At 38.8% G+C, this 124,796-nt stretch overlaps 5 protein-coding genes and 1 long non-coding RNA gene across 14 annotated transcripts; 1 reads left to right on the forward strand and 5 right to left on the reverse strand.

Annotated features, from left to right (window-relative positions):
• Positions 1-1,080: 1,080 nt before the first annotated feature.
• On the reverse strand, positions 1,081-9,682 carry LOC149910023 (uncharacterized). Of its 2 annotated transcripts, XM_090118571.1 has the most exons (9): positions 9,587-9,682; positions 4,687-5,470; positions 3,816-4,163; positions 3,495-3,690; positions 3,228-3,406; positions 2,753-2,884; positions 1,966-2,071; positions 1,801-1,897; positions 1,081-1,462 (listed from the first exon to the last, which is right to left on the reverse strand). In XM_090118571.1, exons 2-9 carry the CDS (start codon positions 5,458-5,460, stop codon positions 1,417-1,419), a joined length of 1,878 nt encoding a protein of 625 aa, XP_089974697.1. In that variant the 5' UTR covers positions 5,461-5,470; positions 9,587-9,682; the 3' UTR covers positions 1,081-1,416. The 2 variants fall into 2 exon arrangements, with proteins under 2 accessions (XP_089974697.1, XP_089974704.1); XM_090118578.1 differs by lacking the exon at positions 1,801-1,897.
• A 12,863-nt stretch (positions 9,683-22,545) lies between these two features.
• On the reverse strand, positions 22,546-23,920 carry LOC149910024 (uncharacterized). Its single transcript, XR_016458426.1, has 2 exons — positions 23,226-23,920; positions 22,546-23,151 (listed from the first exon to the last, which is right to left on the reverse strand). It is a non-coding gene; the product is annotated as an uncharacterized LOC149910024 (long non-coding RNA).
• Positions 23,921-25,638: 1,718 nt separating this feature from the next.
• LOC149910025 (uncharacterized) lies at positions 25,639-76,420 on the reverse strand. 8 transcript variants are annotated; one of them, XM_090120128.1, is made up of 10 exons: positions 76,340-76,420; positions 54,451-54,742; positions 38,405-38,514; positions 37,061-37,269; positions 35,857-35,920; positions 30,248-30,453; positions 29,061-29,228; positions 28,594-28,822; positions 28,224-28,295; positions 25,639-27,217 (listed from the first exon to the last, which is right to left on the reverse strand). In XM_090120128.1, the coding sequence occupies exons 1-10, from the start codon at positions 76,368-76,370 to the stop codon at positions 26,961-26,963; spliced, it is 1,638 nt and encodes a 545-aa protein (XP_089976254.1). In that variant the 5' UTR covers positions 76,371-76,420; the 3' UTR covers positions 25,639-26,960. The 8 variants fall into 8 exon arrangements, with proteins under 8 accessions (XP_089976254.1, XP_089976257.1, XP_089976258.1 ...); XM_090120131.1 differs by lacking the exon at positions 76,340-76,420 and adding an exon at positions 73,983-74,083; XM_090120132.1 differs by lacking the exon at positions 76,340-76,420 and adding an exon at positions 73,645-73,737.
• On the reverse strand, positions 65,292-70,047 carry LOC149910026 (uncharacterized). Its single transcript, XM_090120125.1, has 3 exons — positions 68,932-70,047; positions 67,333-67,369; positions 65,292-66,420 (listed from the first exon to the last, which is right to left on the reverse strand). The coding sequence occupies exons 1-3, from the start codon at positions 69,810-69,812 to the stop codon at positions 65,455-65,457; spliced, it is 1,884 nt and encodes a 627-aa protein (XP_089976251.1). The 5' UTR covers positions 69,813-70,047; the 3' UTR covers positions 65,292-65,454.
• Positions 76,421-89,464: 13,044 nt separating the features above from the next.
• LOC149910027 (uncharacterized) lies at positions 89,465-109,280 on the forward strand. The gene is made up of 14 exons (XM_090120219.1): positions 89,465-89,732; positions 89,929-90,288; positions 90,385-91,442; positions 91,526-91,643; positions 91,819-92,112; positions 93,268-93,414; positions 93,971-94,142; positions 106,052-106,192; positions 106,272-106,464; positions 106,562-106,826; positions 106,899-107,076; positions 107,518-107,633; positions 108,563-108,686; positions 109,088-109,280. Exons 1-14 carry the CDS (start codon positions 89,465-89,467, stop codon positions 109,278-109,280), a joined length of 3,627 nt encoding a protein of 1,208 aa, XP_089976345.1.
• Positions 109,281-113,235: 3,955 nt separating this feature from the next.
• LOC149910028 (uncharacterized) lies at positions 113,236-114,969 on the reverse strand. The gene has a single exon (XM_090120135.1). The coding sequence runs from the start codon at positions 114,951-114,953 to the stop codon at positions 113,532-113,534; it is 1,422 nt and encodes a 473-aa protein (XP_089976261.1). The 5' UTR covers positions 114,954-114,969; the 3' UTR covers positions 113,236-113,531.
• Positions 114,970-124,796: the final 9,827 nt, after the last annotated feature.

Below are 124,796 nucleotides of genomic sequence, written 5' to 3' on the forward strand. Positions count from 1 at the left end.
GGTTCAGTAGTTAAGGCGTGATTGAGTAACAGACAGACAGACAGAGTTACTTTCGCATTTATAATATTAGTATGGATAACCGTACCTAATACCTACGTGTAGGGCCAATACATTATATTATTAGAAAACTGCACATAATATATAACCTCTTAAATAATTACTATCGAAGATAGAAGTAAAACAAATGTGCTATGGCAAGAGATTTATTATAAAACTTTCAATATCTAAATATGTACTATGTGTTAAAAATAATTTACAATTTATTTAACATAAATAAATGCACGTTCAATATTAACTGTCACTCACACGACTCAATCATCCCTCTCGTCTCTCTCCCACTATTATAATTATTATAATAAATTCGTCACAAGTTGTTATTCATTATTATTTTATAAATCATTTATTTGTATTATAATTTTTGGTTAATCCAAAACTCTATCGATAAAACAACTTCTTTAATAAATTATTCATTTTGTAATACTACATCCCCTTTAGGTATAAAATCTGTATTCTTATGCCTAAAACTTAATTGTAACTTATCTACAAAGGTATACATACAACTACAATTATTTCAATTTACACAGCGCGGAATGGCCTCGTTTTGTTATTTATTTGATGTTACTCTCTAAAATGTAATCACTAAACAAACCAAATAAAAGACTTTATTCGTATTTTAGTCAAATTAGTTTCTGTTAACAAAAATAAATATGTATAAAATATTATAATAAACAGCGTAATAATACTACTTATAATTAATATCTACATATTCTTGTGATAATCTTTAGCCGTCGCGTTCGTAGGTACGTTTGGTCTCAATTTGGTGTAGGATGTTATCTTTGGCTTTTGGGATTAAGATAGTAATGTATTTACATTAAAAAATTACAAATTGCACTGATAGTGACATTATTTACATCGTAGTTACTTAAATACATATTTGGTTTAGTATCTACTGAGCGGTATACTCATATATATATATATATATATATATATATATATATATATATATATATATATATATACATATATATATATATATATATATATATATATATATATATATACTTACAGTACCTATACTCTAGTTGTCTTAAAATAAATCAGGTTTAAACAATTCAGAGCTAACAACCGACTACAGAGTCAAGGAAGAGTTTTTATCTTCATCTTCTTTTATTATTATTGGAGAGCAATTTTACTACGTAGCACAAATTGAAATACTTATTCATCGAAATCGATTCAGAAGAATAAAAATATTATATCAAAATATACGAATTATGTCGGTTATTATTTTACAAGCCTATTTTCGAGAATATTTATACCATTACAAATGATAATATTAATTATTGAGCAATGTTCTTATGAGTGTACACTACAGTGTACAGTGAACCCGCGCAGTTGTCGGGGGCGCGGCTCGAGCGGTTAGGGCGGGCGGTACTGCGGCGCGGCGCGCTCTAGCGCTGGTACCCTGCAAGCAGACACACGTTACGTCGCGACGGTGGATCACAACCGGCCATAAACTCGAGTGCTGTAAGCCGCAGTAAACCTTGAGATAGCGCTATTGTGTGCAAACAGTGCGACACATCACACAGCCAGGCGATCAGTTAGGTAAGCCATTAGTTTGAATCGTGCAGGATATGCTTGAAAATACGTTAATAACTCGTGAATATGTTAATTAATTTTATTATAAGTATACATTTGAAAATAGATAACGGAGTGGAATTGCTCCAATAGAAAGAGGGGAAACACAGTCAGAGGATAGTTAGCGAGCAGAAGGCGGCAGACGGTCGGGCGGTAGGTACTCACATGTCGGGGCGGGCGGGCAGCAGCAGCAGCGGCGCGGCGCCCTCCACGGCGGCGTACAGCGGAGGCAGCACCTTGTGCGAGAGCGAGTGTGCCTCCACTGCGGACACACAGCGCGAGCGGTTAGCGACGGCCACACTCTGGGGGCTCTACGCGACTAGTACCCACCTGACAGCGCGCCGGGCCGCGCCACGCCGCTGTGCCCGCCCATGCTCTTCGGCTTGCGCTTGCGCGTCTGGATGCCGTCCTTCTTCATGCTCAGCGGCCGGTTCACCTGCGGAAAAACATATAAGGAATAAAGAAATTAACAAAAAATATTCTTGTTATCGATTACGAACAGTATACTTTAATAGCGACTGGTGTGGATCATTAAGGGGACAGTGTGAGATATTTAAATCAAATGACGACACTTGCTGGGTATGGGATGAGTAAGCAACGCGTAACGCAGGTGTCTCCTGGCCGCCGCGCGCCGGCAGACGGGGAAACTCCTCGTAATCTGCGCCACGCCGGCCTATCATCCTTTAAACAAGCGTATCTATTCACGAGGAGATAATTGATAAAAGATTATTTATCTCATTATGAATATTCGTGGTCGCGATGATAATTCTCTATCAGTCGGTAGCCCCGCGTTTATCTCGCGAGATTAGATGAGACCCTGTGTTTTGATTTTTTATACAGACCCAATATTTGTCGAGGAGTTCCCTGATAACTGACTGCACGCCGATTAGATACCTGCGAACCGCGGTTCATCTAATCGGCCGTAATCGGTGCAATCACAGGTGATACTGACTATCTGTTGCGTTTGTATAATGAGTCTTCGTATCTCTGCCTCCGCTCGACACGCTGATTCATTAGGCTCAGCTGGGCCGCTAGATATGTTAGATAAAGCATTAGACGCTGCAGCCCCACGTGGCCGCTGGCTGCACGCGGGGCTGCGCGAGCGGACTGCACTCACGTTGTGCAGCTTGTAGTACAGGCCGCACGCGTTGCACACGGGCTCGCCGTTGTTGTTGCGGCGCCACAGCGTCGTGTTAGAGGTTCTGCAGTTGGCGCACGTCACCCCCACGCGCCTGTTGCCGTTGGTGGGCTGCGGGATACATTTTGACATTATTAATTGGAAAACTGTGCATGTTAATCTGGACTAGGCCCACTAAATACTATGCTCGTGGAGAGAACTTTTAGGATGACTAATGTATACACATTAGTCATCCTAAAAGTTGCCCAATTGTTATTCACGCTTAATCTTTGCCGGTAAGAAGAAAAGGGTTATTAAACAATTATAAAGTTAATTATCACTTAATGCAATGCACTTCAAATGGAATTACGAATAGGTACATATATAATTTTCCTCGTAACATGTTATTAACAATGACCTAGCTTGTAGTCTTCTTTTTTTATTTATAACATTCTGTTCAGAATGAGTGTCTCACCAGAGCTTGTTGCGGCTTAGCCTTCTGCCCCTTGAGCGGCGGGCGGTTGACACCGTTGATGCGCGTGTACAGGCCGCACGCGTTGCACAGGTAGTGGCCGGTGCCGTCACGCCGCCACAGCGGCGTGGTGGCCGCTGCGCAGTTCACGCACTCCTTCACCTCGCCCATGCCAGCCATACCTGAGTATTATAATATATTTGATGAAAATATTCATATCCTTAGAGGAAAATAACCGAATTAGACTGAGTATTGCACAAAGCTACTGACTGGGGTCGAAGCCGTCGTCGATGGGCAGCAGGTTGTGCGCGGGCCAGGGCTGCGCGGGCGGCGCGTAGCTCTCCACTAGCAGGCCGCCCTCGTAGCCCGACACCGGCACGTACTCCACGCCGCCGCCCTGCCCCAGGTAGTGCTCGCCGCCCACCTTGTACTGCACCGTGTTGCCGTGCGTGTACAGCGTCACTTGCTGTCGTGCAAATTATATTTTCATATAGTATATTTCATATATTCATTATTCAAGTGTCCATTATGACTGTGGTACATATTATTGCTACATAATGTCAGTATTTGAATGGTCGTAACTCGTAATACCTGTTGAGAATTAGGGCTCGGTGGCGTCTCGTAGACCGCCTGCGACTGCGGCACGACGGAGCCGTAGACGACGTGCGCGCGCGCGTTGAGCGAGGAGGAGGAGAGCGTGGGGTCGGCGCGGTAGAGCAGCTGCGAGGGCGGCGAGTCCTCGCCCCGCGCACCCGAGCCCGCGCCCGCGCCGTACAGCGTGAGCAGCTCCTTGCCGCCCGCGTACGCGCTGTAACCGCCCGCCGCGTACTGCGGGCTCTGCCCCGCGTACGTGTACCCGCCCTGCACTGACGTCACGGGCTGCAGGCTCGCGTACGTGCTCGGCCGCGGCTCCGTTTCCCCTCGCGTCTCATATTTCACCTAATGTGTTTGAAAACCATAAGAAACTTAATTATGGTAATGGTAAACATATCATATTTGTTATGACTGTGCAGCGTATTCTTTAAAAAGTAGTGCACTTGTAATGAAAATGCACTTTCATTGATAATATTAGGAACGTACGTTTCGCTTTCGCTCTTTTATGTTTTCTAAATCCATACTAATATTATAAATGCGAAAGTAACTCTGTCTGTCTGTCTGTTACTCAATCATAAACTACTGAACCAACTTGAACTTTCATGAAATTTGGCATGGAGATATTTTGATACCCGATAAAGGACAAGGGTTTTTCTTTGACTGCGCGGGCGAAGCCGCGGGCGGAAACCTAGTGTTATATAATTGTCACCGTAAGATTACAATCTTACTCGCAAGATTGCAAACTGCCGAAAAATTGTGATGTGTAAATGTTTTTATAATAATTACGGTGATTAATGTTTACAATTTTACGATGACATATATTAATATTAATTTATATTAATAATAAGTCTACGCACTATGCACATACCTGCTGATAGGCGACGCCAACGGCCTGCTGGTTGTTGAGCGAGGTGGTCTGTATCATCTCGAGCGCGGCGGGCTGGTCGGGCAGCACGGTGGCGTACTGACGGCTCTCTTGCGCCTCGCCCGCGTACTGCTGCAGCTGCTCGCTCTTCTCCTTCTGCAGATACGCCTCGTGCGCCTGCTCCTCGCCCTCGCCCTCCTGCGCCACGATCACGTGGTGCGGCGCGCCGTACCGCAGCGCCAGGCTGCGCCCGTACGCCGGCCGCGGCGGAGGGCCGCGCGCGTACTGCGGCTGCAGCCGCTTGTCCAGCTGCGGCGCCGGTGACTGCAGCGAGCGGTACGGCTCCTGCTTGAACGCCAGGTACCGCGCCGTCTCCGCCTCGGCGGCGCGCAGCCGCTCCTCGTCGTAGTGGCTCGTGTTCTGCCGCTCCTCCTCCAGCTTGGCGTTGTACTGCATCTCATGCTCGAGCGGCGGGGGCTCCGGCGGCTCGTCCTTGACGCCTTCGTCGCTCATGTCCGGCGCGTCCGTGATGTGGCCGGCCGTGGTGATGGTCCGCAGGGTGCGGCGGGACGTGATGACGGAGTGCTGCTCCGCGCTCATCTCTCCGCTGGACGCCGACACGGTTATTGTTGACCCTTCCGCGCCGGAGACCGCTATGGACGTGTTAGGGTTACATTCGCTAGTTGCCATCTCCTGTCTCTCCTCGTTCTTAACCAGTTGCAGCGCTTCGTTCGCTTCCTCCTCTCTGTGGTCATTTGTTCTCATCACGTTCTCCATTGTGCTGAATCTAAAACGAGTAAAGCTAAGCCTCAACAAAACATACGGATGATTCGAATAGAGTTCTTTGATCTCGGAAACAGTTTTTTGCCGCGTCTAGGAACAAAAGTGTCAGTTTTGTTTGAGCGGCGAGCAAACATGGCTTTTGACCGGAAAGCGCGACTTGTCTCGGAAATACAAATAGGGCCCAGCGCGTGCGCCGGCGCCGGCACGCGTCATCTGCACGGTCTAGTTTTGGTTAAATCTAAGATAAAGAAATTCCTCATTCTATGCTAGGCATGTTTGGGAAAATGTTATCAGGAGTGCATTAAAGTAACTAACTGACTATAATGTGTTATGGTTTTGCGTATGGATATTTACTGACTTGTGTAATTTTAACTCAAAAGAAAATGTTATATCAGGTTAGGTCGTAAAAGTATTAGAAAATGATTCCGCCTTTAGTACAAATATTTGTAAAGAATATCTGAAATACCAAATTTAAGTGCTTGTACAGTATTTGCTGTAAGGTTGAATCATAGGGTTATGATGCAAAAATGAGTAAGTACTACCTATATTTGTTTTGAAAGTACCTAGGTGCGAATATTGGACGTTAAAAGGCTTAGAAATATTCGCGCTAATCACATTCTACATGCGAAAACAATGCATTTTCCAACTAGTGGTCCTTCCTGATTATCTTTCATCAATACTGATAAAATTATTGCGTTAAAGAGCTTTGTTCTTAATCCTGTCTTAATAGAAAACCTCCAATTTTTCAATATTAAATATATTTCACTATTTAACAATACACAATTTATGTCTACTTATTACTTTTCCTCATAAGAACATTAATAGCAGATACTATCTATCTGAAATGGTTAGATGGAAACAATTGCACAATAATGAACTCTACGCTACTACATATACACTGCTCTACTCAACTCTAAACTATCATAAAGGACATGCGACATACGTTGCATGACCACGAACGATAGTATAAAATACCTACTTCATAAATGGCGCAATATCATTACTATATTGTAGCAATATCGATGTGAAATATGATGATGAAAAGGGTTGTTTATTGGCCTATTGGGCAATGTAGTACGGATACACATCTATACATGGAATTCCTATCTATCTTTGAATACGGTTCCTATCACGCATGTACTAGAATAAAATAGTATAAAGATTTTAAATTGTTGCTTCTATAATTGAAGTGCTGAATGTTAAGAGGCCCTTGCCCTCAAAATCAATTTATTTGTTAGAAGAAAAAAAATTAACCAGGGATACATCACACAACTAACGTGAGCCTTAGATTCGTAGAATCTGATTTCTGCATACTTATACTGCTTAAAAAAATTAAGACCAAATGCCTTTTGCCGCATCTTAAATTGCGAAAAAAAAATATTTCAACCAATCTTAATAAACAAGGTAATAGTTCAACAATCGTAGGTATTCATGTACCTATCAACGAAAGTCTTGAATAAAACTTTATATAAAGCTCTGCTGTGCGTTATAAAGCTTTCCTCCCGTCAGTCGAGCGCGGAGCGAGCGAGGCGCGGGCGGTCCCGAGGGAGTGTTTGCTCGCGATAAGCGACTGATAAGAGCCGCGGAGCCTCTGCGGGAATCGTTCCTCTGCCTCGTTGTACGGTTTATATCCCCTGACGTTTGCTTAGTGCATCCTAACAGAACACATTTATAGTTTCCTGTTTCGGTGAAATCAAAATGTTTTTTGATAAATCCTTCCTCCGATTTATAATAATATTCTTATCCATACGACTAATATACAGCTTTCGTAACCTAGCCGTTCTGTAGTGTGGCAAATCTGCATGAATTAGAACAACCGTTCGCCAAAGAAACAACCAAATTGCGCAGATTGTAATTGAAATCAATTGTGCATGGTTAAAGTGCAAAGTCCCGTCAATTCCATATTCAAATTCATGAAGTGAGCTGCTATATTTACGTGCTCCTCAGACTCTACTATTTGTTTTATTCTTTTAATTATTACTTAATATCATTATAATTAATAAATAGATGATCATTCATATAATAATAATATTCACTGTTGAGTAATCAATTATTTTCATTAGGCAACTCAGAACTTCTGACACTGATCTTGTATTAACAAATTAATTATTTTCCAAATATAAATTATTTATCAAGTCATGTACTATCACATCACATTGCAAGAACAATAATTACATATATTGTACCTACTGTATCCTACATTTACTAAGTACACTAAGTACTACATGTAATAAGTACATTTCCCATCATTTATAGATTCTGTGCATATAACCTAAAAGCAGACTTTCATCTCAAAATTGTATGAACTAAGGTGAAATATAAATTTATTTTAAGTTAAAATACATATAATAATTGAATCATAATTTTATTACATTATTAAAATACTGTTTTTGGCAGAGTTGCGTTTTCTTCTTTCAAGCAGTCTCAAAATAATTAACAAATTCATCATCGTATCAATTGAATTACCTTACCTATTCGAATTCATAGTTTTATAACGTTTATAGGTGTAAACATTTTTCTAGACACTTTTAAAATTGTGGTTTAGCTACATTTATACCGGTAGAGCTACGCGACGATAGAGCGCACTTTCGACATGTGTAACGCATTAATTATACTGTCCATGAATCATATAGATTTTAAATAATATTATTATAACGTATGCGTTGATATTACTGTTTAAAATAATTAAAGTTTGAAAAGAAAATATATAACAGCATTTAAATTCTATAACTTTGAAATACTCTACATTTTATCCGCCTTCGAGCGCGTTGAAGTTTTGTGTATTTCACAATTAAAAAATTATATTATGCATCAAATTTAAAAAGCACTGGTGGTTAAAATCTTATATTAGCTTGTTAAAAATATGATGAATTATTTTTTATAAACATTGAATGAGAATATAATAGCGTAGGTAGAAAGGAAGCTCATAAACTGTAAATAAGTTTAAAATAATGCACAATAAATGTAATATCAATTCGAGGAAATAGCACAAATTTCATTTTAGAATAAAAAATAACAAAAAAGATTTGTGCCTTCAGGAAAAAAAAACTGTTACACTCAACAAAGAAGTGTTAAAATAATAAATTATGAATCTGCTACGCTCCGGTTAGATACTAAATTTATTTTTCATTCGTTGTTGAAAATTTAAAAATTTCTGGTCGGTATAGCTAAATGCTAATGTTAAATTATGTAGGTATACTTATCTACGCCATCTTTAAAAAATATAAATTTAAAGATTATTTCATAAACGAATGAAATAATCTTATTAATGTACCTACCTATATTAAAAATTGTTCAACTCATGTTATGTTACATGGAAATAGTTTTATCATGCACCTATACCTAGGTGCATTATTATCCTGAAATTTCTTACAATATTTATCTCCTAAATAATTAGAAAATATTCCTATTAAACGGCAATTGATATGATGACGTTTCAAAAGTGCTTCTAGAAGAAGTCTAATTGAATAAATAAATGTTTGAGTTTGAGTTTGAGTTTGATGTTTCTTAAAAAAAAAACATTCGTTAAAGGAATGACATAATAAAATAGACAAATACACGGATAATATCATATTGTTTTGTTGAGTTTAATCCGAGTACCTACCTATTTCGTCATTTATTTGCGGGCGCTTTAAGAAAACCCTTTTTGTCGTCACTCTTCTTATAAGAATCTTTGGCACTCAGTAATATCGATACAAAAACATAACAGGTATTAGCTCATTATAGCGAAATACTCTAACTCAAACGGGCATAACTGTAATAATTTAAAAAATTACAACGTCATTTCTTGGATAGACGAAATACGCGCGGGTAAAATCATCTTGGGGAACTAAGCTAGCTAACTAACTAAGGTAGGTTTACATCCTCCATTTCTCTACAATCCCAATATATTTTTCAGGATGTATATGACATTAAGATCTAAAGTCGTAGGTAGAGCCATGTACATATATGAAAATACTGACTAATGTCAATCTGCTCACTAATTCATCTAGATTCTAGACAACTCCGAAACCACGTAACCGAACTTGAGTAGCTACAACCCTTTCCTACTGAGATATCACTGCATCTAACGCATTATCTATGAGAAAAGTTTAGCACGATAATGATAGCGAGTACTCACCGTGCGCGATTGTCCTAATTATGATACGGTGTGAGAGCCCGTGCGGTGTGCGGTGTGGGGCTGCGCAGCGGCCGCGCCAGCGTCGCTATCGCTCGGGATCGGCACTGCGAGTGTTATCAGCGCGGCCGGGCGGGGCGGGGCGGGCGCGGAACCCAGGGCGCGGGGGGCGGGGGGGAGACCGTACCCGCCGCCCATTGGTCGACGAGATTTTCACAATTTTCTGCCGTCGCTGCCGGTGCTACGGCGCGCACTCCCGCGGCCGCTCCACCATGTTTGTCGACATTGTTCAACTTTTTGACGCTCGTTTATTTGTTGCTATGTGATGTAGCAAGTAAAAATAGAGCGAGACAGGATCGACTTAGTTGTACTTATTTGCTAAATGGTAATAAAACAAAAGGCAAGATTAGATGTTAAAGCAATATGATGCATTCTCAAAAGCATATCATATCATCATACACATGTTTGAATAATTATAAATGTTCGGAAGTTGTCTGTGGAGATTTAGTTTACCTCCAAAATGCGGCATCTTTAGCAAGGGACGTACAATTTAAAACGTAAGAAACTAGACAATAACTTGTATTAAAAATGAGTCTTTCTATTGGGGTTCTTGAGTTTAATACGAAGCTACGAAGCTACGTTCTTACTTCTTATGAAACTAATTTTTTGAACGCATTATGACGATCATTTTATTTAGGTATGTACTTATCGCTGACACATTCAGTTGATTTTATCTTCCATCAAAAATAAAAAAATAAAGATGTATTTTATTAGATTGGCACCTCGCTTCGCTTATCGACAATATCATAGTAAAATTCTTATCTATTAGACCTATATTTATGTGGATAAAGTATAAATTTGTGTTATTGATCTAATAGCTAGCCCTTATAATCGACTCAGGTTCTTAATCTGTTTTTCATAATATGGAAAAGGAATTTAGATTCCTAAATAGATACCTACCTGAGGGCTGAGGTCTGACCGTCTGAGGCACTGAAACAGTTAGACCGCAATAATATTATGTAGATAGAGGCTGGACTATTTCTTTTGTGTTCGTTGTACTGGCCTCTGCGATCACACTGAGTGCGCCCTTGTCTGCAGGAATTCTAGGAAATCAATAAAAATTACCTAAGTATCATTTTTGGTTGTTCTATTATATACAGTGAAACCTGGTTAAGTGAGACATCAAGGGACCTGCAATGTCGTTTCACTTATAGAGGTATTCCACTTACCCAGTGTCTCAGATATACAGGTATAAATAAATATCTGTCTCATTTACAGAGGGTTCCATTAATTAACTTCAGTTTTTTCACGTAATGATAACGATTGTAGCTTTCGTTTTGACATTTTTCAAATAAACATCTGTATGATAGTAAAGCGAAACTAAAACTGAAGGTAATTGAAGCTCAAAATTTGTACTTACGTACTTGGAATTACGTGTGGAATTTGTGGGTAGAATAAGAATGAGTAAACAAACAATGTTATCTCAGTTACAGAGGTGTATGCATATAAAATTTACTCGCTGTCTCAGTTATAGAGGTAACTATGATGATAAATCGAAAGAACAAATCCCAGATATAGAGGTTTACCTCGTCCCACTAACAGAGGTAATTCAGTGCCAAAGTGTTGGGACCTCAGCATGAGTTCCAATTATGGAGGTTTCTCACTTATCCAGGTCCCACTTAACCAAGTTTCACTGTATAAAATGGTTTTCAATAGAACATATTATTTTATATAAGACGTTTAATTAACACGCCAAAACAAATCGATGTTCAGAATTTCAGAGATTATCTTCAGCGATTTTCGATGGCGATGTGTCAGACACAATATGATGATTGACTGCGGGATATCGCCTATCGATACATGTTAAAAAAATATTATGTACACAATTTTTAGTAGTCGATGAAATAATACAAATTATTACTGTTGGCTAAAAGGTAACCACTGCTCAACCCATACCGACAGGACTGCATATTTCTAATCCAAGTTTAGTATGCAAGTTTTTGTTCAGTTGATGCCTACTTCAGTATGTTTTTATATAAATGTATTACAATTAAAAATAGTTGCAATTTGATAATGTAGGTAGGTATTTCAATTGAAACATTATCTGAAATTGTATAAAACCTTCGCGAGAAGTAGGTAGCAGCAATCTTATCTAAATTCGTAATTAATTTAGATTTCAACAAGATTAGTAAATATTCTTAATGATGTCTGATTTTATTAATGTCATTCCTACGCATTAAATATGGAAAATAATAACACATCATTGTGTTCATGTACTTAATAGATACCTACTTCATATTTTGTACATAAGCTTTTTCTCTCTTCATATAAATGACTAGAAAAACTTTTACAAAATTGATATCTTCATAATCCAGTCAGTTAATCCTAAGATGCAATTAAAATAGGTATTATACAAAAAATTTAAAGAATATAACAAGTTAAGTTGATAACAAAAACAAATACTTATATACCTAGTTTATTATAATGTGTTTTTCCAGTAAAATTCAAACCTGAGAATAATACAATTTTGGTTTTTAAAACATATAAAAATTCCATGCAAGTAAATGGTCTAAAAGGTCTTAATAACTTAGAGACAATAAAAGTAATGAAGCTAGGCTCTACTATTAGGTAAAGGTTCCAAAAAGCCAGAAATAGAGATGGGAAATTTCCATCTGCTGTGTATATTGTGAATGCATGTTGTGGAAAAAACTTTATGAAAACTTATAGAATTGATTCTGTGTCTAAAATGTATTTTATAGTTGTGATTGTGATTATATAGTAAGCCTGTTGAGGTCCTCGTATTTGTTATTACTCGACTAGACCTTGCTATACTTATATATGACACACACACACACACACGTGATATCAATCGCAAATAACACGTCGGTCGCTAATCGCAGTTTATCCACGAACCGATACGTTAATGTGGAGACAATAATTTTTCGATGTTATCTCCACAATAAAAACTGTAAAAATTGATAAATTTAATGCGCTTATCTAATCGATGGCTTATTCGAGACATCGATCATCGGTCTAATTACTAAATATACACATATATATTATATATCTACATTTGTGTGTTATAGGTACATAGTACACGAAGGAACCTTATTTAATTTAAATTAAAGTATAATTTGTATCTGTAATCTGTAACTCTACAAAAGCGAAATAGCAAAGATTGGAGAATTATAGCGACAACAAGGTTGCCTCTAATTTGTAATCTAGAAGAAAAATAATGCAATTAGGTTGTTATTATGTTCCGAATAATAAATACATGAAACACTTGTAAAAGCCTCAAGCTAGGTGCTCAATGTCGAGCGTCGAGGGTACCAATAAAAATATATTTAGTTTAATTTTGTGTCTTATCTAATTAATTAGATACAAATAGAAACTCAAACAATTTTTTTAATGAAAGTGAGCCTAACGAGTTGGTCAAAATTGTTCCACTCAACACAGATATGCCACGCATAGTTCAAGACTTATTTACCTATTTAAAAGAAAACGTTTGATAATAAATTACGACTTTTACAAAGTTAAACAGCGCCTTATCAGTCATGATCTTATTGTACCTAAACTATCTTCAATTATGAGTGTTTACAACTGTAATACAAATTTGAATTAACCACAGTTTATTTATTATCCACCTAATCAACAACCATAACCTCTGTTATGGTTTATGGGCGACGCAACCTGCTTACCACCAGGCAGTGCGTCCGCTCGTTTGCCTTCCCATAACATAAAAAAAAAGCAAGAGAGCAGAGAGAGAAAAGGAGACTGTTTCTTATATGATATTAAATATAATGCATACATGCATTTACGATTATTAATTATTATCATACCTATCTGACTAGCAAAATACAGAAATTAAACCTTAGTATGGTCTCTTTCAAAGACATAATATGCCAATGTTATCCTAGTCTCGGCTTGTTACATGTATACATTTTCGCGGGGAAATTATAAATATTGTCAAGTTTTTGCTGTGCCTATTACTTAATCTTACTCATGTATTATTTTAAAACCATATTAGGTCCTATAAAATTTCATTCAGATTTATCCAATAGTTTGTTTTCGAGTTAGAAACATACAATCTATAGGTACATCCTCACACACTTTCGCATTTACAATATTAGTAGGATTAAGTTACCTAAACCTAGCCTCAAGAACGATCAAAATTGTTGGCATTCCTATTAGGTATGTCTTAAAGTGATTTGGTTTAGGGTGTGATGAAATTTTGCGATGTTTAGTTTGTCAACGATTTCGCGCTGTAGCGATAATGGCAGTGGTTCCAACATTATCAATGATCTAAACGCCTAATTGGATATGGCGTGGATCGATTTTTGATAATATTATGTTTCTTGATTCTCCATAAAGATAGAGTACATAATTATGTAAAGTCATGAGATGTTTATATTTCAGGAAAACAAACAATTGCTGATATTTGTACTGTCGACCATTTCATGGAACACACCATGAACACACACACATCAGAGAACCTACTATGTATATATATTACTAGGTTTCCGCCTTAGGCTTCGCCCGCGCAGTCAAAGAAAAACCCGCATATAGTTCCCGTTCCCGTGGGATTTCCGGGATTGCGTCATTTTCCCGGGATAAAAAGTAGCCTATGTCCTTTCTCGGGTATCAAAATATCTCCATATAACCAAATTTCATGAAAATTAGTTCAGTAGTTTAGGCGTGATTGAGTAACAGACAGACAGACAGAGTTACTTTCGCATTTATAATTTATAATAATTAGTATGGATGTATTATAGTTAACACAAATTAATCATTTCAAAATACAATTAAAGACAAACCTAGAAATTTCTGCTAAGTCAGATGCCGGTACCGGGTACTGTGCCGGTACAAAGTATGTAGTAGTCGTGTTATCTATACAAATAAAAGAAAGGGTGTAATAACTCAAGAACGGCTGAACTAATTTTCTGAAAAGGTAGAGAAGTTGGTCGAGTTGTAGCTTAGAACCAGAAGATGGACATAGCATACATTTTATCCCTAAAGTTTTGCAAAAAAAAATACAACTGGGGCGGAGCTGAGGCCAACAGCTACTTTGATATATTTTTATGCTCCAAAATAATAGAAACCATTTTCATAACAAGTTGAAGATGAAGAGGAGCATCGAAAGCCATCAGCCAAGGTGTATGAAGTGTCGTTATCAGCACTTGTCGCGATACCGCGTGATTCACCGAGATCAGCTCTTATCAGCCTTGTTGTCGCACCTACTCTACGTGAGCCCTGAGCCCTGGTTCGGCTTACGGCGACTCATGTATAGATGACGATCATTCCAGTGTTATATTTATACAGTTTGACCGGCTGTTTGCCACTAGGAATAGCACTATTCGAAAATTACACCTAACCTTAAAAGTGAACCTTATGAGTTTTTTCCTTTGCAGCTAAACCCCACGATTAGATATATAAATATCTAGAGCTAAGTTAATAGTATGTATAAAGTTTTCTCTGATTATCATGAAAAAGCAAACCTAAATCCTAAATTCAATGCAAATTTGCAAAATTATCAAAAATATACTAGATTAGATCGATATTTGTGGGAATGAGCCCGCTATCGGCGGTATCGTGACAGCCGCCTGTCAGCGCCGCCTGTCCGATACTCGCTGATCTTGCATCACCAACATTTTTGTCAAACTCCTTATCGTTGACAGATCTGCGACGAAGACATATTCTTCAGTAATCTTTTCCTAGACAATATTAACAATGTTATTTGTTTTGACATTTGTCATGTTTCTACAGAAGGTATACCTACTCTTCCTGAAAATGTTTTTCTGTGCGACTTTTTGTAATACTTTCAGATGACTGCTCATTTTAATCCAAAATTGTATTGCTTGTGTCGTTTTTTTTTTGGCAAAATGTAACCAAATTTACTTGAATGTTGTAACAATGTGTTATAAATAAGCCAAAATATGATGTCTATTTGAAAACCAAATGCGCAATATGATGAGAGCCTGCAGCAATATAACGTTACTTGCGTAGCGTAATGCCTGCGCAAATAGCTAGTTACGATGTAGGTAGGATCTCGGCACATAACACCTACAGGTTTATTGTATTTGTTATGAAATGGAAAGCTACGAGTGTGGATTATAAATAGCGGAGTCGAGTGCCTTATCTGAATCGTGGATATCGTAATAACTTGTCACGTTGTCATAATATCTTCCTTACTGGCTTTTTCATTTGTGAAAAGGTTTACGTAATTCATATTTATTTATTTCTCAATAATTATGAGCTCGAGTTCTATTAGAATAATAATTACCTAAATATCTTTCTCTAATTTTTTCATACATATGACTCATAAATCGTAATATTATTTTTATCTCTACATCGGATATGATACAATATTAGACTATAAAAACCGCTAAGCCACACCCTACGGCTACGCGATCGAAATATGTTTCTATGAAAGTATCTACGCACTTTGTACTTCACTGTGTCAACACTGAAGGTATTCAGTGACACAGTTAAATCGTGTTGCAATCGTGTGGCCTCTATGTGTGTGGGGGGAGGGGGGCACACACTGTGAGAGTATATTTGGCAACATTTCAGTACAATTCATGGGGTAAACATTCGATGTAACATTCCTGCTTACACGCAAATAATTGAACAGGAAACGAGAAGAATATTTGGAACACTTTAGGGTAACAGATTTAAGTACTCACGCAATAGCAAACAGGTTTCGTATGTTATGATCAGCTGCAGCGTTAGAACACAGGGGAGTATCTATGTACTACGAGTCGCGGGTGCAACGACCTCACCCCCAGCGAACAGGTTGTCTTAGATATGCAAAACGTTATCTCGTTTATCTTAACTAGGCGCTAATGTGGCGGTTATCTTAGAGATTTGATAATCGTATCTAACAGATACATTATCTAGTCCACCAGCTGTAGTGCTCGGCTCGCCGCTGGGCCCGCGCGTCCTGCGGCAGGCGGCGCGGGCTGCGGCCGGCGCGGTGACGTCACAGTGTCCTGGTTGTTGCGCTCTGGGTGTGAGCGATAAGCGGAGCAAACAGCGCCGGCTAGAGCAAATATTTGTCGGGAACGGCGTCGGCCCGCGCCCCCGCGCCCCCGCACTCCGCGCCCCGTGCCCTACGCCCGCGCCCGCTCTATCTGCGGCAGCTGAGATATCACGATACCTATCCCCGATATGGAGTAATTATCAGATAGAAGGTTCACAGATTTGATTACGAGAGCGCGTATCTTCATTACCCACTACACCGCTGCGAGATGCCGCCTGGAGAGCTCCTCTCCGCGGCGCAAGCGAAGCCGCGCGCGAGTGTGTGTATGTGTTGTGTTGTGCGCGGCGGGGGCCGGGGGAGGCGGTAATCCCGCCGATCTGATAACGGCTCAATACGTCCACGGATTATTGATGGGCGCCGCTCGACCTCATCACGATGTTATCAGTTGTTTTTTTCGTCGAATATTTTCCGAGAAAAGCTAATAAAGCGGGTGCAGGTGTGTGCGGGGCGCGGGCTCGCGGGCGGGGGGCGACGCTGATAAGCCGCCATATTGTTTCAGGCCCTCCCCTCCCCGCGCCGCCCCGCGCCACCGCTACAGGCGCTGCGCACGTCCGCACCACGTTTCAGCTCACAAGAGCCTAAGTACTTACCCACTGGATACAGCTATTCTATCACACAACAATAAATTCCATTTTCCGTGTCAGGTACCTGTGGTCCGGGAGCCAGCAGCAGATTTTATGACCAAGTTCCTCTCAAGCGGTAATTAGTAAAATGCATCAAAGTATAGTATTATGAAGCCTCGTGAACGTCAGCTGGAGCTCGGTTGGGGGGAAGAGCGGTTGTAGCCTCCCGTATCAGCTGACGGTTTTTCCACCAAGATACAGCCAGCTGACATATATATTTATCCACAGTTACATATAAGCTATCATCAGGTAAATTTTTGTTTGAGAGGAAATAACGGAAAATAAATTTTTCTTTAAATTTAACTTTCATGTTCGAGACACCAGCTGACGTATAATACACCATGTTGTAACCAGCTGACTATTTTTTTCGTTGAGATATTGGGTTAGCTACAATTTGACAAATTTTTAGCTGAGAGGAAATGAATGAATGAATGTATTTTTTTTCCTATGTGCGTGGGAGGCTACAACCGCTCACCCCCCCAACCGAGCGCCAGCTGACGTTCACGAGGCTTTATAATACTATACTCTCATGCGTCTGACGAATTATCTCTTGAGAGGAAATAGTTAACCAAATTTGCACCTGGCTCCCTAACCACTGCGATGAGTAGGTATGATTTATGAGACATACCTATACTTACCTACCTACGTATTGCTAATTGCGATGCAGATGTTACAATAGAGAGCAATAATAATTAATTGTGCCATTTACCTAAGTCTTTTTACAGTAGGTAGGTACTATACCTATAATATCTGTACTAAGTTATGATATTCCGTCACTTAGGTATTTTGTTTCTGACGGACTTTGGTTCGCCCTTAATTAATAAATCAAGTAAGTAGTTTACCTAGGCTATACTACAAAACTTGAACAAATCTTGGTGATATTCTTTACAATACTTATTGAGAAATGATGTTCAAACTGAAACATTTCCTTTTTTCAACTTAGACTTCGTTAAGAAGCGCTATTGAATCATCAAAATCTATACTTCAGTAGTAGTTTGAGATTGTTTGTTTGTTTGTTTTAACGCGCTAATCTCAGGAACTACCTACATGTCCGATTTGAAAAATTCTTTCTGTGTTAGATAGCCCATCACGCTAAGACCAACAGGAGCGGAGCCATGCGGGTGAAACTCAAACCGCGCGGCACAGCTAGCTAGAATAAAACTAATATTGACCACCGGTTATGTTGGCAATCTCTACAAAGGAGAACCAGCGAGTAATTCTGTAAATATAAATTTATAAAGAATAGAAAAAATTCATCACGAGGCGGGACTCGAACCCGCATCCTTTCGCGCAATGCCATAAAACCAAAAATATAAATTCGAGTAATTCTGTAATTAATTAGAAGGCTCTACGAAATTATATACTTAAAAGTTGTAGAAGAATACAATTCTCATATGTATTTAAATATCTGCCAAAATAATAAACAGCTAACAAATTCACCATAATCTCTAATGAATTCACCACTACAGAACTTATTATTTTACATTTGTAGCTACAAACCAACCTACAAACATTGTCTGATGTTCTGTGGTCTGAATGTTCAAACTTTACGCGGCCGACGGCCACTAAACAGATTATACTTATGCAGCTGCAGGTATGTCCGTCTAAGATGTTACATGACTTTTTCTAATTTATTTTTACACACATATGTATAAGATATAGGTACACGTTTGAAAGTAGGTAAGTCACTAAAGGGATATAAAAGTTATTTACTATTGATATGTTAATAAAACGTATGACTATTGTAGTTCAAATAAAAGTAAATCTCACAATGTCTTCATAATTATAGGCCGGTGTAAATTAACATGTAATTCGCAAAGCATGATGTTGTGCTGCATTTTTGGTATATTGTTTGGATCTGTTAGGGTGATGTAAATCCCAATATGCAACTTCGAAAAAGTTGTGCTCGCTGCGCACGACGCGTAAGGCAAAAGCTAAAGCTGCGAAAATTTAGGACTTTTTTCACTTTTTGCTCTAAAAGACAAAAAGTATGCGTTTCTGACAACTAACATTTCCTACATAAATAAAGCTAATTAAGTTTTCAACAATTTCCTAACCGATCTCTACACCTTATATCAACTAAGGTGTAGAGATCGGTTAGGAAATTGTTGAAAACTTAATTAGCTTTATTCCCCTTATTAATTAGCCCTTCAAAGGTCCGTTATTCCCGAAAATTTGAAATTTTCAGTTTTAATTATTTAATTGGAATATTGCCTACCCTATACACACTTTTACAAAAACGTTAGTTACACATTACAAGTATCAAGTAGGTATGTACAAAATATGATATTGAATGCAACCCTCTTTGAAGTTATTAGTATGAATTGACACTTAAAATACTAAATTCGCTAAAGATCGGTACATCCTCAAAATACTTTGATATTTTCCATAATACTTAAAATTGGAAGTGCACAGAAGACATTAGGTTAGGTATCACTTAATTTAAAATTTATTCAGATTTGATCAACTTGAGCCTTGACAAAACATATAATCTCAAAAGTCAAAATATTATACTAACTAGGTATTGTATGGGCAAAAAAATGATAAACTAGTTTCCTAGAGGTTTATTGATAATTCTAAAATTAATTAGTATCTATTAGGTAATTATTGTAATGAGAAGTCGAGGAAAATTTAATTATTTATGTATGTTTCCTCTGCAAAATATGAATTTAAAACATAATCGGCGATTTCTTCTCAGACGATGTCAAATTATAATAACAAAATCGTATTGAGTAGGTAGGTAGTTTTATTACCCACCACTCGTGTACGTTGTACCTAAAATGCTACTAATATTAAAGGCCAAAGTTTGTATGTTTATTTGTTACAGGCTACTCCTTCACACAAATCTGCTGGACCCAGCGGCGGCCTTAGGGGGTGGCGAACGGGGCAATCGCCCGGGGCCTCGCTCTTGCAGGGGCCTCGCGCAACAACCCACCCAAGCAAATTTAAAAAAATGAAAATGTGTGCATGTACTGAGTATGTTCATGCGTGTGTATGAAGGAAACGACGATATTATCTCGGTGCTGAAATACATAATAGAAAACAAATTAACTGAAGTTTACCCCACTATCGAAATAGTCCTGAGAATTATTGCCACCACACCTGTGACAGTTGCGTCTGCTGTAAGGAGTTTTTCGAGGCTTAAAATTATTAAAACATATTTGAGGAATTCAATGACACAAGATCGGCTTTCAGCCCTTGCTATTCTTTCAATCGAAAATGACGTAGCTCATTCGTTGGATTATTGTGCTTTAATTAAAGATTTTAGCCTTAGGAAAAGCCCCAAACATCAATTTTAAAATTTATCATCTCTGTATTTGTTAATTTGGTAAATCTTTCTATGTATAAATCCATACTAATATAATATTATTTAAATGCGAAAGTAACTCTGTCTGTCTGTCTGTTACTCAATCACGCCTAAACTACTGAACCAATTTTCATGAAATTTGGTATGGAGATATTTTGATACCCGGGAAAGGACATAGGCTAATTTTTATTGCGAAATATGTACCACGGGCGAAGCCGGGGCGGCTAGCTTTTAGTTACCAATCTATACTAATATTATAAAGAGGAAAGGTTTGTATGTATGTATGTATGGTTTTCACGCATAAACTACTGGACCGATTTTGATGAAATTTGGCACAGATAATCTTTAGACCCTGAGAAAGAACATAGGCTACATTTTATTGCGAAATATCGTGCCTCATACCACGGGCGAAGCCGGGACGGACCGCTAGTATATAATAAAATATTCCCCATAAGACCTTACCTACTTATATGGCTATATTATATCCCTTTTATCTGTTCAGGAGGTTATTCTAAGAAGGCCGACAAAACATACACTTCATTCTATAGTCCAGACTCTAGACCATTCCTACATTAAATGTTAAAAAAGACTAATTGCAATGTAATAAATTTTTTATAATCCCAATTACAATGGTTATACAATATACACATCTATTCGTAAAAAATATCGTACTGACTATAACACTGCCTCTTCTTGGTAAATCCATAAATACCAGATTTGCTAGTCCACTCTAGCGAAGCCGCTAGCTGAAACCTAGTTTACTGTTTAAGGCTTTTACATGCGCTAATAACCTTGAGGATACTTGACGGATCTCAAACCTCTCCCCCTGCACCTTCTTTTTTCCTCGCATTTTGTATTTAAAAAGATACTAATCAGTGAAACAAAAAATCCTCGTCAGGGATTGTTGTGTAACTGATAATTTATTAAACATAAAATTTTCAGAGCTCTAAGTCAGCAGGCTACGAAGTTTATAGAGTATTTGCGGAAAAATCGATGACCACGGCACATTTTTTTTCTAGAAATCTATTAACTTTGGAAAAAAGTCCTCGCGACCATCCTATTTTATATATTTTTTTCGGTATTGTGCTTTATGTTGTACCAGACTTTATAGAGGTTGAACATATAGTCGAAATTGCCGGGTAACGCCTTAAGACGATACACAAAAAAAAATCTACTGCTTGGCGGGCGGAGTCTAATAGCTCGCTATCGCGAACGCGGGTGTGCGCGAAGTCATTCTTGCAAACTCGCCGCGCTGCCGCTGGCCGACTCGGGACAAACATGTATGGAGTCGTCATACAGTTATAATATTCTTATACATATATTTAATTGTTGATTTATTGGTTTTATTTTCTTGCTTATAAACAAATAATCTTCTTTTTAACAACTACTTAGACATTATTAATAATTATTATTATTTCGTAATGTTTACTTTATTACAAAATAATACAGGTTATAAATAATCTTTAAAATAACAAAAAATATTGTTACTCTGAAAAAATGAAATGGTACTCAATAACGCGGACTACTGAATGGATTTAGATAGAATTTGATGCTGACGTAGATATTACGTCATGCCCAGAAATGAAAGGTAATATTTCTGAAAGAAGTTATAAACCCTAATTCTTCTCAGTCAAAGTCAAGAGTGGAAGATATCACTAATACCTACAGTAAAACTGATGCGAAACTTTGGATGTTAATTTGTATATTTTTTTGTTAGTTGTTACTTAATCACGTCAAGACTACATTACCAATTTTGATAAAATATAGCTAATTGCCTGGATTTACACAAAGGATACTTTTTATCCGAACTGAACACTTCTGTGGGATAAGACAGGATTCACGATATAATCTAATTCCACGAAGCAAAGCCGCGGTCGGAATGATATTTTTTTAAATAAAAAAATTGTTTAAAAAAAACACAAAATATATTGACGCATGTATTTATTTTTTGCACTCTATTATAATTGTAATTATTCATTACAAATAATCAAAATAAAATAGCCAGAACAAAGTTAGGCCCTGGTAGGGTAGGTAGGCAGGTACAGCAATGTGAGACGAACACTGGCTTATTTATACCAATAATAATGTATTATAAACATTAAATTAAGTTTACTTTCTAACAACAAAAATACATAATATTAGCTAATGTGAAAGCGAATCAACCAATCATCACACAAAAATGAAATGTGCACACAAATATTCATCCAAATCGGTTCATGTCATTAGGAGGAGTGACTGCAGCGCCATCTTCCGGGCCCAATTGTGTTTCCAGATCACCCAGGAACTCAATTTAATATACTTACACAAAATTTTTCGAAATGAAAACTCACATTACTATGTAAATATGAATATAAACCTGTTTTATTACTAAGCAATTTCCCGCACAGGTGTAGTAAGTATAAATGAAATAAATATCAACATCAAATTCTTTATACAACATACTTATCTACCACCTTCTAAGAAATGTAATTCTTGAAATTATTTCGTATTTTTTTTTAATATAATACTACTCCAATGAGCTCCTGTTCCATATTATGTCCGCCATACTTCCACTAAGTTCACCATGATTTTTTATTTCTTTGCACTTTGTTGCTTTTTGCTAAAAATGGAATCATGCGATAAAACCAGTAGAGCTTTGATAACATACATTTTTGACTGAATAAAGGTACTTACGAAGGAGTGGATTCACATTGTGAACAATCAGTGGGTTTATTTTCCTTCTGGATTCCGGATTTCTGAAAAGATTATTTATGCTATAAATGAAAAAATCTTACACATTCGTTATGTACTTAAAACAGGGGTACATATCAAACATCGTCTATAATACAATTATCATCAAATTTAAAATAAAACCAACTTACTTCATTAATTTGTTCCAATTGTAAGCATTCTTTTTCCTCCAACCTTTATGTTTCTTCTTCTTATTTTCTTTATTGTCCCCTTTTGTCTTATCGTGTTGTCACCCTTTTTTACGATTGCGCGAGCGACACAAGTTCCCCGTGTGACAGCCGTAGCGGGAATGACTCGTGCAGCGATCGGGGTAGGAAGGTACAGGGCGGCTCTCGCTATATTGGCTGGTCGCGCGCTAATTTCAAGTATTTCTTGTTTATTTCAAAACCATCGCATATTTCAAAATTCTAACACGGTAGACGTATAGGTTGTATATTTTATAGTTAATATCCAAAAAGTCGTAACTTTACGTTTGTTATTTTGAAGATGCCAGAGATTAAAAAAAAATAACAATGATAACTTTGTATTTTTTTTCTATCGAGAAAATATCATGGAATCATGTTTCTAAAACGGTAGACGTATTGTGTTACTATTGAACTTTCTTGTCAAGAATTTTCATCACGACAACTTTAATAATATAAAAATTAGGAAGGTTTAAAAAGGGCCGTAAATGTTAGAAAAATTAATTCATCACCTTAAGAACAAAAAACTCTGCGTTGAGGTACCTTTTTTTTTTTTTTTTTTTTTATAGTGGGGAAATCTTCCAAAGATACCCACGGCCCCCGGGGAAGGAGCCGTGGGTTATGTCGGATTCTTACCGACTAAAACCCCACTGTGTTCCGTCGAGCCGCTTTAATGATGGGGCCGCGGGTATTTGTTGGAATTCTTCGTAGGTACTTATGTTTATTCATTAGGTATCCATTTTGGGCATTTGGACATTATGTACATACTCATTGGATCTCCTTGGACATTACACTTCAAATTAGGTAGAGGTTACGTAATAAGAATAACTATTAATCTGTGGTAGAGGTAACAGGTACAATTTTTTTAATTATAGCCTTATCCGTAAGATTGTCGTATGTTATTACTTCCCAGAATTTGTTCATTAGACAAAAACAATTAGGTAATACAGGCTGTTATATTTTTTAGTATGTAACCCGAGCGCGAGCGAGTGACGCCGCTTTTTCTTTATCATAACTATTAAACGATGCTAAATAATATCACCATTTTCAATACCAATCTCCGTATCGAAATTCGTACGTATACAGCTATAATAAAATATAATGCCATTTACACAAGGTATCGTGTTTCAACCGAAAACAAGTGTTGATTTACGGGAATTTTATTTTATCTATTTCTACATTAATTCTTTCCGGGTAATTTTCTTGAATCAATTTTTACCAGTTAATAGTATTAATCTCCATTAAATCTATACTAATATTATAAAACTGAAGAGTTTGTTTGTTTGAAGTTTGAACGCGCTAATCTCGGGAACTAGGTACCTACTGGTCCGATTTGAAAAATTATTTCATTGTTAGATAGCTCATTTATCGAGGAAGGCTATATATCATCACGCTACGACCAACAGGAGTGGAGCCACGGGGGTGAAACCGCGCGGAGCAGCTAGTTATTTATAAAATGATGTGCAGATTAAGGATACTACGTGGTAATCGTGTAATTAATTAAGTAGTTGCGGAACCAAGGCAAAACAAAATATGTTTCGATCGTAAAGCACTCATGCTTCGCATTGAATCGAGCCATAAAAGGGGAACAATATAAATTTATAAAGAAGAAAAAATTCATTCAAGAATTTTTTCTTATAATATCAATAATAATAATATCAATTTCAAGGGGAACAATGTTGGCTACATTTTTATTGGAGTTAGATAGAAGAGATAGAACTCATGGGTAAAAATGGATCATTATCCATTAGTTACATTAGTCATTACAATAATTAAATCTTAAAAATGTATGCACTGGTTTAGTTTAAGAAATAAAACACATTGTATTTGATAATTTCATTTATTAAAAGTGTACTTTATCGCTTATATAATAATATGTACAAAAATATAGGCAAGTCTCCGCCTCTGACACAAGTCGAAGTCAAACCGACGTCGATACAAAAGTATCCACCTCGGGTCCGCGACACAACGTCGGGAACCCGATGTACAACATAGCTAACTCTATAAATCTATAACTTGTCGTTCAATATAAACTTTATAATAGGACATACTCTAATAAATATTATATCTTCTAATTCGGTCTGTAAATATTAGAGAGGTTCAAAGATCTTGTCGCATTAGCACTGGACACAGTTTAGTGTGCGAGATGGCACGGCTCATTTACATTAAGCGGCATCCATAGGTGTGGACGTGTGACAGACGAACTCCGACAAATGAAAGCTACGTAACTCAAAGGTCTAAAACCACAAAAATATATTATACTGTTATTGAACGCTCCTGAGCCGAGCTGACGCTGCTCACATTCTGACGGTTATGCGACACGTTTGGAGTGACTTTACTCTCTCCGGTTCTGTTAATATAAATGAGCTGTGTTAGAATTTAATTCAAATACAATACAGTTCTATATATAAGTCTAGAACACAATGCTTCATTATATACATCATCATTATTATGCCATATAACGAAATGAGATGCCAATTATTTAATATAAATAAAGTTTAAATATATCAATAAATTGATTATACGATTAAAATATAATCCTGTATAACTTTGGTCTGTGATAAATACGATTTATTATAGTAATATCAAGTGCAATCACACTAATTATTTGCTTAGTAATAGTTCTCGCATTTAACAAACATACTTATTCAAAACAGACAGTCAATGTTGCTATGTGACTGTCAAATAGTACTAGTATTGTAGAAACACGAAAACAGTGTACTAATAGATCTGTGTCGCTAAATTACCTTAGTACATAATGTAAATTGAGCTCGTTCTTTCTTTTCCTTAAATTATTCAGTAATTATAAATATGAATATAAAATTGTACAGGGCCTTAAATAGTAAATTCGCGGAATGCTCTATGAAGTCATGGAGCTCGCTGCGGCGCAGCGGTCTACTATATCTAGCGAACGATTATCGAAACGGCCTCTAAACTATAATATTACCGATAACTTACAATAAGGAATTCATCTTAGGAATGTTTTGCAGTCTCAAATATGTCTCGAACATTTGGTAACAGGAAACGCGGTACTAGCTCGTAAAATATCTAGATTTAACACGAATTTATAACTTAACTAGACAACATCTCGTACCTAATAATTAATTATTTATCTGCCGCTAGCGACGGATCGCGTAGCGAATTATTATTATTATATAGGTCGGGCGAGTCGCGCGCCGCGTGTCAACACAACGAAAGTGCACAAAGAATTTGGGCGCGCGACCGCTCCATTTGGTCTACTAGCGACTCTTAAGCTATCCACCAGCTGGCAGCGCATTCGTGCTCATCCATCTACATTCGGTTACAAGGAGAAACTAGATATTACTACTAGAGACTTACGAATAACGACGAACACGAGAAGGTGCCAGGCGGTGAGGACACTTACACTACCATATTAACGAGTGAGATTCTTATGAGACCGCGAGCGGCCGCGGAGATTCCGGTTTGTTCGTCGCGGGGCGGGGGTGTGCGGCGGTGCGGGGGCGAGGGGGTTGGCTCAGCTGCCGAGCGACACGACCGTGGGGCGCTCGGCGTCGGGCGCGTGCGCGTACACGCCGTCCTCGTAGAACTCCTTGTGCGAGTGCGCGTGCGAGTGCGCGGCGTAGTGCGCGTGCGCGTGGCCGTGCGGGTGCGCGTGCCCGTGCGCGTGCGCCGGCGGCGGCTCCTCCAGCTTGACGGGCGCGCCCGGCGGCAGGTAGTAGTTCAGCGACAGCGCCCGCTCCGAGCCCGAGCCCGCGCCCGGGGACGTCTCCACTAGAACGACAAGCGATACCTACATTACAAGAACTGCCAACGAACGTTATGTGTAAACACGGATTTCGCAGTCAAAAAGCACACGCTTTTCATAATTTTTCGGGTCATCATATTCGAAAGTGGAAATTTATTCATTGCAGACGCATTATGATCCACAATCCACATCATAGTACCTATACAACCTCGACATCAACATCGTAGATTACTTACTATTCGATTTCAAATATTGTCTAACGTTTTAATTTTAGATACTCCTACCGAAATCATTAAAACAAATTTGGTCCTACCACAAAACAATTTCAACACAGTCAACTTTAAAGACGGGATCTGTCACTTTAATAGTTGTCTATGTGAAATACGACAAAACAAACCAGAGAACCCGCGCTTAAGAGGAGGCTCCCTAACATAATTTCTGGCACTGAGAGACCGTTTAGACCGCTACGGTGCTCGACACTAACACAGCCATAATAAAGTGTAATAATTGATCTAGACTCTAGAGAAAAAATATCTTGGGATTGGATAGTAAACTATATTCTCTTAACATTTATTTTAGGTTTAGACTTTATCCAAGTAAATTTAAAAAAAAAAAGGTAATAATCCTCAAAAAAAGGCATAATTTTTTAATAAAAAATGAATCGAGCGAAAATGTTACAATTACGTAACTGTCTTGTACATGGAAAGAAAAAGACCGAATAAATCATATATGTATGTACTAAAGTTCCATTTTTATTGTATGTGTGACTGTTTCAGAATATTAATGCAAATTCACATAAAATTTAGGGAGCCTCCTCTTAAAGTTAAACCCTGTCTAAAGATTTTTGTGGTAAGACTGTGTTATGATGTTGATGATGATGTTTAAGCGACTTGTTATTGTTATTTGCTCATTCGACTTGCTAAAAAGTGTGCAGTCACTAGTCTATTACATAAGCGTTAATTCTGGCAAATTAATATTAGATTCGAGCGAAGTCAGGTTTAGCGGCTAAAGCGAAGAGTGCAGTGGCCGTACCTTTCACCTCCCTCCCTTCCTTTAGCCCTTGCTGATGAATCACAGAAGAAATCTGGCTGGTCACGTTCAACCCTACAGTTGGAATTATTATGCTTAGGAAAGTGTGAGTTTTAATGTCAACATTGACACTGATACGTCATATTGACATTGACAAATGATATTCGTCAACTTGACCATCGAACAAGAAGCTGTATCTATGATCTCAGGACTGCTTTAGTATTTGCTTAATCAATGTCTATGCCCACCACAGATGCCTATATTACAGACTACACAAACATCCTCTTACAGAATCGAACTATATAATGAATCCTTCTGTTTCAACACAAAGAAAGAGATCGGATATCCAACAAAATGTATTCAATCTACTCACATGCATTCTCCACTTTAACTGTTGAAGCCATGGAGTGCGGCGTGTGAGCGGAGCGCGCGGCGTGCGCGGTGTGAGCACTGTGAGCGGTGTGAGCGGAGTGAGCGGAGTGAGCGGAGTGAGCGGAGTGAGCGGAGAGCGCCGACAGCGAGGTGTGCGCCGCCGCGTGCGCGATGCTCTTGCTCAGACTCCGGTCAGACTTCTGACTGTTCTTCGGTTTTCTTTTTCGCGTCTGGAAATATCGTTTTTAAATTATCGATATTGAATAAATATTATATATATTTTATTATTGCTCCATTCTGGGAAGCCAACTATTCTAGGTAACAACAATAATTTAAGTTAAAATTGGAAAACAATCAGATAGAAAAGACCGAAGAGCTCTTTAGTGTCGGAATACAATTCGCGTTATAGTGAAACCGAATAGAGTGCTCGCAAAATGGTAAATAGCAGTAAATTCCCGTTGGACGCACCTGTATGGAATCCTTCTTCATGGCAATAGGGCGGTTGATGTTGTGCAGCTTGTAGTAGAGGCCGCACGCGTTGCACACGTTCTCGCCGTGCGAGTTGCGGCGCCAGAGCGACGTGGTGGTCGTCTGGCAGTTGCTGCACGACACGCCGTGCCGCTTGTTCGTGCCCATCTGTGGGGCGAGCGGCCGGTCAGCGGGGACTTGCGCGCGCAGGGACCACACCGTGCAACGACTTTTTGGAAACTTTTTTTTTTTTTTCATTTCAAAATATGATTGATTCAAATTAAATTCGTTGAAAACACCACAAAAACAATTTTATTAAACGGAGATTTAGATTAGCTTCAATTCGACTTGAATAAATTTAATTTTTTACTTTGGACTGTTTCATTTATGTGATGTACTAAGCTGTGCACGGTCGGGTGTGTCCTCGCGCGGGCAGAATGAGGTGAGTTAGAAATAAAAGCGTAATGGAAATGTTATGAAGTCTATGAAGATAATTCGTGACCAAAAATTTCATGAACGGTTACTTATGACCGATATATGACTAAAGATCGCAATGATTCATTGTATTGCTGAAATTTAATTGCGTTATATATATTCACTAATTAATATCGATTCCGAAATTGATGGTCGACGTCAAATGATTCGGATGAGTTACCGACATGCTGATAACTTGGAAACTTATAAGCGGTGAAAAAGTTAGTTGAGCGGGTGGGACTCGGGATACACAGGAGAGGATAGTATAGAAGTATCGTTGGGGATGAATGTTTCGTTTGATATTGTGAAAACGGACAGGCGCGGAAGGTAGGTGTATCGGAAGAGGACAGAAAGTATAGAGGGTTCGGGATTCACGGCCGCCGACCCTCTCGTAGTTCCGGAAGACCCATGAGTCCCTCCGGCACAGGAGGAACGGCTCGGAGCGCGGGGCGCACGTACCCCTTTCTTCTGTTTGTAGTCGGGGGTGGTGCCGGGCAGCGCGGGCGCGCAGTGCGGCGCGGGGGCGGACAGCGCGGCTCCGACGCCGTTAAACAGGAAGCCCTTGTAGAAATCCGCGCCCGGCGGCGCACCCTCGGCCACTGCAACCAACACAAGTGTCAACGACACGACAGGACGCTCGGCGGGCGCGGATTTCACGCGGGCGAGGGAGGGAGGGGCGGGGCGGGGCGTTAGTCGAGCGGAGAGCTGCGTACGTCGGGGGCGGCAGGGGGCGCCGCGTGCCGCTGACGTACCAGCCGCCGCGGCTGCTTCAGCGGCCGGTTCATGCCGTTCATCTTGTTGTACAGGCCGCATGCGTTGCACAGGTAGTGGCCGGTGCCATCGCGCCGCCACAGCGGCGTGTGGATGGCGCCGCAGTTCACGCACTCGCGCCCCTCCGTGAAAAACTCCGCCATGTCGACTGCGCAACACAACATTAGCTCGCACCTCGCCCGCCTCGCGCCGCGCTCCGCCGAGCGTCAGGCTACCCGCCGAGCGGTCGCCGCGGCGACTCGCTCTCGGTGTACAATAATATATTATTATACAATAACATTACAAGTAAATAAAGGAAAGCCATCTTAATAATATTCTGTAGTGCGATTATTCTCAAGCATGTCCATAGTTAATGACTGTCTTGTCGCAAGTTTGCAAAATATTTGCAAACGGATTGTCGGTAGGTATACAGCGACCTATGCAAACATATTGTAAAAGAGCGCTCGATCAGCAGAAATCGCGATTGTTTATGTATGTGTCGTCGAACCGGGCCTTGACAATGGCCTGTGTGTGTGTGTGTGTGTATGTGTGAGTGTGTGTGTGTCCCACGGCAAGGCCGCGCGTGCTCCATTCATGGCGTACAGCCCGCGGGTCACGAATCGCCGCACCGCACCACGCCGCGCAGCTTGCTCGCCGGACACATTTGCACGAACCGATGTTCTGAGCACGCTACTGCTTAATGCATTTACAAGCTTTTACTCAAATGTATGTTTCCAGGTGGAATTTATCTTCTGTTATAAATAGGTAGAGGTTGAACATAATATCCAAAAGCTTCATGTATTAACAATGCGTGTAAACTTTCACAAGTGTTTAAGAATAGTATTTTTTTAGCCTTGAACTTCAAAAATGCTTTACTTATTAACTTAAATTTCAAGTAAAAGACTCAAAAAAAAACATCCGTCTTACGCTTTTTGAGGCCACGTGTCCTGACGCGAGTTTAAGATTTTATATACCCAACGCCGTTAAAGAAGTTTTCACTTCAAAAAGAACTTAGATTAAAACATATCTACGTACTAGGTAGTAAACGTCATATTGAAAATGATAGTTTATTTATGTTTCAATTAAAAGAAAAAAATAACAAATGAAAATAAATTCAATGTCAGGTCATTGTCGTCATTGTCGCGGGTACAATGTGCTGCGGAAGTGTATTTTGCTGACGAAGCGAACCTCGCGTCTATTGTTTTAATAAGTTACGTCCATTCAACACCGACGATATGAAATGCAACTAATAACTATCTTATATAATAGGAAAGTAAGCAATTTAAAACAACAATATTTAAATTAAGTTAACAACATCTTGATTTCTCTCTATTCGAATCAGAAAGTTTATTATAGTGCATTAGGGGAATTCCGAATGTGGGGTAATTCGGAAAATTGTGAATTCTTCAGAGCATCGTTTTATTGAGAGTATCATGAAGGTATTGTATAAAAATTAACGGGTTTGATGGTAACAGCATTCATATTAGTTAACACTACCTATTGCAATTACCCGTCATCCGGAATATCTGAAATTTAGGTTCTAGAAGTATTGGTAAAACATATTTAAGTACGTTACGAACAAACAAATTTTTGGTAAAAAAGAGTCCATAAAAGGTCCCCATCCGTTGTATTGTGCCTTATTTTGTGTTTAAAATTAGATAAAACTTGACATCGTTAGAAATGTGTTGAGAATTAAAATGTGAAACATGAAGTAAAGAATGAAAAGTACGTACATAGCACAGAAAGTCCGTTAAATACCGTTTATCCGATTACGTTGGCAAGGCAGTCGCCACTCGGCAGTCGAGCGCGGCGGCGTCACATTCTGGTGTCGGCTTACGGCCATGTTCCGAGAGTACCTACTCGTGTTGTGTTATGTGTAGATGCTGTGACTGCCAGATGCTTCTCGGAACTGGCCATGGGATTGTAAACAATCCGCGCAACAACGGAAATTGTGCTCCAAACTGTATATCTAGCTAGCTATAATACTACCTATTCATAAATTGGCACTAAGATTTATAGGCAGGTGGACGTAATTCACCTACATGGGAGATGACGTAAAATCTACGATTCGTAATTTTATCCGTTTGTTAACAATGGTGGTTGAGTAAATGATGAACGTTGAATTTATAGTTACTAAATATAGTAAAAAGCAAACATAAAGTACCTACGTAGGTATAATATAATTATATCCAAATGCCTAAAATATATTTCAAAACCCAATTAGTTATCTAAATATCCGAGCAATAACGGTCAGTCCCGGCCGTTTTAACAGACGACTGCATCATTGCAGTCGTCTGTTTGATGTAAAACTAATTATTTTGGTGTAAGCGGAGCCGGCCATGTGCGGCGAGCGGCGTCACTCGCTCGCCTTATCGCGCGACGCGGTTAAACACTCATTATCGTTACACTAATGTTGAGTACGAGTTTTGTAGTGACATCAGTACTCTAGCAGTTAAACTAATACATTGAAAAACAGAAAATAAATTGTTTGTAACGTGGCCGGGGTGACGACAAACGACCGAAATTTCAATGACTTCGTTTCTCATCATATAGTTCTTAGATAGGAACCCAAATGATACACTGTACACTTAGATATGTTGTAAGTACCTTATTTCGAATAATTAATAACAAAATACCGATTTATCAATACAGAAGCTAAGCACTTAATTTACAAATATATGCCATCTTCTGAAGTTACGACTTACGAGTCACCTTTCTCAGAAGTCAGAACCATCAAAACTAAAACCTATCTTATCATATTTTGGCAAACATAAATTCCTATCATAGGTAAAGCGAATGGTTGGCACTTGGTAGGTAAAACAAAAGAAATGTAAAAGTGACGTAAGCATCGGGCGCGCACGCAAGTGTGTCAACGGTCCTGCGCGTGCTCTCTCCGCGATAAGGCTGCGGAAGTGTCGCCGACCCATTAGCTCCCGCCTTACGCCGCGGCCGCGCCGTGCGGTGTGCACCACGCACCTCTACCATACAATATAATATACTCTATGCCTCTAGGGCCTAGGCTCTAACTATACGTAGTATATTATTATTAGTCTGTGCTCTAACATCTCGAACAATAATTATTAACGCAATGCCACGCTCGCCACCATTAACTAGCTTGCGGCCGGCGGTACAACTGTAACCGTACCTTACTCTGAACTAGCTTGGATCCCGCATCCCGCAAAGACAATACACATTTGCACGAACACGACGGTCGCGGTGGAGTTAAAATGTTAGGTACTTAAATAAAGTATGTACTGACGGAACGCTGAAATATGTCAGAAACGATACACTAATACATTATAAGTAATTGCACATGTGTAGTACATTACACGGACTACGTGACCCCGGAGCTACCTACAGAATGCGACACCGTGAGCGTCTCGCCTCACTTCATTCACTACTCTGCAGGGCTTTTGTTTATTCATGTTACTTGATCGTTACACGTTAATTCATTGTTTAATTTAATGATTGTGTACCATTTATAATTTATATTATCAAACAAGAAGACATATCGATTAAACTTTATTTAATATTTTAAATGACAACACCCAAGTGTAAAGAACAAATGAATCACAAAAGACACTAGTATGGCGATGGGCACACATGGCTTGTTGGCTCGCGGCCTGTTTGTGGCGCGTGCCTTATCCGATACCATTTACGGAATGCGATTTTAATGGTCAAAGGACTTCATCGGAAAGACATTTTTTGTCTTCGCCTCGAGCGGGCGCAGCGCCGCGGCCGGCGGACGGCCTGCGCAAACACACCGCGAGCGACCCACAGATATTGTTATTGTATTATCGCGCCTATTTACACCTCGTATGTTTTCGTAATGGACACGTATGATCCGTGCGCTTCGATAAAACTCTTTTATTTTTCAATTATAGTCGCGCATTCGAGTACGATTCATTATTTGAGAAATTCTATAATATTGGAATTTAAATAATTGAACTTCGTGACACATTTTCAATACGATGTGCAGTTATTATTTTACCTATTGCACTAAGTGACGGTAGTAAACATTGATAAATGACTAATAATACACATTTTACGGCAAAACAAAGTGTAAACTACGCGTTTTTTGCTTTCCGATGATCAACCGTAAAACAGTTTTTGTGCAATAACCCGCGTAGGTAATATTTCAAAGAAAGGCTATTAATGTTTTATGGGCCACAAAACTATATCCACTTTCGATTTTCGAAGACGGATGACGGTTTAAGAGGCCGGGTGATAAGTGTTGCGAGTCTCCCCCCCCTCCCCTCCCGCTCGCCCGCACACCGCGCCCCCCATCTCGCCCGCCCCGCTAGTTATCTGGCGCAGATCGACTATCCTAATAAAAATATCGTTCGACTCTTGGGGCTATCGCGATTGACCCCGGCCAAAAATAATAGCTCCGACTTCACAATTATCTCAGGGTTGTCAGTACTTATTCCAACTAAATACATTTAAATTTGAAAGTGTACAACATTATTGTAAAGTTAAATACAATAACCATTTCTTTTTCTAATACTGTTTACGAAAGATAAAACCGTCAAAACAGTCGGAAAAAAATTGACATGTTTATTTGTTTTATCGCTTTTATTTTTTTCGAACCGGAGTCAACCCTACGCGTTATCATCCGCAGCATCCTTCACCGAACATTGTTACGAGCATCTCAATATATCGAGATAACGCTGTGAAATTTTACGCTACCGCCGATAACGGATAAACACATCATCGCATCGATAACCGATACTTGCTTTTTGTCCTCACTGGATTGTTGAAGCGATGAGCATAGATAATATTGGATATGTATACGCGGACTGAAGAAATGTTTCGACATAATATTATTTAGATGACGAGATAAATATATCGGAAACGCTGCTTTAATTCCTACCCATAATTCGATTAATATTTAAAAAAATACGTTTGAAACTTTAAAAATAATAATGACGACTTATAAGTACTTAGTACATGTTAAATAAAGAGCTCAGAACAATGGATCGAGAGCAAGCCGTGAATCAGAGAGCAAACTCCACCGCGCCGGCACAGCGCCGGGTCGCGCCGATCGCGCACCGCTTTACGACTCGGCGACAAACATGCTTTACTGCTAACTATTGTTTCTTTGCACTTATCATATTGTGACGGTAATCAATACATATTTATAAATAATTTCAAAGTTATGGAAATTGATCTGCTAAGATAAAATTTAGATGTAGCTGTTTAATAAACCTATAAATTTTGTATACCTAGTTTACGTAACAATTTTAGGTCGATCATCAAATCCCAATAAAACGAATCGTCTTCGTGCCCATCTAATCGGAATCTCATCAATATGATATTAGATAAAGCCATTAACTAATGACAAACTCGAGATGTTAACGATATTAACTATTTATAGCGACATGCTAAATAGCATGTCTAATAATTACATACTTACATCTCAATTTTATCAAGGATCGAAAAAAAAATTCTATATTTTTCAAGGTATAGGTACTGGTAGTACTCTTATTGGAAAAATATTATAGTTGGTTTTGCTAAATTGAAAGGCTCATGTTAATAATTCAAAGTAGGTTTAATAAGAGGAAGTACTCACTGGCTGAGAGGCTGGCGGCGGCGGACAGCTGCGGCCGGTAGCTGCAGTCCACGCGCCATAGCTCCTGTAATGCATCGAGCGAATATTTGTACTGGCTGAAGTATAGACATAAATACTTCTCAAACAATAAACTAAACTAGGAACAACGCAGAATCCCATGCAAAGATTTCTTACTGTGACTCTGACTCATGCCTATAACGTATATAAAAAATATTTTAATTGCATCTCACTTTAATTCTCTCAATTTAATTGTATTGAACTTAACACGGATGTCTAATAATATTGTTAGCACACATTAAAGGAGCTAACATAGGTAACCTCTAAAATGTATGATAAGTACCATTACCATTAGTGAAGGAAATGAGCAGAATGTAGACAAGTGAGCTGTCGGGTGAGTCAGGCCGGAGCTCGGCCCGAGCCCGGGTGACGAGGTACCCATTGGCTATTGTTGGCGCTGCTATCAGTTCGAGCTTTTGGGCTATTACGCTTATCTATTCTTTGAAAGTTCTGATAAATTTGTTGCAACTTTCATTCTTACTTAGCTATGAGGTATTTTGCACGGTTTGGGCATTCATTTTTGGAATTTTACTGGATATGATTTGTCCAAAAACATTTTGTACCCATAAAACTAGAGTATAGCGACTGTGTTAGAACGTTATACCTACAACATTCTTATTTATAAAGGCCTATGTTTAGATACCTACTAATCCGTAAACACTGCTCTATGCCACTGGATGTTTTTACTTTTTGTTGAAACTATGTACCTACTAAGTAATTTCAATTGATAAGTGACGTAGTTGTATGTTCATTAAACTTTTCCATATAATTAAAAGCGAGTATAAAGTGTCGCAATATTGACGGATGGTGGTGGACAGCAACAGTGAGCACGTGCGGCGCTTTCAAAACCCGCAGATAACCTGATTCCGGGTAATTTGAAAACCGACGAACGACAGAGTATGTGCTTAATTTCACAACTGCCCTATTTGTGTACTCCTACACATTGTGGACAAAACGTTAACGAAATGTACCTCTACATGAACTTTCACACACCACTAACATCCCTCACAAAACGTGTAGGCTGTATCTGCAGAGGGTCGTCGTAACACCGTAGACAGTTGCCTATCTGTCAAAGTCTGCTTATGTATAAGAGCGCGTTTAGTGTATACCTAGTTAGTGTGTATAACAGATATGTGAAGGGTCTTACTGGTTGCGCGTAGGCGGAGGCGGCGGAGGGCGCGGGAGAGGGCCGCGCGGAGGCGGCGAAGGGCCCGCCGAAGCGCGCGCTGAAGGCCGGCAGCGCGCCGCCCCCCGCGCTCCCTGCGCCCCCGCCCCCCGCACCGCCCTCGCCCTCGCTCTCCGGGTACTCGCTCAGCACGGCGCCCGACCCGCTGCCGCAGTAGCTGGGCGATCCTCCTGCAAGACCAGAAACACGGTAAATAACACGATGATGGCGGCCAAACGCCAGAAGAAAGAAGAATCCCATCAAAAACATCCTGTAAAAAACCCAAGTCTCGCAGCTCAGTCTTTCTACCGTCAAAAGTTGTGAGATCCTGCATGTAATACCAAGTCGGTTAATCTATTTAGTGTCTACTTGAAGGACCTTCTGTCTTAAGTTATTACATAAGTTATTATCATGCCAATATTAAAAATATTTAACGTTTTAAACAAATAGATCGACTTGGACATCGCTTGATTTGATTATTAGTATGTATCACACTACACAGCACGACGGGCCAGCGACCAACAGGAACGAGAGTTTCAATCGCGTGAGGCGCGAGAGACTAAAGAATCTAATATAATATTGTAATATTCATTTTGTTTTCATGCGATGTCCAAGTCGATCTATTTGTTTAAAACGTTAAATATTTTTAATATTGGCATGATAATAACTTATGTAATAACTTAAGACAGAAGGTCCTTCAAGTAGACACTAAATAGATTAACCGACTTGGTATTACATGGATCTCACAACTTTTGACGGTAGAAAGACTGAGCTGCGAGACTTGGGTTTTTTACAGGATGTTTTTGATGGGATCTCACTTCTTTTTGTAGAGCCTTTCTTTTTGATACCACTGGTGGTGGTATCAAAAAGAAAGGCTCTATAATAAAGGCTCATATATTTATATGGGATTACAAAGTTATTGATGCAGTTGGTGTATTTGGAAAACTGGACCGAAATTACAAAATATTTAAGTTTTCCCATGATTAAGACACTAAACTCTATATGTATTCCAAATATGAAGCTTCTAAGTCTGCTAGAAGTGCCTTGGACTTTTGATGATCGGTGAGTCAGTGAGTGACAAAATTTAGAAACTTTAACAAGTTGTCATTCTTAAACTACTGGTTCAAATTGACTGAAATTTTAAATATTCCGTGTTTATACAATGCCGGATTAGTTACTGAAGATTCAGGTTTCTTGCTTTATCCACAACCGAATTATAGGGGGTCGAAAGAGGCCCGAATTGCTTCGAGAAAAGGATGGTACGGCCGTGCCGCTTTTTTTTTGCTCGACTTGGCGGGGGCACTGCCGTGCCCCCAGATACGCTACCTGTGTTAGTGGTCCAGATCTGCGGCTGCGTGAGGTCGGCGCCGTTGCCGAAGTAGGGCGAGCCGGCCGCGTAGCAGCGCGCGTACTGCTGCCCGCCCTCTCCGCCGCCGCTGACAGACAATACAGAAGGCACTTTAGAATATAATATTCCTCTTAAATCTTAATCGCAAAATTTGTCTGTACTTGAGATACCTTATAATATAATTAATAAATAAGAAATAACATACGGTAGGTGAGGCACCTTTCCTTACAGTCCCTATATTTTAAAATAGGCCTTTAATAATGATATTATAAATGGAAAACTGTGTTATTAGTTAAATTAAGTATATCAGGTATCAGTATAGCCAATTTCATCATAATCATCAATTAGTTAAATTAAGTAATGATGATTATGATGTGTATGGGTATACAGAATACAGATACCTGTAAAAGCTGAGACAGACAGAATTCTTGTCCCGAAAATGATCGTTCCTTCGTTGATGAAAGATATTATATTAAAGTGCAAACAAGGGAGCGGACGAAAATACATATAGTTTACCTACCATATAATTAATTTTAGTGTAAATACTCTACCAATTGCAAAAAAATGCAAAGCTTATTATGTTAGGTACCTATAAATAATATTTGACAAGTGCTGAACTTTGGACAGAAATAAAATTAGCGAAACTATTATCAGGACGAATGGTGAGTGGTGCGTCAGCGTGAGTCACAGTGCGGGGCTGTGCCTGCAGCCTGGGTGACCCGTGACTGGTCACCAGTGCAGTCTGCGAAGGAACGCACCATCTCTATACTTGCATTTTAAACAATACTGCATAAGATGATGATTAATGTTCTGCATATTATGTGAAATAACCTAGGGTTACTTTTCTATCATTTGAATTAAAATCGACAAACTACTAAAAACCTCATACTAACATATTATTACTTACACATATATTACCTACATATTTACACTTTTATTCAATTAAACGATATCGATATGGCTAATTTGAAATGTTAAGTTTGGAAATGGCGGAAACAATAATTCACAAATGTTTTCGACTGGAATTAACATAAGAAGCATTTATAATGTTCATCGATCTGATAACGCTCACATTTACTTATTGCTTACTTGTTTCTCAAAAACATTATTATAATTCTTAAACTTGTTTCTACTTAACCTATTGCGTCAATTGATTGTTTTTAATTGCCATATTGTAGGTACCTACTTAGTAAGGTACTCGGGTTCAGACACCCACTTTAGCGGGATATCGAATCTCGATATATTTAGTCAAAAAGGAGTTTTAACGATCTTCTGGAAGTCGTGGCTAAACCTATAACAGCTAGAAACTACAAGTCGGCTGTCGAGTAGGAATAGGTAGATGTGAATGTTGCATCGTGCACGGAGCCGTACTCGTAGTAATGTTTAGTGCGCAATTAGTTTCGCATATTTCACAGCAGTCGGCGCAAGTGGGGCGCGGCTAATGGCTCGGAACGTCTTCGGGAGACTTATCGCGCGCCCTCCCCCCCGCACCCCGCATCCCGCGGTCGATGCAATACCACCTGAGCCTCGACCTCCTTGCATGCATTACTGCGACTGTTTTGCCGTTCAAACTTGCTACTTTTCGCTTATTTTATGCTTATTCCCATTTCATTAACTTTGAGGCCATCGTCTCGAACAATCAACTTCCATCCTTTGTTTACTTTGGACGGATCATCACGAACTATAATTGCTATCAAAACAGCTGATGACATAATCGTGAATCGTCTCGTCCGTCTTGTACTTCCTGATTGATTGCTGCCGTAGAAGGCTAAGTGACCGCGGTCGCAAAAGGCGCGCGCCATAGCTGGAGCCCCCGGGCGGCGAGCGGCGGACGGCCCTCCGCGCGGGGACGGAGCCTGCGTCGTGTAACGCGAGAACACGGATGTAATAATGTTCAGCCACACTGCCCTACTGCCGAGAGCGTTCACTTCTATTGTTTACACACACCTTTATCGCTACATTCAACCCGAGGTAACGCGGCCGACTGTGAGCCGCATGCTATTTATGCCGAGTACTAGCTATTAACTTCATAGGTTCGAGAAGAGAAAATATTAGGTCTTTCGATATCGAATGTCACATAAGGAAAGGCAAAAGATACGAATTAAATATTAATATACACACTTGCGAGTGCCACGGAAATGTCACACACCGACGTTGAAATGTTAATCGTCGTGTCTTACAAGGCAAAGTTGTTGGCACGTGGTTGCAATTAAGGGACCCGCATATGTGATGTCGTGTGTACGATGTGGCCGTCCGGTCGGCAGCTCGTCGCGCCCGCAGCGCGCGGCTGCTGGCCGCACGTGCGCCGCGCCTGACCGCCCGCCGGCCGCACGTGTGCTCCACAGCTCAACCCGTTCACAGAACTGCTCCGGTGTTTCCAATCCCTAAAGACCTAGCCGGGGGTTCCAGCTAGCGAGATTTAAACGCAAATGTCATCGTTATGGCTTCTCATATTTCCGCCCGTCATCAAAACTCGCGTCGACGTACCTAAACGTCGATAGTGAATTCGAATGAATGACAAACGACTCGTAGAAGATAATTCATAATATTATGCATTCAAAACGTATGTAAAAAATTGTAAAGTGGCGGGACGAGCGATATTTGCGCAGTCGAAGCTTAATCCCTTTCCTGAGAGCCTATACAAATAAGTCATTTCGAGACACTTAAGTCGTCACTCCACACGACAAAAAATAAACAGTACAAATTTGGGAAGAGGCGAGGGCTCGGGACGTGTAAAATGGCGCGTTAGAGCGCGCTCCGCAAACACGCTAGCGCCTCACCTGCAGCGGCCCGAGCGCCTCTTTAAGGTGATTGCAACGATCTGTTCCCAGCCAATATCCCGCTAGATGGCGCTGAATTCTACATTTCTAGTTTATTTGAGTTTTTGCGTAATTGGAATAGTCATCAAACCTAGGAATAGTCATGGCGGTTACTGAATATTATATTTTATTGAAATATGTTATATCATTGCCTTAAAATCCACCCAATTCGGTAAAATTATGCGTTTTAACATCTGTCATTGCATACAGGGTCGTTTACACACACAGACGTATACAAAAATGATAAAGATTTAACTCTAGATGGCGTGAATGTAAAGCGCGTCACACACGGTGAAGATACTACCTATAATATTTTATCTAATCTAGTAATATTTTATATTACAGTATCTTAAGGTATCCGGTATCAGCGTTCTGACCATCATTTTTCTTTTTTCGCTGTAGAACCGCCATCCTGTTACAAATGACCCACAAAGGAGAATGACCACGGGTGGTATCGGTAAAATTTTAGTTGTGCCACGTATTCGTTATATTGTTAATTCCTATTTGTATTTATAATGATCATATGTATCAATATTAAGTCTTAATTAAACCGGATAAATTGAAATAATAGTAAAAGTAAAAGTTTTTCTTTTGAAACATGTATGAACTTTCGCATTAGTAGGAAGTAGGATTGTTATAAAAATAAAAGTTATATTTGTTGGCGTAAACTATTTTATTGTAATTTTGGGAAATAAATAATGTCAAAATTGATTACCTACAATAAAACGCAGTTTTATTTTATTACCTACATTACACTATTGTTTTTTTTTTATCAAAACATGTATTTGAAGTAGCAAATATGATATTATGCTGATCCAAGCATTTTCACTCAAAACTAATATCACTAATGATTTGTAAAAGTAAATTATTTCAAAATACATTTCATAACCAACAAGTAAGAATAATTATTCATACAACAACAAATCAAAAACACTATTTACTATGAAAAAAAAACCAGGAAGGTGAAAAACATATTTACGATTTCGATGCACTCGACTTTTAGTAAAATAATAGGTAAAAATATTATTATGGTTTTGATCACAGACATATCTGTGGTTTTGATTTTAGCTACTAGTATCAGAAAGCTGCGTGTTCAATGCACGTCGGGGTCCCACAACTGTGGAGGAAGGAAGGTAGAATACCTCCATCGAATAAGTGAAGTTTCTCGACATACTCGATTTGCCGGCCGGCCTCAATGAAGATTGTCCGAAAGTTGTATATGTGCTCTGTAACGAAAAAATTTCGCTAGCGCGATTCAGAGTGAGGTGTCGTACAATATACCTAATGAAGTTTTTCATCTTTTTATTTTACTGCAAATACAAAATAAAAATTAAACAATGGTAATGTAAATTCTAAACAAACTACTACCAAAATACAATTAGAACAAAAATCATTTGACTTGTTTATTTCACCCAGAGGCCAGAGGCGGCTCGTGACAAAATTGTATAGGTGTTCACTTGAAATAAAACAACGAAAATACAATAGCGTTCGGGATGATTTATTACAAAAAAATGAGCACCACATTTTATAAATGTCTATAACACTAAAAATTACAAAGTACAGGCTATTTCAAAACGAATTCAATGACTAGGTATCAATAATTAGTAAATCACCGAATTTGCATTCGCGAGCGTAGGTATCCATAGTGTTTGTCACTGACGGTCACTGACCTCTATAACTTATAGTTATAGAGGTCAGTGGTGTTTGTTGTGTAAACATGTATGTATTTGAGTAGTTAGTAGCATATTATATTCTGAATTTCTGATCCATGCCTATTCACTCAAAACTAATAACACTAATGATTTGTAACAGTAAATTATTTCAATAGGTAGGTATTTGAACATTTCCCAACAAGACGTAAGAATAATTATTCGTAGGTATACAAGATACAATAACAAATCTAATACACTATTTATTATTTTATTATTTACTAGCGGTCCGCCCCGGCTTCGCCCGTGGTACATGTTTACGTTTTCTCTCCATAAGAAGTAATAGCTAGAGAGCTAGCGCAAAGCTACCTGTATGTATTTGACCAGACCTGGATTTTTGTGTGTTGATTCCCCTATACCTACTATACATGAGATGAGGAGTCACTAAGCCCAGAGTGGTGGACGGGGCGCGCGCTTAGGTAAGACAGGTGGAAATTTTTGGCGAACTTTGAAACCATTTGACCACGTCTGCCATTTTGATATTTGAAAATAGATTATTATTACTATCGGAAAATAACAATGGCAGACCATTATCACGCGGATAACATTCTGGCAGACACTTATGAAAGTGCTGAAAAAAATACAATTTTGAAAGTATTTGACCAGATCTGCCATTCATATATTTTATTTATTAGGGTCTTAAAAACTTATTTTCGAAACGGCAGACATTTTCATTGCGTACAGACTTCAGCAGACAACAAAACTTTACAGACTTCAGCAGTCAACAAGACTTAGCTTCTACATGGTCAGATGTATATATGTATTACGTTCCCTGACCTTACATCAATGATTTACTTTATTAATGTTTTTATGGTCATTTACATTTAATTTTGAAAACTATGGAATAAAATTTATAAATTTGATGATACAAAACTAAATATACATTTGTAAAGAATCTCAAATATAAAGTTGTGTTGCAAATAACAAATCATCATTTAAATATTTAGTTTATTTCTTTATTTAAGAAACAATTAACAATTACAAAACAACATAAAAAAACACGCATGCATTTATTGAAATGTTCATTCATCATCACTATCGTATGGCGTTGTGTGCCTCGTCTTCATAATCCATTGAATCGGATTCTGTAAAAGTAAAACGTAAATTATATAATAAAAGAAATGAGTAAAGTCAAAAATAATTATTAAAGAGTTAATCATTATAAACTTACCTAGTAAGGCAATGCCTTTGATGTCGCACGATGCCGCCGCGCCGCCAGTGTAGGTACTTCTGCTGCTACATGAAAATATGCTAGGGTTGCAACAAATGGGAAATAAAACAATTGTGATTATTACTATTATGATGTAATCATTTATTCATATTATGTACATTCAAAACAATTGCTATTATTAAATCTGATGTAATTATTTTTTCATAAATAAGTATATAATTATTATTAATTACATAATATATTGCACTGTGAAATATTTACGTATCACTTTATTTTTGATGTTCTTAATTGTCTTTTATAAAATTTAAGTGACGCATTCGCATTGGGATCAACAATCCGATAAGAAAAGAATGGAGACAACATATACATAGCTTTGATTTCAATTCTACAGATACAAAATATACAATCTATCTAAAATGATACAACGGATGTTTCCTGCGTTTTCTCGTCAAAATACCGAAACAACGTAATTATTGTATAGTAGTTGGGCGTGAAAGTAAAAAAACAAATGAAAAGTGTTTTCCATATGATTATTTATTAAATTTACGCGATTAAGAATAATTTCAACGATACAATTTAGTAACCGAGAATTCAGAGGATTAAAGAAAATACCTGCCTGATCATTTTATCAAACTCTAAAAGAATTATGGTTATTTCGCATCACTCGGTTTATTAGTTTGGTAATAATTATTAAAGGTAGTTACAACCCTAGCCATTGAGTCGAACGGTAGGCAACACAATATCGACTTTGTGCGGGTACATATGGTACATTTCTTCTTGCTGTGAAGCGTAATTATTATTATTAAGATTTTTTAGGCTATTTTGAATCAGCTGTTCTAATTTAATTCTAGAAATTTATTAAAACGTGATTTTTTTAAAAGTATATTATGAGTTTATAAATACCTCAACCAATAGTTATTGTGTCCTATCCTCATTTCTTTATATCTTGGTAGTTAACTAAAGTGTTAAATTTACATAACCTCAACAACAACATTTACACTGCCACTGCACTAAAACTAAACTAACTAGCTCTCTAGCTATAAGAACCATCCTCGTACTTCAAGGGATATAATAAAAAAAGAATTATCGAAATCGGTTCAGCCGTTCTCGAGTTATGCGCTTACCAACACATTTTGCGATTCATTTTTATATATAAGACTAGCGGTCCGCCCCGGCTTCGCCCGTGGTACATGTTTACGTTTTCTCTACATAAAAACCATCCTCGTACTTCAAGGAATATAATAAAAAAAGAATTATCGAAATCGGTTCAGCCGTTCTCGAGTTATGCGCTTACCAACACATTTTGCGATTCATTTTTATATATAAGATATACTAGCGGTCCGCCCCGGCTTCGCCCGTGGTACATAATATTTACGTTTTCTCTACATAAAAACCATCCTCGTACTTCAAGGAATATAATAAAAAAAGAATGATCGAAATCGGTTCAGCCGTTCTCGAGTTATGCGCTTACCAACACATTTTGCGATTCATTTTTATATATAAGATAAGATTATGTGAAAATAACCAGGAAGGTGAAAAACATATTTACGAAAACATAGTAACATAATATGGCTGTCGCTACAATAATTATATTTCAATTTTATCTTTTTATACCTAGTAGAACTGGCCGACGAATAAAAAAAATCGTATTAGAATAAATACAATAAATTACGGAACAAAAAAAGGATTGTAACTGAATTAGGTATGTTTGTTTCTGGGCGCACCGTTTTCGACGACGCGACGCGCGACGTAAGCGTATAGGTATAGGTACCTACTTTGCTAAAACAAACTAATAAAATTGTGTGTCTGTCTGGAATTTTGGAAAAGCATATTTTGCAAGTTTGTAATTACTTTGATAGTTTACCGATTTATAATAATTGTAATTGTAATTGTATAATATATAATTTGCAATGTGGTGAAATTTCATAAAAATCACGGGCCAATTTTTTGTTTTGAATCCCACCGAAAATATAATTGCGTTATTAGAATAATTAATTACTATACCTACCCACGATCAATTATTACAATATAGTCTCAAATGCATACTAGAGAAATATTGCAATTTGATTCAATTAAAATGCATAGCATACAAAAATAAATTCACAACACAAGAAATTCCGCGCGCAAATCATAGCGCGTGTCAATGAAATCAAGAATGTTTTATATCAAGCCGACGCGGACGACGACGCGACGCCGAACAAAAGTACCTACGACGGACGACCACGCTTCGAGTTGCCAAACAACATGAGTAATAAATTGTTTACAAAAAAAACAAGCTTTCCATTTTTCTGTATGAGTAGACAGAACTTCAAAACGCCACCTGCTACGGTTTATATTATGAACGATTGTTATAAAAATAAAAGTTATATTTGTTGGTGTAAACTATTTTATTGATCAATAATTTTGGAATTTAAAATTGTCAACATTGATTACAATAAAACGCAGTTTTATTTTATTACACTATTGTTTTTTTTATCAAAACATGTATTTGAAGTACCATATAATATTATGCTGATCCAAGCATTTTCACTCAAAACTTATATCACTAATGATTTGTAAAAGTAAATTATTTCAATATACATTTCATAACCAACATATAAGAATAATTATTATTATTCCTACCTACAACAACAAACCTAAAACACTATTTACTATGGGAAAATAACCAGGAAGGTGAAAAACATATTATTATTTACGATTTCGACGCACTCGACTTTTAGTAAAATATAGTAGGGAAACATAATATTATGGTTTTGATTTTTGCTACTAGTATAAGAAAACTGCGTGTTCAAACTACTTGTTTGTCTGTCTGAAAATTCGGAAGTACTTTGGTAGTTTACCGATTTATAATAATATTGTATATATCGTTGTTTAAAAAATATTCAAACACAATAAAATATGATATATGTACTGATTTATCACTGGTTTCAGTGATGAACTGATGAGTCAATTATAGCCACTATACTTTCGTCATACGTGTGTATGATTGATGTGATTTGCAACGTGGTGATATTTCAGAAAAATCACGGGTCAAATTGTCCCACCGAAAATATAACTGCGTTATAAGAATAACTATACCTACGATAAATTATACATAATACAATATAGTCTCAAATGCATACTAGTGAAATATTTTATTTGAATCAATAAAATAAAAAAAAAAATAAAAAATAATAATAATACAAAAATAAATTCACAACACAAGAAAATCCGCGCGCAAATCATAGCGCGTGACAATGAAATCAAGAACTTTCGAGCCGACGCGGACGACGAAGGAGCCTAACAAAAGTACCTACAATCATAGGCGGCTCGTGACAAAATTGTATGGCCGTGTTCACTTGAAATAAAACAACGAAAATAGGTACCTACAATAGCGTTAGCAGTACAAAAAAAATGAGCACCACATTATAAATGTCTATTTATACACTAAAAATTATAGAGTATTTCAAAACGAATTCAATTATTATTTAGCAATAATTAGAAAATCCCCGAATTTGCATTCGTGATCGTATTCATAGTGTTTGTCTACACTAATATTATAAAGAGGAAAACTTTGTTTGTTTGTTTGATTGTAATGAATAGGCTCATAAACTACTGGACATTTTACCAATGTTTGCAAGTTTGTGATTACTTTGATAGTTTACCGATTTATAATAATTGTATACTTATATCATTGTTTAAAAATATTCAAACACAATATGATATAGGTACTGATTTGTCACTGGTTTCAGTGATGAACTGATGAGTCAATGTTAGCCACAATACTAATCACTTTCGTGATTCGTCATACATGTGTATGAACTATGATTGATGTGATTTGCAATGTGGTGAAATTTCATAAAAATCACGGGCCAATTTTTTGTTTTGAATCCCACCGAAAATACATATATTACTAATTGCGTTATTAGAATAATTAATTACTATACCCACGATCAATTATTACAATTTACAATATAGTCTCAAATGCATACTAGAGAAACATTGCAATTTGAATCAATTAAAATGCATAGCATACAAAAATAAATTCACAACACAAGAAATTCCGCGCGCAAATCATAGCGCGTGTCAATGAAATCAAGAATGTAATTTTATATCAAGCCGACGAGCGACGACGCCGAACTAAAGTACCTACAGTACCATTTACCTTCAGTGTACAATACAGTTTACAGACCTACGACGGACGAACAATAATGAGTAATAAATAAAAAAAAACATAGTTTCTAAGGTCATTAGTTTTATTTTATTTTATTGTTATTTTCTTTGAACGATTGGAAATGAAATTACTCAATTTTTACACAGAACTTTGATTTATTAGAATTATGCTCATTATGCATAAGATAACGAACGCGAATGCACGACATCTAGCGCGTCAATGTCTAAACATCGCCTTTCGTTTAGACATTGACGCGCTAGATCTGTAATAAGTATATAGTCTATGCGCTAGATGTCGTGCTTTATGTCGTGTTTCGCTTGGCAAAAGTCACGCACACTACTGTAGAAGTGTCAAATTTTTCCGGTATTTTACTGTTGTTTTTCTAAGTAAATATTGTAAATTATTGATTAAAAAGGTCGAACGCGCACACATTTCATTATAGAGAAGTGATAAAATGATTAGTTTTAAAGAAATAGTGTCTGTGTTAAGTGTTTAGAGGTAATCAAAAATGTATGGAGGGACGGTCGGAACATCAACCTTAAATGCTCGTTTTTATCCTTTATTTTCGACTCTATCTTTGATTATGATTATATTAATAACAAACAAACACTTCATTCTTCAAATATGTAATAATGTTTATTGTTTAGTAAATAAATATATTTGTTCCGCTGTCATGGGGCAAAATATATTTCCACATCATTAAGTTAATGTTGGTTGTTTTCTAAATAAATATATTTTCCTCCAATTATAGTTTATTTGTGGCTTCAATAATTAAAACAAGGAAAATTATTCCGAATGTTGTTCAATAGGTAATGAGACTATTGAGTATTGTTATGCCGTTAATATAATATAATCATTAAGTAGATCGATTTATGACTCATATCTGTATTATAGATGTGTGTACCTAATATTTTTGGGATCTGCAGTTAAGAATCTTAATTTATTCCTATTTCATAAACGTAAATAATACTTACTTATTTGCAATAAATGACATTATGGTGTTGATTGATGGGATTTGTTTATGACAAAAGCCTCGTTAAACTATTGAAAATAAAACGATCACGGCCCACGGGTAAATACGAAGGGCTCTTGTTTGCAGTATTTATTTCGATATTAGTTTCTCACATTAGTTTGGTTAATTTCCGAGCGAGAGATCGACAAACACACATTGTTTCGCGGCGCGCAAACAAGCGACTTTTTCCGACCTTCCCGTTTCCTCCCCGGGCCGCCCCGGGCTCGCGGCCCCGCCAGCCGCGCTGTTTGCGCTCCGATCTCAAGGGTCGTTTGCTCAACTACTTAGAATGCTTGCTATAAATTAATGCTCACAAACTCAAACAATCTTGTTTGCAGTCCCGAACTCTCACCTAGTTCCGAAACGAGATCATAAAGCTCTTTTATTTTTATACATATCTACATAATAATATAAAAACCTTTACGGTACCTACCTAATTCCTAGTCAAGATAGGTTAGCTCGGCTCGGGTTCTTGTTTACTTAACGCGTAAAGCCTAACTATCGCCTATCCTTGCTTCTAAACACCAATCAGTGGATTTTCTCTTCTTTAATAATACAAAATGTACAATTATATTCTTATACAAATAGGTATGCATTGAACTAACTCGCGAACTAAATTAGAAAATATTTAGACTGATCGGTTTTTAACTTAACGTATGTGTCATTAAGTATTTGACAATGCGTCCAAAATGGCACATTCTTGAGGAACAATTTGGGGTGGACATGAATCACCGGCGCGGGGGGTTGCCGGTTGCCGCTGCTTGCGCAAGGCTACGACTTGGCTACAACACTGTGAGACTTGCAGTCCTTGCAGATGATAAGATAACAGTAACGTAATGGGGAAATTATTATTTATTACAATTATATCTTCCTTCTTCTACTTAAGTTAAAACTGTGTGTAAGGAATGGAAGATTTATAATTATAATTAATTCAGGACTTGAAGAATGATTGACGACTGGATGGGGAGCTCTATTTAGGTCTCAATAGACGATGTTTATTGTTTGTAACCCTATAATACAAGAAGATTTTGAAAGTCGTCGTCGTCGTTTCAGCCGTGGGACGTCCACTGCTGGACAAAGGCCTCCCTCAGGGTTTTCCACCACGACCGGTCACCGGAAAGTGAAAGTAGTGAAAGTGAAAGTGCGACCTATTAAATGAATATAATAAAGTACTAGATATAATTCGCTTGACGTAATGTTCGGCCTAACGACTAAGGGCCGATTTTTCAATGCCCAGATAAACAGCTAGATAGACTTCTTCAGTTAACAAAATATTCAATTTTTCAATAGACGAATAGGACTTATCTATCGAATAACTAAGTTATTTGAGGAATAAATCTATTTGCCGTTCCAACGGCCAGATAGCGCGCTATTCGACGGTTAGGCGTTTGAGTTGACAACTGACGCGTCAAATTTGGGATATTTTCGTATGTCATAACATAGAGCGTAGAATTATTAACAATTAAACCTCTTTCTATATAATTATTATCAATTAAAATCATATTGAAATTGATGTTTTTGATAGTACTGATGACCATGCCATTGAAAATTTGCCGAACGATGCCTTTAAGTAGGTATGTCGTTTCCATCGTAAAATATTTAAATTGAAACACAAATTTAACCAAACTCTTTACTCGAATCAAAACAACAATCAACAATCATAGAAGACAAGAGCAATACAAGGCAAACTTAAAATGCACTCCTGACGTGAGTCTTAATGACGGTTGTTGACAAATTGCAAGAGTTGACTCTATCCCGCTCTAACCTGACTAATTTAATATGTTTGTTTCGCCACTCCGAGAGCAGAGCTGCCAATATGGAAATATTTGGTCAGATAGTTATTCAACAAATAAATCACGATTGAAAAATAGGCGAGCCGTTATGAGTTAGATAAATAATTGAATAAATCTATTCGAGGGGTAGTTATTAAACTGTTTATCTCGGGATTGAAAAATCGGCCCTAAGTACATTATGTATTGTCAGAGTGCGCACTGCGCATGTGGTGTGGACACTGCTCGCGTGTGCGTCCCGTGCGTGTGCGGCGCTGCGGCTGTGTGCGTGCGCTAATTGCGTCTGCGATAAGGCGCGAGGACGGAGGACAATCCGCCTCCAATCGCCACTCGCCACTCGCCACTCCGACTCCGCCGATATATTACACTATTCCGATCATGTAATGAAACCTAGTAGATACTGCTGATAGAGCACCCAATGTATAGACCCAATATATAAAAGAAGAGAACGTAAATGTTTACATGAGCGGATAATGATCTATACTGACTTGTAAGTCACTAAATATTTATTCTTGTAAAGATTGCATTAAAATTCCAGTATTCTTCGTGCTATACAAAATTCAAACATGCGTAGTTAAATAATGATCTGCCAAATTCAACAATTAAAAATATATTTGATAGTCATTAGTCATTACGCAGCCGGCAATACCGTTATTTAGTTGACAAATTAAATTTATGGTTTGTATCAAAACCGCATCATTTTCTCAAATTAATAATTGATTTCATTCAATTAGGTACGTTGACTATACCTAATGCTTTAAACTTATCGTTCTTAGCGAGTAGAGTGATTGAAAAATCTTAATTTTACAACTTATTATCCTTTGCGAGCGGGTCAACCTGATTCTAAAGTGGTATACCACGGAACAGGCAGCGTAAGGACTAAGGAATGTGACAAAAAACATGAAATAGACATGCATTATAGGTGTATGCAAGGCAGTTACAGCTCAATATAATATTTCAGTGATGCAATCGAAGCAAACGTAACCGAAGGTGGCGAAGGATTGCTCAATGAGAGCGAGATAGAACGGAAAAGTACCCGCGAGCACGTGCGCCGCCGCGGAATGCGCGCCGCGCACGTAGCGCCTGCGCTCCGATAACCGCTGCCTCCTGCCTGCTGCCTGCTACCTGCTACCCACCTCCGATCCTTTGTATCCTTTCCCAAGCTTGGCATTCGAATCTTTCATGTTCCGCTCTTCGCAGTTCTGCGGCTCTATTTGGACGTAGGTACTGTGGTTCACCCTGGAAATCTTTACAGTCTGGCACCTTCGACGACACTTGTTCAGTATCATGGGAACCGAGTGGACAGCTGCAAAGCGATGTCTGGCTGAAGCGCCGATGGCATTGGAGCGCGCGACATCAGCTGGGCTGCGTTAGAAGGCGATAGAGCGGCGGCCTGCGCTAATCTTATCGCTGCAGCGCGTACGCACTATCTGCGAGCCAAAAGTGCAAGCACGATAAGTGCAGACCCGCCGTCTGCGCCGTATCGCTTTATCGCAAGGAATCCCTCCTGCCTATCTAAATTGCTCTTAATTCATTAACTACTGCCCCTGCGATACTACACCGATACTATGCGGACGGTGCGACGAACGGATGCGATTAAGATGCGGTTAACCGTATCGGTTCCATCTATAAATAGGTAGATACCTACATCACGATATTATTGTCCATCGTCTCAGAAAGTCAGAACGCAGTAGGTACCTACGAACCCTAACCCTTTAGAACTTAACAATATTTCCCTAATTTGCGTAGAAACCACAGAGAAACAAACTCTATTCTGGATTATTCATCTACCACAAAACCAGATAAGACAATTATTATGAAAATAAAAGGACATAATTATACAGTATATGTATATTATTGGTAGGTAAGTCAACTTGGAGGTCAACTTTGTCCTCTCGAACTGAGGAAGTTGATTGGAGTTAGATAAATCCTTAATTTGTTTATTCCAAGAGCAACACTACACTAAACTGAGCAAACAACGAATAGGTCGTTAGTATTGTATTAATTAGTAATATTAAATTGTTTGTGGAGACTATTGACAAAACAAGGCTCTAACTAAATATGTAGTATACTTATGGGCATATTTATCGAACTTTGTATAAAATAGAATAATATGAGCATGCATATAATATTATTATTGAACCAGTGGAATGATTATCACCAGCGTCCTGTCTAAGTTGGTTTTATATAAATCTTTGAGAATAAGAAAATATGTACCAGACAAAAAAAGTACGGTAGATTCGACCTTATGGTATTTTCATCCAATAAAACCGAATCGGAATCTTGAAGAGAATAAACTAAATAGAAGACAAGTATAACGATATTTTCATTAAAAATACTATATCCAAGTTACTAGGAATTGCAGCAATTTTATAAAGAATCAATATGACCTATCTATTCAATAACTTTTTTGTTAGCTTAATCTTCCTCCGAGATATGTGTACAGTGTGGTATGGTTCGGATGTCGACTAATGCTCCATCGAGTTCAGCCTACCGAACTTAAAGAAACAGATCGCTTATATCCATTTCACCTTAATTAGCATTTTTAGTGCACCTTGGTACTAAAAGCCTTGGTGTTTACCTTTTTGTAATTCTTCGCAGTCATATATATACAAGTTACTCATGTTTGAACAAAACTTTGCCATCATCGTTATATTTGACCATGATACAAATAAAAAATTCGTAGTGTAGGGTCACAGGTAGGGTGGTGTAGGTGGGTACCAAATATACGTTGGACCTAAGTTTAGTTACATAATTGAACTAGCTGACCCGTCAGCGGTCAGACGCTTCTCTTTTGTTTCTTTTTTTATATGTCTGACGCTTAAGTTTTTCTCTCATAAGACAAAATATTTATCGTAGTCGGGCCAATCGTTCACGCGTGATGGCCATGGCGTGACCAAGGGAAAAAGGATTCATTTTTATACCTATTTACATAATTATTTATTGAATTATCTAGATACCTAGGTAGGTATAGGTATATGCGAGTGCTTTCTTATCTTTGTTTGTCTTTATGATTTTTGTGTAGATATAGGTGCTTTATTAGAATTAGGTAGGTAGTTACCTATACCTATAAAGATGAATGACAATTATCTAGGTAGGTATTCATTGGACATTGTATTTAAGGTGGCATTGTTATGGTCGTTGATTTGACATGTCCATAATAATCAATATATTTGTAATTTAATTGCATTTATAGTATAAATTTTATACCAGTACTTATAATGTAAACAAACAACAGCATTACCTAAACACTCCCTCGAAAGTTGTTTTAAATGAATCGATTGGATTACGGTACCGATATACGGGACATATTTAAGGTTTTTCAGTGGCGTTTAGAGCGTTTCAGTGGAAGTGAATAAAAGCAAGTCACCTGTCGACATGGTGGTGCTCGTGCTGGTAGGGCGGCGGCGGCGTGGGCGAGTAGGTGTCGTAGTGCACGCGGTACTCGTCGCGGCGCTGCGGCGGCGACGGCTCGGGGCTGCGGCGGTAGCCCTCCGCCCCCAGCAGCGCCTCCTCCAGGTGCGCGTAGGTCTGCATCTCGCGCGGGACTGGCGCGGGCCGCAGCTCCTCGTAGCGCTGCGGCGACAGCGCGCCGGGGGCGTAGCCGAACTGCAGGGGGGGCGGGCTCACCCCGCTCGCCGCGCCCGCGCGCTCCTCGCCCTCTGCGGCAGACACTGCGCTCAGCCATTGGGCGCGCGCCGCGCACACAGGCGCGCCGCACACCACAGGGAGCTGGCGGTCACACTATGAATATGCTAGGCGCCGACTGCGACGTAGGGTAAACTCACCTAATTATGTGACTCACTTAATTCGGAGATACAACGTTTGGACTCTTTTACAGCGTTATAGGAGTAAAATCCAATAGATTAAAATTAACCCTATGGTATGGTAATAAAGCTTCTTTTCGTGTACAAATTTTTGTTTAAATCGTGCGGGTGAGATAGTAACAATCACGGGATTTGTCACTGCGCCCGCCATGTTTGACGTTTCACCGGTAGCGTGCAACTGTGCTGTCATTATTTAATTAATTTTAAATAGAAAAGGTGAGTGTAAGTTCATGATACTTTGACAATTAATTGTTAAAAACATATTCTTGTTGATACCGATAAAGGTTTTAGTAATTTTTCATTTGTTTTTGCATAATACCTTATTTCCTGGGTTCAAAAAGTTAACGATTTTCAAGATTGCAACTCAAAACAGTGTCACCGAATTAACCAAGCAAATTTTTATTATTTTCAATTCGTGTATAAATAATTGTTTTTAGTACGTATACGTTAGTCGTTTAAGTCAGAAAATATTTATTTTTACTCGGGTTTAAAAGTAGGATCGCTTTCAAGCATTTTAAAAAAGTCCGTTATTTTTTTTATCACATAATTAAGTGAGTTATTTTTTTTATTTTAGACAGCATGGAGGAAGACAAAAATAAAAATAGAAAATATAATGAAACAACGCTGACATCCGCAATTCAAAATATTCTGCAGTCAAAAATGAGTCTGTACACTGTTCACACAAACAATTATAAAGTCCAATATTATTTTTTTATGGTTCCCCTCTTTTGATAATTTCTCATTGATAAATAAATACATAATTATTACTTTCAATATGTTTATATTTTTTATTAATTGTATTTTTTTTTTACTTTTGTGTTAAAAAATAATAAATACTCACTTAATTCGGTTATAACAGAATTAGAGAAGTACTATCACCGAATTATGGTGATTGTCACAGAATTAGACAAGTCATCGCGGTTTGATTAAGCTCATTTTACGCTGAGTTAATTCATATGTGTTAAGATTACACTTGCTCCATTTGATAAATAGAAGATTGATTAATGTTCCTATTAAAAATAAAAATAAAATTTATAAAGTTTAACCTGTTTTTTTTTTCATATTCTGTTTTATCACAGAATTAGATGAGTTGACCCTACTACGCATACGGCATATCATTGTATGAACTCCAGATAACTAATTGTACATAATAACAACTTATGGTTATAGGTAAATTAAATCCCATCAAAACATCAACAATAGAACACAACTCGGTACACAATCGACTGGTACATAATCAATCGATGTTACGTTATCGCCTACAAGCCTACAAGCATGGGGCGGTATAGTGATTAGTGCCTAATTAATGTAAACTAACCTTTGACGTAGTTATTATTGACTTCAGCTATGAGTTGTTCCAATTCGAAGTGTTCTGCGCGGTGGCAGGCGAGCCACGCTTCGTGCAACATAATCACAAACACTACAACAATACCTAAACACTCTCGCAGCGGACCGCACGTCTGTCCCGCTCGGTGTCACGGTGACAACTGAGTGCGGTCCCGCACCCGCAGCCCGCAGCTGCGCCGGCGCACGCCTCGCGCATCCCCTCACAGGCCCCGCCCCAGCGCCCCCGGGAACCCGCGATGGGAGGGAACGGGACCGCGACTCGAGTTGAACGACTCATAGCGACCTCCTCATATTGTATTATTTGTAAGGGTTGCTATTTATTAGATACAATAGATAATATGTGATAGATATTTTGTGTCTATGTGATAACTGATAAGCAATTAAAGTTTAAAGTTGCAAACAAACTACCTATTGGACGCGGCTTACGGAATAAAATAATACATCTGTGAATAAAAGTAGGTACCTACCTACCTATTATTATTACACTAATCTTGTTAGGCATGTGTTAAGATAAGGCGAAAATGTCATTAAACAAATAGTGTTGAATGAAAGCCAGGCCAGCGTGGGTGTTAGTGTAGGGTTGATCAGCTGATAGCGCTGTGTGTAGGTGTGCAGTGCTCAGCCACAGGCTCAGCAGTGGAGACGAGATAAGCGCGCGCACGTGCTCGCTATCAGCATCTCGCGACCTACGATACGGATCCGACACTATCACGCGACGCCGCGATTCAAGTGCAAGTTGGGACGGATTGGTAGACGACCAAAACCTGACACTGCATGTCTGCACTCTGCATAGGTACTGCAATAATAATTATAATCATGTCATATTTACAGACTCAGTTACAACTTACAATTATTGATGTTGATGAATTTTTATTAAATCATGGGCACTTCTGCTGCGTAAATCTAATACCTAACTAATAAGCCATTAGAACAAACGAGGAATCACGTTATGGCCGATCTAAGATATAATTGAGTAAGTGTTATAGGTAGGTACCGCGTTAGAATCCTTATTAAAATAATGTGTTAACTTTTAAAGCTACTTGCCAAACTGCAGTACTTTTTTTTTCAGGACGATCAGTTGAAGTAGTGCCAAAAATTAATTTTGAAAACTTGGTACGGTATAAAATGACAATTTCCTATAAGTTGGAGTGATCGGCACATGATTTAGGACCACAGGTTACATGAGCACTATTCGGGATGACGTAAGAGAAAAAAATTGACAAAAAGTAAATAATTATTTGTAACAACAGGAATGAAAAAACTTTCACATGGTGTACATTTTCTGGAATTAAATAAAAAAATCCATAACTTCAAAAATACATGACTTAATTTTTTTTTTCAATTTTTCTGATTACTGGTGTGGCATAACCTGTCAGAAAATTTCGGCTTGACGTCGACTTCTGGGACACCCTGTATAATATCACTCAGTTAAATCTAACAACACACGCACGCTGTCTTGTCTGACTGATAAAAATGGTTTTTTTTGTTGAAAAAAGTCAATAAATAACATCAAATAATTATGTCATCGAATGTGTAAAAATCAATAATATTTCTGTGAAACATAAACCGTCGGCCACAAATCACGGGGTCGCCGCTCCGTCTCCCGGGAACCAATAAATTTTATCACGTTAGCGTTAAGGGCGCTGTAACTCGCTTTTTTGCGCTTCCGAGTAGTTCCGAGTATCCGCGCGATGTTGTGACAGCGCGCCCCGCTGCGAGCGGCCAGGCCCGGCCGCGCTGCTCGGCCAGCGCGCTGCCAGCCCGCGCCCCGCGCTAATCCGCGCGACACGTGTGCCGCACAAAGGGGTGACCTCACGCTGGGCCTGCGCCTGCGCCTTCACTTGTGTGAGCACGTTGTGTAAGCAAACACACATTGGCCAAACAAAAACAAACTAATTGTTATCACAAACAATCGACGCCCAGCTGATATCTTACAACTTCTTTATCCATCGATTGTAAGAAAAACCACAAAACTACAATTACATTAATTGTAAAGAATAGCAACATTTTGACAGCATAGGTAATAAGGATATTTGAAAAAGGGTAGGTAAATACTAAATAATATCATTACATTTTATAATATTTTTAATTTTTAAATGGGAAGTAGGTAGGTAGATTATCTTCTGTGATAATCAAGTTTTTGATAGGAAGTAGGATTAGGATCCTATCATATAAGTAGGTAATATTATAATATGCTAGCCAATGCAGAAAATCTAAAATACCTAAGCACCTATTAATTAATACATAACTAATACATCTTAATAATGTGGAATTTACAAAACATATGTTTGTGTCGACCACAAAACTTGCTAATTATAAATAATATTATGCTGGACAGAAGGAAAATACCTACACGCTTATGAAACATAGACTATGTATGTATACCTATTTGTTTAGAAAAATATTTACTTTATTATACTAGGTATTAGTTCATGTATCTAGTATTAATCTGTGATTAAGGTATCTATAGTTATAATGTATTTTATGTCAATATTTATTATGTTCTAACTTCTCTATAAGTCATATGAGTAAATGAGTATAATATTTTTATGATTCAAGGGAAATATTTTTACTCAACACCGCTAATTAGCAGGAACATGATAAGAATAAGGAAATTTTCGGAAATCCATTAAAAATAAGGTCAAAAACAACAATAGTTCTGCCAGCGCTCCCAGGGCTCATTAGTCTGACAAAGCAGTACCTACCTACCTACTCAATGCTCGCTGCACCACCAACATAAACAAACACGCATTATTTATTTTAATAATGCTTCTTTAATCACATCCTTAATTTTTTTTTGTTGAAAAACGTCAAGTTACCTAAGTAGGTAGGTAGGTATAAAAAATTTGATCACGTCAAGTAAAAAATATGAGAGTGAGAAATATGAGAGATATGACGCGTTCCGAATAAGGGGCAATACCTAGTCATCAAAACGAAAGTTAATTTGTGAATAACATTTGACAATATGCTGGTTCTTGTAACGCGGTATTAGGTAACAATAGCAAGTTCTAGCTAGAAGCAATGAGAGTACCTACCTAGCTGTACTAGCCACTAGGTACAGGTACACCGTACAAGTGAGAGTCGCGGGCGGCCGGCAGTAAAGTGCGCGCGCGCCGGCCGGCTGGCGAGGTGTTCGCGGAAGGTCGTGGGAACGCCGCGCTTCCGCATTCTGCTGGAACTGGGCCCTACGCTAATTTCAATTTTCAATAAATAACCTTTTCTCGTAGTTAATCAGCGTAAAAAAATACTCGCAAATTTTTGCGAAAACAGAACAAATTTAAGAAAATAAGCTGTACCTAACAAACTGCATGATAGGCTGAAAAAACGACAATCTTGTCAAACTTTTTGATTCAAAAGTAATTAAGTAGGTACCATATTATCATTTTCACCTTAATCCTTATCCATTCGGGCATCTCGAATAGATCTAATTATTAATTATTATCTAAGTGCTTATGAATGCTTGAACATCTATATTCTTAAATTTCTTGTATCCAATCATTCATCTAATGGTGTAAAATATATTTGTGTAGCACATTGTGTGATCGTGAGTCGACAGCGATACGATTATGCAGCTATAATGAGCGATAACGCGGCGTCAATGGGCTGATGTTATAATTAAAATATTATGATAGGCTGTACCAATTTTGCTTCATTCAAGATCTTCGGGCTGTACTGTTGTCTGGCGCGGGCGGCTGAGTACGGAGCGGTGTGGGGGCGGGCTGTGGCCGGGCCGCTAGCGGGGGCGCGGGCCCGCACGCTAGGCGGCGCGGTCGGCGCGGTGATGTCACACGCGGCTTAGTAACACCAGCTGCGGCTACTTCCCAGGGTTACGGATTACTACATTCTTCGAAAAACGCGCATTCTTAAATTCTTAAATCGATAGCTACCTATGTGAAAATATCCTCATTAAGGATTATTCATATTTATCCTATATCGACCTTAATGCCCGGTTAGGATAATAACAATTAATTCGATAATACCTAAATACAATCCAATATACCAAACGGGACGTGTCCAAAAGTGACCATAAAAGTTATAGTCATACCTACGTAGGTATAGTCCTACTTACTTATTAGTTATTATCTAGTTATTACTACCTATAAGGTCTAATATTATGTACTAAATAAAACGTTTTGGTTATTGCTAGATACAATTCACGCACAATTACAAATTTCAGTCTTGATAAAAAAACTATAAATATAATATCATAATATAATTATATGTTGACCGCAGGGCGCTAGAGACTAATTCGCTAACTCGGGATGTGAGTTTCATCAGTTTAGTCTAAACTTGCAGCACCCGAATTACAATTTATAATAATTAAAGTACAGTAGAATCCGTTTATAATGACTCCGCCTATATTGACCAACCGGTTATTATGACGTAATTGCACTACGAAGTTTGGTTTTCATATAAAATTCTTTAAAAAATGTCGGATATATTGACTTCCCTTACAGTGACATTCCGCTTATTATGACCCATTTTTAATAAATTATGTCTGGTTATAATGACCGGCATGATTCTTTACACGGAAATGTGGGAAGATTATGTTGTCATTGATAGCGATCTCCTCACATCCGAAGAACCCACCGATGAAAATATCGTACAGAACATTAGTGCTAACGAACAACTGGAAAGTGATGGGGAAGAGGAAGTCGAGGAATCACCATTACCTACCGCAGAAGAGGCATTAAAAGCTGCAGAATTATTATCACGATTTGTTCACAGCAATATTGAAAATGATAATTTGACCAAAGCTATGTCTTCTATACACAATAGATAGTATTAGAGACTGTTTTTACAATAAAATGAAAAAACAAAAGCAGACCAAAATTACAGTGTACTTATAGTAAAAAATACACTTGTATGTGTTATTATAATAATCTGCTGATTATGTGCAATTTTGATTTTGATTTAATATGTACGTATACATATGCAAGTATACTATGTTTCTGTATTAAAATACATATACATATTTACATAAAAAAAATTTTTCATATATCATAACGCTTTGTATGACGTCCGCTTATTATGACGTGTTTGTCGATTCCCTTCGATGTCATTATAAACGGATTCCACTGTATATATAAATTAACTTTATCAGATATTAATTAATCAGTATTCTGAAGAAGGTTTTTTGACACTGCTAAAATTTGGCTGAAATGTAGATATGATGTTACGACTTACGATACACACAAAATTATTGAAATACGTTTTATATCATCAATAGACAACACACTTGTAACCAGAATTAACTAAGCAATTCCTAATTAATTAAAAAAAAAGACGTCTTAGTAGGTAGGTAGGTACCTACTTATAATACAATGCCTTCAATAAAATCCACATAGTAGGAGTCATAAGCTTTTTTGACTAAGTAAGTAACTCTTTTTGGAAAAAATGTCTTCAAATTAAAAATATCCGACTACAAGGTATCTATGTATAATAGGTATATATTTTGATCATTAGCTAATTGCCGTGAAACTATTAAGTGCAAAATAATGCGAACGCCGTGTAACACCCGGTTTAGAAAATTCCATAAACTTGACTAAAACAATGTTTCTAAACAAGGCTCAACTAGGTGTTCGAATTTTGCAAAGCATCTACCGTGACTAATAGGTACCAGCCCCCCCAGCACCCTCTCACTGCAGGCGCGATGAATCATAAGTCGGAAGTGAAGCACCCTTATCTGACCGTATCTGATGACTTCATCAGAACATTCTCTTTTTAGTTGGCATTTTAACACACATTGCTAAATGATTTCCTATAGTAAGTCAGGCATTGCATTGACGAACTGATCAACATCTGAATGCTTTATTTAGGAAACTTACCTATATCAATTTTCTCTTCGTATGTTGTCAGCATTCATGCATAAATTCTTTCGTTTTATTTTCGTAATATGTAATAGTCAATAGAAAACATAAATAAACGAGAAGGTAGGATTGTTTGCGGTCGACAGTTCCACACCAGTTAAATATGTTTTAAATTGTTTCTAATTCCAGCTAGTTAACGGTAAAAGATAATTATTATTTTGTGAATAAATTATCGAATTATTATTATTACTTCACAATACTAATTAGTTTGTTTAAAATTTAGTTTACAAAACAAGTCAGGCGATTCTTAATTATTCCAACTTGCTTTAGCTGATTAAATAATAAATTACCTAATTATTATAGACAAATAATTTAATACCATCATTTTTTTCAATTGAATCTAAAGATTTTTAATCTTATCGAGAATTATAGATTGGATCAATGTGAACTCTCCCAGGTTCCTGCTAGATTGGCCAATGAATGTTATGAGATTCTGCAGTGGAAAGGTCGAGAAACTTCTAACCCGGATGCCTGTCGCCACTCGCCTACGATCTGTGTTACGTTCTAACTTCTAAACAACACTTGGGTATAATTATGTATCTTTTTATTACTTTCATATTATACCTACAACAGTATAAAAACATCTCTCTATGTTTATCATTTATATCAGCAAATAAAATATTTGATTTTATTTGAATGCAAGCCGCTAAGATTTTACAGCCAAGTTCCACCCCAAACTTGCTGATCACGAAAAATTAGGGATCTATAATATTATATCTCTTTAAAGTTTAGAAAAAATTGTAATTTGATCATTTGAAAACTACCTACTCGGCACACGCTCTTTTTTTTTGTTTGTTTACGTATGTTTGTATTAAGTACCTAAATCAAAAATATTGAACCAATTGTAGGTAATGATTTTTTCACTTATCTAGATTCATCATCTATACTTTCAGAAAACTATATTATGTATATAAGGAAGTTACATAGGCCTAATAGGTAAGTATTTTATTTCTTTTTATGAATGGCACAACACAGCCGACTGCCCGGCCTGTGTCCGCGTCAGGGTCGGTGCTCGTTAGACTGCACCACATGTTGCATCTCAGGGTTTACACCGCGATGTTTCGTTCAAATTAATTGCCTATTTTGACAAGCTTCAATTTATTGCTTGAGGAAATTACTTGCAGCCACTGAAGTATAATATGAATGTCATATATTATGCAAACGAATACTTTTGTAGCGGTTTGCGGGTAGGGGCGGAGAGCGGAGGCGGGGGGTGTCGATGTAGATCGGTTAAATAAATAAGATATTAATATTTTGAAGCGCAGGCCGAGGCCGGAGGTCGCGGCTTATCAGCGAGGCGACCCCCGCCCCGCACCCCGCGCGCCGCTCACCGTGCCCCGCGCGCCGCACCGTCACAACAACACTCGCCTTGTACTCAACATTAATACGCTTTAATTCCTACTATTTTGTCAGTACGACATAATTTTGGTTTTATTACACAATTCACGACCTATAAAAAGATATCACAATAGGTAATAGACACAATGATAGGTTACCTACTCTCTATTGAGGCGGCGAAAATAATAGCAATGGAAATAATTAGGTAGCTCCCAAATTTTTCAAAAGAGCGAGCGGGGAACTGAATTATTTCAGTTCCCCGCTCGAACCGAGTGCTGAAATCAGTAACGGCGTCTAATGCACATTGCACACATTGCACAGTATCAGCCGAAGCTGGCAGATAATGGTCCCGCAAACAATTGAACGACTCAATCAATGAGAAAGATAAGTTTATACTTATAATTGGCGACGCGCGATAAGCCAGAACATAACATAAATACATGTAGGTACTTATATTGTTTGCGCTGGACCTGCGTGGGCGGCGATATTGTATTCATCATTATTTTCATAAAAAATATCATTCTACCTATTCTGATAATATTTTTATAAGAATAGGTACCCACGTATTTCTACCTAGCTGCGCTTCGCGGTTTCACCCGCGTGGCTCCGCTACTGTTGGTCTCAGCATAATGATATATAGCCTACAGCCTTCCTCGATAAATGATCTATCTAACACTGAAAGAATTTTTCAAATCGGGCCAGTACTTCCTGAGATTAGCGCGTTTTTTTATTTTTTTATTCAGGATTAGGCAAGCGCATTTGACCATCGCTTCGACTGATGGAAAGCGACAAGCGTGGTCTAGTATGGAGCATGCTGACCAAAAAGATGCCTATTCACTGTTCTTTTAAATAAGTCCAGATTATAATTATCGGGATACACGCAGGCCGGAAGATTGTTCCATTCCTTACTGGTAAGTGGCGTAACGCTTAGTATATAATGCGTATATACCTAGGTGGAATATCAATGACATATGGGTGGAGACCAGCATCGCGTCGACTCGACCGGTGGTAAAAAGGAGAAGCAGGTATCAGGTTGTGCAGTTCTTCAGCACATTCACCATGATAGATCCTGTAGAAGACTGCCAAACTGTCTGAATGCCAGACAAACTGTCAGCCAGACAAACAAACAAACAAACCCTTCAGCTGTAGGATAATATTAGTATAGATTTAATACAAGCAAATGTAACATTAACAATAGACCGTACGTATTAACAAAGCTGAAGTGATAGTTTTATTGTTTTTACAAGAGCTGACTTTGGAAACTAATTACTTCTGCAGCTGGACTGAATTTAAAAATTTATTTTAGATTTTGATACCTTCATAGTTCATAGGTATATATCTACCTATTTGAAATTTGCACGCCCAAGCAATGGTTATAGCTTAACGTATGATCAATAATTTGCCATATAATACCTATAGCTAATATAATAATTAATAATGATAAAATTTATAATTTCAACTAGATACATTCTTGGAAATAAGTAGTTAAATAAAATTTGAATAATTTTTTTATAAATATTATTGATTTTCTAGAACAATCTTGTTTCTTTGTAATAGCAAGTACCTACCTAGAATGTATAGCGACTGGTGAGCACGTATTTTCAGCGAATCGTTGTTGCGGCGTGCGAGCGGCGCGCGGCGGCCTGCGCGGGCGCACGTTCCGTGTTCACTAACTAGGTACATCATTTTAATAATAGCCGGAACACAATTTCACTTCAAAGGCTTTATTTTTCTTGATATTATATTTTTGTTTTAGTTTAAGACAGTAAGGAATCTTTAAACGTATATAATGATAATAATATTGGGAAATGAATTAAAGACAGTTGCGTTTTTCGTTGGAATAAAAAAACAACATTTAAAGCCTTTAATTCATAAAAAAAAGTTGACAATCATAGAAATCAGAAAATACAGAGAATACAGAGCCTCAATGTCACTTTTAAATGTCAAACACACAACAGATAATAAATAGCACAGAAAAAACAAATGTATTCTTTACATCTCCCCCCTTTGGAGAGAACAATCAAAATGATTGTTCGATAAGAAGCTAGCCATTACTGGAGATAATTTTGTAATATGGTAGAAGTTTGACTCCGTCTTCTTATGTCCAACATCAACTTCATAGATTGAATTTGAAATTTTTCTTAGGATTTTATATGGTCCAATCCTTAATTCATCCATTTTCTTCCTATTCAGCCGGTTTCCGTTTTCTACATATACACTATCACCCACTTCAAATTTATATTCTTCTCTATGCAGATCATATATTTTCTTATTATAGTTGTGAGATTTTATTGAATTTTCAAATGCTATTTTCCTGTCTCTTTTGAGATCTTCTACTGTGCCTCTTGATTTCAATTCTGGTGGTAAAATATCCATTTTCTCTCCTTCCAAAAGATATTTTGGTGTGAACTTAGTAACTGTATGCTCTGTTTCATTATATTTTTCTACACATTTTTGTGCAATAGTCGTCCATGCAGTCTTCTTGTCCCCTTCGTTTATTTTACACCTTATCCTATTTATTAAAGTTTGGTTTAACCTTTCATTAAGTCCATTTGAAAATGGTGCGTCCACAGCAGTGAATACCATTGTTATGTTTTTCTTTTTCAGGAAGTCTTTAAATTCTTTGGAATTTATGCCAGGATATTGGTCTGTTAATACCACACCAATTTGATTGCTTTGTGTCACATTTTTTATCAACTTGATGAAATCATTGGAGTTTTGATTTCTTGATGTCAAAATATAAGCATATCGTGTAAAATGATCAACCAGGAGATGTAGGTATTTTTTTGTGGACCTTGATCCTCCGAAACCTCCAATGGTATCGATTGACATAATTTCAAATGGGTGTGTTGCTGGGCCTAAGTGGGACATTAACCCAAATTTTGTCTTCCTTCTTGATTTGTTTTTTATACAAATGTCACATTGTTCACAAATTTTCTTAATGTTTGCGATGATATTCTTTGCTGTATAGAAAGGGGTTATTTTATTTATCATTTGGGTTATCCCAATGTGGCAGTAAGTATTGTGGACATCTCTAATTAGTGTTTTGCTAAATGCTTCTGATAGTATAATTTTTTTCCTGTTTTTATTCTTTTTGTAATAAATGTTATTCTCTAGTATAAATTTTGATTTTTCATCCTGTAGATTTAGATTTGTGTCTTGGTCCTGTTTTATATCTTTTATGTTTATTAAGTTTACAACTTTTAAGAAATCTTCTGTATTGTCATTAGTTTCTAAGACTGGATTTCTGCTTAAACAGTCAGCTTCTTGATTTGATAGCCCCGGGTTATATTTTATCTTAAAATTGTATTGGGATAAATAATATGTCAAATCACCCAGCTCCTCATCAGTCCTAGACTTGATGTTCATATTTTCTAATGGTTTATGATCTGAATATACTACAAATTCTTTATTCATAAGCCAGTGCTGCCAGTATTTTACAGCTTCCTTTATTGCTAAGCATTCCAAAAATATTGCCTTCTTTTTCTTTTGCGTCTCTGTCAATTTTTTTGAAAAGTAAGCTACAGGTTTATTTATTCCGTTTTCATCTTCCTGTTTTAACACAGCTCCCACTCCTTTAATACTAGCATCAGTGTAAATTTTTATTGGTTGTTCTGGGTCAAATATTTTTAGAATTGGTTTTGAGCATAGTAATTCCTTTATTTTATCAAATGATTCCTGGCAATCTTTGGTCCATAGAAATTTTACATCTTTCCGTAGTAAGTTGTGTAATGGATCCAGAATAATTGCATTATGTGGCACAAATTTATGATAAAAGTTTACTTTTCCAAGGAACTGGCGTATATTTTTTCTTGTTTCTGGAATGGGGAAGTTTCTGACAGCTGTTAAATAATCTTTGAGAGGTCTTACTGAATTCTTTTCTATTATGTGTCCCAAATATTTGGCATGATTGTTTGCAAAAGTGCATTTCGAGAATTTCAGTCTAAATCCTTCCGTTTGTATTGCCTCCAGCAGTTTTGATATATGTGTTATGTGGTCCCTGAAATTTTTTGAAAAAATTAAAATATCATCGATAAAATTTACTGCAAAATCTGATAGTTTGTATTTTCTTATTATGTTTGTCAATATTCTTTGGAAAATCGCCGGAGCTGTCTTTAAACCAAATGGGAGACATGTCCACTGGAAATGGCCTTCTTGCGTGACAAATGCCGTCTTATATCTGTCTTGAACCTTCAAAGGAATGGACCAAAACGCTGAATTTATATCAAAAGTAGAATAAAACTCACAGTTTACAGTCTTCACCATCAAGTCTTCAATCAGAGGAAAAGGCTGTGATTGAGGGATAACAATTTTATTCAATTCCCGGAAATCTATACACAGTCTCGATCTTTTCCCATCTTCTTTCTTATATGCCAGGGTCACCGGAGCAGCAAAAGGGCTATAGGATTCCTCAATTAAATTGTTTTTCAATAGTTTTGATATTTGATTTTCAATTTCTTTTCTATCTTCCATTGAGCATCTGTATGGGCGCTTGTAGCAATATTTATCTACTGTCAAGTCAATCTGAGCTTCATAATCTCGTACTGTACCAACGTCGTATTTGTCCTTGGCAAAGACTGATTTGTATTTCTCTATAAGTTTATCAATTTCAGTTTGTTTACATAAGTCGAGGTGGTTTACTGAAATTTCAAATTCACTGAAGTTTATATGTTCATTGAAATTAATTTCGCATCTGGTTTTATGGTTCATGTTTTTTTTAGGTACCTCAGAGCATAGAGAAACATCTTGTTGGTTTTTGTCATCTAGTACATCAGGAATTTCGTCATTCATTGAATTGAAAATATCCATTAGGGAGCCTTCATTTTTGTAATCCCCTTTATTTTGAACATTATTCTCGTTTTTTTTTTCAAAATTACGTTGTATGATATTCAATTTTTCATCTTGGAGTAATCTAAATTTTTTTATACAATCCAAACCAATGAGAAAATCATAGTGAAAATTTTCATTATCTATAACAAAAACATTCATTTTACTTTCAATATTATATATTTTTATTTTAAGTGTTACCATACCTTTTGTTTTCTTCTCACCATTAATAGTTTTCAAGTTTGCAGTTTGCTTATAAAGTGTGTCTTCTTATTTTTCATGTATTTTCAATAATTTTGCATTAATTAAAGATACATTTGAACCAGAATCATAAATTGCGGTAACTTTTAAAGTATCATTTAATAACAACTTTACTTTTATTAATGGTGGTATTTCTAGTTTTTTGGATTCTCCTTATTAAGTTCAATTTCTAATTCCGAGTTATTTACACTTTTCACCATTGCCTTTTGGTTTTTAACATTGAACCAGCAGGTTTCCTCGGGGTGAAAACGTTTCACTTTTTTCTCAGTAGCACAAATTTGGCAGGGTTTCTTTTCTTCATATTTTTTTGTTTTTATGTCAGAGTATGTGTGGTATTTTTTTTCATATTTGTTCCTCCCAACAAGATGTTCTAATTTCCCTATCTCGTTGTAGAGGTCTTCGGTTTCTTGTAATGTCTCTCGGTCAATTTTATCACTCAGGTAATTAGGCAGGCCTGCGGCTATAAGGTCTATAAGAGTACCAGTATCAATCGTCTTCCTCACCTCTAATAACAATTTTTCTTTTTTTAATGCGTACTCAAGCAATGAACCTGTTTGGTATTTAAATCCAAGAGCATATCTGATTGGCGACCAACCTTTGTTTCCAAATGTTTCACAAAAGTTTTTTTCCCATTTAATCCACTCTGATTCTATTGTTAATTTTATTAACATACAACTGTACCAATTCACATTAGGATATTCTAAAAACTGTTTTAAAATTTCAATTTTTTTTCTGTCTTCATTAATATGAAAGCGTTCGCATTCTTTGTTGAAATCCTTAATCCATTGGTAAGCATTTGTATTTCTACCAGTGAATTTTTCAATCACAAAATCCTTTGCAATTTTCCCCAAGTTTTGAGTTTCAGATATTTTTTGCTTTTCTTCAAGTAATTTCTCTAATAGTTTCTCTAATGTTTCATTTGAGCTTCTAGTGAAAGATTCTTGATCATTTATGTTTTCCTTAATCTCTTCAAGATAAAAATCATTAAACTGTATATTTTGTTCTTCATCTAAATAAGTCTTTGATATTTCCTCAGTTAAAGTTATCCATATTTTCCTTGTCTGATGTCTTTTATTCAATGTTTTTCTTATCTTGGCATAGTTTGATGTATTTGTTATAAGTTTATGTAAACTTGCATTTTGATAGTCGGCCGGTATGGCAAAAGTTTTACCATCAGGTGTTCCTATTGAGGTTATGCAAATCACGTTCGATTTTCCATCTGGTGCTGTTTTCACACAAAAATCAAATCTTAACTTCTCCATACTTCGTGAAATATTTGCAGAAAATGTTGTTTTATAATGATAATAATATTGGGAAATGAATTAAAGACAGTTGCGTTTTTCGTTGGAATAAAAAAACAACATTTAAAGCCTTTAATTCATAAAAAAAAGTTGACAATCATAGAAATCAGAAAATACAGAGAATACAGAGCCTCAATGTCACTTTTAAATGTCAAACACACAACAGATAATAAATAGCACAGAAAAAACAAATGTATTCTTTACACGTATTAAAAAATTTTTTCTTAATATGTGTGTGTATGTATTATCTTACAAGTGCAATGTATGATACATAAAGATATTTTAAGTTTGAAAAATCAGATGTTTTGCGCGAAGCGACAGTAGTACCCACCTCAACGCTTCGCTTATGAGGCGTGCAAAACTATTATTAACATTTTTTTGAAGAGAATTTTTCCGCTTTTCAGTTTCATTGGCTTGACACAGTAAACCAAAACTTCAATACGGCTGCGGCCTGACGCAGGTTTGCTAGGCGGTGCGGGGTGCGGGGATGCGGGGGCGCGGGGTGCGCGGGGTGCGCGGCGAGCGGGGCCGGGTCAGCGCGGGCGCTCCGGGCGAGCTGTTATCGCAGCTCCCCCCCCACCGCCCGCTACCGGCCCCGCACCGCCGCGAAGCGTACCGAGCACAGTACCGAGCACTACTAGAAAACTTGGAAAATATATTATGTACTAGGTAAACCACGATTGAAGTCTTTCTCTAATGTTAGCTGCGAAAACGCGCGCTTGCCGACACAAACAGTGCCTGTAGGACCCCGACTACATAATATTATTCGCATCGCATTTTCAATTCAGGATATTATAGATGGCTTAATTTTTAAACGCAATTTAGCTAATCCTAGGTATTGAAAAGTAAGACGCAAACCCTTCATAACTCTACAACTTAATAATAATTAAGGTAGACGAAACAAAAACTAATAAGCACACAACATAAAACTTTCAACATTTTTAAGTAAGAATTATTTTTGGACCATTTAGGTTTTTAGGTATTTGTCAATTGGTACCTTAGATCATTATTGGTACCAATCTCGTCATATTGACCAGAAATCAAAATCTTATCCTACTAATATTATCTATAAATGCGAAAGTTTGTGAGGTACATCCATACCTATGTGTAGGTATTGTGTATGTATGATTGTAAGTTGTTACTCTTTCATACAAATACTACTGAACACATACCCATAGTTGGTAACTGTGCACATAGGATTGGTTTTATCCCGGAAATCCCACGGGAACAGGAATTATGTGGGGTTTTCCACCATATTTTTCTCTTAAAAGCTCCCCCCTCCCACTTCCCGAACTCGGATTGACCGTAATTTATTTTTCCTTTTATTTTTATCATATTCCCCTCCTTTTCTAATGGGTTTCATCATACTGCGATTTTTTTTATCTTTTTATTATTTTTAAAGGCTTCTACTCTACCCTAGTGTAATAGTATGAAACTGAATTATAAAAGACAATAACAGCATTACAGCAATTCACTAATTTACTTTCTAGTTTGCTTTCATCAATTAGGTAATTAATAATTATAATTAATTAATTTCATAAAAATCCTAAAAAATAATGATGAAAATGTCTAATTTTGTATGGCTCTTCATATTATTCCTAATCATCTCGTAACATATTTCTAAAAATAGCCAGACATGCGTTTTTAGAATTAATCTCTAAAAGTTGAAAGTTTTTTAAAGCAGATCTGTTAAAATAACTCAGGCCCCGGAATCACAGACACAATAGAAAATCTATTGTGTCGTGGACCGATCGGGCCGTTCGGGGCTCAATGGGTTAATCCGACAAATTATCCTACTAGTAGGTTTGTAAGAATTTATGGATGTTTGTTACTGTTACTTGACGAGGAAACCACCGAACGGGTTTGAACTTTACAGTTTACAGTAATATGGCCTAAACATCAGAATAGCACATGAACAATAGAAAAACTTGATTTTGCCCAGGAGTGAAGGCACTCGGCACAGCTAATTATTCATAATTATTGAATCTAATTTGACAACACGACACGTAAACATTATTAGTGAAAAATAGATCTGAACTCCACTGCAATAAAATTCAGACAGAAGGTCAGATAGACGAGAAAATCTCACATGTACGATTGATTGGGATTTGGGACCATAGTCAGCCAACACCTGAACTTTCAAGCAATGCAAGAAGGGCGGCAGAACCTGAGGCAGGTGATTTCTTTCCGAGCCTAGGAACTTACGCTTTCATAGACTTCAAAGTGGCGATTATTAACCTGCTAGATTTTTTCTTGTAGGATTTCTTTAAGCTGCAGGTCTAAAGATGTAAACCACAACTTACTGATTTTGTAAAAGTAAATTCAATTCAATCAGATCTCACCAATTATTCCGTGAAATTGGCTCAAAAGACCCACACTTATTTTGATCATAAAATTTTATATTTTTTGCTCGCTGTTGTTCATTCGTTTTACTTTTTGGCTGAACAACAAAATATATTTTTGATAGATGTCACTCACAGAAGGTGGCTAGTGGCTACCACATTCAGCAAACGTCGATCCACGCTTAATAAAAGTAAAAAGACCCTATGTATTATGTATAGTAATATACGAATTAGTATCAAGAGAGATGCAAAAAAACAGGCAATAGGTATAGGTACCTAGAGTTTTCGACTCTTGGAGGATCTACATAGGATGGTTTTGAATCGACATATATAGGTAATACTTTTTTAATTTCGAAAGAAGAAAAAATTAATATTGATCTTCAGCTTCAGGTGACGTCGTGAATTTGATATTTTGTGTTTTAATCGAAAAATTTGTATCTACTATCTATACCTAATGACTTGCAGCCTACAGGACCTCACAGGTTACTTCGACTAATGGGTTTGTTTTAAAATTAGTCTTATCAAATTGAAACATAGTAGAAATTGGAACGGGTAGTTTAAAATTTTAATGATTTTTGAATTTTGACTTGGAGTGGCAATGTTTTATTGTATTGTATTGTTTAAAAGTACCTTTTTGTTAAACGTCAGATTTAAGAACAGTTTTCAATTTTCATAATCCACACTAATATTATAAATGCGAAAGTAACTCTGTCTGTCTGTCTGTCTGTTACTCAATCACGCCTAAACTGCTGAACCAATTTGCATGAAATTTGGTTTGGAGATATTTTGATACCCGAGAAAGGACATAGGCTACCTTTTATTGCGAAATATGTAGTATGTACCACGGGCGAAGCCGGGGCGGACCTCTAGTATATTATATACATATTCCAAAGGTAAGTATGTCAATATACAGATATTAATATACCTAAGTACCTTTTTGAAAAATTTCAGAAAATATATTAACGACCATAATAATTCGCTTATTTAGCGGTTAGCGCGGAAACTGGACAGCTGTTGTTGGAAATCTAGAGGTCATAAATCTATTGAAAATAATAAAATGAATATAGTGTGTACGAAGATCTTACGTTATCGTAATATTGAAGTCAACAAAAACAAATGAATACGATATATTATATCGCCATCACATTGTAACATTAATTGTAAATGCGAACAAGCTCCGTGCTATGCAATAGTTTTAGGTCATCTTGTAAAACGTTAAATTGTGAACATTTCCCCGAAGTAATGTGTCCATAGAGCTAGAGCACGACGTGTGTTCGTAACGGTTCGAGCGTCACATTAGCATGTGGCGCGTTATCAGCGGCGGGCGGAACTGGAGGGGGCCTTATCGCTGCACCCACAGCTACGTACTCACACGGCATATTTAACTACGGACATTTTACTTTCAGTTAAAAGATTAGCTAAATAGTTAATTTCCAAATCGACAAACGTACCGATCTTCTTCGAGCACACGCTAGCCCGCGGGCCAGGTCCGGGCCGTCCCCGGGTCCTCGGGGCCGCGCTGCGAGCAGCGCGGCGGCGCGCTCGGTGCGGCGAGCGGGCAGCGCGCGCGGCCGCCTACTGCCGTCACCTCACTTTCAGCGATTTTGCTTTATCTAATCGCGGGATGATAAAGCGCTGCGACTCCCGCGTGTCTCACTCGCGCCGCCGGCCGCTCTCGCCGTGCAGCCTGCGGCGCCTGCTGCGCTGCCCGGCCCGCCGAAGGGACTCGCTCGACCCGACCCGCAGCGCAATGAGAAGCGAGAGAAATAAAATAAACATTTTACGTTACCGCAAGCTGCACTTTCCATCGTTCCGATATGTTCACTTTATAGCGCGACGGCAATAAACCTAGTATGTGCGGAGGTCGCGGGGACGGCTTCGTTCGTTGGTAGCGAACAAAGAATGGAGTTCCGTGCGCCCGCGCCGCGACACGTCAGCCGCCGCGGCCCGCGGACGTGATACATTGCGATTTATTATTCCCACTTACACATGACATGTTTTGAAATATGTACTTCTTACCATTCGAATTAGTTGTATTTGTTTTATTAAGTAAAAGCCTTCGATTGACTACGATTATCAACACTGTCGAACCTTTAAGCCGAACCGACACATTAACATGCCCTTTGCTTTAGTTAGTTTGGTACAAATTCGACTCGATAAACAAACTAATTTATCGCAAACATGTACATTGATCTAATTGTAAGATTGGGTTCATTAAAGGATCTTTACATTATTTACCCAATTGTTCAGTACAGGCAGCGCCAGTAATACTGCTGAATTTACATTTATGTTTACATTTTGAATTAGCAACGTGCATTTTTTCAAATGTACGCAATTGTTATGCTCAATGGGTACCTAACTATATTTAATTCAGAAATAAAGATTATCTTGGCTACAAAGTTTATAATAAAGTTACTTGAAAGAGTGGGTGCTAATAGACTCAAACTCAAACTCAAACATTCATTTATTCAATTAGACTACTATCTGTTTAGTAGGTAGCACTTTCGAATCGTCATTACATAAGTATTTTTAACATTTACCACCGATTCGGAAAGCAGTATCTATGGAGAAGAACCGGCAAGAAACTCCATAGTTGCTCTTTTAAAATCATGTCAATATTACATAATAATATGTAACTTAGATAACTACATAATATATCATAATATGCCAAAGAACTGTCGCCCCTTTAGCCAAACGTCAAAACGCAATGGAATAGAATCCGCTAGCGATACTAATTGTCATAAACGTACGATATTTCGCTAAGGATTTGTTCACCCTACCAACGACGAAGACGACCACAAACGAAATTTTCATCTAGTCGCAATTTAACAAAATTGTGAAAAACACACTCAAAAATAAAATATTAAAATTTCCTGTCGTTATAGTGATCGGAATTTTTATTTTTGAGAATAATGAATGAAAAAATAGATTTTTCGTAGAAACGGTGGCTCCTAGAAAAAAATGTATTGGAAGTTTTTTATAGATAATTTTATGATCTACAATTTTGGTTCCAGGTAATTATACGATTAACTTACCGTCTCGGCGAAAATCGCAAAAAACCTATTTTTTTTATTAATTGACCTCGAAATTTTTTTCTTTTCGAGTACCAGTATGTCGGGAAATTTTAATATTTTATTTTGGAAGAATTTTATCTGGATAGAAATTTTGGTCGTTGTCGTCGTCGTTGTTGGTAGTGTGACCGAACCATTACTGAAATGTCATGAGCATATGTCAATAATTAGCGATAGCAGTTTCTATTCCTTAGCGTTTATTCTATTCTCTGCCATTAGTCTCAGCCTGCTGTAGTTTTTACGCGACAACCCTCCATGGGTCTTTAGTTCTGTGAGTTTCACTTCAAAATCAACATCTTTCGGAAAAGGACTAAAATGCTATTAATCTGGTTTTATGACCTCAATTCTTATTTCACAGAGAATCTCCCGACGGTATTAATGTACACTGTATAGGAAAATGCTGATGGCTGCCATAATAACACTAAGAAAAACAATGCTACGGCGAGGTTATGTCACTCAAAACAACTTGATCGGCGATCAGCTGTTCATTATCTGCGCAGCGATTAGGCCGCACGTCGGATTAGGAAAGCCTGTCGAGCTTTTATTGGCGCTTATTTATAATTTATTTATATTATGTGCAGACCTGGTCTTGTTATGTATGTGTATATAATGTGTACATGTCGAGTGAGTGTGTGTGTGTGTGTCTATGTGCTTGTGGCGGAGCTCGTCGCTATCGGGACAGTTTGGTCGATTTAACTCGCCTCCGAACAGTTTACATTGCTGATAACGGGGGCAAAAGTTCGCCGAGACATTTTTAACGACTAATGTTATTATTAACTTTTGTTCTTGTCGTCAATATTAAACTATAGAAAATTCCAGAAAAAAATAGAATAATATCTTAGTAAAATCCAGTTTCACAACGGGGAGCCGCGTTTAAAGAGGTGGAACTAATATCGAATTTATACACTTAATTTACAGAGAAACTACCCGACCTCACCGTGCAAAAACCATTTACCTAAACAAATCTATAAGCACTCGCGGGCCGTAAAAGTTAGCCGACACTGTAAGTGAGATAATCAACAGTAATTAATGAAATGATCCAGAGCGAGCAAAGGGTGGTGGTCAGCGTACTCACCGAATTGGTACTCGTTCTTGGTAGCAGCCATGCGTGGTGCGGTGCGGCTTTGCGCGTGGGTGTCGCGCGGCGCATCGCGTCGGCGTGAGAGCGGCGCGCGCCGGCCGCCGCGCCCGCGCCGCCGCGCCGCCCGCGCCCCGCGCCGCGCACCGCCCGCCCGCCGCGGCGCTGTGCTCATGTTCATGCATAGCTAATAGTCGAATCTGCTCTAAAAATAAAAATTAATGTATGAGAAGAAAAGAAAGAGCTCATTGGAGGCCCGGGTCCTATTAGTGGGAACATAATATTAATATATTATTATGATGATGAAAGTTGAAACACACAACAATAACATTATAAATCAATTCTTGGTTAATAATAAAAAGTATCTAATCCTTAATTCCTTACTATTCCTTAGTAATATTATAAATGCGAAAGTAACTCTGTCTGTCTGTCTGTTACTCAATCACGCCTAAACTGCTGAACCAATTTGCATGAAATTTGGTATGGAGATATTTTGATACCCGAGAAAGGTCATAGGCTACCTTTTATTGCGAAATATGTACCACGGGCGAAGCCGGGGCGGACCCCTAGTTAAAAATAAATTAAGTGTGGCCCAAAAAGGAAGCCATACTCAGGACACCGGACACAACAAACAGAACAAACAGAAAACTCACCAACTTTTTTAAAAAAGCTAACGGGTGAATTTTCGATTGAAAATTAGGATACTTTTTCGAAATTTGTTGAAAAAATAAAAAAATACAACATATTTGTGACATAAAAAGGCAAGTTTTCATAAAATATCGTGAAAAAAAAGTGTTCGTAAAAGATGAATATAAAAAGAACCAAGAACTTATTTTCTTGTAAAGTTGTTAATCTGCACAGACTTTTAAGCATTTTAAACCATTATTGCTCTAAGCTAAGGCACAGACCATATATATTTTTTTACACGCTTTATATTAGCTTCACCTGTATGTTTGTATGTTTGTAACCGACTTCTTTGGGCGCGATTTTGACCCACTTTAAACGGCCAGATTTCGTTCAAACTTTGTAGATTTATTGAGGAACGATGACAATACACTAATTTGATAAAATTATTCCATTTTATAGTTCGGTTTCTATAAAAAGCGTGTTTTTTAGTTTTTTTTAACTATTATTATTTATTAGTGTTGATTGGTAATCTGTAGCAATAATAACCGCCGGGACCACGAGCCGTATAGGGTCTAGTTAACTTTTTGGACTAACACAGGAATAATCTGGTTGTAAAAGAATTTCAAACTCCGATAGTAGCACATAGTAGTTTCAGAATTTAAATGGTATCTTCATAGTACATATATATAAAAAAATAAACAATTAACAATAATATAATTTATAATAATAGGAACTTTTCAATGGGCCCTGGCGGGAAAGTAGGTACTTGAAATACTGAAGATAGGGAATTTTGCTAAAAGGAAACATTCCTTCATTTTTAAAAAGATATATAGAGATAGATAGATAGATTTTCGAAAAAATTCTTACTTCGACCGGGAATCGAACTAACTGAAAAAAAAATTGAAATTTATTATTTTATTACAATTAAAATCGATTTAAATAATGTTAAAGATAATTAATTCCTAATTTTTCGTTAAAATATTTGCTCTTAGATATAAGATAAAAAATAGAATATCATGGAATTGAACATTTTTTATTGTATCATTAACTCTATGTCAACATAAAGAAAAGTTACTAATTTTAACACTTTTTAACTAATAAATTGTTCAAAATGAGACCCCTTATTACAAGTAAAACAAATGAAAAATGCAAAATAATAGGTACCTAATCGAAATTTAATACTGCGGTCTTGCACGTCAAACCTGTTTAAAACGTCCTAATTACTATAAAACTTTAATGCAAAAGAAACATCTAAGAAATAAAATATGTGCATTTAATTGACGACGCGGTTGGCGCAGTGGTAAATTAACTGCCTACTGAGCCGACGGTCCCGGGTTCGATCCCCGGTCAGGGCAAATATTTGTGTGATGAACTCAATTATTTGTTCTTACGTCTGGGTGTTATTATCTATATATTATGTATTTATTAAATATTATATTTATCGTCGCCTAGTACCCACAACACAAGCCTTAATTATTGAGCTTACTGTAGGACTAGGTCGATTTGTGTAATAATGTCCTATAATATAAATAAAAATAAATCCAAAAGTGCACGCCTCATAATTTTTTTTAATAATTATTTATTAATTATTATTTTTGTTTATTTAATAACAATTAAACCACATCGAATCAGACCCTGAAAAATGAAAGGGTTCTATTCCTGAGCATACTCAAGCGTAAGAGAAAAAAAAAGACTCGATTAGTAAAGTATTTCGGTCGCTATCGTGTTAACAAGAAAATCCTCCGCACATACAGACACACGGACGTCCAAGGCAGAACTTTTTTAAACTGTTTTTTAACTAGTTTAAATAACAAAAATGACATCAAAAATATCATGAATGTTAAAAATAGTGTTTTTTCTTAATAGTAGTACCCACCTCAACGCTTCGCTTATGAGGCGTGCAATAAAAATAAAATAAAATTAAATATTATTTATTTATTAGTATTACCAATTAAATTATTTTCTTACCTTAAATTCATGTCTTTAATAAAAAATATTCAGGTGTTACTTTGAGAAAGTTATAACTGGTTGTTCAGTGTTCACGTGACAGACGGACCATTTTTCGTAGACGTTGATCAAGGCCCATGTGTACCTATAGTACCTACTCAATAATAAAAATTGAATATTTTACGGATATAATGGTATAGATAATACTAGTTTAAGGCCTATTTAATATTTATATCGATTTGAATAAAAAAATAACAAATTTTATTTTTTTTAATTTTTAGTTAGTTCGATTCCCGGTCGAAACAATTGAATTTTCGAAAATCTTTGAATGCAGTTTTATTTCTTTTTAAAAATAAAGGAATGTTTCCCTTCAGAATTTTTTTCTATCTTGAGTATTTCAAGTACTTTCCCTCCAGGGCCCATTGGAAATTTCCTCATTGTAAGTTACCTATGTATAAAGCATGGGAAAATTCAAATAATGCTTTGGGGATATTCTGCGACCTTTCTAAGGCTTTCGACTGTGTAGAACATTCCACTCTATTACGGAAACTAAATTTTTATGGTATTAAAGGTTTAGCTCAGGATCTCATAGCTTCATATCTTCAGAACAAGGTACAGACCGTTGTTGTTAATGGAGCGAAATCTTGCGCCGAAAAATTGCGCCGATTAACATTAGTGTTCCGCAGGGAGGATCTTAGGACCGTTTTTGTTTTCTTAGTGTATATTAATGACCCACCCTATTATTTGCAGGATATTATGTGTGAAATAGTACTGTTTGCAGATGACACCTCATTAATATATGTATTAATGTGGATAGACATGACACAAATGTTGACGAAGTAAACTCCGCTCTTTTACGCATATCCAATTAGTTCAATGCTAATAATTTATTATTAAATGCAAAAAAAAATCAAATTGTGTAGAATTTATCCTTCCAAATGTAAAAAAGGTGAAAAAGGATATTATTTTAAACGGGTAGGTATTATGCCCTGTGGAATCTACTGTTTTTCTTAGTTTGACACTAGATGAGAAGCTGCAATGGGGGGCCCATGTTGCCACCACCGCTGCTAAGCTCAGTTTATCTGCATATGCAGTTCGAAGAATAAGGCATCTCACCGATGAATGTTTGGCAAGATTGGTTTATTTTAGCTACTTTCATAGCATTATGTCCTATGGAATTCTGCTATGGGGCAGGGCTGCAGATATAGAAACTATATTTATGCATATTACAGAAAAGAGCCATACGCTCTATATATAATTTACGTGCTCTGGACTCACTAAGAGATCTCCTTAAGAATACTGGTATCCTACTACCCTACCCTCACTGTACCATCACAGTATATATTATTTAATAATCTTAATATGTACTTAATAATACATATATATAAATCTCGTGTCACAATGTTTGTCCTCAATGGACTCCTAAACCACTTAACCGATTATAATAAAATTCGCACACCATGTGCAGTTCGATCCAACTTGAGAGATAGGATAGTTTAAACATACGTCGTAGGTACCACGGGCGAAGCCGGGGCGGACAGCTAGTATTATATATGTACACAAAAACGCGGACTTACACACAAGAGTAGGAGATAGACACTGTTATGGCACAAGGAACAGAAATAAAATAATTGAAATGCCATTTTACAGGTTAGCTAAAGTTCAAAATTCATTAATGGCCCAAGGTAGGTATACTTTTTTACAACAGAATTCTTCATAGCATTAAAGAATTTAGTAGTGCTAAATTTAAAACTTATGTAAAAAAACGTATAAGTTCAGAGAGACTGTTACAACATTAAGGGATATAATATGGAAGATAAAAACCCATGGAGGGTTGTAGCATAAAAACACACAACAAACACATACAGATCCATTTATTTGGCACCAAAACAAAAATACAGTAAAGATAAAACTAAAACGTTACGTAAAATATTTTAACATTATAATGAATTGTTCCACTTGTTTTCACATTTAGTTTTCTAAAAGCAGGCAAAGGCCGTTCACTTGTACCATTGGTATAGTTCATATCGTTCGTCCGTTCGTTGCAGCCTTTCAGGACGTCCACTGCAGGACATAGGTGATAGCCCGAAGATTTCCATAACGGCTCCCCGCCTGCACTTTGATAGGTCGCGGTCGTCGCCATTCGAGAACCAATGGTATAAATTCACCATTTACAAAGAGCTTAAAGGATAGAACAGGTAAGACAACAGACAACTCTGAATGCCCGACTAAAAATCAGCGCTGTCATACTCTCGAGACGAAAATAATTATTATAGAGCAGGCTCCAAGGAGATGTTCGTTTGCAAAAATAGCGGACCTAATTCTGACTTCTGATATATATTGTATAGATCCCAGACATCCTATAGACAGATGTTGCCAACCAGTTTTGTGGTCCCCCTCCCCGCACCCCGGTAATTAAATATGGCATACAAAGAAAAAAATTATAATGTCCAAAACATGCCGTGTGGGGTATCAAAGGAAAGAACTTATTGAGTAGATCACGAATATATAGCATACTATAACATTTCTTACACTTTCTCTAAGATTTTTTAGAAAATTTACGAAAATGTTCCATTTTTGAGTTAACTTTAAACCACTATAGATTGAAAACTCATGAATATATTTTTTAAATTATTATTTTAAATAATTACAATAGTCCATTGTTTACGATTCAATAGTTCGTACAGTGAAATAGTTGCATGGGGGAGTGGGGGGAGCATTCAAAGATGGCGAGTAGGTATATTTTCAAGTTTATGCCAAAAATATCAGTGTCAGGGCTTAGAATAATTATCTTTGCACTGTCGTTGTGTTTGACAGAATGAAAAATATGGCAGAACATTCTTGAATCAGCCTCTGTGTGATTAGATTTCAAATCGGTAACTTCAGTGAAAGTTGCGCCTTGCAATTTAAAACATTTTGTGGGGTCATCAAATCCACCACATACATATAGCTCACTTATTACGAACTATTGTCAACAATGGACTATTGTTAATTATTTAAAATAATAATTTAAAAAATATATTCATGAGTTTTCAATCTATAGTGGTTTAAAGTTAACTCAAAAATGGAGCATTTTCGTAAATTTTCTAAAAAATCTTAGAGAAAGTGTAAGAAATGTTATAGTATGCTATATATTCGTGATCTACTCAATAAGCTCTTTCATTTAATACCCCACACGGCATGTTTTGGAAATTTTTATTTTTTTCTTTGTATGCCATATTTAATTACCGGGGTGCGGGGAGGGGGACCACAAAACTGGTTGGCAACATCTGTCTATAGGATGTCTGGGATCTATACAATATATATCAGAAGTCAGATTTAGGTCCGCTATTTTTGCAAACGAACATCTCCTTGGAGCCTGCTCTATAAAGCATACGCAAACATAAAGCATAAGCATATGCAGAAGCCTATGCAGAGTCTGGGCCTTTTGCCACAAAAATACTGCTTTTCTTTTCTTATTTTTAATTTTATTCATTTCATTTCAGGATAGTAAGATTAAAGATAGCTATACTTAGGTAGTAAAGAATAATTTTTGTTGAGTTTACTACTGGTAAAAAATTGAAGGTTTTTTTTTGAGAAATTTGGGTAATTGTTACTTTTAGATAATTTAAATATAAACTTATTGCACGCCTCATAAGCGAAGCGTTGAGGTGGGTACTACTGTCACTTCGCGCAAAACATCTGATTTTTCAAACTTAAAATGTCTTTATGTATCATACATTGCACTTGTAAGATAATACATACACACACATATTAAGAAAAAACACTATTTTTAACATTCATGATATTTTTGATGTCATTTTTGTTATTTAAACTAGTTAAAAAATAGTTTAAAAAAGTTCTGTCTTGGACGTCCGTGTGTCTGTATGTGCGGAGGATTTTCTTGTTAACACGATAGCGACCGAAATACCTACTTTACTAATCGAGTCTTTTTTTTTTCTCTTACGCTTGAGTATGCTCTGGAATAGAACCCTTTCATTTTTCAGGGTCTGATTCGATGTGGTTTAATTGTTATTAAATAAACAAAAATAATATTTAATAAATAATTATTAAAAAAAATTATGAGGCGTGCACTTTTGGATTTTCCAAATTATTTGTAAACTACCTTTATAAACTTTTTAAGGCGCGTTGAGAGTAAAATAACTTCATCATGGCAATACCGTCACGTCATGGAGTAAGTCGACAATATCCTCAAAAAAAACCCTCGTAGTAACGTTTCCTTAGTGGTTTGAGTGAACGTGGGGCGCCACCCAGCGGATGCAGAAGCAACTATTTGTGAACGCTGGCCGTTGGCTGTGATCGGCTGCGGGCTCCGAGCGTTGTCCTAATACGTACTATCACTCATAGATGTCGTTCTGTCGGTAATTGCATAAAATCACAGAACTATTTTCCGTGAGATTTTTTTACCGCCTGTGCGGAAACGTCCATAAGATTAAAGATTCATTCATGGGGATAAAATCCGCGCGGGAAAAAATTCGTTGCGTGCAGTGTGGTGCAGTGAGACCGAGACCAGGCGAGCATGCAGGAAATTAAATTTGAATTTCAGCTTTCTAGCTATCACGGTTTATGAGATACAGTGCAGCTTTTATTTTATTGACAGTCTCAATTGATCACAAGATACCCGAAACAATTTCAATTAAGAGTTTCCAGTTTCCACACAAGTTTATTTACGTGATTAATTTGAAGGGGGACCATGACCATGACTTTGGCGGGCTATATCTTGAAAATAATACAGCTATTTTTTCAATGCTAATACATAAAATAATTAAGAAAGTGTGTTTGTTTGTCTCATTTCACATTTGTCGCGTGTATCGCGGCTGCCGAGTAGGTTACCTACTCGGCAGCCGACCGTCACGCGACATGCGCTACACAAAGCAGTGTTCGGAACCGTTCGAACAGTTTCACTTTTATTGCACGCCTCATAAGCGAAGCGTTGAGGTGGGTACTACTGTCACTTCGCGCAAAACATCTGATTTTTCAAACTTAAAATGTCTTTATGTATCATACATTGCACTTGTAAGATAATACATACACACACATATTAAGAAAAAACACTATTTTTAACGTTCATGATATTTTTGATGTCATTTTTGTTATTTAAACTAGTTATAAAACAGTTTAAAAAAGTTCTGTCTTGGACGTCCGTGTGTCTGTATATGTGCGGATCCTTTTTCTTGTTAACACGATAGCGACCGAAATACTTTACTAAAAGAGTCTTTTTTTTTCTCTTACGCTTGAGTATGCTCAGGAATAGAACCCTTTCATTTTTCAGGGTCTGATTCGATGTGGTTTAATTGTTATTAAATAAACAAAAATAATAATTAATAAATATTTATTAAAAAAAAATTATGAGGCGTGCACTTTTGGATTTTCCAAATTATTTTAATTTTTTGTGTGTTTTTTTAGTTGGCAAGAAGCTTCTTTTCATTTCAGTGGGTCTTTTAATTTTAGCCTTAAAAATAAATCTTCAGAGGTTTAAAAATGACCAACGAGCTAATGGCCCATTCACTACAGATCGCTCCTTGTAATATTATATATTTTAACAAAAAAAAAATGTCGTTAAAATATAAATGTATAAGTATGTACCGTAGCCGTAGTTGGCGGACCGAGGGTTCTGTGTGAAGCTTCAATTATATTACGTAATTATTGTTATTGGTATATCGGTTCTAGAAACCGGGAGTTTGGCCGTTCGTTGATAGTGGGCAGTGCGGCGTGTGCGGAGCGGCGGCGGCGGGCGCAGGCGCGGCGCGCGGGCTCGCCGGCGGCGGCGGCGGGCGGCACTCGGCAGCCCGCCGCCACCGCAGCTGCCGCGGCGCGCCCGCTGCCGGCCGCGTGCGTTGAGCCGCCGGCCCGCGAGCGACCGCGTCGCCGACCCGATGCGTCGCGCGCCTCTGCGCTGCCGTGTGCCGCTCCTGCCAGGTACCCCGTCCGGACCTCGCCTCTGTCCGGCGCCGATATTTACAACGTGTTGCTTGACCTCATTTCGTGTTCGAGTTTCCAACTTCCCCTACAGTACTCTTTTCATCTAGGAGAGGCATTTTGAATTTTACTATTTATTTGTGACTAAAATATTTATTTATTACAATACTTGGCTTCATTTTTTGAACAACATTGAAAATATAAACTAGGTAAGTAGTTAAGTACCTACTCGTCAAAAAAATCGAAACACTAGTTTTTATTGTTTTATGTATTTTATATATTGTATATCCTATAATGTGGTCTTTATGAATTTTATGAAAGCATGTATGACTGTTATGTTCTTATACATATAAAATAAAATAATATTTGAACTTAATTTGAATTTTGAACATTAACAAAACCATGATAAAACCTCATACTATTCATTATAAAATGACGTTTAACATTAATTATTTTTAAACATGCACATTTTCTGATAATCCTTATCAAAACATGAACTTTGAGGTGTTTCGATTTGTTTGATGTGAAGTATATATTTGCTTGCAGCTCCTATTGTTGTTATTGTACTACAACGTAACGATGCTCTTGCAAGTAACTCTACGTTAGGTGTAGAATATCATCAGTGACGGCCGACGGGAGGATATACTTTATTGAAGACTAGCGGTCCGCCCCGGCTTCGCCCGTGGTACATATTTACGTTTTCTCTACATAAAAACCATCCTCGTACTTCAAGGAATATAATAAAAAAAGAATTATCGAAATCGGTTCAGCCGTTCTCGAGTTATGCGCTTACCAACACATTTTGCGATTCATCATCACTACATAGTATAAAACAAAGTCGCATTCTCTGTCCCTATTTCCCTATGTCCCTATGTCCCTTTGTACGCTTAAATCTTTGAAACTAAGCAACGGATTTTGATGCGGTTTTTTTTAATAGATAGAGTGATTCAAGAGGAAGGTTTATATGTATATTAACATCCATTAAATAGTGGAGAAGTACTGTTATTTTTGAGGTTTCTAATGTTATGTCGTAAATAATTACATTTTTTCCGCTTACATTGCAAACGCAGGCTGAACCCTACGAGTTTTATCAAAATAATGTACTAAGTATTGTACACATTGAAAAGGTCTACAGAAAAGTCCGCGATGGCATATGTCTATCTCTTATGGATAACCCACAATAACTTTTTTTTGTCATTTACTTTTTACGACAAATAATGGCTAATTTTCGAAGCGATTTAAACCAAAACAGCATTAATCCTTAACCAATTAAATACCTTGAATACATTGTTCATTTAATATAGATCTACATGGCCCTTTACACCGTATGATTTAAGTGAATATTTTCGAAGATATTACAGATTTAAATAATTTGGAAAATCCAAAAGTGCACGCCTCATAATTTTTTTTTAATAAATATTTATTAATTATTATTTTTGTTTATTTAATAACAATTAAACCACATCGAATCAGACCCTGAAAAATGAAAGGGTTCTATTCCTGAGCATACTCAAGCGTAAGAGAAAAAAAAAGACTCGATTAGTAAAGTATTTCGGTCGCTATCGTGTTAACAAGAAAAAGGATCCGCACATACAGACACACGGACGTCCAAGACAGAACTTTTTTAAACTGTTTTTTAACTAGTTTAAATAACAAAAATGACATCAAAAATATCATGAACGTTAAAAATAGTGTTTTTTCTTAATATGTGTGTGTATGTATTATCTTACAAGTGCAATGTATGATACATAAAGACATTTTAAGTTTGAAAAATCAGATGTTTTGCGCGAAGTGACAGTAGTACCCACCTCAACGCTTCGCTTATGAGGCGTGCAAAATTGCGGGACGTACCGTTTGCGGCGGTACCGGCCGGCCGGGCCGCTATGTTTTTATATACAACGTTAAAAGTTTTTCTATAGTGTATTTAGTATCAGCATTGCACCCGTGCGAAGCCGGGGCGGGTCGCTAGTTTTTATATATAAGAAGATATGCCGGAGCACGAGCCGATGCTGTAGATTAAATCGTTAAGTTTTTATTAGGTACAGTGAGGAAGTTTTCTTATGGACCCTTGTGGGAAAGTACATGGGATACTAGAGATAGTTAATTTGGCCGAAAGGAAACATTCCTTTAGTTTTCACTGCATTCAAAGATTTTCGAAAAATTCATACGACCGGGTAAAGAACTAATGAAACTATTTTCTTTCCTAAAATTCGTTTCATTAATAAAAGATCTTCGAGTGTTACTTTGAGTCTGTTGAGTCTGTTTGTAGTGAGTTTTCCTGGTCGATCAAGTGAAGTTGATATTTTTTCAAAAATCACAAAGTTAAATATAAATCGAAAACCGTTAACTTTCGGATATCTTATCTTAATACTAGATATTAAAAAGGCGAAAGTTTGTAAGTATGGATATATGGATGTATGGATGTTTGTTACTCTTTGGGAGCGTCCATAAATTACGTGAGGTGTTTTTGTCCATTTTTTGACCCTCCCTCCCCCTCTGGTGAGATATCATGAGATTTTATTGAACCCCCTCCCCCATCCCCCCATCTCACGTGAGATTTTTCAAAATGTGGGTTTCTTTTGTTTATTTGTCATTGTAAAAAGAAAAAAAAAATGCTTCGTGCTTTTGTTTACGACTAGTTAAAAATAGTAATTAACACGTTCACTGCGGCATGTCCAGTATCGGGCCATCAGCGACTACACCACAGTGCGGCGCCCAAAATCGCAGTTTTCACCGTGGTGCGGCGAGGTTTTTTATATGTTAATCAATGACTAGAAAAGAGACAAATATATTTTTGTGATCACAGTTTGAAGTAGGACTCAATTTCGTTTAAAAATCGTATGGCAAAATATTGGACACACGCATAGAAAAGAAACCGTTTCTTTTGTGTGCGGCATGTCAAATATTTTGCCATGGACAAGCACCTCATGCCGCACTGTACTGCGAGCGCGCCGCGTGTCAGTCTCGCATAGTGATGCACCAGGACCCCACGCGTCGTTATCAAATTTTTAAATGACAATGATACCATAAAGGCTTTAGTTTTTTTACTTTCTTTTATTTCGTAGCATAAATGCAAAAAATATGTGATGACAGTTGTGAAAATAATATAAAACATTAAAACAAAAGTTACTTAACAAATTAAAACAAAAGTTACTGAACAATTTCCTGATAGTACTCTATCAAGTACCTTGTTTTATAAGTGTTTTTTTTTGTATCGACGATCTCGTTATCTGTTAACAAACAGACTGAAATATACAAAATTGATTTATATCGATATCGATGTTTTGTTTTACAGTGTTTCCCATCGCTATTACTGTAAACATGCCGTATCAACGCGGTGCGGGATGGCAAATAATTTTTCACAAAATCAGGGGTTTACAGTTTCCCTCATATCTTTTAAACTATTGGGTCAAACTAAAAGCTATTTATGCGGTATATACTAGACTATAATTATATACTATTATCTGAAAAAAAATTTTTTGAAATATCTTGAAATTTCATGAAATTATTAACCTTCAAAGTCAGAAGGTGCGATGTGATAAAAATGGCTCATGACGCACAGTGGTGAACTTGCCGATGTGAAGTATGGAAGACATGCCGCAACAACGGTAAGTTTGGCATTTTAGGTGCCGCAGTGAACGTGTTAATATGTATTGCTGAAAGTTATAATAATGTTATAGAATATTTAAATCTTAACCGTAACCTTAAAATCTTAAGCATGTTATTTGGATTAAATGGACCAAAAGAGTAATTAATTTGTTTTGTTTCAATTTAAAAAAAAATGCGTGATATTTGCCGACACCCCCCCTCTCCCCAACGTAAGGTTAGATGAGATATTTACTCGACCCCCTCCCCCCCTAAAACAACTCACGTAATTTATGGACGCCCCCTTTCACGTAAAAACTACTGAACCGATTACAATGAAATTTAGCACACATATAGAGGGTAACTTGGATTAACACATAGGATAGGTTTTATCCCGGAAATCCCACGGGAACGGGAACTATGCTTTCCTTTGAAAACGCGGGCGAAGCCGCGGGCGGAAATCTAGTACATAATATATAAATTTGTTGCATTTGAGCTCCCCGATCTATTCTTGACGGGAATACGTCCAGTTACAAGTAACCCTGTATAGCCAAAAATAATTTTTTGATCAAATGATGTTAAATTTTATATGTATACGTGTAGATTGAAATCTTTTAGTAGATATGGAATGATCTTCCAATTAATTGTAATGAGACTTAATTTTACTATGGATTTAGTTGAATTTAATGAAATTTTTCATATTTGCATTCTTAATACTAAGCTAAACAATACATGATGGACTATTATATTTTTTGACATCTTGCTGTAGTTAAGTCTAGTTACCATGTATTAGCAAAAAAATTTTTTTTATGCTACTTGTATGTTTTGTGACATATGAAATTATTTTTACGTTATGAATCTTAATTTACACCATGTCGTAAACGAAGATCCTATAAACACAAGAATGAGCTGCTGTTATATCGATCGAATTATTTGCGGCCTAGGAGAGATCCGTTTGATCCGGCGCGGTCAGGCGAGCGTGTAATCGGTGCAGCGAAGCGCGCGGGCGGCACGCGCATGGCGGCCGGCCCCTGACGCCGCGCCATGCGCGCCCGCCTCTCGCCTCGCTGTCGTGCCTCGCTAGCGCTACCGGCCGCGCCGCTCGCCGCGCTGCTCGCCGCGCTGCTCGCCGCGCTGCTCGTGCTCGCGGCTCCGGCTCCGACGCCCGAAGCTCCGCTCCTGATTATACTTCGTTCCGCATGCCCTCTTGCCGATCCGCAACTCTTCTCTGAGCACAATCTCCGCAGCTACGCCGCTACAACGCTACGCGACGATCTGCTCTCACGTCCGTTTCGTATTCTGCCTTTCGACGGTATGTGTGAATTAATGAACTAAACGTGAACTATATGTATTTCATGCAACTGTGAACGTTTCTTTCCGGCTCCTCCCTGTAGAAACTGCTTCTGAACCTATGACGTTATGACGACACAAAATCGCTGATTTCGGAGTACTTATATTTTATTCTTCACTGTTATTTTATACTTAAGTATATGGATTTTTATTGTTAGATACGTGCGGCGAGAACTCGAGTCGTACGATAACGCGCAATTCCCTGGCTACATTGGGCGCTGGAGGGATGTGCGTGTACGTAGGCTGGCCCGGGGGCGAGGCCTGCGCCGCCGCGTCGGCCGCGGCCCGCGCGCTGCGCCTCGCGCCGCCGGCGGCCTGCGCGGCGCCGCATGCGCGCGCCTCCGTTCTGGCCGTGCTGGCCCGTCGTTTGCACTGGAGGCGAGCGCGTCTGGAGCCCGACGCGGCTGTCTCCACGGAATGTAAGAAGGCCATAGACCGAATAGAAACAGCTCTACTCGCCGCCGGTGTGCAGGTACACCGAACGTCGCTCGATGTGGAAGGAATTAACAATTTTCATGGTGAGTTTACGTCAAAAATATTAAATGTATCACACGTGCAAAAAGTTCGACGAAATAAAATAAGAAATTCGTTTCAATATCTATTTTTTGTTCCAGTATCGGTGATTTGTAAGGATCGATCGAAAAATAAGCGTGGAAATATTGCTCCGATGCTGATAATTCTGCATATTATAGACTCTTATAATGTCGCGAGACAAGAGGTTCCATTATCCACTCAAACTTTGAACATCGCTAATGCTACATCTGACCTCGACCCATATGAGAAAACTTTGTCGTCGCCGACGAGCGAGAGTATCATAGGCTCTCTTCATAAAAATAATACTAATATTTTACGCGATAAACCTTCATCCATAGCTTCTAATACGTTGAATTTGTCTCAATCTAAAAGTGAATTTGTTAATAAAAATCAATATGTTATTAAAAATAATGACACAATTTCTTCTTATTTATATGGTTTAGATTCCGTTAAATATCTCAAAGCTATTATTCTTGTCGACATCGATTATTACGAATCGAATAACACATACAACAACACCATCGATACTTTAAGGTTATATTATTCTGGTAAAAATTACAATATAGAAAACATCTTCCAATTGTATGAAAGCAAATCAGTAAACGGAATACCAATGTGGGTACGTATCACACAATTCGTAACGAAATCAAAAGAGTCTGAAGATTACAGCAAGATATGGGAGACCGATGTGTCATGGGAGAGGACGGTCGATGTAGATGTTTGGTGGAAAGAACACGTCGCACAACGCGTCGAAGAAATGTACGATATGTCAATAATTTCTATAAAAAGCTCAACAGCGACAGCGGGTATGCTGTGCATAGCCGGCGCGGCGGCGATCGCCCTGGGCGCCGTCAGCCTCACGATCTTCACGACGCGGCGGACGCTCGCCAAGCGAATGCAGCGCCGTCCCCGAGCAGCGGTTATTTTAGCGGCTGCCGACTTTCAATTTCCCGCCGATGAACAACGCAGAGTGGGCGAAGGAATGGAGACCATGTTGTCGTGGTTGCAGCAGCTGCACGACTTGAACGGGCCGGAGCCCGACAAACCGGACCTGTTGAAGCGCCCGACGGCTCCCTCGGCGCCTTCCTCCACGTGTAGCGTCTCGCGCCTCCCGCCCGACGGCCGAATCCGCTACAAGGTCTTTATCTATGCGATTGCATCCAAGTACTTCGTTGATTATTTTGATTTTATTCAAATTAATAATTATTATAAATTTTACAGGGAGATCCCGTTCACATGAAATATTTTCCAACTACTGTCCTAGAACTGAAACGAAAAGCGATAGATATACTTTTGGTCATGCAAAGTTTACGCCACGAGAACTTGAATCCATTCATCGGTAACTGATATTCGTTTTTCTTATTAGATATTTTAGGTGTTACAATACCACAAAGCTACCCTAAAATATTACGCGAAATACAAATAGCTTTATAATCGAATGACAAAGTACTTAATTACGAAAAACGTCATCGTAACAATTAGTTAATGATGGTGTATTTGAACGTTTCCGTCAGGGGGCCTGTGCGAGATGCGGCCGGCGCTGGTGTTCGAGCTGTGCAGCCGCGGCTCGCTGGAGGACGTGCTGGTGGCGGACGACATCCGCCTGGACTGGACGTTCCGCCTGTCTTTGCTCACGGACCTGGTGCGCGGCATGCGCTACCTGCACGGCTCGGCGCTGCGCGTGCACGGCCGCCTCACGTCGCGCAACTGCGTCGTCGACTCGCGCTGGGTGCTGCGCGTCACGGACTACGGCGTGTCGGCGTTCGCGCACTCCCAGTCGCTACCTGTGCCTTTGAGGACGGCCCGCGGTAATATTATTTTTTATACGATATACCTAATGAAAGAAATCTACTTACATATTTTTAAAAAATAAAAAAGAATAAAGTAGGTAAAGTTATTACTTATTAGGCACACCAAATTACCACTACCACAGAAAAAAACAACAATGCCAAAATTTATTTTATTTTATTTTATTTATTTGATTTGCCAACAGATGTACATTTTATATTTATAATATATTTTGAGTATGTGACATAATTAGCATGCATAGCAAGATGTAGATCCAATTACAGGCAAATACAACATGCGTTTTTGAGTTGTATCAAATTATAGCTTCTAATCGTAGTGTAAATTCTAATCAGAAAACATTATTCTCATCAGTATAATTTTTCTGTAAAACGTTTTTATATGCAAACAAACTAAAGGAAGTTGATGTTAACCTTTGTACTATTAAATAATCTATTATGTTCCCGACAAACTCTAGCAATGACGCTGTTGAAGCCTAAATTGGTTCTATATCTTTTGACAAAAAATACATTGGTTTTCCTAGAGTATCTCCTCGGAACAGATATATTAATTTTTGATAGAAGATTAGGACAAATGTACAAATTAGTAACAATTTTGTATAACAACATTTGATCTGCCATCCATCTCCAATGTTTAAGACTTTCCATTTTAAAAAAGTTTAATCTGAGGTCGTATGATTTTAAAGATTTAAGTTTTTGTTTATGAACAGTAAGTAGATAAAGAAATTTTTTCTGGACAGACTCAAGTCTCTTTATATGACATCGATAAGATGGATTCCAGACTGGTGAACAATATTCCAAGAGAGATCTTACTAATGAACAGTATACAATTTTTAAGGGTTTAAGGTTTAAGGTTTAAGGTAAACATTTTGCAATTCCTCCATATAAATCCAAGAAGTTTTAGAGATTTCATAACTATATTATTAATATTATTATATTATTAATATGAAGAAAATGCACTCTTAAAGACTATAAAAATAACAAGCATTAAAATTTAAACTAAGAATATAATTTGTGTGGCGACTGGCGACCTAAAAGGTAAGGCCACTTAGCATATTATGCTATACCGATATGGTCGAGATAGCGCTGGTTCACTGGGCGACACCAGACAACATACATATTATATATTTACTTGAAAAAGGCTCCTACGTTTTTCAGATTTGTTATGGTCCGCTCCAGAGTTGCTGAGGGCCGGTGAAACGGCGCAGGGCACTCAAGCTGGGGATGTTTTTTCATTTGCTATTATAATGCAAGAAGTTATTGTGCGAGGAGAACCTTATTGTATGTTAGCGTTGACACCAGAAGGTTAGTTCATCTACACTCATATTATTTTTAAATTAGAAAGTTAGTACAAACTATGACTAGGCGAACGTCCAGAACCTCTATAACGTGTAGTGTCAAGAAAAAAAAAATGACTTGCATAAAAACTCGGCTTCGCTTGCGTTGACTACAATACTTTGGGTTTTTTATTTTGACATTCTGCACATTGCTTTTACCTGGTAGATGTGCCACTATCAGTGTAAAACCACAAAAAATCTATCGGAAAACATAATTTTTTATGGTGACACCTAAAAAAAACACCAAATTGATCCATTCCTTAAAATATTTCATCCGACTTTTTTGAGCAGCAAATCCAACAAATCCACTTCCCAGTGGAGCGGATGCTCGTGGGCCGCGTGAATCGCTTAAAACCAGGTGACGCGTCTGTGTGGTTCTTGAGAAGCCGGAAGAGCGGCCAGTGTTGTTATAAGAATAACACTTAACAATCTAAGCTTAAAATAATAATCAATAAATTGTAAATACATTTTAGTTTGGTACTATTGATAGTTTCTAATGTGAAATTGATAAATACATATTTCAGAGATAATTGAGAAATTGTGCCGGCCTCCTCCACTGATCCGGCCGTCGGTGTCGATGGGCGCCGCGCCGCCCGAGGCGGTGAACGTGATGCGCCAGTGCTGGAGCGAGCAGCCCGATGTCCGCCCCGACTTCAACGGCTTGTACGACATCTTCCGCCACCTGCACCGTGGCCGGTAACTCTTTCGTGCCTCATTCACTGTTCTAATATATATCTAACGTATTTGTGCCTAATAATTACTGTCCAGCGCGCAAGCATATGCTTCTTGCAATACAACCGGCTCACACTACAGCCTGAGAGCTCCGTCACGCTGGAACCCGCTTTAAAAAAAACCTTACTTTTTTTCAGCCTATTTTACCTACAAACGATGCTAATAAATGTAGTATAGGTCAATTTTTTGTAGTCTTATTAGTTACTTAGAAAACATCATTGATATCGTTCGAAGTAAAAAATATAAATAATAGCGTGTTGATTAGTTTTGGAATGGGTTCCAAATTGATTGTAGTTTATTGTAGTGGCAAGAAAATTCTTTATTTGCGTTGTTTTATCTCAAATTATTGCAAGAAGGTCACAATAACAAGATTTTAAAAAATAAATAACACTTGTTCAAAAACTACAAACGATGCCAATAAATGTAGTATAGGTCAATTTTTTGTAGTCTTATTAGTTACTTAGAAAACATCATTGATATCGTTCGAAGTAAAAAATATAAATAATAGCGTGTTGTTTAGATTTAGTTGCAATACTAAACGAAATTTAAGGTATCGTTATTACCAAATAAAATCGCATCAAAATAAATCTATTTATTAAACACTTGACCGTAATTTGAAGCTTACTTCATTGAGAAGGTACCTAGCTTTTTCCGCCTATTTTGCCCTCTCTTTCCGTTGTATATATGCTATCTCTCTCGCACACCTCTCCACCAGGTGGCGGGGCGCACGATAATGTGCGGGCGCTGGATGTTTTTTCATTGGCGTCTAGCTTCCGCCGCGAGAAGGTTGTCTACAAGACTACAACCTTGGTGCTATTAAGTATTGCTTAAAGCAAGTGCTAAAAGTGTTAAAAAATGTATCCCGTCGGATCGGTACAGTGAGTTATTTTTAGATCTATTCTAATAATATTTTACTTAAAAATGAGTAAAAATCTTTAAAGTCAACGGTATAATCGTTGGACTTTATTTAAAATGCTGAGGTTTTTAATGAATCCTTCAGCAATAGTTTATTTTTCAATATGCTTAAATACTTAATAGCATGAAAAAAGATATTTAAAATTAACGATACAACCGCTACATTTTACTTGAAATAGTAATTTTTCTTTTGAAATATTTCATTATGCAATATGTACTAATTAATATTTGAATTTTTAATACTGTGAGTAAAGCTATTTTAACGGTGTTACCGTTCGGCTTTACTCGAATCGTTAATATTACTTTTGTGATTATTTGATATTACTAGATATATCAAATACCCTCTCTTGTATATAGATATTTTTAATTATTTATTTCATTTTTAATAATGTGTTTTTATTACAAGGTTACAAGTGAATTTTTCTTGGAAAAATTACAATTAATACCTACTTAGTATGGATATGAGCCAACTCAAAGCTTTACAGGCATACAATCCATTGCTACGACTTTATTACATTGTCGTTATCGCTAGGAACGGTTCGGAATTCCTATAATAGTTTATTACTAAAAATTATCGAACGAGATGAGTCAGCTCCAAGAAGTCACGACATGTCAGAACATGTTGTGATATTATTTTATAAATCGTACGGGAGTTACAGCTCAACTGAATAATGATGGAATTCGCTCATGTATAGTAGATACGTACCATGAATGTACCACACATTCAAAACTATCCGTAGTCTATACGTGTCTTTTTATGAGTATTATTCTGATCCGTTTTTATGTGAAAATATACATATTACTAGACATCGGATTATATGCATTTGCATATTTGCATATGCAAATGCATAAAACTCTCCAATTACGGCGTTAGTGCATATTTTAGCCTTTTTCCCCAATCGTGCATATTTCGTTAAGTAGCGGGAGTTTTGATTGGTCGACTAACCTTTATTAGCCAATCAGAACGAGTAAAAAAAAACCTATTTTGGCATGGTAAAATGGCAAAAAATTACAAACTGGGCTCCATTTTAAGTAAATTATGAGCCATTCAAAATAGGGCTAGATTACCCTTTTGGGGCTAAAAACTTAAAACACGGGTTGAATTCCAAAAAAGGGCTAGATTTAGCCGGGAAAAGTCTAAAGTGGCAACACTGGGCTCGCGGGTGATAAACGTCACAAATCTGCGCTCGAAAATTTGGTAAAAATGCTTAATTGTATATTGGCACAAAAACTATACTTAATTTCAAGAAAATTTCACTGTTTTTGTACAATCTTTGATTTAAATTTATAAAAATAAAGGTTTTTATGATTTTGTATTGTGCATATTTTAGGCATATCAGTCGTTTTTAGTGCATATTTCGGCCTTTTTTAGTGCATATTTGCATGCATATTTTGGCATTTTGTTAGTGCATATAATCCGATGTCTACATATTACACACGGCTAATTTGATTGAAAATTACGTTTCCTATGTTTCAAATGATGCAACTTTTTTGTTTAAACGAGTAAGTACCAAAATTTTACAATTAAATTCTTTGGTTTACTGAACTTGTGCTGAAAGGGTTATCGTATAATAATTATCGAGATACCTTAATATAAATTAGATTTAGATACATTTATTTCAAAGGATTTACAATTCACTTCTAACGTTTTAGAATAATATTATAAACTTGTACACCTTGACAAAAAGTAAAAAATTGCGGGTGAGTGGAGATTATTTTGTTCAATTAAATATAACGTCCTACGACGGTATGGTTGCGTTCGTAAGGAATGTTAACGGATATAAAGCAACTAAATGTTACATCGATTGCATGAACAAAAATAAAAATGAATCGAAGTTCATTTTAAAATTTAGTGAATTGATTTGAATTATGAATTTATTAAATAGTTAGTTCTTTTTTATATAAACATAATAATTAATTACCATTGTCAAATCAATTCTTATTAATTCATCCTGGACAGTTGTCGCTAACATTGGAAAATAAGTTAAAGGACCTTGTTAATTGCTATATTATTTAAATGATTATTTACTGCTAATTTTATATTAGCACTAAGGTGTATTCTTGCTCGAAGCAGAATACATAAATGTGGCCATTACTCCTCGCAGGGGTTAGCCAGGTCAAATCCACCCTCGCAGGGTGTCTCTTAAGCATTTTTTGGCAGGCCCTACTTATTTCTAGTTACAAACATCCCTCGCGCAGCTGTCGCTCGCAGGGAAATGGTGCAAATATATATCGGCCCTCGCGGGGCTTTGATTACAACCGTCCCTCACGGAAAAGATGGTGCAAATATATATCAGCCCTCGCGGGGCTTTGATTACAACCGTCCCTCACGGAGAAATGGTGCAAATATATATCAGCCCTCGCGGGGCTTTGACTACAACAGTACCTCACGGAGACATGGTGCAAATATAATATATCAGCCCTCGCGGGGCTTTGATGGCGATTGGTGCAAATATACAAAGGATTGATCATTAAAATGATCATAGATATTTGCTTTCGTCAACGAGGACCCACGAAAGAATTTTTGGATATGACCGTATCGGATCTTCACTCTTCTAAGGTAGGTAGAAAAAGGTTTTGAAATCTTCTTCACAGTGGGCAGTATAGTAATATGACCTAATAAATACAATAAAGGTTAGAGACGTCAAATAATGGGCGCATGAAATTGATACTTCGTATCCTAAAAGTTTACGCTTCAGGAATCAGGAAACCACCATTGGTTTACCAATTATGGAAATTGGAATTGAACAAATCGTATTTACCAATGTAAAGCCTATTCACAACAAAGGAAGGCGAGTCGGATCAAATATCATCTCGCAGATGATTTGTGGCGGTGGTTTTGAGGATTGTCACCAAGCCTTGTGTCAACGGTATGTGTGGTATCGTCATTCAATGGCACTAGCCGACCAATTTTCATATAAAAACATCGGAAGAGATTTTTTAATCGCAAAGCGATTGAATGTAACAAATGACGATTGATTCAAAATCAAATTTCAAATTTCAAACGATTGATTACGTATATTTGACCTCTCATAGGCCTATTTTAGTTGCCCGGTCTTGTAGGCAATTTATTTGACTCGTTTTTCAACCCATTTGACCTCATTATTGCACCCATGAGATTTTTCTTCAGGGCTCAAACAATAAATCGCTGAGGGATTAGGATAATCGTTTGTTAGACAAGTTTCTTGTCATCCCACCAGGATTATTATATTGTATAATAAAGTTATATACAACTATTTACGTAAAACGTTTAAGTACTCAACGAATACTGAGAATACTGACTGTTGAGTTACATAGGATAGAGGATAAATAACGGAAAGTCAATCTATCCAAACAAAAGCCTCTTATTATTAGATATTACTTGGAACCCCTACCCTAACGAGAAAGCTCTGCCAAATGACTGTTCATTTCTTTGCTTTGAGGGGGGGGGGGGCAATAAATGAAATGCAGTAGGTACAGACTATACGGCTTTTAAAATATAAGTCTAGTAAGCGAACTAAACTTTGCTAGTTTAGTTCTTGCTATATCGCTGTCCGTGGCTGCCTCGCGTGTTTACGGATGAATAAAGTAATGTCCTGTCTTCGCATCCACAGCTAACTGTCCTATACTGTCATAATCTTAACACAGATTCATTGGACATAGCTCCCCACGAGCTCTGTTCTTCATTTTTGCACTCGCACAACTGTGGACAACACGAGAGCAATGCCTGCATTGGTAGCAGTTACAATCAAGGGCTAGCAAGGTAGGCTAGCCATATTACGGATGTTGGAACAACCGACTATATTTAGGGCAATTTTCTTTGTCCAGTGTAACGTTTAGACTGTCGTAGCATTCCTACGGAACAAAGATGGGATCAGATCTGCATCCTGAATGAAGTTAATCGAAAGGAGATACTTTCAGACGACGATAGTACTCAAAATCCACCATATTCCAGAGCATAATAATGCATAGTTAAGCTTATAATCTCTCTTGCCATTATCCTGCAGCAGAATTCCTAGGCGATAATTTGTTCTCGTAATGCTGGGGCCACACTAACGTCTAACGTCTAATGCCCTTTATCGCGATAATTATTCCGATAATTTTTAAGGCGTTAAGTGGGTGGCTACACTTGAACGGTCAACGTGAATGCCGATTGTTGGCGATAAAAACGGCGTTAATTTTACTAAAATTCTAGCAAGATGGACGTAGTGTGACCGCTTCATTGCGTTAATTCTCGCGATAAAGCTATCGCCTCGCCAAACGGCAATGTTAATGCCGTTGTTAAATCATACTGGCTACACCTAAAGTTAACGTCCATTATCGCGTTAATTAATGGCATTTCCCGTTAGTGTGGCCCCAGCATTAGAACGAGCGAGGTTGTTACGATAATATGAGAAATCCTGTCAGTTAGAGACCTGAACGACGCGATAGAGTACCGCTATTTCAGTAGTAGTAGCACCTAGAAGGGTGAAGGTATTCTGGAAAGCGGAACTGAAGGCCCGGTCAGCAGCACCAGCCACCTAATAGACAGTGTTCAGTGCTGCACCACTATAATCTGCAAAATGACTCTGACGGTATGAAAATGTGGAGTACATTTTCAAAATATCAAATGATATAGTTGGAATAAAAATCCTATTTGCCTCCGTCTACCCAAAAGACGTACGGAGTAGCTAGTAGTAGTTGGTTGAATTATAATAAGTATAGTTAAAATCCTTTATTACTGACTGGATAAATTTGGCTTTTTTTTCCTATCTGACGTTCATATAGCTGTTGACTGCCTAGTGTTATGCACAAACACTATTATAAATAAGTCACGTTATGTAGTCCCGAGACTTTCGGTATATAAGTTCTGATGTAAATCATAATTATATCTTAAAACTGAATTGATTAAAAGTAACGTACTTAGCTGTAGTAATTGCAGTTTTAGGACACAGATAAGCTCTTTATCATTTTAGTCTCTTGGGTTCAGTATATTTGTTTCCAGTACAGAGTTTATGACCTATCAGTTTTAAATAAATAATTCATGCATTGTACTGAAAGTACCAGCCATGTTTAGATTATGATTGCGACGTTGGCTCTAAACATTAAAAGATACCGCACGGTTTAGTTGGATGTTAAAAATCTGTTTTATAATTTAAACCATTTACCTGTTTTGTTATTTTAATGCCTTATTCAAGGGGTGACCTTTTAAATTTACTTCTGACCCCAAAAGTAAGGACCAAGGTCTCTTCTTGTCCGCTTGTAGCAGGTTGGGTTAAAACTGTGTGAGTTGAGACATTTGGTAATTCTATGTTAAGATGATTCAATGATGCTTCTGCAGAGTTCTAATTGAATAAATAAAGGTTTGAGTTTGAGGTATTTTTGCCTCGTCGGGATCAGCTGTTGCTTCATTTTGTAAGTAACATCTAAATGCGTAATTGAAAGTCGTTACTGGCGCTTTCGCAGATTTACGCTAAAGATAGTGGAAATTGTAGTAACTTTAACTTTTCAAAAAGGTTAACTAAGGTACGCTTGAACCAATCTCATAAGTTCTAATACTTTTAATCATTATGATTAACTTTTTGGTTCTTATTTGATTAACTTTTCATCTGGGATTGTTAATATATTATATAAAATAAAAATTTGTGTGATTTATTAGTAGGTATACTATCTGCACACCTTACTCTTTCAAATAAAGAAATAAGTAATTACTTATGTATTCAAATTCACATTGGCGTCACATTGTACACCAGGTGGGTAACAAACAGGTCTCAATGAAGTAAGCTTCAAATTACGGTCAAGTGTTTAATAGCTGTGTTTTACCTGAAAATAAAACACATATTAAATACTTACCTATATTTGAAGCTTACACTTAACGTCCACCTGTTGTGGATTTCGACTCAATGAAAAAACATCCAGCGCCCGCACATTATCGTGCGCCCCGCCACCTGGTGGAGAGGTGTGCGAGAGAGATAGCATATATACAACGGAAAGAGAGGGCAAAATAGGCGGAAAAAGCTAGGTACCTTCTCAATGAAGTAAGCTTCAAATATAGGTAAGTATTTAATATGTGTTTTATTTTCAGGTAAAACACAGCTATTTAAAATACTCGAAAATTTTGCGTAGTTGTATATATAAGGCACAAAAAAATTGTAATATTAATTATTTGAATAAAAGTAAAAATAAGTGTAAATCAACTTGGCAAATAATAAAACGCGAGCTAAACTCTCAGAACAGATATACCGAAATTGATTCACTTACACTAAACACTCAAACAATCACTGACCCATCTCAAATAGCTAATTCTTTCAATGAATACTTCAATAATATTGGTAGCGTTAATCCAAATCAAAACTTTCATAATCAAATCAGTATTACTAATAACCCCTCTTCTATGTACCTGAGACCTATGTCTGAAACGGAAGTTTATACACAAATTATGTCATTAAATAATACCACCGCAGAGGGATATGACGAGGTGTGTACCAAAGTTATTAAACAATGTCAAGCAGAATTGGTACCCGTACTGACACATTTAATTAATTTGTCCTTTTCTTGTGGTTCTTTTCCTGAAGAACTAAAAATATCTATTATTACCCCCTTGTTTAAGAAAGGAGATAAAAATAACATAGAAAACTATAGACCCATTACTCTTATACCTATCATATCCAAAATTTTTGAGAAATGTATGTCTTTGCGTTTGAGTGAGTTCAGTGATAAGTTCCATATAATTAAAGATGAACAATTCGCCTTTCAAAAAAACAAATCTACCAATGATGCAATTTATTCCTTAACAAATTCAATTCTTCAAAACATCGACGCAAAAATATTGACTACTGTATTATACTTTGACATGTCAAAAGCGTTCGATAGAGTGTCTCATGAATTACTATTAAAAAAATTAGAGGCATATGGGATTCGGGGGATTGTGTTAGATTGGTTCCGATCATATCTAAAAAATAGAAAACAAAGTGTTATTATTACTCGGACTAATAATACTAATGAGAAAGAAACATACCAATCAGAATATATATCTAACCAGTGTGGTGTACCTCAAGGAAGTGTCCTGGGGCCTATTTTATTTTTGTTTTATATTAATGACATTATAGACATAACAAATCGTAAAATAATTCTATACGCGGATGACATATCGATAATTTTTGAATCTGACATAAAAATCTTTGACATTATGAATTTTAACAACGACATTATAAATAATTTGGACAAAATGATAAAATGGCTTAGCACAAATAATCTTAAAATCAATCTTACTAAATCTAACTACATGACATTTTCAAATCCTCTGCGCAATAATTTAAAAATAGAATATGATGATGTAATAATGGAAGAAAAAAGTGAAACTTCATTTTTAGGTATTGTTTTAGACAATGAACTTAAATGGTCATCACACATTAATAAGGTCTGTAGTAAAGTGAATAAATTTGTATATGCCCTGAGGCGCCTACGAAAAATTACGGATTTAAGAACCACTCTATCGACTTATCACGCTCATGTAATATCTATCTTGAGATACGGTCTTATAATCTGGGGTAATGGCGTAAACATCAGAAAAGCGTTCATCTCCCAAAAAAAATGTATACGCGCGATTTGTGGCGTAGGTCCGTACGAATCGTGTAAACCGCTATTTATTAAACTCAAGTTGTTAACTTTGCCGTGCTTATATATTTACGAAATTTGTATTTTTGTAAAAAGACATAAGTATCTTTTTAGCACGGCCCAAGACATATACAGCCACGACCACCGTCATCCACATCGACTTGTCTATAATAAAACACCCAGGACCACTTTATATACCAAAAATTGTCATGCTATGTGTATTCGTATATTTAATAAACTTCCGGAATCTATAAAAATGTTAAATATCGGTCCTTTTAAGACAAAACTGTATGAGTGGCTAAATAATAACAATTTTTATAATGTATCGGATTATTTAAATTTGTGACATTGAATTTTTTATCTTGACTAATGAATATAATATATAATATGTACCTTTTATGTAAGACAATGAAATAATGTACTTTTTATATAAATTAATGTTGCGGAGCTGATAATATAATTTGCACGCCATTCATGGCTAATGTGTTGATTCGACCTATAATGTAATTTGTTATCTTTGTACACACATTATGCAAATAAAGAGATTTATTTATTTATTTATTTATTTGGAATGGGTTCCAAATTGATTGTAGTTTATTGTAGTGGCAAGAAAATTCTTTATTTGCGTTGTTTTATCTCAAATTATTGCAAGAAGGTCACAATAACAAGATTTTAAAAAATAAATAACACTTGTTCAAAAACTACAAACGATGCCAATAAATGTAGTATAGGTCAATTTTTTGTAGTCTTATTAGTTACTTAGAAAACATCATTGATATCGTTCGAAGTAAAAAATATAAATAATAGCGTGTTGATTAGTTTTGGAATGGGTTCCAAATTGATTGTAGTTTATTGTAGTGGCAAGAAAATTCTTTATTTGCGTTGTTTTATCTCAAACTATTGCAAGAAGGTCACAATAACAAGATTTTAAAAAATAAATAACACTTGTTCAAAAACTACAAACGATGCCAATAAATGTAGTATAGGTCAATTTTTTGTAGTCTTATTAGTTACTTAGAAAACATCATTGATATCGTTCGAAGTAAAAAATATAAATAATAGCGTGTTGATTAGTTTTGGAATGGGTTCCAAATTGATTGTAGTTTATTGTAGTGGCAAGAAAATTCTTTATTTGCGTTGTTTTATTTCAAACTATTGCAAGAAGGTCACAATAACAAGATTTTAAAAAATAAATAACACTTGTTCAAAAACTACAAACGATGCCAATAAATGTAGTATAGGTCAATTTTTTGTAGTCTTATTAGTTACTTAGAAAACATCATTGATATCGTTCGAAGTAAAAAATATAAATAATAGCGTGTTGATTAGTTTTGGAATGGGTTCCAAATTGATTGTAGTTTATTGTAGTGGCAAGAAAATTCTTTATTTGCGTTGTTTTATCTCAAATTATTGCAAGAAGGTCACAATAACGAGATTTTAAAAAATAAATAACACTTGTTCAAAAACTACAAACGATTTTATTATTAGTTGAAATTATAAAAAAATAACAAATAGTAGTACTAAGTTATATCACATATCACTCTTGTAATTGCATATAAATATTTATGATTATTTTATTACATAAAATAGCATACCTATGTATTGTTTTTTTCTTCATTAAATCTTTTTTAGACACAACTTTTTTCTTAGAGCTGCTGGAGATTCCGTCATGAAGTTCCCATTTATTGTTGCTTCTACGTAAGTAAGGTCGATAATGACCAGTCTCATTGATATATTATATATGCTCTATGGCACCAACTAAAATGTACGTATTATTTAACACTTCTAGCTCAGCAGGGATTTGTAATAACGAAGTGCCAGAATTCGGATCCCTTTTGAGACTATTTTAATTGACCATACTTGTGAAGAAAACTTCAATATCAATCCATAGATGATTACCGGGTTGAAAGCTAAGATCATTTCTAATGTTACAAGTATGACACCGTCGTACATTTGATTCTAGATATTTCAATAATGATTGCTGTAGTCCTTGTATCCCATTATTTGTCAAGGGTTCAAGATTTTTTAAAATCTCGTTATTGTGACCTTCTTGCAATAATTTGAGATAAAACAACGCAAATAAAGAATTTTCTTGCCACTACAATAAACTACAATCAATTTGGAACCCATTCCAAAACTAATCAACACGCTATTATTTATATTTTTTACTTCGAACGATATCAATGATGTTTTCTAAGTAACTAATAAGACTACAAAAAATTGACCTATACTACATTTATTGGCATCGTTTGTAGTTTTTGAACAAGTGTTATTTATTTTTTAAATCTTGTTATTGTGACCTTCTTGCAATAATTTGAGATAAAACAACGCAAATAAAGAATTTTCTTGCCACTACAATAAACTACAATCAATTTGGTACCCATTCCAAAACTAATCAACACGCTATTATTTATATTTTTTACTTCGAACGATATCAATGATGTTTTCTAAGTAACTAATAAGACTACAAAAAATTGACCTATACTACATATTTTATTGGCATCGTTTGTAGTTTTTGAACAAGTGTTATTTATTTTTTAAAATCTTGTTATTGTGACCTTCTTGCAATAATTTGAGATAAAACAACGCAAATAAAGAATTTTCTTGCCACTACAATAAACTACAATCAATTTGGAACCCATTCCAAAACTAATCAACACGCTATTATTTATATTTTTTACTTCGAACGATATCAATGATGTTTTCTAAGTAACTAATAAGACTACAAAAAATTGACCTATACTACATTTATTGGCATCGTTTGTAGTTTTTGAACAAGTGTTATTTTTTTTTTTAAATCTTGTTATTGTGACCTTCTTGCAATAATTTGAGATAAAACAACGCAAATAAAGAATTTTCTTGCCACTACAATAAACTACAATCAATTTGGAACCCATTCCAAAACTAATCAACACGCTATTATTTATATTTTTTACTTCGAACGATATCAATGATGTTTTCTAAGTAACTAATAAGACTACAAAAAATTGACCTATACTACATTTATTAGCATCGTTTGTAGGTAAAATAGGCTGAAAAAAAGTAAGGTTTTTTTTAAAGCGGGTTCCAGCGTGACGGAGCTCAGCCTGAGCCTTATCACCTAATCGAAGTTACCCTCTATATGTAAATAAATAAATAAATAAATATTATAGGACATTATTACACAAATCGACCTAGTCCCACAGTAAGCTCAATAATTAAGGCTTGTGTTGTGGGTATATGTGTGCGAAATGTCATTGTAATTGGTTCAGTGGTAGGTATTTGCGTGAAAGATTAACAAACATACATATACATATTATGTATTAATTTAATTGGTGTAATACCGTTTTAATTATAAATAAACAAATAACATACACGACAATAATATTAACTAATCTTTCCAGTAAAATAAATATTGTGGACTCGATGTTTGAAATGTTGGAAAAATATAGCAATAATTTAGAAGAATTAATTAAGGAACGAACGGAGCAACTTGACATGGAAAAAAAGAAAACCGAACAATTACTCAATAGAATGCTTCCTAGGTGGGTAATGTCGGCAATTGTTGTGTGAGATTGCACTGTTTATAAACTCGTAAAAGATCGAAACGATGCGTTCATTCAGATCGGTGGCCGAGCGTCTGATGTTCGGATTGCGCGTAGAGCCGGAGGAGTTCGAAGAGGTGTCCATTTACTTCAGCGACATCGTCGGCTTCACGGCCATCGCGGCGCGCTCCTCTCCTGTGCAGGTCGTCGATCTACTCAACGACCTCTACACTACTTTCGATGCTGCTATAGAACAGTACCGCGTCTATAAGGTAAAAACGTTGTACTATAATTGCATATTACACGATAACACTTTATACTTTCTATATTATGTATAAATAATATAAAAATAACCTCGTATGATTCGAGGTGGAGACCATCGGTGACGCATATATGGTAGTGGGTGGACTTCCGATCCGCTGCACGGACCACGCCGAGAACGTGGCAACTATGGCCCTGCACCTGCTGCACCTGGCCGGTCGGTTCCGGATACGACATTCCCCCGCGACGCCGCTCCACCTGCGCATCGGCCTGCACAGCGGAGCTTGCTGCGCCGGCGTCGTGGGCCTCACCATGCCCCGTTACTGCCTCTTCGGTGACACCGTCAACACTGCGTCGCGTATGGAGTCCACCGGTAGCGAGGAACGGCCAGTTTCGTTTTTCTCTTCGGTAGTTGCAGGACATTAAGCATGTATGTATGCCACAGGGGCGGCGTGGCGCATTCAGGTGTCGAGTGCGACCGCGGAGCGGCTGGTGGCCGCGGGCGGGTACCGGCTGCGCTCGCGGGGTCTCACGCAAGTGAAGGGCAAGGGCGCTATGCACACGTATTGGCTGCTCGGCAAGGATGGCTTTGATAAAACACTTCCGACACCTCCGCCTCTTGAGTGAGTTGATTTTGAGGTAGTGTGATAATAAAAAAGAATTAATATACAGTGTATATGTGTAAAATGGATATATTATATGTCATCATGAAAACCGGGTTCGAAAGTATTACAGACACTATTAGCTTCCAACCACAAACAGCGATAAATGGATTGCCTTTATTTAAATTAGTATTAGAATATAATTAATTTATTCGGGGTTAAAAAAGGAATTAGCCCAGCATGTAACAAATGTTGAAGAATTACTACGTAACGGCAAGAGTTACTTAATACGAGCTCAAGTGATTTGCCTAACATTTTAACTTAAAAAAAAACTCTATGGGTATTCTTAAAACCCCACCTCAATATATATATATCTCTCTCCGTCTTTCCGGATATTTTTATTATATTATAATAGTAATTATTGCAACCAAATTGTCTAAAAAGCATTGAACTACATTTCAGGTCCGAGGAAGTGTTATTTGAAACTGAGGCCGAAAATGAAAGCGAGATTTCTGATGAGCCTCTACCCCTTCCCACACAAGCAGTCGAGAGACAGTGCTCCGACCCCTCATCGGGCGGTAAACTAATTTATAAATTTAAATTAATTTTATTAAATTAAGCCACTAATTGATATCTATTACACAGATTATATTATTCGCACCATCTTAGCAAAGACTCTTGCCATAGAGCCACTTTCTGCGTGGCACAATTTTTTGATAAGGAGGCTCTGATCAACCATGGTGAACGCCTTTGAAAAGTCTGTACCTATAGGTAGATATTAGATAGCATGGATTTCATTTTGTTTTCGAGCTCTTCAGTGCTACCACTGCAACTGACATATCCGAAGAAGTTAGACATGTTTGATAACTAGTTTGTGAGAGAATTTGGTTTTTGAGTTGTTGGAAAATTGTTTAAGTTCGAGATGAAGTTGTTTAATGAGTTTGAGATACCTATTGGAGGGGTAGGTATACTCCGCAAATAAACAGGGGGACAATTGAATTGTCTCGTCTAGGAAATATTGTAATACTGTGGCCTCGTGTTCATCGCCTTTCAGCTTAATAGCCAGCCATAGGTCTTTTTAAAAAAATCCAATTTAAACTTACGAATTGGCTAAATCTTTTTAAAAATCGTTCTTAATTTATAAAAGAAAAGACTAATGATTTTTCTGTTTGTCTTAGATAAGATTTTATATATTTTTAGAGTTAAATATCAACAACATTTTGTAGCCTGAAACTCTAGAATCTAGTCGTGAATATCTTATATATAAAAATGAATCGCAAAATGTGTTGGTAAGCGCATAACTCGAGAACGGCTGAACCGATTTCGATAATTCTTTTTTTATTATATTCCTTGAAGTACGAGGATGGTTTTTATGTAGAGAAAACGTAAATATGTACCACGGGCGAAGCCGGGGCGGACCGCTAGTTGTTAAATATATTTGGAGAAGAGCATTAATTATCTTCTCTTGACGTACTGTGTACGTACGATAATCTGCGGCTCCGTGCAGGCTGGCAGCGGTCGGGCGCCGCGTCGGCGGACAGCTCGCCGCCGGCGGGCGCGCGCTACCGCTACCTGCGCGCCTCGCTCTCCACTGTGGCTGGCGCGCTCGACACGCCGCGCCTCTCCGAACGGTAACCACGCACAACCGCACTCCATGCGGCTTGCCGCTGCCCTATTCGGACTTGTATACTTTCTTTTTTTAACATTGTCACCATCAATTCGGTAAGATAGGTTAAAACGAATTAAACATAATTAAATCTATAATATTATGTGCATACGTCGTCGTTCAATGAAGGAGCAAGTAAATTGAATAGCAGATTCAACCGGATGATTGCGTCATTCATACGTGCGTTCATTCGAAGCATATTTTACTCAGTAAATTAAAAGAATTACCTGTTTTAAATCCGTAACTATAATTATTTATTGTAAATCTACCCTATCTAATATTTTTATAACTTTTATCTCGAAGATGTAGCATAGGTCTAAAATCTAAATAATCGTATCTGTGTTCTGATATAAGTCGCGTGACCAGCGGGCCGCGTGTCCTACGGCGACAGTGGTCTCTGGAGCGCGGCGACGCGCTGGCGGCAGCAGCGGCCGAGGGGCCCGTCGAGGCCACGCCGGCGCAGGAGCCGCTGGCCCTGCGCGCGCCGCCGCCCCGCGCCGCGCCGCGCTACCGCACGCGCCCCGACGTGTCGCAGAGCAGCGACGGGGAGCGGTTATAGCCGCCCTGCGTGCCCTCTCACCGCACCTCCCCTGCGCCAGCGACGCGCGCTGTCCCCACCAATTCCCTGACAATAATATTTAAGCTGTAACTGACGACATTCGATCGACTTATAATATTTTTCATACTTCGTTCGTTCGTAGTTCTTAATAAATTAATAATAATTAAATGTCTTCGTGAATTAGCGATAGTCGATGTCGATTATTTATTTTTTTTACGAGTGCTCCTCAGATTTAAAATTTCGACTTGGTAAAACATGTATTTTTGAAAATTTTCGAACTATAATAAAATATGTCTTAACTTAAAAATGTGTTTTATTCAAAAAAAATGTAAAGCTTTTCTACATTTATTTGAAAAATTGTTTTTAACTTTTAAAAACTATCTTTCAATGGGGGTGCACACTACCTACCTCTCCAAAAGCAACAAATAGGCACTCAATAATCACTCTACAGCTAGCCGCTAGGTATATTGTTTAATTCTGTAAACGACATTATGTAGTCCCTAGACGATAATGCAGCATGACTGAACTTATAGTTTCTATCAAATCATATGCGCGGGGATCAGATGATAAATCCAGAGACATGATTTTGCTCACTTTGCCATCCTGATTTTATACCTTGGATTTTAGTTTTGACCTCATATTGGTTAATACTAAATAGCTACACCAAAAACCATGAAAATGACACCTGTGACGAAAAGATGTAAATTTTTCGTTGGCCCATCTTGGATTTTAGTTTTGACCTCATATTGGTTAATAGCTACCCCTATAACCATGAAAATGACACCCATGACGAAAAGATGTAAAATTTTCGTCGGCGCCATCTTAGATTTTAGTTTTGACCTCATATTGGTTAATAGCTACCCCAAAAACCATGAATATGACACCCATCACGAAAAAAGTCAAATTTTCGTCGGCGCCATCTTGGATTGTTGTTTCATAAAAATAATATTTGTCATACTCATACAGATCAACCAACATCATAATAGTCTTCCTACTAGTCTACTTCAAAACTTTGCCGTTATTCCTACCTATCCAAATCCTAATCTTACTAAGAACTGCTTTACCCCACCAATCTATTCAACAACCCATAAAAAAGAGGATCTAAGGCAAGGTAATTTTTATAATTTATTTATCAATATTTCATTTTATAGCGGACGCATCACGCAACCCCAAGTTCGCCGCCCCATATAATAATATTATGAGGTTGCATCCTCTTTTTTCGAGTCATCTTGTAAGTTCTGATGCAGTATTAGGTATGATAGTTTACGGCAAATTATGCGGCATAGGCACAGTCACAGAACTTTAAAATTTGTTTTTACTGTTCTGTGGGCAATTGGGCACAGTCTTACAAATAAATTGAAATTTGAAACATAACTTTGCGATGGACGCTATTTTATTTTAGTTTAGTTTTAGTCTAAAATAAAATACTGATAGCGTCCATCCAATGTTCTTACTTCTTGCCTCTTGGATGCTTGGTCTGAACTTTAGACCGAGCATCCAAAAACAAGTAACAACTTAACCAAAGACCCAAAGAACCGAACAACCGAACAATCGAACAACCGAACAACCATAGAACCAACCCATGAAGGGTAACTGCAGTCACAGACCACAGACCCTACAATATTATATGGACTCGAGAAAAAATAATTATAGTGTGATACAGAAATAATAAAAATAAATTACCGCCATCTATTATCACCTTACTCAAGTAATATTAATTATATCGAACGATCTGTCGTGAACACTCCATTAAGCCATTTTTAGGACAGTACTATACAAATGATGATTAAAATAAATTCTACATTAAATTAATTTTTATCTATTTATGCAGATATAATGAAAATTTGTATATTTGGAAACAAGGCCATCTATGCGACGGAGGAAAAACTTTAATAAACGCAGCAGCACTCTGTGATTAAAGCCCACCCAAAAGGCCCGAGGTTCGAACCCGGGTGGGCATGCTAATTATTATTTTTTAGTTTATCTGCGAATTATCGACATAAGATGATATTATAATTTATATTATACCCTATTTAGATGTATTGGGTGGATTCGTAGTGTTTTTTTATCTTTAAGATACACTTAAGACATATTATAATATTTAAAAATTAATTATAATTATTATTCTTTATTCTTGTAAATGACTGCTTGTGGAGGATAGTAGTTATAAAAGGTACCTAGTTAAAAATTATTTTTTTAACATTTCTTTATTACAATAATATAATACATTTAACTATATAATATAACAAATTTTAAACAGCATTATTTTATTTTATTATATTTGTGTACGTTAAGTTTTTGTTGTTTTTACCCAAAATACTTCAAAGATGGTGTTAAACAGGGTGTCTAAAATTAAAATAAAAGTAAATAACAAAAAAACTACATAATAATTATTGTTCAACCGAGTTTTGTAGTGCGGATTAGCGTTAAAATCTTATCTCGTATATTTTATTAACCGTTTGTTCAATTTCATTAAATTTGGTATGTATAAATGCGCATCGATAAGAACTTTTATTTGAAACTAATATTGTGAAAATTTATCAACCCGCTGAGGAGTAGTAGGGGAAAATCACTTCCAAAAGCGCTAAATCTCTCCCTCGAATAATTAATCAACCAGTAAATAAATATTATCGATTTTGGTGTCTACGGATGCGCAATAACGAGATCTATCGTTTGATAAAAATTTCAGGAGGATTTGCTTACATGTTTATGAGAAAACGAGGAAAATCACGTTGGGAGCCACCTCTCATATCTATTGAACTGGGCTATGCACCCCATTCAATTTGGTGTCCAGGGATGCGGCCTAAAAACTCTTTTCATTTGATACCAAATTTGTAAAAATCCGCCCAGCGGTTTAGGAGAAATCGGCGAAAAACGAAACGCAGCGCCCACCCACCCTCCCAGTCCACATCTCTTAGGCACATCAACTCGGTTTGCACAATTTTATACCTATTTTTTTTAAATTTTTTTTTTAATAGAAAAATAATAACTGGAGAAGAATATTTAAAAATTTTTGAATTTGGACGGCTACAAAAGGCTACAGGAATATTTTAAGTTCCTGTTTTTTTTTTTTTTTTTTTTTTTTTTTTTCCAGCAACGTCACCTACGGTAACCTAAGTTTTTCAGCAACCTCACCTACAGTAACCTAAGTTTTTCAGCAACCTCACCTACACTAACCTAACTTCTATACAAACCTCACCTAAACTAACCTACAAAAGTTAGGTTAGTTTAAGTGAGGTTTCTACAAAACTTAGGTTAGTGTAGGTGAGGTTTCTGTAATGGTTAAGGTTAGGTTAGGTTAGGTTAGGTTAGGTTAGGTTAGGTTAGGTTAGGTTAGGTTTTTTTTTTTTTTTTTTTTTTTTTTTTTATAAAAGCACCCGCCATCGCAGGGTGTTGTCTGCTTTTTCTCTAGAGTATAGTCTAGAGACATTTATTTTCTTTAATCAAATAATAAACACAATTTTCTTTATTTACAATATGGGCACATAATATTAAAATACAATCAAATTTTAAAATACGAATTTACAATATACAATAGAATTTTCAAAATAATGATAAAATACAATAATGAAAGATCACATTAAAATTTACAATTCAAAGATTACAATAAAAATAAAACCAATACAAATAAATATACAAATTATCACGGCACAACTATCCTAAACTTAACCCTAACATCACAGCTTATCACAGTTTCTTTTGTTTACCATCCCAACAATGTACTTACAATATTCCAGAAATTCATTCCTCATTTTGTCCCCCAGGGCCGCGGGCAGATTCTCACCCGTCATCGCGATGCCCAATTTTTGCTCAATAACATATCTACCTCTTGCAAAAAGTTAGGTTAGGTTAGGTTTTTTTTTTTTTTTTTTTTTTTTTAAAAAGCACCCGCCATCACAGGGTGTTGTGTGCTTTCCTCTGGAATATTGTCCAGAGTTGTTTGTTTTGCTTTTAATCAATTAATTACCACACTATTATTTATTAATACATTAGGCCTAAATGAATGCAATTTAAAATAAAAATACAATTTAACAATTTACAATAACATTTCCAAATTAATAATAAAATTCTAAAATTAAATATTACATTTAAAAACTTACATTAATTAAAAACATTGCAATAAGAATAATAAAAAATAAAATAAAATAAATTAATACAATTAAAAGTACATTTAAAACTTACATTAATTAAGACATTACAATAAAATACAATTGAAACAGTACGGCACAACAATAAAACTTAACCCTAACATCACAGCTTATCACAGTTTCGTTTGTTAACCACCCCAACAATGTATTTACAATACTCCAAGAATTCAGTTCTCGTCTCATCCCCCAGGGCCGCGGGCAGATTCTCACCCGTCATCGCGATGCCCAATTTTTGCTCAATAACATATCTATCTCTTGCAAAAATCGGACACTCGAGCAACAGGTGAGAAACCGTCTCGTCGACTCCGGGCTGACACAGGCACGATGGATTCTCCTTCAGCTTGAATCTGTTCAAGTAGAAGGCGAATCCACCGTGTCCAGTCAGTGCTTGTGTGGTGTGGTGTGTGATGTCTATTTTCCGTACTATTTTGTATGCAGCAGCAGCGCTTGGGAAAAAGAGCTTCGTGCCTCCAGCCGTCTCCCCCACATCGTATCTCCTGTCCCATTCCCCGATCGTATCCTGTCTCAGGATACGCTTGACGAATGAAACAGGACACAGATCGTAGTCGGGTTTCTTCTTCGACCCCAGAGCGGCCTCCTTGGCTAACTGGTCCACTCTTTCGTTCCCCCTTAGCCCTGCGTGCGCCTTGATCCAAAACAGAGCGACCTCCCGCCTCTGCGAAGCAGCTTTTCGGAGGGCCGCCCTTGTTTGCACAGCAAGGGGGTGGGGGGAACCGAGTGTGACTGCCTGGAGGGCCGATCTGGAGTCGCTGAAGATGCCGATCTTCGACACTCCACTCTTGCAGGCTCTAATTACTGCTCTTTGGAGCGCTAGGAGTTCGGCCTGGTAGACGGTGCAATACGGCGGCAAAGCAAGCTTGACGGCCTTCGTCTCGGCCTCCCCCTCCCATACGGAAAGGGCGGCTCCGACTCGACCCTCAATCTTGCTGCCGTCCGTGTAGATCCTATGTACGTGGCTATTAGCCACGTCGGAATACGAGTCCTCGTCCACCAGCCCGAACCCCAGCCCTTCCTGCTCTGCCGGATGTGGGTCCTCAATCGCCGGAGCCATTCTTTCCACCTCCCTGTCTCCCAACGCTGGGTGCGACACCCCCTTCTTGATCCCATATAGTCTCGAGACTTCGAGAATTCTGAGGTCAAGGGGGAGTATCCCAGCCAACAGCATAGCTGAGTTCAGGGAGACGGTCCGATATGCTCGGCAGATCTTTTGGGCGAAGCCCCGTTGTACGGTGTTCAGCCTTTTTTGGACCCCCATCTTTTCCACGGTGGGTGCCCACGCTGCCGATGCATACATAATAGTCGGTTCGATAACAGCTACATAAATAGTCCTAATAATATCTGGGCTAAGTCCCCAACCAACTCTGGCTGCCCTAGCCAAGAGTTTATATCGGGCGATTGCCTTTTGGCATACCGTCCCGACGTGGGCGTTGAAAGTGAGGCCGCTGTCAATCGTTAGGCCTAATATCTTTATTTGAGAAAAGTATTTAATTTCCACATTCCCCATAGCGAGCCGTGGCACGTCAAATTTTAACCTCCTCGTCGAAAGGAGGGCACAAGTTTTGTGTGGTGCAAAATTTAATTTGTTATCTTTACCCCATTCGTGTATTACGTTTAGGACACGGTTCGCTTTTCCTTCTATTTCAAGGGCCGTATCACCCTCAAAGACCAACACAATGTCGTCGGCGAACGCTTGACAGAATACTCCCATCTCCTCTAACATCCATAGCAGAGGGTCCAGCAAGAGGTTCCACAGGATTGGTCCACCTATGGATCCCTGCACGCACCCCTTGCTGGTCCCCCTACTTACTTCCACGCCCGCATATCTAACTTTCACCCCCCTTTCACTCAGGTAGCTGCTGATCACCCGCCTCACGTTCCCCGGGCACCCAACTTCAGCCAGCCGCACCTTTATGGCTGGCCACCAGGCGCTGTCGAAGGCTCCCTCTATGTCCAGCGATACCACAACAGAAATCTTCTTCTCCTCCCTCATATTTCTGATGTGGTTCACTAGTCTATAGAGGGCGTCCTCGGTGCTCCTCTGTGGCATAAAGCCATACTGGTGGGGGCTTATTTTGGGCAACAGGTAAAACCTGAGTCGGCCGACCAGCATCTTTTCGAAGATTTTGCCGAGAACAGGTAAGAGGCCGATCGGTCGATAGGCTTTCGGTACCCGATATGATTCCCTGCCCGGCTTTCGCAGTATAACCACGGTCGCCCACTTCCACTGTGCGGGGAAGTAGGCGGCAGAGAGGCATCTGTTGAGCAAGGCAAGGAACCATCCCGGGTTACAATCCACAGCGTGCTGACAGATGTCGGCCGTGAGGCCATCCGCCCCGGGGGCCTTCTTGGGGTTGAAGGACCTTACGGCTCTCTTCAACTCCTCCATGATGAAAGGAGGGTCATCCGGGCCCGCCGGTGGTTCGGTGTCCAAGGACTCCGCACACCTGCGCACCCGACGATGTCCCCCACTTTCACCACTTTCCTGGTCCTCGGGGTAGAAGGTCTCCGCCAACAGTTCTGCCGAGCTCCGGGCATCGAGGGTCTCACCGCCCCTCGAAAGGGGCAGATCCTCCTCTCTCCCTGTGGCTCTATTAAGCACCCTGTAGATGCCCTCCCAGACCCCCTCCCTATCCTGTTTCCGGCAAAACTCCTTCCAACTCTTCTCTTGCGCTTCTTTCACTGCCTTTTCATACATCTCTCTTTCTTCCAGGTACAATCCAACCACGCGGTCTCTGCGATCAGGTGCTGCGTTTCGGATCCTGCGTCTCCTCGTGGCCACCTGCTTCTTCATCTGCGCGAGCTCATCATTCCACCACGACAGGGTGAATTTCTGTGTGTGTTTTTTGGTCGGCATTGTGTCTCTGCATGTCTGTGTGATTGCTTCAGTGTATCTGTCTATTGCGTCATCTATTTGTTGTGTGCTGTGTATTGTGTCTATGTCTTGTGTAGTTAATTGTCTGTCCGACATCAGCTGGGTCATTTTCTCATGAAACTGAGTCCAGTTTGCCTTGTGTGTGTTAAATATGCGTGTAGTTCGTATTATGTTCGTGCCTGTGGATTTATGTTGTCTGATGCCGAAGGATATGCCGTTGTGGTCCGAGCTCGTGAGACTCTCCTCAACCCTCCAGTTGTCCACTCGGTTCAGCAGATCGTCGGAGCACGCTGTCACATCCACGTAGCTAGAGTACCTTTTCCCACCTCTGATGGTATCGAACGTAGGGATGTCCCCGGTGTTGAGTATGTGCATTCCCATTTCTTCCAGTACAGCAGACACATCTCTTCCTCGCGAGTCTTCCACTTCGCCACCCCACCACGGGCTTTTTGCGTTCGCATCGCCTCCCAGGACCATCCTATGGATACCCAGCTCTCTCCCTATCCGCCTAAGATGGTCCAGGTAGAGCCCCACTGGTTTATCGGGCTCGAAGTAGAAGGACACTACAATCATCTCCCAGGCTTTGGTTCTGAGAGTGGCCACAACGATGTTGTTACTGCTAAGGCGTGTATGTAGTTCGACATCCAGTGTGTCGTCGAGTACTACAATACACGCCTTTACTGCTCCACCCCCTTCCCCTTCACTCTGGAAGATCCTCACTCCATTGTATGTCCTCATACTTTTCGCCCCACCAACGTAGGGCTCTTGCAGCAATGCTACGCATGCCTTACGCTTGGTGGCTTCGAGCAGTAGCTCCCGTGTGGCGATTTGGCTCCGCTGGAGATTGGCCTGCAGCATTCGGTACTGGAAGGACTCACCTTGGGCAACCTTAGCAATACGCTACCGCCGATCTGGCCAGAGCATCCCACCTCTTTCTTTCCGTACACTCTCTGTCAAAGGCGCTGTGCTCTGCGCTGCCTTTCTTAGCCTTTATGCAGTTGATGCATTGAGGCACTTCTCCCCGCAGCCACTTGTCGCACTCGGTCTTCATGTGAGGACCAGCGCAGTGGCTGCATCGTTCCTTCTCCTCCCTACACATTCGTCTCGTATGCCCGTACCCAAGACAGCGCGAGCACTGCACTAACGGACTTTGATCCATCACTTTCACTCTACTTAGCCCTATATGGGCGTATCCTTCACTCGTGCATCTCTTCCATACCTGTGGACTCACCCTGGCCACTACGTGGTTCTGGAGGTGGTTCCTTGCTTTCATCACGTACGCTACTTCTACCTTTCTCTCTTCCCCCTTCAGGCCCTCAAGGATGCTTGCATTTTGATTACTGAATGCTGTGACGAAATCGTCAACTTCGCATTTCATTACATCCCTGAAGACTAGTAGAGGGCTCTTATTTTTTACATCTTCCACTACTAATCCCTCATTCTTTCTCAGCCTTTCCTTCACCTTGATTCTTTCTTCCTCATTCGCACAGCCGACGACCACCTTCCTGTTCTTCACCTTTCTTACCCTCTCTACTTTCACCCATCCGTCCTTTGCATCCACAGTCTTTCTGATCATTTCTAACACCTCATCACCCGTCTCTTGTTCGTCTTTGGATGACACCATGACCGAATGCAGGGCTCGGTTAGGTTAGGTTAGGTTAGGTTAGGTTAGGTTAGGTTAGGTTAGGTTAGGTTAGGTTAGGTTAGGTTAGGTTAGGTTAGGTTAGGTTAGGTTAGGTTAGGTTAGGTTAGGTTAGGTTAGGTTAGGTTAGGTTAGGTTAGGTTAGGTTAGGTTAGGTTAGGTTAGGTTAGGTTAGGTTAGGTTAGGTTAGGTTAGGTTAGGTTAGGTTAGGTTAGGTTCGTATAAGAGGGTGAGGCAAAAGCTTCGCCCTTGGGCCCCGCCCTTGTCTCAAAGTCTCGAGCCACGATTTCTGGAGCAAGTGGTGACGTCCTTGTTTCCAAGTCGGGGAAGACATTCTCCCCCACCGATGGCACCCACGATGACTGCGCAGGAGGAGCTCAACAACGAAAATGTCCCTCCAGTCACTCGCAACGAGCTCGCTGTGGCAGTAGAGCGCCTTAAGGCGAAGAATGCCGCCCCCGGCCCTGACGGTGTTCCCGGGCGGGCCTGGGTGCTGGCGCTAGAATCTCTTGGACCCAGGGTGGAACAGCTGTTCACAAAATGCCTCCAACAGGGCCAATTTCCCCGTAGGTGGAAGACCGGGAACTTGGTCCTGTTGCAGAAGGAGGGACGCCCGCGCGACTCGCCCTCGGCTTATAGGCCGATCGTGCTGCTCGATGAGGTGAGCAAGCTCTTTGAGCGCGTCTTCGCAGCTCGCCTCATCGACCATCTGGAGGGAGTGGGGCCGGACCTAAGCGAGAACCAATTTGGATTTCGCCGGGGAAGGTCCACTATCGATGCGATTGCTGAATTGCGGAACCTCGCTGACCATGCAGATAATGAAGGCGGAGTTCTTTTGGCGGTGTCCCTTGACATCGCCAACGCATTCAACACTCTGCCGTGGAGTTGCGTGATCGAAGCGCTCCGCTACCACAACGTGCCCGGGTATATGGTGCGCTTGTTGCAGTCCTACTTATCGGAGAGGGCTGTGGCGTACCCCGCGCGTCGTGGGTGGCAAGAAAAGGAAGTGACGTGCGGTGTTCCACAGGGCTCGGTTCTTGGGCCCCTTCTGTGGAACATCGGCTACGACTGGGTCCTGCGTGCCACTTATCTACCGGGTGTCAGCGTGCTTTGCTACGCGGATGACACCCTGGTAACTGCACGCGGGGCCTCGTACAGGGAGGCAGCCCTCATTGCGACCGCTGGTGTGGCGGATGTTGTGCGCCGAATCAGACAACTTGGCTTAGAGGTCGCTCTGAACAAGTCAGAGGCAATTTTGTTTCGCGGCCGTCGAAGGGCGCAGGCTGCTGGTTCAGCTATCCAGGTGGGTGGCACGTCCATCGGCGTCGGTTCCACTTTGCGCTACCTGGGCATCGTGCTGGACAGCCGGTGGACATTTGTGGAGCACTTTCGTCGCCTCGCCCCCCGTCTTGTTGGGGTGGCCGGGGCACTTGGAAGTCTGCTCCCGAATCTAAGAGGGGCTGGGGGTGCGTGTCGTCGTCTATACACCGGCGTCATTCGCTCCATGGCCCTCTATGGTGCGCCCATTTGGGCCGACTCTTTGAGCGTCCGTACCAGACCATACTTGCGTAGACCGCAGCGGGTCATGGCGCTCAGAGTCGTGAGGGCATATCGCACAGTGTCCTTCGAGGCCGCGTGTGTCATGGCTGGGACGCCCCCGTGGGACCTGGATGCCGAGATGCTGGCGGACGTCTATCGCCGCGTCGCCGCGTCCAGATCGCATGGAATTAATCCATATCTGGAGCAAGTCCAGCAATGGAGGGCTGATGCTCTCGAGCGGCGGTTCAGGGAGTGGGAACGCCGGCTCGAGAGGCCCAGCGCAGGAGCGAGGACGGTCGAAGCTATCCGACCGGTCCTACGCGAGTGGTGCGACAGGCGGCATGGGGCAATTACCTTCCGCCTGACACAGGTGCTGTCCGGACACGGCTGTTTCGGGTGGTACTTGTGCAAAGTCGCCAGGCGGGAGCCGCAAATGGCTTGCCATTGGTGTGACAGTCCGGAGGACACGGCAGACCACACTCTCGCCGTGTGCCCCGCGTGGTCCGAGCCCCGTGCTCACCTAGTCGCAGTCGTCGGCCCTGATCTCTCCCTGCCTTCCATAGCTCGCGCAATGGTTGGCAGCGACAGATCGTGGCGCGCGGCTATCACATTCTGTGAAGATGTGATGTCGCAGAAGGAGGAAGCAGAGCGGGTCCGCGAGGGAGATCCCAACGCGGATCCTATTCGGCGGCGACGTCTTATTGGGCGCAGTCGCCGAGTCGCGACCGCTGTACACGGTCGCGACTTGCTTCCCTAATGTTGGGTGCCGGACGGTGGAACGGGGACATAATCCATCGTCCGGTGCGGTGAGGCGGCGTGAGACGTGTTCCGTTCACGCCGCCCCCCAGGAAGGAGGAACTGGCGAACACTAGCCAGGTCTTAATCGCGATGGGCCTATATAAAAAATAGGCTGCCGCTGACGGGGTTACGGAAGCGGTTACACCAAATACCCGCGACCCTGCCAATATAGCGGAGAGACGGAACACAGTGGAGTTTAGTCGGTAGTCGCCGCATTCTGCGGTGTGAGTCCGACATAACCCAGGGCCCTTTCCCCGAGCGCTCTGGGTATGCCTAAATGCATTCTCCACTATAAAAAAAAAAAAAAAAAAAAAAAAAAAAAAAAAAAAAAAAAAAAAAAAAAAAAAAAGGTTAGGTTAGGTTAGGTTAGGTTAGGTTAGGTTAGGTTAGGTTAGGTTAGGTTAGGTTAGGTTAGGTTAGGTTAGGTTAGGTTACCGGGTGTCAGCGTGCTTTGCTACGCGGATGACACCCTGGTAACTGCACGCGGGGCCTCGTACAGGGAGGCAGCCCTCATTGCGACCGCTGGTGTGGCGGATGTTGTGCGCCGAATCAGACGACTTGGCTTAGAGGTCGCTCTGAACAAGTCAGAGGCAATTTTGTTTCGCGGCCGTCGAAGGGCGCAGGCTGCTGGTTCAGCTATCCAGGTGGGTGGCACGTCCATCGGCGTCGGTTCCACTTTGCGCTACCTGGGCATCGTGCTGGACAGCCGGTGGACATTTGTGGAGCACTTTCGTCGCCTCGCCCCCCGTCTTGTTGGGGTGGCCGGGGCACTTGGAAGTCTGCTCCCGAATCTAAGAGGGGCTGGGGGTGCGTGTCGTCGTCTATACACCGGCGTCATTCGCTCCATGGCCCTCTATGGTGCGCCCATTTGGGCCGACTCTTTGAGCGTCCGTACCAGACCATACTTGCGTAGACCGCAGCGGGTCATGGCGCTCAGAGTCGTGAGGGCATATCGCACAGTGTCCTTCGAGGCCGCGTGTGTCATGGCTGGGACGCCCCCGTGGGACCTGGATGCCGAGATGCTGGCGGACGTTTATCGCCGCGTCACCGCGTCCAGATCGCATGGAATTAATCCATATCTGGAGCAAGTCCAGCAATGGAGGGCTGATGCTCTCGAGCGGCGGTTCAGGGAGTGGGAACGCCGGCTCGAGAGGCCCAGCGCAGGAGCGAGGACGGTCGAAGCTATCCGACCGGTCCTACGCGAGTGGTGCGACAGGCGGCATGGGGCAATTACCTTCCGCCTGACACAGGTGCTGTCCGGACACGGCTGTTTCGGGTGGTACTTGTGCAAAGTCGCCAGGCGGGAGCCGCAAATGGCTTGCCATTGGTGTGACAGTCCGGAGGACACGGCAGACCACACTCTCGCCGTGTGCCCCGCGTGGTCCGAGCCCCGTGCTCACCTAGTCGCAGTCGTCGGCCCTGATCTCTCCCTGCCTTCCATAGCTCGCGCAATGGTTGGCAGCGACAGATCGTGGCGCGCGGCTATCACATTCTGTGAAGATGTGATGTCGCAGAAGGAGGAAGCAGAGCGGGTCCGCGAGGGAGATCCCAACGCGGATCCTATTCGGCGGCGACGTCTTATTGGGCGCCGTCGCCGAGTCGCGACCGCTGTACACGGTCGCGACTTGCTTCCCTAATGTTGGGTGCCGGACGGTGGAACGGGGACATAATCCATCGTCCGGTGCGGTGAGGCGGCGTGAGACGTGTTCCGTTCACGCCGCCCCCCAGGAAGGAGGAACTGGCGAACACTAGCCAGGTCTTAATCGCGATGGGCCTATATAAAAAATAGGCTGCCGCTGACGGGGTTACGGATGCGGTTACACCAAATACCCGCGACCCTGCCAATATAGCGGAGTGACGGAACACAGTGGAGTTTAGTCGGTAGTCGCCGCATTCTGCGGTGTGAGTCCGACATAACCCAGGGCTCTTTCCCCGAGCGCTCTGGGTATGCCTAAATGCATTCTCCACTATAAAAAAAAAAAAAAAAAAAAAAAAAAAAAAAGGTTAGGTTAGGTTAGGTTAGGTTAGGTTAGGTTAGGTTAGGTTAGGTTAGGTTAGGTTAGGTTAGGTTAGGTTAGGTTAGGTTAGGTTAGGTTAGGTTAGGTTAGGTTAGGTTAGGTTAGGTTAGGTTAGGTTAGGTTAGGTTAGGTTGGCGGGCGTACACCAGGCACAGGCGCCGTAGGCGGCGTGACGAAGAGGAGGAAGCGCGGTTATACGCCGTCTATAGGGACTGCATTGTGTCTCTGCAGCACGCCATCAGCAGCGCTAAGACCCGTGCATGGGAAGAGATGCTCGAGAGTTTGAACCGCGAACCTTGGGGTCGGCCGTATAAGAGGGTGAGGCAAAAGCTTCGCCCTTGGGCCCCGCCCTTGTCTCAAAGTCTCGAGCCACGATTTCTGGAGCAAGTGGTGACGTCCTTGTTTCCAAGTCGGGGAAGACATTCTCCCCCACCGATGGCACCCACGATGACTGCGCAGGAGGAGCTCAACAACGAAAATGTCCCTCCAGTCACTCGCAACGAGCTCGCTGTGGCAGTAGAGCGCCTTAAGGCGAAGAATGCCGCCCCCGGCCCTGACGGTGTTCCCGGGCGGGCCTGGGTGCTGGCGCTAGAATCTCTTGGACCCAGGGTGGAACAGCTGTTCACAAAATGCCTCCAACAGGGCCAATTTCCCCGTAGGTGGAAGACCGGGAACTTGGTCCTGTTGCAGAAGGAGGGACGCCCGCGCGACTCGCCCTCGGCTTATAGGCCGATCGTGCTGCTCGATGAGGTGAGCAAGCTCTTTGAGCGCGTCTTCGCAGCTCGCCTCATCGACCATCTGGAGGGAGTGGGGCCGGACCTAAGCGAGAACCAATTTGGATTTCGCCGGGGAAGGTCCACTATCGATGCGATTGCTGAATTGCGGAACCTCGCTGATCATGCAGATAATGAAGGCGGAGTGCTTTTGGCGGTGTCCCTTGACATCGCCAACGCATTCAACACTCTGCCGTGGAGTTGCGTGATCGAAGCGCTCCGCTATCACAACGTGCCCGGGTATATGGTGCGCTTGTTGCAGTCCTACTTATCGGAGAGGGCTGTGGCGTACCCCGCGCGTAGTGGGTGGCTAGAAAAGGAAGTGACGTGCGGTGTTCCACAGGGCTCGGTTCTTGGGCCCCTTCTGTGGAACATCGGCTACGACTGGGTCCTGCGTGCCACTTATCTACCGGGTGTCAGCGTGCTTTGCTACGCGGATGACACCCTGGTAACTGCACGCGGGGCCTCGTACAGGGAGGCAGCCCTCATTGCGACCGCTGGTGTGGCGGATGTTGTGCGCCGAATCAAACGACTTGGCTTAGAGGTCGCTCTAAACAAGTCACAGGCAATTTTGTTTCGCGGCCGTCGAAGGGCGCAGGCTGCTGGTTCAGCTATCCAGGTGGGTGGCACGTCCATCGGCGTCGGTTCCACTTTGCGCTACCTGGGCATCGTGCTGGACAGCCGGTGGACATTTGTGGAGCACTTTCGTCGCCTCGCCCCCCGTCTTGTTGGGGTGGCCGGGGCACTTGGAAGTCTGCTCCCGAATCTAAGAGGGGCTGGGGGTGCGTGTCGTCGTCTATACACCGGCGTCATTCGCTCCATGGCCCTCTATGGTGCGCCCATTTGGGCCGACTCTTTGAGCGTCCGTACCAGACCATACTTGCGTAGACCGCAGCGGGTCATGGCGCTCAGAGTCGTGAGGGCATATCGCACAGTGTCCTTCGAGGCCGCGTGTGTCATGGCTGGGACGCCCCCGTGGGACCTGGATGCCGAGATGCTGGCGGACGTTTATCGCCGCGTCACCGCGTCCAGATCGCATGGAATTAATCCATATCTGGAGCAAGTCCAGCAATGGAGGGCTGATGCTCTCGAGCGGCGGTTCAGGGAGTGGGAACGCCGGCTCGAGAGGCCCAGCGCAGGAGCGAGGACGGTCGAAGCTATCCGACCGGTCCTACGCGAGTGGTGCGACAGGCGGCATGGGGCAATTACCTTCCGCCTGACACAGGTGCTGTCCGGACACGGCTGTTTCGGGTGGTACTTGTGCAAAGTCGCCAGGCGGGAGCCGCAAATGGCTTGCCATTGGTGTGACAGTCCGGAGGACACGGCAGACCACACTCTCGCCGTGTGCCCCGCGTGGTCCGAGCCCCGTGCTCACCTAGTCGCAGTCGTCGGCCCTGATCTCTCCCTGCCTTCCATAGCTCGCGCAATGGTTGGCAGCGACAGATCGTGGCGCGCGGCTATCACATTCTGTGAAGATGTGATGTCGCAGAAGGAGGAAGCAGAGCGGGTCCGCGAGGGAGATCCCAACGCGGATCCTATTCGGCGGCGACGTCTTATTGGGCGCAGTCGCCGAGTCGCGACCGCTGTACACGGTCGCGACTTGCTTCCCTAATGTTGGGTGCCGGACGGTGGAACGGGGACATAATCCATCGTCCGGTGCGGTGAGGCGGCGTGAGACGTGTTCCGTTCACGCCGCCCCCCAGGG

Source organism: Colias eurytheme, chromosome 3, assembly GCF_061535395.1.
Source record: "Colias eurytheme isolate Ceu_HAF_F1 chromosome 3, ilColEury1 Martin Lab GWU primary, whole genome shotgun sequence".
Taxonomy (NCBI): Eukaryota; Metazoa; Arthropoda; class Insecta; order Lepidoptera; family Pieridae; genus Colias; species Colias eurytheme.

What these genes read in the sequence shown, in the direction of transcription:
- LOC149910023 (XM_090118571.1), bottom strand. Translation starts at nt 5,460, where the DNA reads ATGGAGAACGTGATGAGAACAAATGACCACAGAGAGGAGGAAGCGAAC. An exon ending in CGACGACGGCTTCGACCCCA is followed by an intron (nt 3,407 to 3,494) that starts GTCAGTAGCTTT and finishes TATAATACTCAG; the next exon opens with GTATGGCTGGCATGGGCGAG. An exon ending in CTAAGCCGCAACAAGCTCTG is followed by an intron (nt 2,885 to 3,227) that starts GTGAGACACTCA and finishes TGTATCCCGCAG; the next exon opens with CCCACCAACGGCAACAGGCG.
- LOC149910025 (XM_090120126.1), bottom strand. Translation starts at nt 56,316, where the DNA reads ATGTTGCACGAAGCGTGGCTCGCCTGCCACCGCGCAGAACACTTCGAA. An exon ending in CAATAATAACTACGTCAAAG is followed by an intron (nt 54,743 to 56,225) that starts GTTAGTTTACAT and finishes TGTCTGCCGCAG; the next exon opens with AGGGCGAGGAGCGCGCGGGC. An exon ending in AGTTAAAGTGGAGAATGCAT is followed by an intron (nt 28,296 to 28,593) that starts GTGAGTAGATTG and finishes TTCCAACTGTAG; the next exon opens with GGTTGAACGTGACCAGCCAG.
- LOC149910026 (XM_090120125.1), bottom strand. Translation starts at nt 69,812, where the DNA reads ATGGAGAAGTTAAGATTTGATTTTTGTGTGAAAACAGCACCAGATGGA. An exon ending in GAAGACCTCTACAACGAGAT is followed by an intron (nt 67,370 to 68,931) that starts AGGGAAATTAGA and finishes TGCAAACAATCA; the next exon opens with TGCCAAATATTTGGGACACA. An exon ending in ACATAATAGAAAAGAATTCA is followed by an intron (nt 66,421 to 67,332) that starts GTAAGACCTCTC and finishes TATACAGCAAAG; the next exon opens with AATATCATCGCAAACATTAA.
- LOC149910027 (XM_090120219.1), top strand. Translation starts at nt 89,465, where the DNA reads ATGCGCGCCCGCCTCTCGCCTCGCTGTCGTGCCTCGCTAGCGCTACCG. An exon ending in AACAGTACCGCGTCTATAAG is followed by an intron (nt 106,465 to 106,561) that starts GTAAAAACGTTG and finishes GTATGATTCGAG; the next exon opens with GTGGAGACCATCGGTGACGC. An exon ending in CTCCGACCCCTCATCGGGCG is followed by an intron (nt 107,634 to 108,562) that starts GTAAACTAATTT and finishes GGCTCCGTGCAG; the next exon opens with GCTGGCAGCGGTCGGGCGCC.
- LOC149910028 (XM_090120135.1), bottom strand. Translation starts at nt 114,953, where the DNA reads ATGGGGAATGTGGAAATTAAATACTTTTCTCAAATAAAGATATTAGGC.